This window comes from Zea mays, chromosome 3 (assembly GCF_902167145.1).
Source record: "Zea mays cultivar B73 chromosome 3, Zm-B73-REFERENCE-NAM-5.0, whole genome shotgun sequence".
Classification (NCBI taxonomy): Eukaryota; Viridiplantae; Streptophyta; class Magnoliopsida; order Poales; family Poaceae; genus Zea; species Zea mays.
Window position 1 is genome coordinate 72,835,179 of NC_050098.1, and position 144,179 is coordinate 72,979,357.

The window sequence follows — 144,179 nt, forward strand, 5'->3', positions numbered from 1 at the left end:
TGGAGGACCAAGTCCTCCCGTATCTTCATTCTTGTTTTTCTTCATTAGATACCACCTTGGAGCAAAAGCAACAAAAATTTGTCGCTTTCTCACCTAAAAACAACAAAGGGATAAACCCTGAGTATGGAATTACTCAGCAAGTCTTACCCGACTAAGGAAAAGACTCTCAAGGGTATGCTGGATAAATAGGAGTCAAGGAGAGGCTTTAACAAAAATCAACTTATACTTTTGCAGAAGCAGCTTACTAAAGTGAGTCCTTACTTTCAATCTTTTAATGCCAGATTAAGTATTAATAGACTCTGTTTGCAGCTGGTCTAATTTCACCATCTCATCATTACAACATCATTTTTATTCAGAAAGTTCACATCCAGACTTAGGTTGTAGGTCAGTGACCAAGTCTTCATAACCGCGAAGGTACGGCGATCCGAATCGATTATACTCAGCTGAGGATCTCCAATCACACGACATATGTAGCACTTAACCCTTGCATATGTCAACCCGCCACCGGGGTTCTTAAGACCGGATCAGGTTCACGCAAACCGAGAGCACAGATACACCACCGTCCAGCCTCTTGCCACGGAGGGTACACGCTACTCTCGCCACCGCTCCACTCCCATTTCGTGTTATCTTATTCCGGCCTTAGTCTGCCCGAGGCAAGGCTTACCCATGACGAGGCATGTGACCAGTTAAAGGGTCCTCGATCAGCAGGCCTACATACGCATCTAATCCTTAATCAACCTGGGTAGAACATCACCTGTTCCTACCCCCAAGTCTCAATTTACGTATTTCCATCCTTAGGATTGTGTTTGTTCCTTAGGATGAAAGAGCATCACAGGGAACTTTGCAGTAAGATCCCACCATTGCTCCAAATGAAAATATTCTTGCGGGTAGAAGCCATCCTCTCCCGGGTTAAATTGAGGACAACCTCTATCCACAAGATCTAAGCAAGGCTAAGCATTTTTGTAAATCATAATTTTGATACTTCACAGAAGTATCTATAAAGGTATGGTTATCAAGGAAAGCAATGCATCAAAGGGTTTCAGGCACTTCCTATGAACCTAATGCACATTTCACTAGACTTAAAGTGTGCGAAAAGTATTTTAAAAACACAAGGAAAGGGGTTGCATGCACCGGGGCTTGCCTTCGTTAGTAGGTGGGTCAGGCTCGGACTTGCAGTTGTCGAAGTAGAGCCAAGTCCTTGCCCGAGATTCCAAAGGTGGTGGTGGTGTCTTCTCTTCAGTTACTTCACTCTCTCCTTCGTTCTCTAAATATAACCATATAGGTATATATATATATAAGAATGAATGTCATGGGATGCTCATGAGGATGCAAAGATAATATAAACTTATTATCTAAGTCTTGAGTACAACTTTCCTTCACGGTACTCCGAGAACATAGGGTTTCCGGAGTCAGTAAAGGAGTTCATAGGGCAGGGGGGGTGTTTTGGGATTTAGTGATCAAACAAGGTCCAAATCAACTCAAATTCTACCCAAGGCTTCTAAATATTGGTTTAAGTTCACATAAAAAGTTTGGGAAATTTTGGACTTATTATTTATTTTCTAAAAATCCAGAACCAATGGTTTAGGCTATTTTAAATACCCTAAAATTCTTTGTTCAAACTAAAAATCATAAAACTATTTTTATTAAATACTATGGAAAATAACAAGCCTAGGAAATTTGGTCTCATATTTTTAGGATTTTTCTACCTTTTTCTAGAATTGTTTTAACTCTGGGATAAAAAGAAAAGGGAAAACTTGTAACAATTCTGGGCTGAATTCGGCCCAAGCAGCCCAGTACAGAGGGGACAGCGCGCTCGCGCCTGCGCGCGCTCTGTTAGTTTTGCGGATAGGCCCTCGGCGTTCTGGCTAATCTGAAATGAGCCTAAACACTATTTTCAGGAGTCGCTGACACTTCACAGAAAGGCCCTCCAGTTTCTGTTTCTTCCCCGCGATTACCCCTGACCACGCCGCGTTGTTCGTTCATCACGGACAAGGTTTGTACCGGCCATGATCGGCGACGATTGTTCAAACTAACTGTCGGAGAGGCTTTACGGACCTAAGGTGACCTAAGAACGGTCCTCAATTTCGGATGGCGCTCCAAGAAAATGTTCTGCCCACGCTCAGGGCGGAAACCGGGGCGTCGAGCTCACGTTCCCACACAACCATGGCCGAACTGAGCAAACGGACGTCACCGAGAGCTTCACAAGCATGGAGAGATTCGGAAACAACACATGAATTGAATGGCGACTCACCAGAACAGGCTGGCCACGGGAGGGCTATTCCTCACGGTGCGGCGGACGGAATTGGGGAAAAATCGTGCCGTGGCGTCCACGAGTGAAATTAAGGGATGGGATTTTGGCTACACGGTCGTAAAGGACCCCTGATTCCCCGTGTACAACCAATTTGGAGAGTGGGAGAGGAGACACGGCGAATTTTGGATTGCGATGGGTGTGCTGGTAAAGAGGAAAACACCTCGCCGTGGACCACCGTGCTATTTATAGCCACGGCGACCCAACAGTCGACCTCCGGCCACGGATAACATCGCAAGCGCATGCATAACACGTTGGTAGGAGGCACAGCGAGGAAATCACGGCATGTGTGACAGCGCGGCGAGAGCTCCCTGAGTCACGGTGGTCGCCGGTGAGTAACTCCGGCTGGGCCCGGGAGAGGGTGCCACGTATGAGTCATCCTTTTCCCGGCGTTATCCATCCCTCACCGTGCATGAATCCGGGCGGCGGCGGCACGAATTTTGACGCGGGGAGGTCACCGGCGGTGGAGGTTTGTCACGCTGGCGATCAAATCTGTTCGGGTTACTGTACCATCAGAACACCCATATCAGAGCACCTGACAGCGTGTTTTGCAGGGTTATATACTCCCAATTTTGTGCAGCAACTCGATTGCCTTTCTCAAACAAAATTGTAGAGCAATGTACCATCTACAATTCGACTATAGGACTTGAACACATTTGAGCACTGGATCATGCTCGAATTTGAGCTGAAAGTTGATGTCAGTCATCTGCTATTCTGAATTTCAGATCAAACAGCCTGACAGCCAGTTTTTGATTGGGTTTTTCTCTAAATTTCTCATAACAACTAAGCTCACACTCTTTAGCAAAGTTGTTCTCCTATAATTGGTCTTCAACTTTGATGTGGCGACCTAGGGCAAAAACCCTGTTGTTTAGAAGTTACAAGGTCTCAAAGATGGGCACAATACACTGAATTTCAGACTTAATCAAAAGAGTTCAAATAGGGCTCTTTTGCAAATAAGTCCAAAACTCAGGGTTTGGCTTTCAAGTCCACATATTTGTGAACCCAAGGACTTAAGAAACCTATTTGGCTTGGTTTTTGCACTTTAACCCAAAAGTGGGCTAATTTTGCACATAGGCCCCTAGGGTTTAGTTTTAGGGTTTTCCAGGGTTCCAATTAGGGTTTCTGGTATCCCAGGGGTATAAATGTGACTCAAGTTTATTCTTGGGGTCATTTTATGACTTTTACCCTAAAGCTTTTAGGTTTTCTCAACTCGGATTAAGTTTTACCCCATTAATCCCTATTTAGGGTAGAGTCCTTTAACCAGGGTTCTATTTGCAAAACACTAAAACAATACAACTTGTTTGAAATTTTTGCCTAGTGAATGCACTCTAGGTGTGTCAAACATATGCAATGCCAATGCTTATGATGCCATGCTCAAGTTTTAGTTGTAGTAACACCAGGGGTGTTACATCCTTCCCCCCATAGAAGAATCTCGTCCCGAGATTTAAAGTCCTAGGGTGAGTAATGGAAAAGGAAATGTGTCACATTTTTATTTCCTTATTTTTGGTACAAGGCAAGGGTGGTGTGGGGGTTCATTCCTTTATTACACAGCTATACAAACCTTACAACTTACAAGAGGCTAGAAAGCCTGGGAAATTTTTATCTAAGAAGTCTTGGGTTTCTCATGTAGCCTCATCTTCCGAATGCTGGTTCCACTGTATCTTATAAAACTTGAGAGTTTTTCTCCGGGTGACCCTGTCCTTTTGATCCAGAACTCGAATGGGATGTTCCGAGTATGTTAAATCTGGTTTCAGGACAACATCAGTCACTTCAACGGTTCGATCGGGAACCCGAAGACACTTCTTCAATTGTGACACGTGGACACATTATGCACAGCAGACAATGTTTCGGGGAGCTGAAGTCGGTATGCCACTGGTCCACATTGCTCAAGTACCAGGAATGGATCAATGTACCAGGGTGCAAGCTTCCCTTTAACCCCGAAACGCGATACACCCTTCATTGGTGAAACTTTTAAGTAGACATAATCGTCCAGCATAAAGCATAAGGGTTGTCGTCGTCGGTCTGCATAACTCTTTTGTCGAGTCCGAGCTTTCTTCATATTATGAATAATTCTCTGAACCTTTTCTTCGACCTCTTTCACCCCATTTTTGTGGGAATTCCAGAACACAGGCCTGTAGCATATCTTCCAGTATTTGGTTTACTCTCTCAGTCGGTCCACTGGTTTGAGGATGACAGGCCGAATTGTGGAGCAATTTAGTGCCCAGGGATTTATGAAGTTCTTCCCAAAATTTGGATACGAATTGCGATCCATGATCCGACACTATGGTCCTCAGAACACTGTGCAGACTAAGAATACGAGCAATGTACAATTGGGCATAGACAGTAACTGGGAATCGGTCTTGACTGGTAGAAAATGAGAAATTTTCATAAGCTGATCAACAATAACCCAGATAGAGTCATACCCTTTTGTAGTCCTGGGTAATCCCATGATAAAGTTCATACAATATCTTCCCATTTCCACGTGTGCAACTTGCTTTTTCTGATGACACTGTACTATCTGAGTCTGTTGGGTGGCAATTATGCAACTTTACCCAAATAGAATCAGATGCACCATCTTGGGTAAAACACACAAGAAGAGGTTTACCAACAAGTGGTTACAATAAGTTCATAGCACACGAGACAAGTGTGAATGTCGAATGACATCACTGTCAACTTGTGTTAGCCAGGGAATCCAAATTCACAAAAGGCGATATTGATTCAGGAAAAAATCTCCAGTGGAGGGATCTAAAAATGCGGACTTGGCAACTAGTCCATTTGATCGGGCACTAGACATGGCTCGACCCAATTACTTATGCTGGAAAAGCATACATGAGGCAATCGATCCACGACTAGAGCGATAATTAGGTGGTTATTAGTCGACTTAACTTGATCTGTGTAAGTACTTGTCTTAGAATGGTTTGAACCAAAGTGAGTTTAGACAACTCGATAAAACGATCTCTAGACTCAACATTCGGTCAACAGGCAGTTACAAGTTAGTCAAAACCAACTTGTTGAACTACTTTTGACATTGAGCAAGTTCTCTCAGTATCATTGGTAAGCCAAGGGGTTGAGAGTTCACATTTGCAAGTCAAAGGTCATGCATTTGTATAGAAATCCGGTTGTTCATCTGTTCTTCAAGCGAGATGAATTATCCACTTGGTTAGGGAATACATAGATTAATTAGGAAAGCGAATGAACAAACTCCGGCATTTTAGCAGCAGGGAAAACCAGTCTTCATTTTGGAAGCTAATCAGTTGTTATTCAACACTAAAAAGATTCAAGGCTTTACCTTTACACAAAGAATGCAAAGGGAACTTGTGTAAGTAGTCACTACCAAGATCAAAAGAAATAAGACCGCACATGAAAGTGGTATGGCCTTTTGATCCAATGGAAATGACAGATGTTGCTTGATCTCTTTACAAACAACAAGAAACTGTTTTAAGGAAGGAGTCCACAGAAGATCACACATCAGTGTAGTTTCATAATGGATCATGACCAGAGACTTCGATACCAACATGCGCCAAGCAGCAGAATCTTGTGTGTACATTCACAGGAGGCTCTCAGTTTCGCCGCGGTACCATAAGTTCTCAACCATGACACCATTACAAAACTGGCACCAGTAATGGATCTCACGTGATAAGAACGATTTGTGTAGAGATAACATATTGATATAATCTCATAATGGATTATGACTACTGACTGTGATGCAAGCGTGCATCGAGCAGCTCAACCTTGTGTGTATACCCACAAGAGGCCCTCGGTTTTGACGCAGCATCATTAATTTTAGTCATAACGCCAATACCAGACATAACCAATAAGGAATCTCACACAACACAAATAGACTGATCAAGGATGACAAGGTACAAAAGAGACTCCACTTGTAAGTATGATCACAAGTAGAGACCCAAATAGATCATGGCCCAAGGAAGTGAACAAGGCAGGGCCATAACCTAATCTTGATGAGAGAAGTATGATGGGAGACTGTTAATTCAGCCCAAGCATATTTCTATGCCCATCATAGGGATCACCGGGTCATGGATTAAGTTGGTAGGCATTCGATAGATAACATGTCTTCCCTAGGTTAGGTTAATAAGGCAACATGATGATCCATATGGAATATCCAAGGAAATAGCCATCTTAACTCTTGAATTTTGAGAAACTACTATAGATATTAAAAGTTGCTTCATAGACTGGCAGTCGTTTCTTACACCATAGTCATATAAAAGCTCACATGCTACATGATCCAGGTAAAACAGGAAAACTCTTTCCAACAAAGTTTAACCTATTTCTCTTACCAAGCTGGTCTATCTACACCTACCTTATTACATTGATCTACTACATCTTCTCTAGCTACACCATCTGCTAGATGTTTGTTGCCATTCTTCCAAGGGTCCCTTAGTCCGTCGGTGCAGGAGTAGGATAAAAGGCAACATTGAGCCTATGCACTGCTTGCTGCAGACGGTTGACAAGCTGTTGTGCTACTTGAAACTCCATGGGATGAGCACGATTCAATTCTTTGATCGCCTGATCCTGATGGCTTATGAAGCTCATGGTTTCCTTAAGGTCTTTTCTAACAGCAACAGCATACAGACAAACTTCTTCTTGTTGCTTACTCAAAATTTCTAATTTAGAATGAGCATTAGTTAGCTGATGCTCAAGCTCCTTAATGCGATTCTGATCAGCTTGGTATTGCATCTGAAGTTCTGTCACCTGATGCTCTAGTCCAATAACCTGTTCCGCTTGAACCTTTGTTTCCTCAAGTCGTTCTTGTGCTTGAGTACAAGCAATGTTCTTGGCCTTTTCCATCATCTTAAATGCTGCATAGCTCCCAGTGTACAACTGCTGCCACTTTTGACGACTGTGCCCCCGAGTAAGTTGCAACTCTAGCACGGCCATCAAAACTCGAGCAGATGCCGATTCAACAGAATCCTGCCCAATAGGAATGCTTTCCATTAATCGGGCCTGGTGATGATACACCAACGGGTCACTTAAGGCAACTGCAGGGAACAACCTCATAGATGTGGCTTGTATTTCTTCCCTTTTTTGGTAACAAATGGTTGTTAGTACCTCTAAGGCAGCTACCTGAGCACCCTCCCAAGGAGTCATTCCTTCGGCATGGAACATCCAATACGGCCAAGATGGTTTTCTAGCACGTTCTGGAATACGCACTACTACCTCATACCATGGTTGTCCTCTAAGAACAGTGCGTGACCATTGGTACTTGGGTGCTTCGGTATATCCGACCTCTTGAAGTAGTCGCCACAGGACCACTGGAACACCAAAATCTCGTAGAAACTCTCCAACTCCTGTAGGAGCTTCTTGTTGATTCATCTACAGAGAAGGGCAACGGATACACTCTATTCACTTGAACAAGGTAGATGAATCATGTACTAAACTAACTACGCAGGGGGGTTTAACTTAAAGTTTGTATGACATGATGCATGTGTAATTACAGAATCAACCTTAGTTGATTCATACCTTCTATACATCGCACTCTTCCTATCTGGTCTTTAAGATAAACTCTTCAGAATACTTAGGTAAGAAGAGAAAAGAATCTTTAGGTAAGACTTTTGAAAATCTTTTTGAAGATGCTTTATAATATCTGCAAAGAAGGGCTACGCTCCGATACCAGCTGTGACGGAACCTCCCAAGTAGTCAGGCCCACCTACAGTTGTCCTTGTCTAACAGACATCAGACACCCTGTAGATGTTCCTAAGTTACTTGACAAGCTCGGTATCTTTCCCGACCTTACCAGGAATGTTTCACCCATCTTGCAGACATTACAGAACATCGGAGATATAGAAGTGCGGAAGCAATTACATAAACTTACATTTATTTAGAAAGTAAGATCAAATCTCTTATTACAGACCAGAGCTATAAACGAGTGCTGAGTACACATATCAAGGGAGGCAAAAACTCCTCCCAAAAAAACTATCAAACAAAAAGAGCCTATGTGGAGGACCAAGTCCTCCCGTATCTTCATTCTTGTTTTTCTTCATTAGATACCACCTTGGAGCAAAAGCAACAAAAATTTGTCGCTTTCTCACCTAAAAACAACAAAGGGATAAACCCTGAGTATGGAATTACTCAGCAAGTCTTACCCGACTAAGGAAAAGACTCTCAAGGGTATGCTGGATAAATAGGAGTCAAGGAGAGGCTTTAACAAAAATCAACTTATACTTTTGCAGAAGCAGCTTACTAAAGTGAGTCCTTACTTTCAATCTTTTAATGCCAGATTAAGTATTAATAGACTCTGTTTGCAGCTGGTCTAATTTCACCATCTCATCATTACAACATCATTTTTATTCAGAAAGTTCACATCCAGACTTAGGTTGTAGGTCAGTGACCAAGTCTTCATAACCGCGAAGGTACGGCGATCCGAATCGATTATACTCAGCTGAGGATCTCCAATCACACGACATATGTAGCACTTAACCCTTGCATATGTCAACCCGCCACCGGGGTTCTTAAGACCGGATCAGGTTCACGCAAACCGAGAGCACAGATACACCACCGTCCAGCCTCTTGCCACGGAGGGTACACGCTACTCTCGCCACCGCTCCACTCCCATTTCGTGTTATCTTATTCCGGCCTTAGTCTGCCCGAGGCAAGGCTTACCCATGACGAGGCATGTGACCAGTTAAAGGGTCCTCGATCAGCAGGCCTACATACGCATCTAATCCTTAATCAACCTGGGTAGAACATCACCTGTTCCTACCCCCAAGTCTCAATTTACGTATTTCCATCCTTAGGATTGTGTTTGTTCCTTAGGATGAAAGAGCATCACAGGGAACTTTGCAGTAAGATCCCACCATTGCTCCAAATGAAAATATTCTTGCGGGTAGAAGCCATCCTCTCCCGGGTTAAATTGAGGACAACCTCTATCCACAAGATCTAAGCAAGGCTAAGCATTTTTGTAAATCATAATTTTGATACTTCACAGAAGTATCTATAAAGGTATGGTTATCAAGGAAAGCAATGCATCAAAGGGTTTCAGGCACTTCCTATGAACCTAATGCACATTTCACTAGACTTAAAGTGTGCGAAAAGTATTTTAAAAACACAAGGAAAGGGGTTGCATGCACCGGGGCTTGCCTTCGTTAGTAGGTGGGTCAGGCTCGGACTTGCAGTTGTCGAAGTAGAGCCAAGTCCTTGCCCGAGATTCCAAAGGTGGTGGTGGTGTCTTCTCTTCAGTTACTTCACTCTCTCCTTCGTTCTCTAAATATAACCATATAGGTATATATATATATAAGAATGAATGTCATGGGATGCTCATGAGGATGCAAAGATAATATAAACTTATTATCTAAGTCTTGAGTACAACTTTCCTTCACGGTACTCCGAGAACCTAGGGTTTCCGGAGTCAGTAAAGGAGTTCATAGGGCAGGGGGGGTGTTTTGGGATTTAGTGATCAAACAAGGTCCAAATCAACTCAAATTCTACCCAAGGCTTCTAAATATTGGTTTAAGTTCACATAAAAAGTTTGGGAAATTTTGGACTTATTATTTATTTTCTAAAAATCCAGAACCAATGGTTTAGGCTATTTTAAATACCCTAAAATTCTTTGTTCAAACTAAAAATCATAAAACTATTTTTATTAAATACTATGGAAAATAACAAGCCTAGGAAATTTGGTCTCATATTTTTAGGATTTTTCTACCTTTTTCTAGAATTGTTTTAACTCTGGGATAAAAAGAAAAGGGAAAACTTGTAACAATTCTGGGCTGAATTCGGCCCAAGCAGCCCAGTACAGAGGGGACAGCGCGCTCGCGCCTGCGCGCGCTCTGTTAGTTTTGCGGATAGGCCCTCGGCGTTCTGGCTAATCTGAAATGAGCCTAAACACTATTTTCAGGAGTCGCTGACACTTCGCAGAAAGGCCCTCCAGTTTCTGTTTCTTCCCCGCGATTACCCCTGACCACGCCGCGTTGTTCGTTCATCACGGACAAGGTTTGTACCGGCCATGATCGGCGACGATTGTTCAAACTAACTGTCGGAGAGGCTTTACGGACCTAAGGTGACCTAAGAACGGTCCTCAATTTCGGATGGCGCTCCAAGAAAATGTTCTGCCCACGCTCAGGGCGGAAACCGGGGCGTCGAGCTCACGTTCCCACACAACCATGGCCGAACTGAGCAAACGGACGTCACCGAGAGCTTCACAAGCATGGAGAGATTCGGAAACAACACATGAATTGAATGGCGACTCACCAGAACAGGCTGGCCACGGGAGGGCTATTCCTCACGGTGCGGCGGACGGAATTGGGGAAAAATCGTGCCGTGGCGTCCACGAGTGAAATTAAGGGATGGGATTTTGGCTACACGGTCGTAAAGGACCCCTGATTCCCCGTGTACAACCAATTTGGAGAGTGGGAGAGGAGACACGACGAATTTTGGATTGCGATGGGTGTGCTGGTAAAGAGGAAAACACCTCGCCGTGGACCACCGTGCTATTTATAGCCACGGCGACCCAACAGTCGACCTCCGGCCACGGATAACATCGCAAGCGCATGCATAACACGTTGGTAGGAGGCACAGCGAGGAAATCACGGCATGTGTGACAGCGCGGCGAGAGCTCCCTGAGTCACGGTGGTCGCCGGTGAGTAACTCCGGCTGGGCCCGGGAGAGGGTGCCACGTATGAGTCATCCTTTTCCCGGCGTTATCCATCCCTCACCGTGCATGAATCCGGGCGGCGGCGGCACGAATTTTGACGCGGGGAGGTCACCGGCGGTGGAGGTTTGTCACGCTGGCGATCAAATCTGTTCGGGTTACTGTACCATCAGAACACCCATATCAGAGCACCTGACAGCGTGTTTTGCAGGGTTATATACTCCCAATTTTGTGCAGCAACTCGATTGCCTTTCTCAAACAAAATTGTAGAGCAATGTACCATCTACAATTCGACTATAGGACTTGAACACATTTGAGCACTGGATCATGCTCGAATTTGAGCTGAAAGTTGATGTCAGTCATCTGCTATTCTGAATTTCAGATCAAACAGCCTGACAGCCAGTTTTTGATTGGGTTTTTCTCTAAATTTCTCATAACAACTAAGCTCACACTCTTTAGCAAAGTTGTTCTCCTATAATTGGTCTTCAACTTTGATGTGGCGACCTAGGGCAAAAACCCTGTTGTTTAGAAGTTACAAGGTCTCAAAGATGGGCACAATACACTGAATTTCAGACTTAATCAAAAGAGTTCAAATAGGGCTCTTTTGCAAATAAGTCCAAAACTCAGGGTTTGGCTTTCAAGTCCACATATTTGTGAACCCAAGGACTTAAGAAACCTATTTGGCTTGGTTTTTGCACTTTAACCCAAAAGTGGGCTAATTTTGCACATAGGCCCCTAGGGTTTAGTTTTAGGGTTTTCCAGGGTTCCAATTAGGGTTTCTGGTATCCCAGGGGTATAAATGTGACTCAAGTTTATTCTTGGGGTCATTTTATGACTTTTACCCTAAAGCTTTTAGGTTTTCTCAACTCGGATTAAGTTTTACCCCATTAATCCCTATTTAGGGTAGAGTCCTTTAACCAGGGTTCTATTTGCAAAACACTAAAACAATACAACTTGTTTGAAATTTTTGCCTAGTGAATGCACTCTAGGTGTGTCAAACATATGCAATGCCAATGCTTATGATGCCATGCTCAAGTTTTAGTTGTAGTAACACCAGGGGTGTTACATCCTTCCCCCCATAGAAGAATCTCGTCCCGAGATTTAAAGTCCTAGGGTGAGTAATGGAAAAGGAAATGTGTCACATTTTTATTTCCTTATTTTTGGTACAAGGCAAGGGTGGTGTGGGGGTTCATTCCTTTATTACACAGCTATACAAACCTTACAACTTACAAGAGGCTAGAAAGCCTGGGAAATTTTTATCTAAGAAGTCTTGGGTTTCTCATGTAGCCTCATCTTCCGAATGCTGGTTCCACTGTATCTTATAAAACTTGAGAGTTTTTCTCCGGGTGACCCTGTCCTTTTGATCCAGAACTCGAATGGGATGTTCCGAGTATGTTAAATCTGGTTTCAGGACAACATCAGTCACTTCAACGGTTCGATCGGGAACCCGAAGACACTTCTTCAATTGTGACACGTGGACACATTATGCACAGCAGACAATGTTTCGGGGAGCTGAAGTCGGTATGCCACTGGTCCACATTGCTCAAGTACCAGGAATGGATCAATGTACCAGGGTTTGGCTTTCAAGTCCACATATTTGTGAACCCAAGGACTTAAGAAACCTATTTGGCTTGGTTTTTGCACTTTAACCCAAAAGTGGGCTAATTTTGCACATAGGCCCCTAGGGTTTAGTTTTAGGGTTTTCCAGGGTTCCAATTAGGGTTTCTGGTATCCCAGGGGTATAAATGTGACTCAAGTTTATTCTTGGGGTCATTTTATGACTTTTACCCTAAAGCTTTTAGGTTTTCTCAACTCGGATTAAGTTTTACCCCATTAATCCCTATTTAGGGTAGAGTCCTTTAACTAGGGTTCTATTTGCAAAACACTAAAACAATACAACTTGTTTGAAATTTTTGCCTAGTGAATGCACTCTAGGTGTGTCAAACATATGCAATGCCAATGCTTATGATGCCATGCTCAAGTTTTAGTTGTAGTAACACCAGGGGTGTTACATTCAGCCTGTCTCCAACAGATTTGGTTGATATCCCCAGTGAAGCCCGGAGCATCGGGAACAGATTTATAACACAGATTTGGGCTAAGGGTGGGCGAGAGCTGGCTGGTGACGAAGCCCAAAACTTGCTCAAACCAGTATAGAACTTATTCCTGTTGCCTGCCTTCTCTTGTAATTACTTTTTACCTTATACTGTTCGTTTGTTTGCAAGATGGTGGAGCCGAAGATTGATAATCCGAAGCACATTCCGAAGCTGTTGAAGCTTCTCTTTAGGCCTTCCGGTATAGAGCTTACGAACATTTGTATAATCTTTGTAAAGAAAACTATAATCGAGGATTAAACAATACCGTGTATATCTGTCCGTACCTTGTAATATCTTTTTTACCTTTTCATCCATGTAAAAATTGCTTTGCTGTGGACGAAACTTGTATCTTTTGAGCCGAAGGCAAAAAACACCTTCCCTTCTTTTCGTACACAATGAAGCATGCCGTTGCATAATATGTATACGTTTGAAATGAAGCTTCTTTATATTCATCGAAGCACTGTCGTCGAAGTTGAAGTATTTCTGTCCGTGCTTCATGTTATGATGATGATGATCCTACGGATGTCTAAATAAATGTCTGTATGAATGCAATGAATTATGTAATGTAACGTGGAATTGAATGTCCCAAACACACACGAAGTCACACCCAGACTCTGCATCCCCTTAGGAACGACTTTGGAGTCTTTAAGCTCTGCATCCCCTTAGGAACGACTTTGGAGCTTCTTCACCTTCTATTTCGGTGGCATTTAATCTCTGCATCCCCTTAGGAACGACTTTGTAGCTTCTTCACCTTATATTTCGGTGATATTTGGCTCTGCATTCCCTTAGGAACGACTTTGAGCTTCAGAACTTACACTGCGCTCCTATAGGAATGACTTTTTGCAGCTTTGAAACTTACGCTGCAGTCCCTTAGGAACAACTTTTTGCAGCTTCGTCATGCTCTGCATCCCCTTAAGGACGTCTTTTGAGCTTCTCCCTGTTTTCTTTTTGCACTCGATGGTGCAAGCTCTGATTTTACATATTACATCTTTGGGGGATTGTGGCCCTTGTATTGCGTAGGGCTAAATAAGAATGAAAAATTACAAGCTATGGCCCCATTAAAAACCTTTCTCCCCTCCTAAAAGGAAAAGGGTGCCATAGAAAAAATGAAAAAAAGATTACATCAAATTACACATAGTATCGTCGAAGCTCATCCGCATTCCAAGATCTTTTGTTGTTTGATAATAACTAGGTCTTGACGAAGATACTACCAGAAAAGGACCTTCAATCTGTAAGAACTGGGTCTTGACGAAGATACTACCAGAAAAGGACCTTCCCACTTCAGTTGTAACTTGCCCACTATATCTGGGTTGGCCACTCTCCGAAGCACCAGATGCCCAGGCTTGATGTTTTTCAATCAAAGTTTCCTATCACACCACCTTATTGTTTCGGCCTGATATTTATTGATGTGTTTTATAGCCTGAAGTCTGGTCCCTTCTATAGTATCTTTTGTTGTTTGATAATAAGCTTCGTCTTCCACCGAAGCTGTTGTTCTTATTAATCCTGTCTTTGCTTCTTCTTGTGTTATTGCTTCGTCACCAAACAGGAGCTTGAAGGGTGTAAATCCTGTTGACCTTGACAAAGTTGTGTTCTGGCTCCACACCACTTTAATCAACTCATCTGGCCACTTACCTCTGGGTTGGTTGAAGATTAACTTCATTATTCATGTCATTTGCTCTTTCTACCTGTCCATTTGATTCTAGATGCCTTACTGATGCAAAATGAATCTTTGTACCAATTCGGTCACAGAAATCTTTGATTGTTTTAGTATCAAATTGTGTTCCATTGTCCACAGTTATTGCCTTCGGCACGCCGAAGCGGAAAACAATGTTTTGCCAAAAGAATTTCTGTACTGTGGCCGAAGTTATTGTGGCTAAAGGTTTTTGCTTCGATCCACTTAGAGAAATATTCCACTGCTACAACGACATATTTCAAATTTCCTTGTGCAGGTGGAAGTGGACCTAACAAATCCAGACCCCACCTTTGAAGTGGCCAAGTTGGCTGTATTAACTGGGTTAGAGATAAATGTTGTTTCTGGTCTTGTTGGGGACTTGTTCTCAAATGCTATGAGTTAAGAACAAGGCAACACATAAAATGTTAAACGGTAAAGTCTTTCGTCCTTCGAAGCATTATTTCCCTTAGGATATAATGATTTTCGGACGAAGGTTATGAAGGGCACACCTTCATAATCACAACATACGATGATGAAGAATGAATCATATGAGATATAAAGAATAACATAGACAATTATATATTATTATCAACTTATTTCTGCATTATTATGAAGGAATAGAAATGACATCAAATTGCAAATGTACCTTCGGCTTGGAAAGAGATGAAAATACTAGTGTGACGCAAAAGTAAAATGCCAAGTCAGCGTAAACAGTACGGGGGTACTGTTCACCTATTTATAGGCACAGGACACAACCCATATAAAATTACATTCATGCCCTTTACATTTGGTAGTAATTCTATAGTAACCCACCGAGGTCTGAATAGCCTTTTCATTTTTAAGTCGGTTTCTTTCTCTGCTGTTACGCCGAAGCTATCCTGCTCACAGCTTCGGTGCTGTGTGGACCTTCGTATTCTTTGGGCTTCTCTCACTGTGGTACCGATTCGAGTCCGAAGATACCTGCTCACACATTATACTCTAGAAATACTGTTAAATCTTGTTTTTGAGGACCTTCGGAAGCCGAAGGCCCCCAACAGTAGCCCCTCGCAATATTAATTTGTTAGAATAATAAATTTAAATTGCGACATGGACGAAGGCCTTAAGCCAAAGGTCCGAAAAAACACCTTCCCTTTGCTAGAATAGCAACATTCACTGACAAGCGGGGTCTTTCAATTTTTAACGCACTGGGCGTATAAATAAGATCATACCGCAAGCTCATTTGGCACGCTCTCTTGCCATCTGCTCTCGCTCACTCAATTTTTAGCTCTTGCGCACCAAGATTTGCTTAGCTTTTTAAGTTTTGAAGCTTCGGCATTGAAAACAGTTTTTTAGTGTTTCCGAAGATGTCTGAAGATAAGAAGGCTGCTGCCGAGATGAAGCTGAGTCTCTCTGAAGAGAAGAATCTGGGGTTTCTTATAGCAATGTCGAAGACCAATACAGAAAAAATCACCAAAGAGATTTTAGAAGGTTTGTCTGAAGATACTGATAACAGTGACAATTATGATGTGGATAGTGGTGGTGAAGACTCCGAAGATCGCCCTTGGTGACCAAGCCATGCGGTTTTCGGCAAATCAAGTATCAAAGAAAATCATCTTGTCAACATGAGAGGAAGGTATTTCCGGGACTTGTCCGTTGTGAGGGCCGACGAAGGAGAAAAGACTTGTCCGAACCCTGAAGAAAATGAAGTCGTGGTGTACCGAAGCTTTTTGAAAGCTGGACTATGATTTCCCCTGAGCAACTTTGTCGTAGAGGTACTGAAAATATTCGAAGTCTATCTTCACCAACTTACCCCCGAAGCAATCATAAGGCTGAATATCTTCGTGTGGGCCGTGAGAAGCCAAGGTCTGGAACCTGATGCGAAAAGTTTCTGCAATATACACGAATTATCATATGAGACAAAACCTTGGGGTAAGGAGCAGTATCACAATAATTTTGGCTGCTACAGTTTCGTTTCTCGGTCTGGGTCAAGCTATCCCGTGCCAACCTTTCGGAAGAGATGGCCCGGCGACTGGATGACAGAATGGTTTTATGTGAAGAATGACCTGAAAATACGGGAAGATATCAAAGGTATAATTATGCGCCCTATTTGGCAAAGCTTCGGCCTGCGGAGGCCGAAGGTTGAAATGAATGAAGCTGCCGAAGAATGCCAGAGAGCCTTCGGTGTTATTTGCTCTTTTATTGGAACAAGAGATTTGGTACAAGAGCATATTGCCTTCAGAGTATGGCCGCTCGCGGAAAAATGGGAAATGCCGCAAGAAACCATAAAGGAGGCTGACGAAGGTGGACTTATCAGGCTGAAGTATACTTTCAAGTTCGGAGATAAATTCGTTGAGCCAGATGATGACTGGCTAAAAAGCATTGAAAATTTAAGTGATGAATTGCTTGGGGCTTACTCGAAGGCCGAAGATACTGCACTGTCAGCAGCCTTCGGAGGCCGAAAAAAGAAAAGACTGAACCGGGTGTTTGACGCAATCGGGTTCGTCTACCCTGACTATCGTTATCCCATTCGAGGGCAGAAAAGAAAAAGCACAACCTCTGCGAAAGAAGAAGCTGCAACTGCTCCTAGTGAGTCAGCACCGAAAAGAAAAAGGATAAAGGTCCTCACACATCGGCCACGCTATATTGAACCAGCCTCGGTGCCTGAGTTCACCGGAGAAACCTCTTCGGGCACCGAGGCTGAACAGCCAACCTTGCTGCCAGAAATCGCAGAAATGGCCGAAGCTCCAATAAGAACAGAATTGGAAGAACCAAAGATTTTGTTATCAGAAACCAAAGAGATGGCCGAAGCGCCATCGACAGAAAAAATGGAAGAAGTAAAAGGATCAGCTGAAGGATCAAAAATATCAGAAGTTTTAAGTCCTTCAGCAAATGTTGAGACAACAAAAATCCAAAAGGGGCCAGCGGTAACTCCGAAAAGAAAGAGAATGGTCAATGTGTTAGATGTTCTGGAAACAATTAAGTCCTCAAGCACAACTCCGAAGAAGACTGTTGCAACTTCCGAAGCGAAAACTGAAATTTCTGATATTAAGGCTTCAGAGCAAAAAACTGAAGCTGAAGCTGGGCCCTCAGAGCCCACGAAGGTAAAATCCTTGGAAACCGAGGAAGAAAAAATAACGAAGCCAATTCTTGTTGAAGAAATCAGTGTTGTTGCCCCCGAAGCATCCCCCAAAGTTTTTGATTATATTGTTCGTCATGCTTCGGGGAAAAAATTATCAGAAAAAGAAAAGCAAGAGGCCCAGCTTTACGCTCAAAAACTGAAGTATCCAAACGGGGCGTTAATATTCAACGGCAGTGGAGAAGAAGACTTTTTGTATTGTCTCCCTGACAGCAAGGAGATTTCTGTCTGTCGGGAGATGAGCAAGAGCTTCGGATTCCCAACACTAGAAGACGGGCTCTCGGTGCTGTCGAAAAACGAACTGGCCGACAGCCTGGCATACAATAGCTTAAAGGTGCAAAAAATGAGATCTTTGTATTTTTTCTTGAGACCAAAATTTTTCGTTTGCTTAAATCTATTGACGCACAGACATTTTTCTTTGTAGGGCCTTATACTTAGCAATGCCCTCAGGGCCCAAAAAGATGCCGAAGACGAAGGGTGCGCTATAGCCCTGAGCAACCTTCGTTCCGAAGTAATTGAACTGAGGAACGAAGGTCTCGAAAAAGATAAAATATTAAATTCATTGATAAATAGAATAAAAGAAGACGAAGCTACTTTTAAAGGTCAAGCTGAGGCTCAGAAGCGTGAAATTGAAGATCTTCGAAAACAACTGGCCAGAGCCAAAGAGGAACGCATACTTGAAGAAACGAAGCGAGAACTTAGCGACCAATGGGCAAATCATTTAGAGGGAACTGTTGAAGAGCTTCGTTCGTCCAAGAAAAGATGCTATAACAAATCTATGGAGTGTGTCAAGAAGTTGAAAGCTAGCTTCGCCAGCGTCGGCGCATTCTCGAGCGAAGAAAACTTTACAAGAGGCAACCCCGAAGGTCCCATCGAATGGATTAATCACGAAGCTGAGGCCTTCGAGGAAATTTTAAATAGCCGCGGAGACATATGTGCTTTCTCGGGTGCCAGGGGAATTGCCACCATTTTAGAGAAAAAGGGTTGCGAGCATGTAAAGATTTTAGCGCAATCCGAAGCTACCTTGTCCTTCGAAGATGTAAGAGATCCTTCAGCCGAAGCTAGCATGGTTGGCGGAAAATTTTTCACCGATGTCTGGGATAATGGTGGCCGAGAAATGGCCCGAGAAATTATCCAAAAAAGCGAAAAGGGCATTCACGATGCTAGAGAAGTAGCTGAGGCTGCTGAAAAAAGCGCAGAGCCCGAAGGGCAAATAGGTATTAACTAATGGTTTTTATTGTGTTGTAATTTTTGGTTTTAAACTTCGTTCGCAATTTGTAATAGCAATGTAGCCGTATCCTGTCCTCCTTCAGATCCTACTAAAGCGTCTCCGGGCCCTCACCCGAAAGGAGATGACGAAATTAAAAAGATGGCTGAAGCTATCATGGATGAAGTTGTTAATCGGCTCCTGAACGAAGCTGCGGAAGTTGTTCTGAGAGAAGATTAAGTACTATTGTAAAAAACTTCTGAAATGTAACATGTGTAACATCTTGTAGCCCTGAATATAATATACCTGTTTTTATTGTTCAATTCTTTACGATGCATGAAATTTTACATACGTACCGTTTTTGAGTCTTTGACGAAAAAACACCTTCCCTTCTTTTCATGCTTCGTGAAGAAGAATTTTTACACAACAATATCCGTAGTGTTCTGATGAATAATATCCAAGCTTCGTGAAGATATTTTCCGAAGCTACACTTCCGAAGATCAATAGTGTATCTCCTTACGACTTAGCATGATTTTCTCCTTTTTCAAAACATTCTTCTGAAGATCGATATTGTGTCCCCTTCTTGTGCCATATGCAGCATGATGTATGATGCTTATGCTATGCGAAATGATGTGACGATGTTATGCTATGTAAGATGGTATTTATTTCGAAGACACACGCACATCCCTGCGATAAAACACATAATCTTTTTGAATCAGCGTTGACTTTTTGCTATAAGCCTCCCTTAGGAGCTTCTTCGCCTTTTACTTCAGCGGAATCAGCGTTTATTTTTCGCTGTAAGCCTCCCTTAGGAGCTTCTTCGCCTTTTACTTTCAGCGGTATTCTCGTTGACTTTTCGCGCTTCGCCTTTTACTTTAGGCGGTATCAGCGTTGACTTTTCGCTGTAAGCTCTGCATTCCCTTTGGAACGACTTTGGAGCAGAAAACTTACACTGCGTTCCCTTTGGAACGGCTTTTTGTGACTTCAGCAAACTTACTCTGCGTTCCTTAGAACGACTTTTTGTTGCTTCGAAGAATTTTTGATAATTCGAAGGTCCTCCTTGTTATCGCAAATCTTTATGCTTCAACAACTTAAGCCTGTGGAGAAAATATATTTTCCTTGTGGCAAACAACGAAACTATTACATGAAATCTAAAAAATGTCCTTTATTACACAGAAAATAAAACTGAATGAAAAAGACTGCTATTAAGGTCGGATATTTGTCAGTAGATGTGCTTCGACTCTAGCACAGTGCTGTTGACTGTGCGAGCTTCGGACTGTTCTCTGAAGTCCCTTTGGTGTGGAGCATATTGGCTCCCTTCTGGCTGTTGGCCTTGTTGCAGCGGTGGTGGAGGCGGAGGCTGTTGCCAGGAAGCTTGAGGTTGACTCGCCGAAGCAACAGAAACTGCAGGGTGGTTGCCTACATATTCTGGGATGTAAGGCGAATGATACGAAGCAGTGTGCATGACCTGCTTCGGCTGAGCCTGTTGTGCTGCAGCTTCGGCTATTTCCTTTTGCTTCTGGATGGTAACATGGCACATCCTGGTGGTATGGCTTTTGTTCTCACCACAGAACAAGCAAAAATTTCTTCTTGGTTGATCTCCAAATCTTCCGCCGAAGCCCCTGGCGCCTCTGCCTCTTGGAGCTGGTGGTCGGAAGGAGCCTTGCTGTTGCCCCAAAGCCTGTGAGGAGCACTGTGGCCTTTGCTGCTGGCTCCCCCTATCATCATTTTGAGTAGAGTTGTGAATTGACCTAACGTGCCTCGGATAGAACCTCTCCAAAGCCCCTGGTCATTTCAGAAAACCTGAAAGCCTCCTCCCTTCTTTGACGAAAATCATTATCGGCCCGAATATACTCGTCCATCTTCTGGAGCAGCTTCTCCAAAGTTTGAGGAGGCTTCCTAGCAAAGTACTGAGCTGAAGGTCCTGGCCGAAGCCCCTTGATCATGGCCTCAATGACAATTTCGTTGGGCACTGTTGGTGCCTGTGCCCTCAAACGCAAGAACCTCCGAACATACGCCTGAAGGTATTCTTCGTGATCCTGGGTGCACTGGAATAGAGCTTGAGCAGTGACTGGCTTTGTCTGAAACCCTTGGAAGCTGGTTAACAACAAGTCCTTCAGCTTTTGCCATGAAGTAATCGTTCCTGGTCGAAGGGAGGAATACCAGGTTTGAGCAACACTCCTGACAGCCATAACAAAAGATTTGGCCATGACTGCAGCATTGCCACCATACGAAGATACTGTTGCTTCATAGCTCATCAAAAACTGCTTCGGGTCTGAGTGGCCGTCGAATATGGGAAGCTGAGGCGGCTTGTAGGACGGAGGCCAAGGTGTAGCCTGCAGCTCAGCGGACAGAGGAGAAGCATCATCAAAAACAAAATTCCCATGATGGAAATTGTCATACCAGTCATCTTCGTTGGGGAAACCCTCCTGATGAAGGTCTTGGTGCTGAGGCCTTCGGTGTTGCTCATCCTGAGTAAGATGACGAACCTCTTCAGAGGCTTCGTCTATCTGCCTTTACAGTTCAGCTAGCCTGGCTATCTTTTCCTTCTTCCTCTGCACCTGTTGATGAAGCATCTCCATGTCTCTGATTTCTTGGTCTATCTCATCCTCTGGCGGTGTCGGGCTGACAGCCTTCCTTTTCTGGCTTCGGGCCTCCCGAAGGGAGACAGTCTCCTGATTGTGGTCCAGCGGTTGCAGAGCTGCAGCCCCAGTTGCTGAAGCTTTCTTTGGCGCCATAGCGAAGGTTTATGATCGCCGAAGGTGTTCAAAAACTCAAAGAGTGGAAGTGAGTTCACCGGAGGTGGGCGCCAATGTTGGGGACTTGTTCTCAAATGCTATGAGTTAAGAACAAGGCAACATAGAAAATGTTAAACGGTAAAGTCCTTCATCCTTCGAAGCATTATTTCCCTTAGGATATAATGATTTTCGGACGAAGGTTATGAAGGGCACACCTTCATAATCACAACATATGATGATGAAGAATGAATCATATGAGATATAAAGAATAACATAGACAATTATATATTATTATCAACTTATTTCTGCATTATTATGAAGGAATAGAAATGACATCAAATTGCAAATGTACCTTCGGCTTGGAAAGAGATGAAAATACTAGTGTGACGCAAAAGTAAAATGCCAAGTCAGTGTAAACAGTACGGGGGTACTGTTCACCTATTTATAGGCACAGGACACAGCCCATATAAAATTACATTCATGCCCTTTACATTTGGTAGTAATTCTATAGTAATCCACCGAGGTCTGAATAGCCTTTTCATCTTTAAGTCGGTTTCTTTCTCTGCTGTTACGCCGAAGCTTTCCTGCTCACAGCTTCGGTGCTGTGTGGACCTTCGTATTCTTTGGGCTTCTCTCACTGTGGTACCGATTCGAGTCCGAAGATACCTGCTCACACATTATACTCTAGAAATACTGTTAAATCTTGTTTTTGAGGACCTTCGGAAGCCGAAGGCCCCCAACAGGTCTCTTGCACATCTTTGACAATTTTCACACTTTTGAACTAGATCTGCTGCATTCGAAGCTGCCTTTGGCCAATAAAATCCTTGTCTGAAAACCTTCCCCAACAAAGGCCTAGACCCAATATGAGATCCACCTAAACCTACATGTATTTCCTTCATCAGCTCTTGACCTTCGGTTTTGCATAAACACTTGAGTAGTGGATAGTAGACTCCATGTTTGTATAACTCCCCTTCTATTATCACATATGGTCTTGTCCTTGCTTCCATTCTTTTATTATAAACTTCGTCATCCAAAAGACAGTTACCTTGGAGGAAAGATATAATTTCAGTCCTCCAATCTTCGCTATGTACAGTTGATATTGCAAACACTGCTCTCTCCATAAGTTCAACCGAAGGTGCTTTTATTGTCTCAAAGAATACTTCCGAAGGCAGAGGGAGCCCCAGTGCCGCTGACTTAGCTAGCAGATCTGCATGCTCATTTCCCCTCTTGGAATATTTTTTACAGAAAATCCTTCGAAAGAAGCCTCCAATCTTCGAACTGTATCCAAATATTTTTCAAGCTTTGGATCCCTTGCCTTGCTACTTTTGTCTATATGACCAGAAATGACTTGGGAGTTAGTTTTAAGGATTGCCCTTCTTATTCCCATTACCTTTAGCTTCCGAAGCCCTAACAAAAGAGCTTCGTATTCAACAATATTATTTGTACAACTAAAGTCCAGCCTTGCCGCGTAGCATGTCCTGACTTTAGAGGGCGCTACTAGAATAGCAGCCGCTCCTGCGCAAAGGTTCCCCAAGAACTGTCATAGAATACTGTCCAGGCTTCGACATCTTTTGTTGCTTCTTCTCCCTGAGCCCCTGGCGTCCAATCAGCAATGAAATCTGCTAACGCCTGAGACTGAATGGAGTATCTATGTACATAATCAATAGTGAATTCATTGAGTTCCCAGCCCATTTTCCAATTCCTCCTGTAGCTTCTCTGTTTCTCATTATGTCTTTCAGAGGTTGTGATGAAGGGACTATTATATGATAGGCTTGAAAGTAATGTCGAAGCTTTCTGGAGGCCATTACAACATCATACAACACCTTCTCCAATTCTGTGTAATTTTTATTTGATAAACTAAGTACTTCGGAGACGAAGTATACTGGTGGTTGTCTTTTTACTTGGCCATCTTGCTTCTCCTGTACAAGTGCTGCACTGACTGCAGAATGAGAGACTGCCACATACAGGAGTAACGGAGTCCTTGATGAAGGTGGAGTTAGAGTTGTCAAGTCTATCAAGTATTGCTTTAACTCTTCGAAAGCCTTTTGTTGAGCCAGACCCCATTGAAAAACTTCGGCTGACTTCAGTATTTCAAAGAATGGCAGATTCCTTTCTGCTGATCTTGATATAAATCTATTTAACGATGCCAACCTTCCTGCCAATCGTTGAGCCCCCTTCTTTGAATTTGGTGGCTCCATCCGAAGTATATCCTCGATCTTACTTGGGTTAGCTTCGATTCCCTTTGTTGATACCAGAAAGCCAAGGAACTTAACCTTCTTTACTCCAAAAACACACTTTTCTGGATTTAACTTAAGACCAGCTTGCCTGAAATTGGCAAACGTCTCTTGCAAGTCAGCAATATGATTTTCTTGCTTCATGCTTTTTACTATGATGTCATCAACATAAGTCAGCACATTCCTGCCTATTTGAGAGTGAAGGACCTTGGCTGTCATTCTGCTGAAGCTTCCTCCAGCATTCTTGAGCCCCTCAGGCATCCAAAGGTAACAGTAAGTACCACTGGGAGTTATGAAGCTTGTCTTTGGCTCATCTTCTTTCTTCATTCAAATTTGGTGATAGCCGGAGTAGCAGTCCAATAGACTCATGAGTTCCAAAGAAGCTGCTGCATCAACAAGGGAGTCTATTCTTGGTAAAGGGAACTCGTCCTTCGGACATGCCTTGTTGAGATCTATGAAATCAATATACATTCTCCATTTCCCATTAGCCTTCTTCACCATAACAGTGTTGGCTAGCCACTCTGGATATGTTACTTCTCTGATAACACCAACACTGAGAAGTCTCTGCTTCTGAAGTCTTTATCCTTAATACACATTCTTCATTCCGAGCACCTTTGGCTTTATCCTTAGACATTTTCCGAAGTCTTTGCTTCCTTGGCCTGAAAGATGGATCCACATTGAGTGAATGTTCAATGACATCTCTGCTAACACCACAGAGATCATTAGCTGTCCAAGCGAAGACATCTTTGTTGTTGAACAAAAATCTTAGCAGAGCCTTTTCTTATTCATTAGATAACTGAGATCCAAGCAGTACCCTTTGATCTGCTATATCTTCATAGAGGAGCATTGGCTTCGGCTGATCTATCGAAGCGGCCTTCTCTCTTTTGTGCTTATATTGTTGACAAGCTTCTGCTCCATCTATGTTATGGATCACCTTTGAATCCGTCCAACTCCTTTTAGCTCTCCTGGCAGCTTCTTGACTCCCGTGAACAGCAATAGGCCCTTGTTCCGAAGGTATCTTCATCCATAAGTACGCTGGGTGAAGTATGGCTTCGAAGGCATTAAGCGTCCCTCGACCAATGATTGCATTGTATGGGTATTCCATGTCAACGATGTCAAAGACAACTTGTTCAGACCTTGTGTTGTGGACGTAACCGAAGGTAACTGACATTGTCATTTTGCCAAGTGCCACAATCTGTCTCCCTCCGAAGCTAGAAAGAGGGTGTGTTGCATCATGAATCTTGTCTTCTAGTTCTTGCATCTGTCTGAAAGCCTTTGCAAATATGATGTTCGCTGCACTGCCTGTGTCAACAGAACATTGTGGACCAGGAATCCCTTGATGACACAAGATATAACCATGGCATCATCGTGAGGATATTATTTAAGCTGAAGATCCTCCTAGGAGAAGGTGATTGGGATGTGAGACCACTTGGATCTGATGAAGGGTCCTTGCACCCCAACATGCTATACTCTTCTCTGTGCTTCCTTTTTCTGCTTCTTGTTAGCTGGCTCTTAGCTTGAACCGCCTGTAATTGGGAGCACCAGCTTCGTGACTGAAGGTGCTACAGCTTGGTCATTGTATGAAACCATTGTCACAACAGTGGAAGTGAGTTCACCGGAGGTGGGCGCCAATGTTGGTCACTTGTTCTCAAATGCTATGAGTTAAGAACAAGGCAACACAAATGTTAATAGTTAAAGACCTTCGTCCTTCGAAGCATTATCTCCATTAGGATATAATGATCTTCAAATGAAGGTTATGAAGGACAAACCTTTATAATCTTCAATATGTAGTAATAAAAAGCAGGAACATATGGGACATATAAAGAACAAGAATGATCATATCAAATCATTAGATTATTTATATTTTCATTATGTGATCATGAACAAACATTAATGATATTGAATTACATTTGTACCTTCGGCTTGACAAAAGGTAAGAATCTAGGAGTGACGTGCGAGTTATTACAAGACAGTGTGAACAGTATGGGGGTACTGTTCATCTATTTATAGGCACGAGACACAGCCCGGACAAAATTACATTCATGTCCCTAAAAACTAATCATGACTATGACTCAAACTATCAGGGACTATGTGGCGGAACTGACCGAATTATTCCAACTTAAGTGCCTAAGTCCCGCCGTAAAGGCTAGACCACACTTAAATGGGAATAACCCGTCAATCCCTCGGATCTAGTCCGACAAGGCCACTGACAGGATCAAGTACCACATTCTCACTCGATGGTGAGTCACAGAGCAAATACAATAAAGCATAAAACCATGCATTAAAGAGTATTAAAATTATTACATCATCATCGGAGTTTTGCAAAAGTAGCCATCATTGTTCGAAGTGCAGTGGAATAAAACTAACGGTAAATAAACAGAGAGATGGGGAAGCCTGTCCCATCACTCCTCATGCTCCTCCTCAGCCGAGGTAGGGTCCCACTCGATAGTCCAACCCGGTGGCAAGATGGACGGCCAAGTCACTCCAGCAACCATGTCCTCCAGAGAACCTGTAAAATTATGCCACAAGCAAGGCTGAGTATACTAATACTCAGCTAGACTTAACCGGTGTGAGGAGTCTACTCCTCTACCTCTAGACATGCAACTGTTTGGCTGTGGGGTTTGGTTGCCAAAAGCACTAGCTGAGTTTCTAAGTCAAGTTTTAACTTTGTCAATTTAAGTGTGACTCTCTTAAGGCTAAAAGTGTACTATCTACTCATACATAGTAGCAAGCATTATTAGCAATCAACAGCTTATATCAACTCATCATATTTCCACTTGTTACTCAATGTAGCAGCATGGATCAAGCAGTCTCATTAGCTGCGAGAAGCAGACGATTCAAATCGAGTTTTTATCGTTGCAAGGTAAACCTAAACACACGACGTGTAGGGGCACTCCGTCCCCACACACATCAACCGTCCCCATCGATTCCCCGTCAGCAGATCAGGGCTCACCGCCTTGGCGTACAATGCCTCATTGACCCCGACTGCCGTCGTGCAGTGACCGCACTTGTACCCACCATAACCGGAATGGGAGACCACGTCTCAGGTCGCGTGAGGGGTAAAGTCTACTGCCAGGTTCAATCAGGTACTAGGCTTACCGATTTACCATATTTCTCGGCATGTGCTTAGTACGTTCAAACGCTTGACTCACGGTACCACACCTTAATCCTTATTCAAATTTTTATCCCGTGAACAACCAATCCCTGTAACACCCCAGGTGTTTATATTCCGCTCGACAACGAGTACGGATTTAAACACGTGATATCAGTGAATAAGACGGACACTAAGGTCTAATTATCTTCTCCTAGCGCAATTTTAATATCGTATTTGATCGGATGTCGCGCGTGCGACGTCGTTTTTATTTCTATCTGTTCGGGCTCGTCCTAAATTTTCGTGATGTTCGGAACATCGTGGTTCCGAAAATCGGTGCGTCCGGTGATTATTTAAAACTCATCGCTCACGTGAATACGAATTCGGAAGCCCGACCCACTCGGATGATTGTATTCCGAACAAATTAATTTGAACCCGACGATTAAAATGTTCGAGACGAAATAATCTGTATCGCGCGTCGTCCGAGTGAAATCGTGCGCGCGAATAAGATTCAATTTATCCGTCCGCACGTTGTTTTGACGACGAAATCGCGTAGACATTAGCGGCTTTGGTTTCGGCTAATTTCGGTCGAATCACGCAGAGCAAAATTAACAAAGCCGAAATATGTTTAATTCGGTCCGTTTCTTTTTGCCTTGATTTAAAAAGGTGAATTAACGGTACGCATTCATCCGACTCCCGAGTATTCGTCAAATCAAAACCGTGTCACAATTACTGTTTACATCGTAAACATCGCTAAATATCGGGATCCAAAATATCTTCGATTTCTGTTAATAAAAAGAGAGAAATAAAAAAAAGGAAATATCCCTTCATCTCAATCTCCAGCCGTCTCCTTCCTATCCCCATCCCGCCGCCCTCCCCGGATTTTTTTCTTCACCGCCGCTCAAGCACCTGGATGAGGATCGATGCCGTCGCCAGGATTTTTTTTCCTCGCCGTGCTCTTCTGCTGAAATCGGTGCCCAGCCACTCCTCTACAGCCGTTGCCATCTCCCTCCTGTAGCTCGTCTTCTACGCGCCAAATCTTCGTCCAGCCGCCTTGGCTCTGCTCGATTTTTCCATCGCCGAGCGCATCCCTATCTTCTCCACAGCGCCCAGCCGTACTCCGATTTTTTCTGCCGCCGTTCAAGTCTGATTTTTTTTGTTCTCACCGCCTACGGCCGTTGGCCTCATCTCCTCGCCGTGTGCTTATCTTCTCCCTCCCCTCCGATGTCTCCCTCCCCAACGACGCGACTTCAAGTGCCCAGCGTCGTGCTCCCCCAGCCTCTGCTCCTCTCTCTCCCTACGCCCTGTCGAAGCCCTTCTATGGCGCGCGTGGATTTCTCCTCCTCCATCCCCAGCCAGCCAGCGAGCTCCTCCCTCCTCCCTGCATCCATGGAGCTCGGCGCCCATCTCCATGGCTCGCCCTGCGTCCAGCCGCCGTGCCCGGTTCCGAGGCTTCTTCTCTGCGCGTTTCATCTCCAGCTCGGCGACCACAACCTCTCCCGCCCCATCCCCGACAATCTTGGTCGACCCGGCGCTCGTGCAGGAGGTTTTCGTGGACAACATCCTTAACGTCAACCTCGGCCAAGCTCCGGCAGGGCAGGCAGCCCTTGGCGCCGGCTTGCCCAACTCCGTGCCATGTACCACCGTCAACAAAGTTTTCTCCTCGGGTATGAAGGCTGTCATGTTGCGGCTCAAAGTATTCAGCTGGGAATCAACGATGTCGTGGTCGCTGGTGGCATGGAAAGCATGTCGAATACCCCAAAATATGGGTGCTGAATTGTGTTCAGACCAGCACTCAATCTCACGGGAGGTGCAGAATTCGTATGCTATCCTCAGCAATGAACGTGGCATAGCAGCTCAGGATAGCGGTGCATTTTCTTGGAGAGATTAGTTGGATATTGGAGGTTTGTTTATGGTTCATGGCCATGGATGCTGATGAGCCGTCTCGAGTCCTGCCGAAGACAACGCCTGTCCTCGTCACCAACCCTGCTCGCCCAGATCCATAACTCCCTAGTTCAAGTCGGCTGATTCGTGTGCTGGGGAGCCGTTCTCAGTTGCTCGCCATGGTCGGCTGCTGCTCCCTAATCGCCTCAGCCACAACCTCACTGTCGTTCTTCAGCTCGCTGCGCGCTAAGCTCCCTTGTCGTAGTTTTCTCGTGCGCAGCGTTTCGTGGTCCCTCGTCGTGCCGAGTTATCCTCTACACGCAGTCGTTTCCTATTTTCTGCTCGCCAGTGTGCCCTCTCGGCTCGCTTGGCCTTAATTCTCATCGCGTCATCGATTCCGCTGGTCAGCGTCGTTCGTCATCGTGTCGCGTGTGTAGCTCTATATACGTCACCCTCTTGTGTCGTCGTCGTTCCGTGCGTCATCAAGAAATTCCAAGAATCGAGTGAAGACGAAGCCAGCAGCGTGATATTCACCAAGTGCGCGACCAAAAAGCTCAGACATCCTGCGCGACTCAAGTTCAATTCGTCGAAATTATTCAATCGAAGAAAAGATCTTCAGCAATTAGTTACCGAAGAAAAGAAGGCTCCTGGATGACATCAACCGGAACCCGTAGTCGTGCTTGCGACTATCGCGTCGAATTAGTCAGGGTAAGTTGGTTCGTATTCCCATTAACTAGGTCTATAAATAGATTAAATAGAATTGTTGGTCACAATAAATATTATTAATTTAGTATGCGTATATTGTGATGATTGATTTAGATAGCTCGCTAAATCAAGTAATTAAGTTACACAGTTTAGAGAGTTAATAAAAAGCTAAGAATAAAAATAGATTTTCTAGTGTAATATGTCAATTTGATTAATGGATATAGTCGATGTCCTGCTGTGATATCCATGGTGCTTAATGCTTGGTTTTAAGTGTTTCATGCTTTTTAGCGTAGATTATCTATATTATACTCGTTATATATGTGCTCATACATGTGCATCATGCATCTCATGAGGTACGATAAATAATCGCGTGATGCGGAAGAAGAACCAAGCCGACCCCAAGCGTGGGCTAATCTGCAAGCTGAAGCTGATGAATCAACCTGAAGACGGTTAAATCAAGCAAGTGCTCGGTCGAAGGATACTCGTCAAGCGGACGTCACCTAACAACACTAACCTAGTGTTACTCAGGCAAGCCCCGGTGCATGCAACCCCTTTCCTTGTGTTTTTAAAATAATTTTTGCACACCTTAAGTCTAGTGAAATGTGCATTAGGTTTATAGGAGTTGCTTGAAACCCTTTGATGCATTGCTTCCTTGATATCCATACCTTTATAGATACTTCTGTGAAGTATCAAAATATGATTTACAAAAATGCTTAGCCCTGCTTAGATCTTGTGGATAGAGGTTGTCCTTAGCTTAGCTCGAGAAAGGATGGCTTCTACCTGCAAGAATATTTTCATTTGGAGCAATGGTGGGATCTTACTGCAAAGCTCCCTGTGATGCTCTTTTCATCCTTGGGAACAGAAACAATCCTAAGGATGGAAGTATGTAAATCGAGACTTGGGTTAGGAACAGGTGATGTTCTACCCAGGTTGATTAAGGATTAATGCGTATGTAGGCTTGATGATCGAGGACCCTTTAACTGGTCACATGCCTCATCATGGTTAAGCCTTGCCTCGGGCAGACTAAGGCCAGAATAAGATAACACGAAATGGGCGTGGAGCGGTGGCGAGAGTAGCGTGTACCCTCCGTGGCAAGAGGCTGGACGGTGGTGTATCTGTGCTCTCGGTTTGCGTGAACCTGATCTGGTCTTAAGAACCCCGGTGGCGGGTTGACATATGCAAGGGTTAAGTGCTACATATGTCGTGTGATTGGAGATCCTCAGCTGAGTATAATCGATTCGGATCGCCGTACCTTCGCGGTTATGAAGACTTGGTCACTGCCCTGCAACCTAAAGTCAGGATGTGAACACTATGGATAAAAATGATGTTGTGTTGATGAGATGTTGAAATTAGACTAGATGCAAATAGAGTCTATTAATACTTAATATGGCGTTAAAAGATTGAAAGTAAGGACTCACTTTAGTAAGCTACTTCTGCAAAAGTATAAGTTGATTTTTGCTAAAGCCTCTCCTTGACTCCTATTTATCCAGCATACCCTTGAGAGTCTTTTCCTTAGTCGGGTAAGACTTGCTGAGTAATTCCATACTCAGGGTTTTATTCCCTGTTGTTTTTCAGGTTTTAGTTTTGTGCTGCTGATGATGGTGTTAAGTGCCGGTGGGCTCGGCCTTCTTATATGTCTAAGTAACCCTTCTATACTTCTTATTGAGGATGATCCCTTAAGCTAGCATATATTTCAAACTTATACTTTTGTAATCACTCCGATAAACTAATGTAAAAATTTTGTAACCTGTAAAATTTGGTAGTAAGATTTCCGCTGCAACAATATTGGTGTGTGTGATTTGTGTTACTTAATCCCGCGGTTCTGGTTGTAAGTGGTTTATCCGATGTCCTTGGGGCAATCGGACGGATCCTCTTAAGTTATTTAGTGCACATGCATAGCTGTCTGAGGTCTTTGAGACAAGGACAGGTGCATGTGGGCCCAATAACTTGGGAGGTTCTGCCACAGCTGGTATCGGAGCAGGATTAAGTATATACGGTCACATACGTATTTTCAAAACAAAAGTTTTGGTTTCGAAAAACCTATTTTCAACTAAACACATTGTTTGGCTTTGAAAAATAGTTTAAAAAAAACTATAATGCTAGCGACATCCTCTATTAAGCCCTAAGTTAAGGACTATCAGGTGGCTTATTTGAAAACCACTAACCCACAACCGGGTGGGTATTGCATACATGTGTATTGTTATTTTTAAGGCCATTCAGTTTTGAATGGATCGACGCCCAAGGTAAGGTGAGTTGTGAGAGCATGACCGAACAACCGTCGGTCTAGGGAAGTGCTTAATTGTGGTGCTTGACTATATACATGTTCTACATATGTATATACGAAAGCTGCGATGTGGAGTAATTACTTTTCTGGGAATTCAGTACCCCATGGATGTGTATGGGTATACAGATATGGGAATACTGAGAAGTGTAATGTACTTGTAACAACGCACCTACACTCAGGTAAGAAGGTGAGTTACCATAATGAGTTGCCCTATGGTTAAAGTGTGGCAACGGCGCCTATGCATGGCTCGGCGCTTAACGATGAGCTAGCCTCCATATAGAAATATATGGAGTATAAACTGTGATAAACTGTCATGTGTGAATTGCATCATTGGGAAATTGGGCTGTGATGGATTTTTCTGCAGGTACACTAACCTCGAAAACGTATGTGTAGTTGACGACTAGCAAAATATCGTGAGTGTCGCAAGTATGCCACCGATATAGAACGCTATCGCCACATTATGTTGGCAAAATTAGTAAGGACGAATAAGACGAGCATGCATCCTGATTGTTGCATCATGTTTGTCACCTATACATCCAAAATGCTTCTCTCATCTTTATTCCAGTAACCATTGATTGTAGATAATGTGGTGTAATGCTGTAGTATGGACTTCAATGAAATAGTTGTCCTCCGTTCTTTAGATAATATGTTTAGGTGTATATGTGTTTGCCCTTGTGCTTGATGTGCCGGTAGAATATTGGTGAACTGTTTGTCTAAACCCAAAATTCAAGTTTTCCGTTATCACTCCATGACCAAACACATAAAAATAAATGGCTAGATAATTTCTTTGTTGGACCTAAAGTGTACCCGGACTTGAAGCAAGAATCTCGAGTCATGTCCCCATCCTAAACTATATCCTTACTCAGTTGGTGCAAGCTGATGTACCTTACTCAGTTCGTCTGTTCTTAAGGATCGCCATGTTGCTTTATCAACCTAACCTAGGAAAGGCATGTCCGATTATTTTCTTTAGTTTGATGTCTTTGGTTTCCTCATATCTATCAAAGGCATACCAACTTAATCTTATGATTATTTTCCCTCCGTATCTAATCAGATACTAATCCGTGACCTTGAAATTGCTGCGATGGGCATAGAGATATGCTTGGGGCTGAAGTTACAGTCTCCCATCGTACTCCCTCACCACCTAGTTTAGGTTATGGTCATGCCTTGTTCATTTTATCGGGCCATGATCTATTTGGCTCTCTACTTGTAACCATTCATACAGGTGGAGTATCTCTTTGTATATTATCACCCTTGCCCAGTCTATTTGTGTTGTGCGAGATTTCTTATTGGTTATGTCTGGTAATGGTGTTATGACTAAAACTGGTGGTGCCGTGATGAAACCGAGGGCCTTCTGTGTGTGCGCACACATGGTCGTGCTGCTCGGCACGCGCGAGTATCACTGTTAGTAGTTATAATCCATTATGAGATTATATCAATGTGTTATCTTGGCACAATCTGTTTTTACCACGTGAGATTCATTATTGGTGTTGTTCGGTAATGGTGTCACGATTAATGACTTATGGTGCCGCAGCGAAACTGAGAGCCTCCTGTGAATGCGCACACAGGATTGTGCTACTCGTCGGATGCTGGTATCAAGGTCTCTGGTCATGATCCATTATGGAACTACCCTAATATGTTATCCTCCATAAACTACTCCCTTGAAACAATTTCTATGTTGTTTGTCAAGTGATCAAGCAACATCTATCATCTTTGTTGGATCAAAAGGGCATACCACTTTCGTGTGTGGTCTCTTTCCTTTTGATCTTGGTATTGACTACTCATACAAGTTCCATTTACGTCCTTTGTGTAAAGGTGAAGCCTTGGAGCTTTTTAGTGTCGAGAGACAACTGATTAGCTCTCAAAATGGAGATCTGTTTTCCCTGCTGCTGAGATGCAGGAGTTTGTTCATTCCCTCTCTTATTTAATCCATGTATTCCCTAACCAAGTCAGTTCATCTCGCATGAAGAAACGGGTGAACAACCTGACCAAATGGACTTCTATTCAAATACATGATCTCTTGTTAACCAGAGTGAACTCTCAACCCTTGGCTTACCGATGGTACTGAGAGGACATGCCCAATGTCAAAAGTGGTTCAACAAGTTGGTTTTGACTAACTTGTAACTGCCCAGTGAACAAAGGTTGAGTTTAGAGATCGTTTTGTCGAGTTGTCTAAACTCACTCTGGTTTAACCCACCCTGAAGAAAGCAGATATAAGGATCGAGATTAAGTTGACTAGTAACCCCCTAATTATCGCTCTAGTTATGCCTCGATCGCCTCACGTGTGTTTTCCCAGCATATGTGATCAAGTCGAGCCATGCCTAGTGCTTGATAAAATGGACTGGTCGTAAAGTCCATATCTACTGATCCCTCCGCTGGTGATTTTCTCGAATCTATATCACCTTTCAGGGACTTGGATTTTCTGGTTGGCCACGGGTCAACTGTGATGTTATTTGACATTCACACCCGTCTCGTGTGCTATAAACTTACCGTGACCACTTGTTGGTAAACCTCTTTCTGGGTGTTTTACCCAAGAGGTTGCATCTGGTTCTGTTTGGGTAAAGTCGCATATTCACCGCTCACTCAACAGACTCAGATAGTATAGTGTCATCAGAAAAAGCAAACTGCACACATGTAACCTTATGTGTTTCTCTAGCAGCCATCGTCTCTATTGGTGGACATTTCTAAATTAGCCTAAGGCGATACATGTTATGTCCACTAGAGAAACCACATCCTGAGACACTCGCCTTTAATTGGAAACGTCTCACGATTATCGCTGATATGAACATGGGTTACATACTTCTCTACCCTTAGAAGTCTTTCGCTCCGAATCTCGGGACGAGATTCTTTTAAGGGGGGAGGGCTGTAACACCCCAGGTGTTTATATTCCGCTCGACAACGAGTACGGATTTAAACACGTGATATCAGTGAATAAGACGGACACTAAGGTCTAATTATCTTCTCCTAGCGCAATTTTAATATCGTATTTGATCGGCTGTCGCGCGTGCGACGTCGTTTTTATTTCTATCTGTTCGGGCTCGTCCTAAATTTTCGTGATGTTCGGAACATTGTGGTTCCGAAAATCGGTGCGTCCGGTGATTATTTAAAACTCATCGCTCACGTGAATACGAATTCGGAAGCCCGACACACTCGGATGATTGTATTCCGAACAAATTAATTTGAACCCGACGATTAAAATGTTCGAGACGAAATAATCTGTATCGCGCGTCGTCCGAGTGAAATCGTGCGCGCGAATAAGATTCAATTTATCCGTCCGCACGCTGTTTTGACGACGAAATCGCGTAGACATTAGCGGCTTTGGTTTCGGCTAATTTCGGTCGAATCACGCAGAGCAAAATTAACAAAGCCGAAATATGTTTAATTCGGTCCGTTTCTTTTTGCCTTGATTTAAAAAGGTGAATTAACGGTACGCATTCATCCGACTCCCGAGTATTCGTCAAATCAAAACCGTGTCACAATTACTGTTTACATCGTAAACATCGCTAAATATCGGGATCCAAAATATCTTCGATTTCTGTTAATAAAAAGAGAGAAATAAAAAAAGGAAATATCCCTTCATCTCAATCTCCAGTCGTCTCCTTCCTATCCCCATCCCGCCGCCCTCCCCGGATTTTTTTCTTCACCGCCGCTCAAGCACCTGGATGAGGATCGATGCTGTCGCCAGGATTTTTTTTCCTCGCCGTGCTCTTCTGCTGAAATCGGTGCCCAGCCACTCCTCTACAGCCGTTGCCATCTCCCTCCTGTAGCTCGTCTTCTACGCGCCAGATCTTCGTCCAGCCGCCTTGGCTCTGCTCGATTTTTCCATCGCCGAGTGCATCCCTATCTTCTCCACAGCGCCCAGCCGTACTCCGATTTTTTCTGCCGCCGTTCAAGTCTGATTTTTTTGTTCTCACCGCCTACGGCCGTTGGCCTCATCTCCTCGCCGTGTGCTTATCTTCTCCCTCCCCTCCGATGTCTCCCTCCCCAACGACGCGACTTCAAGTGCCCAGCGTCGTGCTCCCCCAGCCTCTGCTCCTCTCTCTCCCTACGCCCTGTCGAAGCCCTTCTATGGCGCGCGTGGATTTCTCCTCCTCCATCCCCAGCCAGCCAGCGAGCTCCTCCCTCCTCCCTGCATCCATGGAGCTCGGCGCCCATCTCCATGGCTCGCCCTGCGTCCAGCCGCCGTGCCCGGTTCCGAGGCTTCTTCTCTGCGCGTTTCATCTCCAGCTCGGCGACCACAACCTCTCCCGCCCCATCCCCGACAATCTTGGTCGACCCGGCGCTCGTGCAGGAGGTTTTCGTGGACAACATCCTTAACGTCAACCTCGGCCAAGCTCCGGCAGGGCAGGCAGCCCTTGGCGCCGGCTTGCCCAACTCCGTGCCATGTACCACCGTCAACAAAGTTTTCTCCTCGGGTATGAAGGCTGTCATGTTGCGGCTCAAAGTATTCAGCTGGGAATCAACGATGTCGTGGTCGCTGGTGGCATGGAAAGCATGTCGAATACCCCAAAATATGGGTGCTGAATTGTGTTCAGACCAGCACTCAATCTCACGGGAGGTGCAGAATTCGTATGCTATCCTCAGCAATGAACGTGGCATAGCAGCTCAGGATAGCGGTGCATTTTCTTGGAGAGATTAGTTGGATATTGGAGGTTTGTTTATGGTTCATGGCCATGGATGCTGATGAGCCGTCTCGAGTCCTGCCGAAGACAACGCCTGTCCTCGTCACCAACCCTGCTCGCCCAGATCCATAACTCCCTAGTTCAAGTCGGCTGATTCGTGTGCTGGGGAGCCGTTCTCAGTTGCTCGCCATGGTCGGCTGCTGCTCCCTAATCGCCTCAGCCACAACCTCACTGTCGTTCTTCAGCTCGCTGCGCGCTAAGCTCCCTTGTCGTAGTTTTCTCGTGCGCAGCGTTTCGTGGTCCCTCGTCGTGCCGAGTTATCCTCTACACGCAGTCGTTTCCTATTTTCTGCTCGCCAGTGTGCCCTCTCGGCTCGCTTGGCCTTAATTCTCATCGCGTCATCGATTCCGCTGGTCAGCGTCGTTCGTCATCGTGTCGCGTGTGTAGCTCTATATACGTCACCCTCTTGTGTCGTCGTCGTTCCGTGCGTCATCAAGAAATTCCAAGAATCGAGTGAAGACGAAGCCAGCAGCGTGATATTCACCAAGTGCGCGACCAAAAAGCTCAGACATCCTGCGCGACTCAAGTTCAATTCGTCGAAATTATTCAATCGAAGAAAATATCTTCAGCAATTAGTTACCGAAGAAAAGAAGGCTCCTGGATGACATCAACCGGAACCCGTAGTCGTGCTTGCGACTATCGCGTCGAATTAGTCAGGGTAAGTTGGTTCGTATTCCCATTAACTAGGTCTATAAATAGATTAAATAGAATTGTTGGTCACAATAAATATTATTAATTTAGTATGCGTATATTGTGATGATTGATTTAGATAGCTCGCTAAATCAAGTAATTAAGTTACACAGTTTAGAGAGTTAATAAAAAGCTAAGAATAAAAATAGATTTTCTAGTGTAATATGTCAATTTGATTAATGGATATAGTCGATGTCCTGCTGTGATATCCATGGTGCTTAATGCTTGGTTTTAAGTGTTTCATGCTTTTTAGCGTAGATTATCTATATTATACTCGTTATATATGTGCTCATACATGTGCATCATGCATCTCATGAGGTACGATAAATAATCGCGTGATGCGGAAGAAGAACCAAGCCGACCCCAAGCGTGGGCTAATCTGCAAGCTGAAGCTGATGAATCAACCTGAAGACGGTTAAATCAAGCAAGTGCTCGGTCGAAGGATACTCGTCAAGCGGACGTCACCTAACAACACTAACCTAGTGTTACTCAGGCAAGCCCCGGTGCATGCAACCCCTTTCCTTGTGTTTTTAAAATAATTTTTGCACACCTTAAGTCTAGTGAAATGTGCATTAGGTTTATAGGAGTTGCTTGAAACCCTTTGATGCATTGCTTCCTTGATATCCATACCTTTATAGATACTTCTGTGAAGTATCAAAATATGATTTACAAAAATGCTTAGCCCTGCTTAGATCTTGTGGATAGAGGTTGTCCTTAGCTTAGCTCGAGAAAGGATGGCTTCTACCTGCAAGAATATTTTCATTTGGAGCAATGGTGGGATCTTACTGCAAAGCTCCCTGTGATGCTCTTTTCATCCTTGGGAACAGAAACAATCCTAAGGATGGAAGTATGTAAATCGAGACTTGGGTTAGGAACAGGTGATGTTCTACCCAGGTTGATTAAGGATTAATGCGTATGTAGGCTTGATGATCGAGGACCCTTTAACTGGTCACATGCCTCATCATGGGTAAGCCTTGCCTCGGGCAGACTAAGGCCAGAATAAGATAACACGAAATGGGCGTGGAGCGGTGGCGAGAGTAGCGTGTACCCTCCGTGGCAAGAGGCTGGACGGTGGTGTATCTGTGCTCTCGGTTTGCGTGAACCTGATCTGGTCTTAAGAACCCCGGTGGCGGGTTGACATATGCAAGGGTTAAGTGCTACATATGTCGTGTGATTGGAGATCCTCAGCTGAGTATAATCGATTCGGATCGCCGTACCTTCGCGGTTATGAAGACTTGGTCACTGCCCTGCAACCTAAAGTCAGGATGTGAACACTATGGATAAAAATGATGTTGTGTTGATGAGATGTTGAAATTAGACTAGATGCAAATAGAGTCTATTAATACTTAATATGGCGTTAAAAGATTGAAAGTAAGGACTCACTTTAGTAAGCTACTTCTGCAAAAGTATAAGTTGATTTTTGCTAAAGCCTCTCCTTGACTCCTATTTATCCAGCATACCCTTGAGAGTCTTTTCCTTAGTCGGGTAAGACTTGCTGAGTAATTCCATACTCAGGGTTTTATTCCCTGTTGTTTTTCAGGTTTTAGTTTTGTGCTGCTGATGATGGTGTTAAGTGCCGGTGGGCTCGGCCTTCTTATATGTCTAAGTAACCCTTCTATACTTCTTATTGAGGATGATCCCTTAAGCTAGCATATATTTCAAACTTATACTTTTGTAATCACTCCGATAAACTAATGTAAAAATTTTGTAACCTGTAAAATTTGGTAGTAAGATTTCCGCTGCAACAATATTGGTGTGTGTGATTTGTGTTACTTAATCCCGCGGTTCTGGTTGTAAGTGGTTTATCCGATGTCCTTGGGCCAATCGGACGGATCCTCTTAAGTTATTTAGTGCACATGCATAGCTGTCTGAGGTCTTTGAGACAAGGACAGGTGCATGTGGGCCCAATAACTTGGGAGGTTCTGCCACAATCCCCATTGATTGTTGCCCACAACCCAACATCAGTACGATATGAAAGTGGTTACAATCAATGTCCTGACCTCGCGCGAGTGCTAGAAAAATCACTCGACTTCTACCGAGATCCTAATTAATAAAGCAGCTACTCGACTTAGCATACTAGTATTCACCACAATGGGATTCCTGAGATCATGCAACTAGGGTTTCAAACAACTCCTACACTTAAGTGCACATTCAATCCTACAATCAATAAGTGTAGTAAAATAGCATAAATAACAGGTTATGCGTAAACCGGGGCTTGCCTTCCAAAGCAGTGGCAGGCAGGTCCTCTGGTGCAGGCTCTGGTGCTGGGTCCGGGGCTACCTCCTGAGCAGCTCCTTGCTCCGGCACGAGGACGTACTCTCCGTCAGCAAGGTTACAGTCTATCGAATGCAATGAACATGTATGTCATGAGTATGCAGGATTTAATAACATTAAGCTAAAAAGAAAACTAAGTTAAATAATAACTTAGGGTTTCTTGGTCATGCGGGGCTTCCAGTGGGTTATGCTTATTACTTTTTAGGCTTAGGTTTTTATTGTTGAGGATAATCATAGGGAATTAGTATTGCCTTTTTATATACTTAAGTGGACAAGTTATAAAGAGTTTTAGGATGGCACTGATTTTCTGTTATTCACCTTCCCTTTTCCTTATTTTCTATTTATGGTTTCTAGGGTAGGTTTGAACTACGACAGTGGTTTAATATTTTCTAAAAATTCTGTAAAAATTACAGTGGGTTGCCATCTGCTATTCTAGCCTGTTTTAAGAATTTGAGGCTTCAAATATAAAGGCTATGCTTTAGACAAAAATAACAAAAGTTGGGTAAATGGGCCACTTTGTACTACAACTCTTAATTAGAGGTGGTTTCTGTCCTAAAGGTTATTTTTGCTGGCATCTAATAGCAATAATAGGCTTCTGTGCCAAAAAGCACAGAAAGCTAAGGGATGGTCATTTAGTTATGATTTTCTAAAGTTAAATACCAAAAAGGCACTTTCTACTACATTGTTATTTGAAAAATGTCAAACAGCAGATTTCATATTTTTCCTAAGTTCTTATTAACAAAACATTAGTTATCCCAAGGGTCGGGGTGTTTTCACCTTGGGGTTATTTTTGTAGGGTTTTCCTAAGTTTTCCTTGTTTTATTAAAATAAAAGGTATCCTACTTATTTTCTACTAAATCAGGGTATGATAGATTTTTCCAGTGAACTACATTGAATAAGTACCCTAACAAAAATAGGGGTGCCCCCTGGTTCATTAATTAAATCACCTTTTCTATTTTTCTTAACCTTAAGCATATTATAGAATAAGGGATAAAAACTAACTTAATGGAGTGGACAGAGAGGTTTAACATTTTTGAACAGATCAGTAGGTAGATATAAACTTCTCCAAATTTTTCTAACCCTAGTCAAATAATACAACTATTTTTCTTCCTATTATTGAGCTTTTGGCCAAAACTATAATTAAATCAAAGCTTTAAAGTTTTCTATAGTACATAGGGGGTTTTATATTTTTCTTAAGTGGGTTACATTATTTAGAGTCTGACAAAATTGGTTGGACCAAATTTGGATGAACTAAACAGAAGTTATGAATTTTTAAAGTCTCTGTTCAATTTAAAAACAGATTTGATAAGAGTTTCCTGGAAAAACAGTTTACACCGAGGTCCCTGGGTTTAAACTAAATCAACCCACTCAAATCTACCCCTGCGCCACTATTTCCCTGAGTCGCTGACAGTTCAAAAAGCCCCCTGACCTTCTCTCCCTCTCACCAGCAGTCCTTCCCCCAATGTAAACAGTACCCGTGGGAAAGAAAAGGGTGGCACGGCTTACCGGCGGCGAGATAGGTCCGGCGAAGGGCAGGGTTGGCTCGGGGAGGCTCTGGCGGTCACAGCGGTGTACGGCTCGACGGCGGGGATGGCCGGAATCGCTCGGTCCGCGCGCGCAGGCGGGTGTTCTCGTCGGCGGCGAGTGTACCGGCCAAACCACGGCGACCTAGTTCAATACAACGGCACGGTGAGCTTCCTGGGGTGATGTAGAGGCTATCCGTGCAGTGAATCGAGAAATGGCTCAGTGATTTACCCGGTCCACGCACTCCGGCGGGGTTATGAACTCCGGCGACCGTGGACTGGCCTCTCCGGCGAAGCAGGCTTCGATTCCTCGCTCGGGGAGCTTCACTGAGTTGTGCACACTCGTCTCCGAGGTTTGGATGGGGCTGGGGGAAGCTGGACTGGCCGGTCTACGGCGGAAGTGGCTCGAGTGGCCGCAGACACGCCGCGCACGGGCAAACGGCGGTGAACTGAGCTCCGGTGAGGTTTGAGCGTGCGTGGAAGAGTGTAGCCGATGCCTGGGCGGGCTTTATAGGCGCGGGCGTGGGATAGGGCGCCGGCTGGCCATTGGCGCGACGCGGGGCGCGCGTGGGCGTGCTCTGGCGCACACAGAGCGCGTCGAACACGTGGAGCTTTCATTCTACCCGTGTTCCACAGCTCACCCAAGTCGCAAACATGCGAATCTTGGCAAAAATCCGGTGCGAGTCTTTTCCTGGCACCTAGGGTTGTCTCTCATCTGTGAGCTGCCATGGCAGATATGGCCTAGGTAGGGAGATCTCTGGTCGCCAAATCGGGTGTGTCACACTGCCCACTTCGCGACAAAAACCATGCCAAGGCATGTCAAACGTCCAAGTCTCGGGCTCAGCTTTTTCCAGTGGGTGCCTTGGGTGGTATGCCACATTTTTGGTATAGGACATAGGTGGATTTGGTGCCAGCTTCGAGGTGAACACGACTGATCTTTAGTGTAGGTGTAGTTTTTAACTTAGAGAGAAATAGAGAGCTCTAGCTCTCTCTCCACTTGGAGATTTGATTTGGGGTTTATCCAGGGGTCTTTTTGCAATATTTCCTTCCCCTATTTGCTGGTTATAAGGTTGCTTAAGGTTTGGGTAAAGATTACTCATGTTTTGCACATTTGCTCACTCTCTTTCCCCTCTTATCCATGGTTTTGGGAGATAGGGTTTAAGAGAGGTCTAGGGTTCCTTCCCCCCTCTTAGCCAAGGTGATAGTTGCACACAATTAGGGTAATGCCTTTGGTCATTCACATCTCTTGGCTAAAACCTAGTTTCCAAAGCCCTTATACTTTTGCTCCTTAAGTTCTTCCACATGTGATCATAGTCTTTAGTGCCAAGGTGTGCTCCAGCCATGGTAACACCTGGGGTGTTATAGCCCTCCCCCCTTAAAGGAATCTCGTCCCGAGATTTTAGGTAGAGTTCCTTGGAGGGTGCTTGAAGGTGTGTGTTGGTGCTACTCTTTCTTTATACTCAAGTTTCTCTTGTTAACTGCTCTTCGACTGTCATTCTCTTTGCAACTTCAGAAGGAAGCCCTTCTTAAGTTAAATCCACAACTTAGACTATCCTTGTTATCTAAGTTTTTCTTATAATTGAATTCAAAGGGCAGGTGGGGGTGGGGTTCTGGGGTTACGTACCGACTCCTTTGGGCAGAAAGTCGGGGAAGCGAGAGCGTAGAAAATCCGCAGTCTCCCATGTAGCTTCCTCTGCTGAATGGTGACTCCACTGAACTTTATACATTTTGATTGATCTTGCCCGAGTTGATCTTTCCTTTTGATCTAATACCTTGACGGGGTACTCTTGGTAGGACAAGTCTGGTTCTATCTCAATGTCTGGTTCTGGCAGCACTTCAGTGGGTAGGCGAACACATTTCCGTAGCTGAGATACATGGAACACATTGTGAACTGCTGACATGTGAGGTGGCAATTCCAATTGATAGGCTACGGGTCCACAAGCTTCCTTGATCTCGTAGGGTCCAATGTAGCGAGGAGCTAACTTGCCCTTGATCCCAAATCTCTGGATACCCTTGGTGGGTGATACCTTAAGATAAACATGATCTCCCACCTCAAACTGTAGAGGCTTCCGCCTCTTGTCATGATAGCTCTTTTGCCTGGCCTGAGCAGCTTCTAGGTTCTTCTTGATGATCCTGACTTTTGCCTCTGCTTCAAGTACCAAATCTGGCCCAAAAATTTCCCTCTCTCCTGCTTGAGACCAATTTAGTGGGGTCCTACACCTTCTCCCATATAATGCCTCAAAAGGTGCCATCTTCAGACTGGACTGATAGCTGTTATTGTAAGAAAACTCTGCCAAGGAAAGACACTTGTCCCAATCCTTTCCGTAGTGTAGTGCACATGCTCGCAACATGTCTTCCAAAATCTGATTCAACCTTTCTGTCTGGCCATCGGTTTGGGGGTGGTATGCTGAGCTTCGGATGACATGGGTCCCAAGTGATTCTTGCAATTGTTCCCAAAATCGTGCCACAAATGGTGCTCCTCTATCCGAGACTATAGTCCTTGGTATCCCATGCAGACGAATTATCTGATCAATGTAAATTTCTGCATACTTCTCTGTCCTGTGTGTGGTGTGCACTGGCAAGAAGTGAGCAGTCTTGGTCAACCTGTCCACAATAACCCAAATGGAATCATGGTGCCTGGAGGTATTGGGCAATCCTACGATAAAATCCATGCAAATGTCCTCCCATTTCCAAGATGGTATGGGAAGGGGTTGCAAAGGGCCTGCTGCCTTCAAGTGACTAGCTTTTATTCTCTGGCAAGTGTCACACTCGGATATGTACTTGGCAATTTCCCTCTTCATTCTGGTCCACCAATATAAAGATCTGAGATCATGGTACATCTTGTTGCTACCAGGGTGCATGGAGAATTTGGAAAGGTGAGCTTCATCCAGTATCTTCTTTCTAAGCTCAGGGTCCTTGGGAACAACCAATCGATCTCCAAACCATAAAATTCCCCTACTGTCATATCGGAAACACTTGTATTTTTCTGCCTTTTGCTTGATCATGTCTTTGATAACCTGAACACCCTTATCCTCAATCTGTGCCCTCACTATTTGCTCTTGCAATGTGGGTTCCACCGAGATATAACTTAAGTCACCTTAAGAAACAACTTCCCGGTTCAACTTGCACAATTCATCGCACAGGGTGGTAACTCTTGCATCCATGCTCATACAATGGCACTGGGCCTTTCTGCTCAAAGCATCTGCCACAACATTGGCTTTACCAGGATGGTAATGCACCTCTAAATCATAATCCTTGATTAACTCCAACCATCTCCTCTTCCTCATGTTTAGATCTGCCTGAGTGAAGATGTATTTGAGACTCTTGTGATCAGTGTAGATGTTGCAGTGAGCTCCCATCAAGTAGTGTCTCCATATCTTAAGAGCATGAACCACAGCTGCCAGTTCCAGATCATGTGTAGGGTAGTTCTGCTCATGGGGCCTGAGTGCTCGGGAAGCATAAGCAATGACTCTGTTCTCTTGCATCAAGACACATCCCAATCCTGTACCAGAAGCATCACAATAAACTTCAAAGGGCTTGGTGTTGTCAGGTTGAGCCAGCACTGGGGCTGTTGTCAAATGCTGCCTCAAAGTATGAAAGGCATCTTCACACTTTTGGCTCCAATCATACTTGACTCCCTTTTTCAACAGTTCAGTCATTGGTTTGGCAATTCTGGAGAAATCCGGAATAAACCGTCGATAATACCCTGCCAATCCCAGAAAACTCCGAATCTGCCTCACTGTAGTCGGGGGTTTCCAATCCATCACCTCCTGCACCTTCTCAGGATCAACTGATATCCCATCCTGAGAAATTTTGTGTGACCCAAGAATTTAATTTCCTTCAGGCAGAACTCACATTTAGACAACTTAGCATAAAGATGATGATCGCGCAGTCGCTGAAGCACGATGTGCAGGTGCTCAGCATGTTCGTCTTCATTCTTGGAATAGACCAGAATATCATCAATGAAAACGACCATGAACTTATCCAACTCTGGCATAAACACTGAGTTCATCAGGTACATAAAATAAGCCGGGGCGTTGGTCAGCCCGAAAGACATCACCAAAAACTCATACAGCCCATATTTGGTAGAGAAAGCCGTCTTGGGAATATCACTTGCACGGATCTTAATTTGGTGGTAGCCTGAGCGAAGATCTATCTTGGAGAACACTTTGGCTCCTACTAACTGATCAAACAGAACATCAATACGGGGCAGCGGGTATTTGTTCTTGATGGTCACCGCATTGAGAGGGCGGTAGTCAACACACATTCTCAAACTCTCATTTTTTTTCTTCACAAATAATGCTGGACATCCCCATGGTGAAGTACTTGGGCGAATAAACCCCTTGTCTAACAACTCTTGCAATTGCTTTTTCAGTTCTGCCAATTCCGCGGGAGGCATCCTATAGGGTCTCTTGGAGATAGGAGCAGTCCCGGGTTGCAGCTCGATTGCGAACTCAATGTCTCGGTCAGGTGGCATCCCTGGCAACTCATCTGGGAAAACATCTGGGTAGTCACGGACCACTGGGATCTTTTCCACTGGGGACTCTATCATAACGAAAGCACAAGAACGGGTGCATCCTGGTCAGATAGATATAGTGTAGTTTCACCACAAGTTGGTGAGTGCACCTCAATGGCCCTGGCTGCAATATCAATAACTGCTTGGTACCTGGTTAACCAGTCAGTTCCCAATATAATATCCACGCTATCCAACCCTAAAATGAGGAGGGTGGTTTTAATTACAAGGCTACCCAACTTTATGGGCACATGCCTATTGTTGGGGACTTGTTCTCAAATGCTATGGATTAAGAACAAGGCAACATAAAATGTTAAATGATACTGTCCTTCGTCCGTGAAGCATTATTCCTTTGAGGATAATGGGTCTAGGACGAAGGTTGATAAAAGTCTTATTACGAAGTTGAACTTTCGTAATAAACTTTCAATAAACATTGTAAGATAATACAAAATAAAAGGTATAAAATGGATAAATGTTTCACAGATACATTATATCATATTCACTTAATACATTGAATCATTAAATACAATAATACCTATGCCTTGACAAAGGTTGTATTCCGAGAGATGCGATTGCAAAAATCAGAATGCGTGAACAGTAACGGAATACTGTTCACTATTTATAGGCACAGGACGCAGCCTGTGAGGAATTACAAGTATGCCCCTTATAAAAACTTACAACATTGACTCAGACATTTATGGACTAAAAGGTCATTCTATCTTTAAGTCGGTTGGCAATGCCGAAGCTTTACGAAGAGGAACCTTCGGCTATCTTATACAAACAGCTTCATCCGAGGATCGCTTCTCTCTATAAGACCTTCGGCGACGAAGCATGGACCCAACAGTAGCCCCTTTCGCGGTGCTAGATCGTTTTTCGTAACGAGCTTGATCCGTGAAAAAAGTTTCTTAAGCTTCGGAGCGCCGAAGGTCTCAAAAACACCTTCCCTGAGCTCGTTGTCGAGAAACGATTCAATTTCCCTGCGCGTGGCGGCCCCACCGTGCAGAATTACTGTTCAGTCTTTGCGGCCCACCGTACAGCGAGTGCGAGCGGGTGTCCGCCTGGTGTAAAACTTCTGGCGCTTCGCCTTCTTACCTGCGGCACTATATAAACAGACGAGTAGGTGTGAAATTACCACAGCATTTACTGCTATTTGCACTGTTTTGCTGCCAAAATTTTTAACCGTCGCCGAAGCTTGTTTGTCATAATCGAACGAAGCTCCATCTTGAAGCCTGCTTCGGAGGAAAAAAGTATTAAAGTTTCACAAGTTCATAGCTAAATGGCCAGAGTCCGCTCTACCGCCAGGGTTGAACGTGAGGGGGACGAAACGGAAGCTTCGGAGACTGTCCCTATCTCCGAAGCCATGCAACGATCCGGGTTAGTGACTTCGGAAAGGGCTCCTATTGATGATGCAGAACAAACAATTGCTGAAGCAGAAGGAGAAGATGCTGAAGAAACTGACCCCGAAGATGATTATCACCTTGCTACGCCAAGCAAACCCAGCCATTTGGACTTCGGGAAATCTACTGTTTCGAAGGCTGATTTGTCCAAGATGGTAAAGTCAGGCTATTTTACTGAAAATCAAAAGAAGCTACTACGCTTCGGGGGAGAAGAGACTACCCCAAAGCCGGAGAAAGATGAAATTGTTATTTTTAAAAGCTTCTTAAAGGCTGGGTTGAGATTCCCCCTTCATGGGATTATTGCAGAGATATTGAAGAATTTTGGAATCTATTTTCACCAGCTAACCCCTAACGCTATCTTTAGGCTTAGTGTTTATATTTGGGCACTCCGAAGCCAGGCGGTGGAACCGTTTGCTGACAGCTTTTGCCGAGTTCACGAACTGCACTATCAGACAAAGGCTAGAAAGGATGGATTACATGAGAATTTTGGTTGCTATAATTTTGCTTACCGGAAAACTACGAAGTATCCTGTGATCAGCTATCGAAGCAAATGGGCAGCAGGGTGGAAATCAGAATGGTTCTATGTTAAGGTTGATGATGATAAAGAAAAGCTTGTGCAAAGTCCACTGGAACTGACCTTCGGGGAAACTCGCCCCCAGTGCCACATGTTACCAGAGGGTCCGACTCAAAAAGCAATGTATGAATTCAAAATAATTGCAGAGAACATCAGTACAAGGGACTTGGTCCAGGAATTCTTGGCTTTCAAAGTTTTTCCTAGTGTAAAAGAGTGGGAAATGCCGAAGCTGAAGGGGGAGAAGAAAAAAGGTGAACTTGTACGTTTGCCTTACTACTTCAAATTTAAGAAATACTTTAAAACTCCTTGCCAAGAGTGGCTGGATACGATTGAAGTGATGTGCAATGAGATACTTGGCAATTATTCCAAGAAAGAAGATCAATTGATGACTGCAGCCTTCGGCACCCGTCCAAAACGAAGGCTGAATCGAGTGTTGGACGCCTTGGGCTTCGAATACCCAGACTACGAAGATCTGAACAAAGGTGCCGGGGGCCAAAAAAGGAAAAGGGCAACTGAAGCCTTAGATGAAGGTGAAAAAGAGCCAATAAAGAAGAAAATTCAAAAGAAAAGGAAAGCTTCTTCTCCGAAGCAACAAATATCCGAAGCAGAAGAAACCCCTGCATCGCCTTCTGCTGCTGTTGTTGAGGAAATTCTGAAGGTAATGACTGAATCCTTACCTGCGAAGCTAAGTCCACTGGGTCCTCAACTGACAAAGTTTTTTCAGAAGGACAAGGAGCCCGAGAAATCAAGGAAAACAATCAAGGCAAAGAAACAAAGAATCATTACCGTGACAGAGGTAATTGACAAAACGCCGCCAAGAGCTTCGGCCCAAAAAACACGAGCGGCTGCAGAGGGAGCAGATATTGAAATTGCACCTTCAGAGGCCGCAGCCGCCGAAGTTACCTCAGCTGAAGATTTGAATTTAGAGAGCACAATTGAACATATTGACCAAATGCTGCTAGACATGGCTGCAGAAGAAGCTGCTACTGCTGCCGGAGAGACTGTGACCGTAGCGTCAAAGAAAGGAAAAGAAATTGCTGACGAAGCTTCAGAAAACGAAGCCTTCGCGTTCCAAAACTTAGTTGGAGAACATCTAACAAAAGCTGAAATAGAAGAGCTTAAAGAGTATGTCCAATCCTGTGGATACAAACCTGGGGCACTCCTCTTCGGAGGCGTTGATGATGAGAAATTAGAGTGTATTCGGGACCAAACAGGGGCCAAAGTTATTAGTACTCTGTCCAAGAGTATTGGATTCCCGAAGCTAGAAGCAGATATCAGCCGCTACCGACGACAACATGTCGTTGGTAGTTTGTTTTACTCCAACTTCAAGGTAAATGACTTGTCCCTTAACTTTTATTGCTTCTAATAAAAACATGTCTGACGAAGGTTGTGTTTGTGTAGAGTATGCTATTGAGCAAAGCCTTGCAAATGCAGCAAGATCTTGAAGATAAAAAGCATGAAGTTATAATTGGAAATTTGGAAAACAAAATAAAGGAGCAATCAGATGCTTTTGAGAAAAAGAACTTTGAACTCCAGGCAGCCGAAGGTTTACTGGCGGAAGCTGAAGCAAAAATATCAGAACTGAACACGAAGCTTCTCCGCCAGTCTGAGCAGTTCGAACAAGAAAAACAAGATCTCAATGTAAAACTTGAAGCCGAAGCTCAGCAAAATTCGGATTTGAGAAAACTACTGACAAATCTTCAAGAAAAATGCCTAGAATTTAGCAACAAGTGCATTCAACGACTAAGAAAGATTTTTCATTCAGTTGGAGCTAGCAGCGAAAAATTTACCCCCTCAGCTGAAGATCTACCAAAAACCTTCGAACATATTGAGGGGGAGATTGACGAGCTCGACGAAGTCATAGCTGGGCATGGTGACTTCTGTGCCTGGGTAGCTTCTCGAGGGACTGCTGCAGCCTTCCTGAAAGCTGGCTGTGATCATGGGAAAATTGTCAACAGGCCAAATTTCACTTTGTCACCATCAATCCTGGATGACATCCCTGATCTCGCCCGAAGCATCTCGAATCGATTTGTAAAAATGATATGGACAAAAGGTGGTCGAGAGAAGGCTGGAGACGAAGCTCGTAGCCACCTTGATCCAGTAAGAAATCATACTTTGTGCTTACCTTTTCCTGTAAACTTGATTTTGACTTCCAACGACCTTATTCGCGTAGGATGACGAAGCCGAAGCTGATGACCAAAAATGATGCCGAAGCCGAAGCTCCTTGGAGATTTAGATAGTAGACTGCAGACAGTACTTGAAAAACTTTTGAGATAACTTTTGTGAATGTAAACAAAACTTGTTTTTAATGTATGCTGTTCATACCTTGTAATATATCCTTAACTTTTCTCTGATGTATGAGAAATGCTTTGATGTGGACGAAACTTCCTTTTTTGAGCCGAAGGCGAAAAAACACCTTCCCTTCTTTTCGTACGCAACGAAGCATAGAAAACAACATTTTCCCTTCTTCTTTGTGCACGAAGCTCTTTTTTCCCTTTCTTTTTTTCTCTTCTTGCCGAAGCAACCTTTGTATGCTATGAAGATGATTATCCTACATATGCCTAGATGAATGTTTATGAATGCAAATGCTATGATGTAATGTGATGTGCAAATGAATGGCCAAACACGTATCCGAAGCCATATTCATAGCCATTATTTTCTTAAAAACAATCACACCTCAGCTCTGCATTCCCTTAGGAACGACTTTGGAGCTTCTTCGCCTTTACTTTTGGCGGAATCAGCGTTGACTTTTCGCTGTAAGCTCTGCATTCCCTTAGGAACGTCTTTGGAGCTTCTTCGCCTTTACTTCTGGCGGAATCAGCGTTGACTTTTCGCTGTAAGCTCTGCATTCCCTTAGGAACGTCTTTGGAGCTTCTTCGTCTTTACTTTTTGGGCACTCGATGGTGCACTCTCAGCTTTTACATTTACATCCTTTGGGGGATTTTGCTCTTATAAGACTAAAAAAGGAAATTGCATATGCTGGCCCCATTAAAAACCTTTCTCCCCCTTTGGAAAGGAAAAGGGTGCCATAAAAGGAAAAATAAAAAATATGAAAAATTACATCGAATTATACATAATATCGCCGAAGCTCATCCGCATTCCAAGATCTAGGAATGTCATTGCCGTCCATATCTTTCAATCTGTATGAACCGGGCCTTGACGAAGATGCTACTAAGAAAGGCCCGTCCCATTTCAACTGCAATTTGCCCACTGTTTCCGGGTTGGCCACCCTCCGAAGCACCAAGTGCCCTGGCTCAATATTTTTTAGCCGAACCTTTCTATCCCGCCATTTGACTGTTTCAGCTTGATATTTATTAATATTCTCCACGGCTTGCAGTCTGATCCCTTCTAAAGCATCTTTTTCTATAGAATAAGCAGCTTCGGAATCTGATTCTGCCGAAGCTACTATCCTTATTGATCCGGCTTTAGCTTCCTCTGGAGTTATTGCTTCGTCACCGAATAATAACTTAAATGGAGTGAAGCCTGTAGACCTTGATGTTGTCGTGTTGTGGCTCCACACCACTTTGGTTAGCTGATCTGGCCATTTTCCTCTAGGTTGATTGAAGATTAGCTTCATTATTCCTGTCATTATAATGCCGTTGGCTCTTTCAACGAGTCCATTTGACTCCGGGTGCCTGACTGATGCAAAATGGATCTTCGTACCAATTTGGTCACAGAAATCCCTGAAAGCTTCGGAGTCAAACTGTGTTCCATTGTCCACAGTGATAGCCTTTGGCACCCCGAAACGACAAACAATATTCTGCCAGAAAAACTTTTGGACGGTAGCCGAAGTTATTGTGGCTAAAGGCTTCGCCTCAATCCATTTAGAAAAATATTCCACAGCTACCACAACATATCTCAGGTTCCCTTGGGCCGGTGGTAACGGACCTAACAAGTCAAGGCCCCACCTTTGCAATGGCCAAGTGGGTTGTATGAGCTGTGTCAAGGACGAAGGTTGTTTTTGATCTCTTGCACATTTCTGACAACCTTCGCACTTTTGAACCAATTCTGCTGCATCCGAAGCTGCCTTCGGCCAATAAAATCCTTGACGGAAAATTTTTCCAAGTAACGGCCTAGATCCGATGTGAGATCCACACAGGCCTGCATGTATTTCCTTCATTAACTCTATACCTTCGGTTCTGGATAAGCATTTGAGCAACGGAGCACAAACTCCATGTTTGTACAACTCCCCTTCTATCATGACATATGGACGAGCTCTTGCCTCTATTCTCTTGTTATAAGCTTCGTCATCTGAAAGAAATTTACCCTGAAGGTAAGAGATAATCTCAGTTCTCCAATCTTCACTAAAAACAGGAGATATATTAAGAACTGCTCTTTCAAGGAGTTCCACCGAAGGTGCTTTTATTGTTTCAAAGAACACATCCGAAGGTAAAGGCAGCCCCTGTGCTGCTGACTTAGCTAGCAGATCAGCATGCTCATTTTGTCCTCGAGGGATATTCTTGACAGAAAACCCTTCGAAGGAAGCTTCGACTCTTCGAACCATATCCAGATATTTTTCAAGCTTCGGATCCTTAGCCTTACAACTTTTGTCAATATGACCCGAAACAACCTGGGAATCAGTTTTAAGTATGGCCCTTCTGATTCCCATTGCTTTTAACTTCCGAAGACCTAAAATCAATGCTTCGTACTCAGCAATGTTATTTGTGCAATTAAAATCAAGTTTTGCCGCATAACAGGTTTTGACTTTGGAAGGTGAAACCAACACAGCAGCCGCTCCTGCTCCGAAGGTTCCCCAAGATCCATCACAAAACACTATCCAGGCTTCGTTGTCTTTATTTGTTTCCTCCTCCTGAGCCCCTGGTGTCCAATCAGCAATAAAGTCTGCCAGTGCTTGCGACTGAATCGAAGATCTATGAACATATTCAATGCAAAATTCATTGAGCTCTGCAGCCCATTTTCCAATCCTTCCAGTAGCTTCTCTGTTCCTCATAATATCCTTCAGAGGTTGTGATGAAGGAACAATTATGTTGTAAGCTTGGAAATAGTGCCGAAGCTTCCTGGAGGCCATCAAGACAGCATACAGTATCTTCTCCAACTCTGTATAATTTTTCTTTGATAAACTAAGGACCTCGGAAACAAAATATATTGGGGCCTGCCTTTTGACTTGACCATCAAGCTTCTCCTGAACAAGCGCTGCACTTACCGCTGAGTGCGAAGCTGCCACATATAACAATAAAGGAGCCCCTGGCATTGGTGGAGTCAATGTTGTTAGATCTATCAAATACTGTTTCAGTTCTTCGAAAGCCTTCTGCTGGATTGGTCCCCATTGAAAGACTTCGGCCGACTTCAGCACTTCGAAGAATGGTAAATTTCTCTCTGCCGATCTGGATATGAATCTATTGAGAGATGCCAACCTTCCTGTCAATCTTTGAGCCCCCTTCTTTGTAGTTGGTGGCTCCATCCGAAGTATAGCTTCAATTTTACTTGGATTGGCTTCAATTCCCTTTGTTGAAACCAAGCATCCAAGAAATTTCCCCTTCTTCACTCCGAAGACACATTTTTCTGGATTTAACTTTAAGCCAGCTTGCCTGAAACTGGCGAAGGTCTCCTGCAGATCAGCAATATGATTCTCCTGCTTCGTGCTTTTGACAATGATGTCATCAACATAAGTTAACACATTTCTGCCTATTTGAGATTGAAGAACCTTCGCAGTCATTCGGCTGAAACTTCCTCCAGCGTTTTTGAGCCCCTCAGGCATCCGAAGATAGCAATATGTGCCACTTGGAGTGATGAAGCTAGTCTTCGGCTCATCTTCCTTCTTCATCCAAATTTGGTGATAGCCTGAATAGCAGTCTAACAGACTCATGAGCTCTGACGAAGCTGCTGCATCAACTAAAGAGTCTATCCTTGGTAGTGGGAATTCATCCTTCGGACAAGCCTTGTTAAGATCTGTAAAATCGATGCACATTCGCCACTTGCCATTGGCCTTTTTTACCATAACAGTGTTAGCCAGCCACTCTGGGTACTTCACTTCTCTAATAACTCCTGCACTGAGGAGTCTTTTGACTTCGTTGCGAGCACCTTCGGCCTTATCATCTGACATTTTCCGAAGCCTTTGCTTTCTGGGTCTGAAGGATGGATCGACATTGAGCGAGTGCTCAATAACATCCCTATTAACTCCGCATAGATCATTGGCTGACCATGCAAAAACATCTTTGTTATTGAACAAAAACCTTATCAAGGTTTTTTCCTGCTCTTCGGATAGTTGAGAGCCTAACAGCACCTTCTGCTCTGCTATGTCCTCACATAAGAGCATAGGCTTCGGCTGATCTGCTGAAGCTGCTTTCTCCCTTCTGAATTTGTACTGTTCACAAGCTTCGGCTCCATCTATATTATGGATTGCTTTTGAGTCAGTCCAGTTACCTTCGGCCCTTCTTGCGGCTTCCTGACTTCCATGGATAGCAATGGGTCCCTGATCCGAAGGTATCTTCATGCAAAGATAAGCAGGATGAAGGATTGCTTCGAAGGCATTAAGAGTACCACGACCAATAATTGCATTGTAAGGATATTCCATGTCAACAATGTCAAACACAACTTGCTCAGTTCTAGTGTTGTTGATGAATCCGAAGGTCACTGACATGGTGATCTTGCCCAGTGCTACAATCTGTCTTCCTCCGAAGCCACAGAGAGGATGTGTAGCATCATGAATCTTATCTTCTAGCTCTTGCATTTGTCTGAAGGCTTTAGCAAATATGATGTCAGCTGCACTGCCTGTGTCAACCAAGACATTGTGGACCAGAAATCCTTTGATAACACAAGAGATAACCATGGCATCGTTGTGTGGGTAATCTTTGAGCTGAAGGTCCTCTTGGGAGAAGGTAATAGGAATGTGAGACCATCTTGTCTTGATGAAGGGTCCTTGCACCCCAACATGTTGTACCCTTCTCTGTGCTTCCTTCTTCTGTTTCTTGTTAGCTGGCTCTGAGGACGAGCCACCTGTGATCGGTAGCACCAGCTTCGGGTCCGAAGCAGCTCCAGCTTGGTCGTTGAACGAAGCCATCAGCTCAAAAAGTGGAAGTGAGTTCACCGGAGGTGGGCGCCAATGTTGGGGACTTGTTCTCAAATGCTATGGATTAAGAACAAGGCAACATAAAATGTTAAATGATACTGTCCTTCGTCCGTGAAGCATTATTCCTTTGAGGATAATGGGTCTAGGACGAAGGTTGATAAAAGTCTTATTACGAAGTTGAACTTTCGTAATAAACTTTCAATAAACATTGTAAGATAATACAAAATAAAAGGTATAAAATGGATAAATGTTTCACAGATACATTATATCATATTCACTTAATACATTGAATCATTAAATACAATAATACCTATGCCTTGACAAAGGTTGTATTCCGAGAGATGCGATTGCAAAAATCAGAATGCGTGAACAGTAACGGAATACTGTTCACTATTTATAGGCATAGGACGCAGCCTGTGAGGAATTACAAGTATGCCCCTTATAAAAACTTACAACATTGACTCAGACATTTATGGACTAAAAGGTCATTCTATCTTTAAGTCGGTTGGCAATGCCGAAGCTTTACGAAGAGGAACCTTCGGCTATCTTATACAAACAGCTTCATCCGAGGATCGCTTCTCTCTATAAGACCTTCGGCGACGAAGCATGGACCCAACACCTATTGACTTGATAGGTGGCAACCCTGCCTCCTGGTGTTGAAATTGTGATACCCCCATTGGTGTGGTGAAAAGGCAACTCGCACTTGACACTAAATTTGGCACTGATAAAACTATGCGATGCACCAGAATCAAAAAGAATAATAGCAGGATAATTCAAAACTGTAAAGATACCAGTCATGACGGGTGCTCCCTCTGGAATATCGGCCATGGTGGTGAAGTTTAGCCTGCCCTGCCTCACTTGCACCTTCTGTCTCTTTCCTTGGTTCTGATTGACATTCTGCCCCTGCCTCTGCTGGTTCCGGGGGCAATTCTTGGCATAGTGTCCGGTGTTGCCACATGTGAAACACCTGTTGTCATTTGCCTAGCGGTACTGCTGCTGCTGCTGATTGTTCCTCTGAGCTGGAAACTAGGCGCGGTTGGGTGCCTGCTGCTGCTGTGGTCGGATCACCCATCTCCCTTGCTGTTGTTGGGGTCCCCTGTTCTGCGTGTCAGACACAATCCTGAAGCGCTGTGGCTGAGCCGAGGGTCCTGCCACAGGGGTCTTCCTCTTCTTTTCTGCCTGTCGAGCTGTAATGCGGTCCTCCTGGGAGATAGCCATGTTGACCAACTCATTGTAACTGTTGGCCCTGACGGTGTTGAGACGATCACGGAGCTTAGTGCTGAGCCCCCTCCTGACGTGATATCCAGCATATTGGCACAAGTCATTAAAAGCCTGGGCATACTGCAACACTGTCCTGTTGCCCTGAGTGAGTGCCAGAAACTCGTTGAGCTTTCGGTCCATAATCCCGGCTGGTATGTGGTGTCCCCTTAAAGCTGCCTTGAACTCCCTCCATTCCACCTCTCTATCCTCTGGCTGCATGGCAAGAAAATGGTCCCACCAAGTCCTTGCGGGTCCGCGAAGCTGCTGGGTGGCGAACCTGACTTTAGTGACCTCTGAGCAAGCTCCATGGAGTAGCGGGAATTTGGACTCCACTACTCGCAACCACACATCTGCATCGAGTGGATCCTCTGCCCTTGTGAACAATGGGGGCTGGGTACTGAGGAACTCCTGGTAGGTAGCTGCCGCGGGGTGACGCTGATGGTCTCCACCACCATAGTGCTGAGGTGGTGGCTGACGCTGAGCTAGCTGCCTCAAGATCTCATTCTACTGAGCAATCAGCTCCTGCAGAGTGGGGGGCGGTGGCGGTGGTGGAGGAACGCGCTCATTCTGGCCACGACGCTGCCTCCCGGCCATCTGAAAAACCACATACATACTTAACACCATATCTCCAAGTTCAAGATTTAATCGCGGCGAAAAGAGTCAAAAGCAAAATGATAGACTCCAATTTCAACAAAAGGATTTAAAAAGGCATAAATTTTTCCTTCCAATTTGGACTGATAACATCATCCATCAAACATGCTTCCAAGAGAGTTTAGCACGATTATATCAATTGTCCCAAAAAGACTCAACTCTATCTTGCCTAGTACCCCAAGGGTGCAAAAGCTAAGCTAGCTGCGAGGAGTCCTACCATTACCAATATCCAACTCTATCCCGGACATCTAGTGAGCGAACGAGGCAACACTCGACTCGGGGGAAGGTGGTCTCCCTGAGCCAGTAGTGTCCACACTAGAGGCAGGCTCCTCTCCTCCCTCGATGTCGACGTCCTCATTGGCCTCCATGTCTTGGATCTCCTGGTGATGCATATCCAGGTGCTCATTAGCCTCAGCTAGCTGCTGCTGAGTGTTAATGAGCTGATCCTCAAGAACCTCGATGGTGTTCTCCCTGGTGCCCACTAGTTCCTCCAACTCTTGGATATCAGTGGATAGCTGCTCCACCTGCAAGTCCTTCTCCACCATTTCAGTAGACAAATCAACCACAAGCTCCTCCCTGTTGTCCAACGTAATCTTTGTCGCCTCCAATAGTGCCATCAGATGGGACATCACCTCGCCGCGCATCACTTGCAGACGGTACAGAGCATTCATGCACCGTACAGTCAAGTGCGCAGTCTGCCCTGGTAGATGGCCCAGATATCCTTGGCATGCTCCACCCTATCCTTCCACATTGGGTCGTCCTCCCTTTCGGCGGGGAACAAGCCAATGTGGTGGGTAGTGTCGGTGTTTTGGGTCCGACCGCACACCCGGGGTTGCCCCTCAAGGTGTTTTTAGGAGTAGGACGGTGTCGACGATTGTAGCAAAATGGTTCGTGCCAAATACACGAGGGACAGTGGACAACATTTACAGGTTCGGGCCGCTTAGAGACACGTAACACCCTACGTCCTGGTGAGTATGCTTGGTGAATGAGGTTACAAGAGAGCTCTCTGAATTGAGAATGCAGAGAGTTGGAGTGGGTGGCTAAGTAATAGGGTCGATCATTCTGAAGGGGTGCCCCCTAGGCCTTATATACTCGACCGTGGGGCAATACACGTGGATTTGATAACAACGTGTAACTAAAAGATAGCGAACTGTTTGAGTTTATCTCCCTATAATTCTGCCGACTTACCCTCGCATGGCTCCGTTGCATGGGGGCTCCATCACGGGAAAGTCGGATCTCTGTTGTGGTCGCTCGCTCGACGTTGTGGGCCATCCGGGTTTGCACCAATCCGGCCCCATGCCGATCTGCTTTGCTGGTTGTCCCTCCCCAGGCCCACGAAAGAATGACCTTACGATTTATTGGGCCCTTGGGCCTTTCGTGAGGTCTTTTACTCTTTTAGTGGACCCGGGGGATATCTATCCCCCACAAGCCCCCGATCTTTGGGTTAATTTAGAGGTAATCAACCCAAAGATCCCAGGTCCAGCTTGCAGGCGATCTGAAGAAAACGACTTCTTACTGTCTCCTCCTGCTTTGATCACTCGTAAACCGAAGCTTTGTTTTGTGTTTGTGCCTTAGAGGTCGGCATTTTGTTTTGTAGGACCCTGAACTTCATTGGGTGCACCGGAGGTGCACCCAATGGGTGTAGCCCCCGAGCTTCGAGTAGATTTTTAGAAAATAATCTACTCGAAGGTCATCACCAGAAATTATTTCCATTTTTACTCCTGCGTTTTGGTTGAGGGCCGGCCTTATCTTTAATCTTTCCCCATGCCTTAGAAGTCGGCACTATCTTGTCTTGGAATGATAATCCATGGGGTGCACCGAAGGTGCACCCAATGGGTGTAGCCCCCGACCTTCGAGTGGATTTTTGAGGATAATCCATTCGAAGGTCTTCCTTTTGCGTCTTTTTGCTGAAGACTATCCTTTCTGCTTGTAAAAATCGGCATGATGCCATCTGCATTATGCTTTGGAGGTCAGCATTATGTCATCAACATTATGCTTCAGAGGTCAGCATGTATTTTGTCTTTTGCAGCCGAGTTCGCAATCCGTCCATATCTTGCTAGGTAGTGTAATTTATTTGCTCTGCGACTGATTGGACATTTGATGGACGTTCTCTGTCTAGTCTTCACGTCGCTTCTGTCGGCCATATTTTGTACCTCACTGGCTATATTTGGCTTTCCTCTGATCCTTACTGATATCTCATTTTTGTCTTGAGGTATTCACTGCGTGCCCTGCACAGATGTGACCGTTTTGAAAAATATACTGATAATTCCTGGGCGTCCCCCCCCAATGGGTGTGAGCAAGGGACGGCTTGGTACGCTGAGTGTTTTAGCCGGCTGCTTCTGAGTAGTAATGTGATGTGACGGCGGGTGTAATCATATCCTCCGCGCTGTTGACTGGAGTCCCAATGGGTGTTGTGTTGCGTGAAACGGCGTCAGCCGCCTGACGTGTCTTCAGACGGGTTGAAGTGCTTATTGAATGCTTTGCGACTGTTTAGTGACCGCGGTTGGAGGTGAGCGGTTGCCTTCTCCTTCTATAAATAACGCCGTTGTCTCTCCAGTTTTTTCACATCTCTTGCTGTTCTCTGTTGCTTGACTTTCTTCTCTCCCTTTCGCTTCCACCATGGGCAAAAACAACAAGCGTAAGCGTGAGCCAACTCCTCCATCGGAGGATTTTGGTGACTCGGAGTACTCAGAGGAGGAGTTCTCCTCTGAGTCTGAGGGGTCTCCGGCTCCCATCCCCCTGCGTGAGTCGTCTGACGACTCAGACGACTCCCAGGGGCTCGCGGCGGAGGTCTGGACGTACATCTGAGCCGTCGAGCGCTCCGGGCTCGAGGGCTCGGATGAGTCGGAGTACTCCTCGGATGAGGAGGACTCGGACGGCGGCGGCGAGGACGAGGACGGCGACGACGACGACAACGACGATGAAGGCGGTGGCGACGGTGACGGTGACGGCAGCGGCAGGGGCGGCGGCGGCGGCAGCAAGGACGGTGACGGCGGCGGCAGCAGGGGCGGCATCGGCGGTGGCGGCAGCAGCAGAGGCAGCACCAGGGGCGGCAGCGGCGGCGGCAGCAATAGGGCCAGTGGCTAGATGCCACTGGTCTTTTAGATATTAGTATAGTATAGTTAGAATAATGTAGTAGTAATTACTAGTGTAGTGTAGTAGTAGTAGCAGTAATGTAATGTAATGTAGTAGTAGTAATAGGGAAGTATCAACTCATAAAGAGTTGATTTGTAAGCATGATATCTTCCTCTTAATGAAGTAATGATGTTGGTTTCTCTATGGTGATTATCCTGCTCATTTGTGAAGCTGATTTCCTTGGAGTATGCACGTAAATAACTCTGGCATCGTTTCGACGCTTTTAGAGGTAGCTGCCGAGCGACTTGTAGATGATGTCGGAGTTATAGAGGTGACTGCCGAGCGACTGAACACGATGTCGGAGTTTTAGAGTCAACTGCCGAGCGACTTGAGGGCGACGTCAGCATTTTAGAGGTAATACCGAGCGACTTGACATGATGTCAGAGTTTTAGAGTCAACTGCCGAGCGACTTGAGGGCGACGTCAGCACTTTAGAGGTAATGCCGAGCGACTTGACACGATGTCAGAGTTTTAGAGTCAACTGCCGAGCGACTTGAGGGCGACGTCAGCATTTTAGAGGTAATGTCGAGCGACTAAACACGATATCAGCGTTTTAGAGGCAACGCCGAGTGATAGTAGGCCGCGCGGGCCACTTTGAGGATGATAGCCGAGTGATGAGGTGGCGCACTGGTGTTCTGGAAATAACTGCTGGGTGACCACGTGGCACGCCGGTGTTTTGGAAATAACCGCCGGGTGCTGACTGGGCACTTTTTGAAACGGTATCTGGCTTGGGAATATCCCATAAGTGCTGCGCTTTTAGCCGCCTCTGCTTTCCGTGCCCTAGTTCTTGCTTTCTCGCTTCCGAATCCTCTTTGCAATTCGCCTCCCACTCTGCTCGCCGGTAGAATCGAGATGGCGCCCAAGAGGAAAACCTCGAGTTCGTCTGCCGTGGTGATTCGTCCAATCGACCCCAACAGCCAGTTGCCTTTCGCAGGTAACCACATGTCCGTCATCTCTGAGCTCGAACTTCTCCACCTCGTGTCCATCGGGGTTCTTCTTCTGTGGGAACTCTGTTCTTGGTGGATTTTCCATGGGGTTACTGTCCCAACTGAGGATACACATGAGTCCATTGTTTATGCTCCTTTCCTTCTCCGTGGCCTTGGCCTTCCCATTTCTCCCTTTTTCCGCGGCCTCCTTGATTTCTATCATCTTAACTTGACCCATCTGAACCCCAATTCTATCCTACAAATCTCCATTTTCGTTCATTTATGCGAAGCTTTTCTCGGTGTGCTGCCACATTTCGGGTTGTGGAAGTACTTGTATCATTGTCGCCCTGGGATGGCCGGGGGACAACATCAGTTGGTTGGGGGTGCCAGCTTGGAGATGCGCCGTGGGAGGAAGACTGAGTATCTCGAGATCCCTCTCAAAGACAGTATCAAGGGATGGCGCTTGGAGTGGTTCATAGTTGAAAATTATGGAAACTCTCTCTCCCCTCGGTCGGCAAGACAGCCGGATGTTCGCACCCCTAGCTGGACCGAGTCCCCCACAGATCAGGAGGTAGCTGAGGCAGGTGCTTTGCTGGCTGAAGTCGGATTGTTGAAGGAGAGGGGTCTGACTGCTGAAGCTGTTGTTGCTGATTTTGTCTTCAAGAATATTCAGCCGCTGAAAGACAGGGCGCATCCGGCTTATCTGTATCGAGGCCTAGCCGACACAACCCGGATTACCAACAGAAGAATTCCCTCTGCAGACTTGGTGAGCCGACTTGAGATGATCCTTAGAGGCAAGGTGTCAAATGTTGGTGCCCCAGTGGCATACTCGGCCTGGAACCTGCCTCCTCCCAAAGCCTTCACCCTTTTTGTGTCGAATCCACCTATCACTGATGGCAGCTTGGGTCTTAGAGTGCGACCCTCTGCTGAAGAAGTTAGTGCCTTGGTTGCCTCGCTTGGGGAGATTCCTGATGATGAACGGTAGGTCCATTTCGAGGTGCCCCTGAACCCTAGTGATGCAGAGATAAGCGCTATGCTTGATTTGCTGGCTGAGAATTCTTCTGATGCTGCTCCTGCTGGGGCACTGGTAGTGGCGCCCCTCCCAGAGGCTGATACAACTTTGGATACTCAGAAACCTGCCAGTACTCGCCCGAGGCGCCCTTGCCGAGCCAATCATCCTGATCCTTCTGCTGATGAGCAGAAAAAGAAAAGAAGACGCCTCCGGCGAGTATCCAGTTTGGATCGGGACGCTGGTACTTCGGTTCCTGCTGCTGAAGAAATGCCTGTGACTGAATTTACTGATGCTGACCCCAATGGGTGTACCCAATCCGCTGCTGATCCCAATGTGGGTGCTCCATCTGTTGCTGATCCCAATGGGGGTGCTGCTTGTGTTGCCAATGTGGACGAGGAGAAGGAGGAAGATGAAGTTCCTTTGACTCGGAAAAACAGTCGGCAGTTCATCGCAAGTGGTGAAAGTAGTGGAGTTCCCTCTCCTACTTTGTCTGCTCTCATTGGTCTGCAAGAACTGTCCCTGGCCAACTTTGATCAGACTCTTGAGGATATGGTTCCAGAGGACTTGTTATCGGAGCCAGTGGATGATGGTGTGATGGAGGTTTGCGCTGATGTGCTTGATGCTAGGTTGAGGTCATCCTGTGCCTCGTTGACCTTAGAGCGCGATCTCGAGGGCCGGGAGACTGACTTGGATCGTCCTAGTCCTATGGAAGTAGCTGAGGGCCCGTCAGCCTTAGAGGTGGCTACTGCAGAGAACTTGGACCCCAAGGATGGTGTTGACACATGCCCAGCCCCCGAGGATGTCGCCGGGGATGACTTGGCTCGGGTGGGAAGTGTAAGCCACTGCCCAGCCCCCGAGGGTGCTACCGGGGATGATCCGGCTCAAGTGGGCAGTGCAAACTATGACCCAGCCCCCGAGGGTGTCCGAGCGGGGTCTCCCTCCTGTACTTCCATGGACGTTCATGCGGGATCGCCTCCACACTCTGGCTGTATGGTGGTAGCCCAAGCCTTAGACCAGGGAGTCGCTTTAGAGGGCAGCGTCCCCGCTGACCGAGTGTTGGGCTCTGTTGAAGGCACCGAGCTGATTCCTGCTGGTTTGTTGCAAGCTGCTTCAGGTGGTGGCCTTACGCCTGGTTATCAATTGATCTCTCCTGATTTGGGGATCCCTTCGTTCTTTTCCAACCTCCAGGTACTGTGATGTATTTTAGCTTGATTTTTACATTGCATGAACTGCTGTCATTACACTCATCTGTTCTCCTCATCAGGCTTTGGTGGATGGGATGGCTAGCCAGCTGAGGTTACAGGGTGCTTCTGTCCCAGAAGTAGCTTCGTCTCTTGCATGTTGGAATCCAGTGTCACTTCAACATCGCGTCTCTGAATTGGAGGCAGCCAACGCTGGTTAATGCTTTTTTGCTTCTCTTTGCCTTCACTGTGGACTGCTTTACATTCTGACCCCTTTTTGTTTGATTGTCTCCTGCTAGGAATGACTCGACAGATTTCCACTCTTGAGGAAAAACATTCCCGAGATCAGGCTGAATTGGTCCAGCAGTGTACTGACTTTGAGGAAAAATACTCTCAGAGCCAGACTGAACTGGGTCAGGTCTCCGCTGCCTTAGATGACGCCAATGCACTGAGTTCTTCTCTTCACGCTCAGCTCAATTCTGAAAAGGTGATTTGTGAAACTGTGCTTTGCCTTGTTGTGTTCCTATTACTTGCTTGGTTTTTGAGGGAGTTGACTTTTGTTTGCAGGAAGAAAAACGTATCCTTGCTGCTTCTCGCGATAGTCTTGACAGATTGTATCGTGATTCTAGCAACTCGCTGACTATCCTAGAGAGGAGTCATCGCTTCACCATGGAAGAGTTGGACAATCAACGTTGTAAGCTGCAGGAATCTTCGGATGAGGTGACTCGGCTCAAGCAGCTGATATCATCGAAGGACGCTACCATCAAAGAACTCCGAGCTTCCAAGAAATCCATTGTCCAGGAGTTAGAAACTGCTCGACTAGCTGCTAAGGTTGCCGAAGAAACTTCTGTTACTCTCAGAGCCCAGCGCGACAGAGCCATGGACAAGGCTATTCGGGCGGGACGAATCTTGATGAGGAGACCCGGCGTGGTTGTTCCCGAAGATATAAGGGCTGATGTGAATGCTGCCCCTGATTCCTCGAGTCGTCCTTCCTCATCGATCGCTCCTGAGAAAAATATCACCAAGTAGAGAAACATTTTGCGTGCTCTGAGCGCGCGGTTAGCATGGTCAGACATTTGTTAGAGGACGTCATTTCAGTACTTAAACGACATTGTTATTCTCGTATTGTTTCAGAATTCATCAGTCTGTAAATTTGCAGTAGTAAAATGATGCGCGATGGTTATGAAATTTGTTTGCGGGATACAGAAGTCATCCTTATATGAGTAATTGCAATCACGTCAGATCGCCTTAAGTCGCTGGTGACTTAAGTCGATTGCTTTTGTTAATAGGGCGTAGTGGTCACCCTGAATTGCGTAGGCGTGAGCATGTTGCACCGGCTTAAGTCGCCACCGACTTTAGCCGATTGCTCCGTTAGCAGGGCATAGTGGTCACCCCGAGTTAAGTAAGCGTGAGCATGTTGCACCGCCTTAAGTCGTTGCCGACTTAAGCCGATTGCTCCGTTAGCAGGGCATAGTGGTCACCCCGAGTTAAGTAAGCGTGAGCATGTTGCACCGCCTTAAGTCGTTGCCGACTTAAGCCGATTGCTCCGTTAGCAGGGCATAGTGGTCACCCCGAGTTAAGTAAGCGTGAGCATGTTGCACCGCCTTAAGTCGTTGCCGACTTAAGCCGATTGCTCCGTTAGCAGGGCATAGTGGTCACCCCGAGTTAAGTAAGCGTGAGCATGTTGCACCGCCTTAAGTCGTTGCCGACTTAAGCCGATTGCTCCGTTAGCAGGGCATAGTGGTCACCCCGAGTTAAGTAAGCGTGAGCATGTTGCACCGCCTTAAGTCGTTGCCGACTTAAGCCGATTGCTCCGTTAGCAGGGCATAGTGGTCACCCCGAGTTAAGTAAGAATGCAAGTCAATCGTGAACAAACTGAGTATCTTTGAAACCCCTTTTTTATTGATGATATATTTCCACTTTACAGAGTACATCGTTGTCCCGATAGCTTTTTGAAATACAGCTAGGGATAAAACTTCCTGAGGTGTTCTATGTTCCAGGAGTTCCCGACTTCTGTGCCATCCATCTGAGTGAGACGATATGATCCTGGCCGAGTGACTTCTGCTACTATGAAGGGGCCTTCCCATAAGGGCGATAACTTGTGCTGTCCCTCCCCCGTTAGAATTCGGCGGAGGACGAGATCTCCTACTGAGAAGGATCGCTGCCGCACAGCCTTGTCGTGATAGCGCCTTAGAGTTTGCTGGTACCGTGCTGATTGGATTACCGCATTCAACCGTTCTTCTTCAAGTGTATCAATGTCCTCCAGCCTGGTGGCCTCGACTTCTGCTATGTTTTCGAAGATCAACCTTGGCGCCCCGAACTTGAGATCAGCGGGTAGCACTGCTTCCGACCCATAGACCATGAAGAAAGGAGTGTTTCCATGCAGAGCTCGGCTAGGTTGGGTTCATAGGCTCCAAACAACATAGGGCAATTCCCTTATCCACTTTCCTGCGAATTTTTCATTCTTATCGAAGACCTTTTTCCTGAGTGCCTCCAGTATCATCCCGTTGGCTCGCTCAACCTGCCCGTTGGCTCTTGGATGTGCTACAGATGCGTACTTGATCTGAATGCTTTTTTGCTCGCAGAAGTCGAAGAACTCTGAACTTGTGAAGTTGGATCCTAGGTCAGTTATGATGCTGTTTGGTATCCCAAATCTGAAGATTATGTCTTGTATGAATTCCACGGCTTTAGCAGAGGTTAAAGAAGCAATGGGTTTGAACTCTATCCATTTAGTGAATTTGTCGATTGCTACCAATACATGGGTGTATCCTCCTTGAGCTTTCTTGAAAGGTCCAATCATATCCAGTCCCCAGCATGCGAAAGGCCAAGTTACTGGTATGGTCTGCAGTTGTTGTGCTGGCAGATGTTGTTGTTTTGACAGGTATTGGCAAGCTTCGCACCTCTGAACTAACTCGGCTGCATCATTCTTCGATGTTGGCCAATAGAATCCTGACCTGAAGACCTTCCCGACTAGTGTTCTGGATGCTGCATGTATTCCACATTGCCCAGCATGGACCTCCTCCAGAAGTTGCTTCCCAGTAGATGAGAGAATGCACTTCATGAGGACACCGGATGCACCTCTTCTGTACAATGTCTCCCCAATGAGTGTGTAGTGAGCCGACTGTCTGGCAATGCGCTCGGCTGAATTCTTGTCGTCTGGTTCCTCTTCATTCTGTATATACTTGATGATTGGCCTTCTCCAGTCATCAGAATCTGACTCGGGTTGATCTATAATATTACACTCTTCTGTTTGATCCATTGAGATGCTTGGCTGTAGTATTTCTTGCACAAAAACTCCAGGTGGGACCTGAATTCGACTGGATCCTAGCTTGGATAATACATCGGCGGCCGTGTTCCGATCTCTTTCTACATGATGGAATTCCAGACCCTCAAACTTATCTTCCAGTTTTCGGACGGCTGTACAGTATTTTCCCATTGAATCGCTTGAACAATCCCACTCTTTGTTTATCTGGCTAATGACTACCAGAGAGTCTCCGTACACCATCAATCTCTTGATGCCCAATGATATGGCGATGTTCAATCCATGGATTAGAGCTTCATACTCGGCTGCATTGTTGGAGGCCGGAAACAGCAACTGGAGGGCATATTTGAGGTGCTCGCCCCCAGGTGCGGTGAAGAGAATTCCTGCTCCTGCTCCCTGCAATTTCAGCGAGCCATCGAAATACATTCGCCACACTTCTGCAGTTTCTGGGTTATCTGGTACTTGCTGTTCAGTCCACTCTGATACGAAATCAACCAGTGCTTGAGTTTTGATGGCAGTACGAGGTCGGAATTCGATGTCATGAGATCCCAGCTCACAAGCCCACTTGGCTATTCGGCCAATGGCTTCCTTGTTGTGAAGAATATCCCCTATTGGAAAACCAGTGACTACTATGACTTTGTGGTCATCAAAGTAGTGGCCTAGCTTGCGGGCAGTTAGAAGTACTGCATATAATAGCTTCTGAACTTGAGGATACTTTTTCTTTGAGGGGCCTAGAACTTCACTGATGAAGTAAACAGGATGTTGCACTGAGTAGGCATGTCCTTCTTCTGCTCGCTCGACTACCAACACGGTGCTTACCACGTGAGTCGTGCAAGAGACATACAGTAGCAGATCTTCAGCTGGTTGAGTTGACGTAGCTCGTCAGGGTGGCTTCAATACTGGTGGTGTTGTCAAGAATTTTTTCAGTGCATCTAGAGCCTCCTGTGCCTCTGAAGTCCACCGAAACTTATCCACCTTCTTGAGTAGCTTGTAAAATGGTAAACCTTTTTCCCACAGCCTGGATATAAATCTGCTCAGAGCTGCCATACATCCAGTAAGTCGATGAACCTTCTTTTGTGATCGAGGCGCTTCCATCTTCATGATAGCTTCAATCTTATCCGGATTAGCCTCAATTCCCCGGTGGCTGACAATAAACCCGAGTAACTTTCCTGCTGGTACCCCGAAAACACATTTTTCAGGATTAAGCTTCCATCTATACCATCTCAGACTGTTGAAAACCAGCTGTAAGTCTTTGATGAAGTTTTCCGAATTCTCTGTTTTGATTACCACATCATCTACGTAGGCCTCCACACGCTTGCCCCAGTGATCGGCTAAGCACGTTTGAATGGCTCTCTGATAAGTCGCTCCAGCGTTTTTGAGGCCGAACGACATGGAGGTATAACAGAAAGCACCAAACGGAGTGATGAACGCTGTTTTTTCCTCGTCTTCTTTCGCCAAACTAATCTGATGGTATCCGGAATAGCAATCCAAGAAAGACAGCACAGAACATCCAGCGGTGGAGTCCACCACCTGATCTATCCTTGGGAGCCCGAAGGGATCCTTCGGACAGTGTTTGTTGAGATCAGTATAGTCGATGCACATGCGCCAATCCACTTTATTCTTTTTGAGTACAAGAACAGGGTTGGCTAACCACTCGGGGTGTAACACCTCTCTAATAAATCCAGCCGCGACCAAGCGAGCTAACTCGACGCGAATGGCCTCTCTCTTGTCGGGCGTGAAACGACGTAGCTTTTGCCGAATCGGCCTTGCCTGGGGATAGACCTTCAGTTTGTGCTCGGCCAGTTCTCTTGGGACTCCCGGCATATCCGCAGGTTGCCATGCGAATACATCTCGGTTATCTTGCAGAAACTGGACGAGCGCGCTTTCCTATTTGTCGTCCAGGCTGGAGCTGATGATGGCAGTCTTGCGTTCATCAGTGAACCCCAGGTTGATCCTCTTGGTTTCTTCAGTCGGCCGCATAGAGGTCGCGGCCTGAGCTTCGTTTGCCGGTACTGTAAGATCCTCCTCAGGCTTAGAGTTCGCCTGTGTTGAAGGATCCATCGACGGTTATGTGGTGAGGGCTGCTTGGATGGCCACTCGGAAACACTCTGCGGCGCCTTGGAAGTCGGCGCTCACAGTTATGATTCCTTGCGGTCCTGGCATCTTCAGTATCATGTATGTGTAATGTGGAATGGCCATGAATTTGGCCAATCTCGGCCTCTCGATGATGGCGTTGTACCCGCAGTCGAAGTTCGCCACCTCGAACCTCAGGAACTCGGTTCTGTAGTTCTTCGGAGTTCCGAAGGTGACAAGCATGTAGATGTGGCCCAGCGGGTATTCCCCTTCCGTCGGCACGATGCCGAAGAAAGGAGTGTTCGACTCATGGAGCTCTTTGAGGTGAACTCCCAAGCCTTGGAGTGTCCGGGGGAAGGTGACGTTGATGTTGCTCCCCCCGTCCACTAGCACCTTCTTCACCCGGCTCTCTCGGATCACCGGATCGACGAGGAGCGGGTATTTGCCTGGATGGTCGAAGTTGAGCCATTGATCTTCCCGAGTGAAAGTGATCGGGTGCTCCGACCACCGGTATGGGGCGGGAGGACCGGTGGTCGCCACCAGTATCTGGCGGTCGTTGAGCTTTTGTTGCCTTTTGTTCTCCTGCGACCCGTGTCCACCGAAAATGACGTTGACCTCCCTGTCAACGCGCGGGAAAGCTCCTCCTGCTCCCTCCTCCTGCTGATGGGGTTGTCGTGGTTCATCTGGTCCTTCCCTCGGCGGAGGAGGAGGTAGAGGTTGGAAGGGTCGGCCGTGCCCGACGGAGTGCTTGAAGTCCTGGCAGTTACGAAGAGTGTGGCGCATGTCCTTGTGGTACGGGCACTGGGCATCGAGGATGTTGTCCAGCGTGCGCTCGCCTCCGCGAGGTCCTCCTCGGGCGCGAGAGGTAGGTGGTCCGGCGGCGTGCACTTCTTCGCGAGGCCTCTTTTCCCAGCGTTTGTCGGGTTGCTGGTTCATGTCACGTCGTGGTGCTGCTGGTGTGGGCTTTGCTCCTCCGATGAGGTCCTGGGCTCGCTCGTCGGTGGTGATGTAGAGGTCGGCTTCCCGGAACAGCTCCTCGGAGGTAGTCGGCGCCTTCTGTAGTATGGCTCGGACGAAAGCCGAGTCGTTGGATCCTCTGTAGAAGTCCTCGATCATGGCTGCCTCCGTGACCTCGGGGATATGATTTCTCATGGTCTGGAACCTTTTGAGGTACGACCAGAGAGTTTCGTTCCCCCGGCGCTTGATGGATTTGAGGTCCCATGGTTGCGCCGGTTTGTCGGAGAGGGACTGAAAATTGGCGGTGAAGCGTCGACTGAAGTCGCCCCAGTCGTCGATGCAGTGTCGGGGTAGATGTCGCAGCCATTGCAGCGCGTCTTGCCCAAAGACAATGGGTAAGTACGCGGTCATCACGTCCTCGGACGCCCCGGCAGCTCGAGCAGCGGTGGTGTAGACGGCTAGCCAACCCCTTGGATCCTTCTTAGGTTCATATTTGTCGACATTGGATACCTTGAAGTTGGGAGGCCATTGGATGGCCCTAAGGTGCGGAGTAAGAGCAGACACTCCGCATGTGTCCTCCTGTCGTCGGGGATGATGTCTGTCCCGGGGAGGGGAGTAGTTGTTGTGGTTCCTCGACCGTCCCCGGGTGGTACCGCCAGTTGAGGCTGTTGCCGACTCAGTTCTGGTGGCCTGGCTCCGAGCTGGGATGCCATGATCCCTGCCGTACTCCTCCCGGTGGCGGACCTCGTTCTCATGCCGCCGTTCACGCGAAGCATTGATGGAGCTTCGCGCGTCTCGGCGACTGTTGATGGCGTGTCGTAGATCGTTCGGCGGGTGAGCAAGCGGTAGAAGATGGTTGGCTGCCTGGGTGAACAGTCGTCGGTAGCCCTCGGCGTCGGGAGTCCGAGGAAGCCCATCAGCTATCCGAGCTAGTACTCCTCCGACTTCGCTCGGCGTGTTCATGGCTCGGGCGAAGTCGGGGTTCAGGTTGCGCCCGAAGAGTGGATTCTCCCGGCGTTGCCTTGCGTCTTGCTCGGCTTGTTCCTGAGCCCGACGGCGATCACGTCGTCGGGAGTTCCTTCGTTCTCTGAAGACGCGTTCTTTCGGAGTTTCTCCTATCTCCGAGACCTCGTCTCGCGAGACAGTTTGCTCCGGATCCTGTTCTCCGGCCGCGTGATGTCGTCGAATGTTCCTGCGTCGGTTCCTCCGTCGGCGGGATTCTCGTTGAGGCGGTTCTTCTCCGGGTGCGGCCGGCTCGTCGTCGGAGATGGTAGCCGACTCCACTCTCCTGATGAAGAGGACGTCGGGGTAGAACGGTGCTGCTGTTGTGGCGACCTTCTTTCTGTTCTCCTTTGAGGGTGGAGGAACGGAAAGAACAACTTGCTTCCCCTTGGTCTCCTTCTTCCTCGCGACCTGTGTCCATTCTTTTGTCGGGGAAGTAGACATTGGAGTTCTCCGGGTCAGCGGGCCCTCGTTCCCTGATTTTCCGGAGACGATCTTTTTCAGGAGAGCTGGAGGTTGCGATTCTCCGACATTTTTGGAGTTGGTTGGAGGAGACTTCTTTTCCGGCGGATCCGCAATGCGGTGCAGAGTTCCCTCTTCATCTGCTACGGATGAGATTGTTCCGAAGCAGAATACGGATCTGGGACGGAGGGTGATCTTGCTGTGGAAGGTGACGGCCATTGAGCTAGCTTGGATCGTCGACACACCCCCTACCTGGCGCGCCAGCTGTCGGTGTTTTGGGTTCGACCGCACACCCGGGGTTGCCCCTCAAGGTGTTTTTAGGAGTAGGACGGTGTCGACGATTGTAGCAAAATGGTTCGTGCCAGATGCACGAGGGACAGTGGACAACGTTTACAGGTTCGGGCCGCTTAGAGACGCGTAACACCCTATGTCCTGGTGAGTATGCTTGGTGAATGAGGTTACAAGAGAGCTCTCTGAATTGAGAATGCAGAGAGTTGGAGTGGGTGGCTAAGTAATAGGGTCGATCGTTCTGAAGGGGTGCCCCCTAGGCCTTATATACTCGACCGTGGGGCAATACACGTGGATTTGATAACAACGTGTAACTAAAAGATAGCGAACTGTTTGAGTTTATCTCCCTATAGTTCTGCCGACTTATCCTCGCATGGCTCCGTTGCATGGGGGCTCCAGCACGGGAAAGTCGGATCTCTGTTGTGGTCGCTCGCTCGACGTTGTGGGCCATCCGGGTTTGCACCAATCCGGCCCCATGCCGATCTGCTTTGCTGGTTGTCCCTCCCCAGGCCCACGAAAGAATGACCTTACGATTTATTGGGCCCTTGGGCCTTTCGTGAGGTCTTTTACTCTTTTAGTGGACACGGGGGATATCTATCCCCCACAGGTAGCCAGCTCCAAAGGATGGAATCCGTAGAAAGTGGTCAACCCATGCAGAGCGATTGCCTCGATCGTGTCCTCAGCTCGGTATCCAAAAGACTCGGAGTCCAAAGAGCGCCAGCCTGGCTGCAGGGGATGAGGCTCCAAGGTCATCCTCACCCTACAGTGTGGCACTCGGTGCTTCTCAAACTGCTGCACCGCATACTGAGGGGGTGTCGTGTATCCGGCCCCCTGAAGTACCTCCCACAAAATGCGGGGAAAACCCTCTCGTGCAAGCCCGTCAGTGTGGGACAGTGCATTTCTGTCCTCTGAGGATCCGTGGGAAGTCATCTGTGTACGATTAAGCGTAAGTAAAAAAAAGCATTATAAAAAAGAACAAGGAAAATAAAACTCATCCTTTCTCTAGTTAAATAAAAAAAATACTGGGGACCTAGTTGGTTATCATTTTGTAATTAGGTCCTCACTTAACTTTTCATTTGTTAAATTTTAAGAATGCATGCATGCTCGTCCTGAACGACCTCACATCAAGATGAAGGGAATAGGGAAAAACTCCCATCCTGTAAATGTGGCCTGTAGGGCCTAATCACTTAGCCACCTAGCTACCCTTCTATCATCCTAAGGCTTCACGTCCTAGGTCTATCCTGCTCGTCCTACTATCTATCCAACATTGTTTCTATCAAGTTTTATTTTGGAAAAATGATGGTATTCACATTTTATTGATTCCTCTGTGGTGGTACAAGCTCCGATACCAGCTGTGGCGGAACTGCCCGAATTATTCCAACTTAAGTGCCTAAGTCCCGCCGTAAAGGCTAGACCACACTTAAATGGGAATAACCCGTCAATCCCTCGGATCTAGTCCGACAAGGCCACTGACAGGATCAAGTACCACAATCTCACTCGATGGTGAGTCACAGACCAAATACAATAAAGCATAAAACCATGCATTAAAGAGTATTAAAATTATTACATCATCATCGGAGTTTTGCAAAAGTAGCCATCATTGTTCGAAGTGCAGCGGAATAAAACTAACGGTAAATAAACAGAGAGATGGGAAAGCCTGTCCCATCACTCCTCATGCTCCTCCTCAGCCGAGGTAGGGTCCCACTCGACAGTCCAACCCGGTGGCAAGATGGACTGCCAAGTCACTCCAGCAACCATGTCCTCCAGAGAACTTGTAAAATTATGCCACAAGCAAGGCTGAGTATACTAATACTCAGCTAGACTTACCCGGTGTGAGGAGTCTACTCCTCTACCTCTAGACATGCAGCTGTTTGGTTGTGGGGTTTGGTTGCCAAAAGCACTAGCTGAGTTTCTAAGTCAAGTATTAACTTTGTCAATTTAAGTGTGACTCTCTTAAGGCTAAAAGTGTACTATCTACTCATACATAGTAGCAAGCATTATTAGCAATCAACAACTTATATCAACTCATCATATTTCCACTTGTTACTCAATGTAGCAGCATGGATCAAGCAGTCTCATTAGCTGCGAGAAGCAGACGATTCGAATCGAGTTTTTATCCTTGCAAGGTAAACCTAAACACACGACGTGTAGGGGCACTCCGTCCCCACACACATCAACCGTCCCCATCGATTCCCCGTCAGCAGATCAGGGCTCACCGCCTTGGCGTACAATGTCTCACTGACCCCGACTGCCGTCGTGCAGTGACCGCACTTGTACCCACCATAACCGGAATGGGAGACCACGTCTCAGGTCGCGTGAGGGGTAAAGTCTACTGCCAGGTTCAATCAGGTACTAGGCTTACCGATTTACCATATTTCTCGGCATGTGCTTAGTACGTTCAAACGCTTGACTCACGGTACCACACCTTAATCCTTATTCAAATTTTTATCCCGTGAACAACCAATCCCCATGGATTGTTGCCCACAACCCAACATCAGTACGATATGAAAGTGGTTACAATCAATGTCCTGACCTCGCGCGAGTGCTAGAAAAATCACTCGACTTCTACCGAGATCCTAATTAATAAAGCAGCTACTCGACTTAGCATACTAGTATTCACCACAATGGGATTCCTGAGATCATGCAACTAGGGTTTCAAACAACTCCTACACTTAAGTGCACATTCAATCCTACAATCAATAAGTGTAGTAAAATAGCATAAATAACAGGTTATGCATAAACCGGGGCTTGCCTTCCAAAGCAGTGGCAGGCAGGTCCTCTGGTGCTGGGTCCGGGGCTACCTCCTGAGCAGCTCCTTGCTCCGGCACGAGGACGTACTCTCTGTCAGCAAGGTTACAGTCTATCGAATGCAATGAACATGTATGTCATGAGTATGCAAGATTTAATAACATTAAGCTAAAAAGAAAACTAAGTTAAATAATAACTTAGGGTTTCTTGGTCATGCGGGGCTTCCAGTGGGTTATGCTTATTACTTTTTAGGCTTAGGTTTTTATTGTTGAGGATAATCATAGGGAATTAGTATTGCCTTTTTATATACTTCAGTGGACAAGTTATAAAGAGTTTTAGGATGGCACTGATTTTCTGTTATTCACCTTCCCTTTTCCTTATTTTCTATTTATGGTTTCTAGGGTAGGTTTGAACTACGACAGTGGTTTAATATTTTCTAAAAATTCTGTAAAAATTACAGTGGGTTGCCATCTGCTATTCTAGCCTGTTTTAAGAATTTGAGGCTTCAAATATAAAGGCTATGCTTTAGACAAAAATAACAAAAGTTGGGTAAATGGGCCACTTTGTACTACAACTCTTAATTAGAGGTGGTTTCTGTCCTAAAGGTTATTTTTGCTGGCATCTAATAGCAAAAATAGGCTTCTGTGCCAAAAAGCACAGAAAGCTAAGGGATGGTCATTTAGTTATGATTTTCTAAAGTTAAATACCAAAAAGGCACTTTCTACTACATTGTTATTTGAAAAATGTCAAACAGCAGATTTCATATTTTTCCTAAGTTTTTATTAACAAAACATTAGTTATCCCAAGGGTCGGGGTGTTTTCACCTTGGGGTTATTTTTGTAGGGTTTTTCTAAGTTTTCCTTGTTTTATTAAAATAAAAGGTATCCTACTTATTTTCTACTAAACCAGGGTATGATAGATTTTTCCAGTGAACTACATTGAATAAGTCCCCTAACAAAAATAGGGGTGCCCCCTGGTTCATTATTTAAATCACCTTTTCTATTTTTCTTAACCTTAAGCATATTATAAAATAAGGGATAAAAACTAACTTAATGGAGTGGACAGAGAGGTTTAACATTTTTGAACAGGTCAGTAGGTAGATATAAACTTCTCCAAATTTTTCTAACCCTAGTCAAATAATACAACTATTTTTCTTCCTATTATTGAGCTTTTGGCCAAAACTATAATTAAATCAGAGCTTTAAAGTTTTCTATAGTACATAGGGGGTTTTATATTTTTCTTAAGTGGGTTACATTATTTAGAGTCTGACAAAATTGGTTGGACCAAATTTGGATGAACTAAACAGAAGTTATGAATTTTTAAAGTCTCTGTTCAATTTAAAAACAGATTTGATAAGAGTTCCTGGAAAAACAGTTTACACTGTGGTCCCTGGGTTTAAACTAAATCAACCCACTCAAATCTACCCCTGCGCCACTATTTCCCTGAGTCGCTGACAGTTCAAAAAGCCCCCTGACCTTCTCTCCCTCTCACCCGCAGTCCTTCCCCCAATGTAAACAGTACCCGCGGGAAAGAAAAGGGTGGCGCGGCTTACCGGCGGCGAGATAGGTCCGGTGAAGGGCAGGGTTGGCTCGGGGAGGCTCTGGCGGTCACAGCGGTGTACGGCTCGACGGCGGGGATGGCCGGAATCGCTCAGTCCGCGCGCGCAGGCGGGTGTTCTCGTCGGCTGCGAGTGTACCGACCAAACCACGGCGACCTAGTTCAATCCAACAACACGGTGAGCTTCCTGGGGTGATGTAGAGGCTATCCGAGTGCAGTGAATCGAGAAATGGCTCAATGATTTACCCGGTCCACGCACTCCGGCGGGGTTATGAACTCTGGCGACCGTGGACTGGCCTCTCCGGTGAAGCAGGCTTCGATTCCTCGCTCAGGGAGCTTCACTGAGTTGTGCACACTCGTCTCCGAGGTTTGGATGGGGCTGGGGGAAGCTGGACTGGCCGGTCTACGGCGGCAGTGGCTCGGGTGGCCGCGGACACGCCGCGCACGGGCAAACGGCGGTGAACTGAGCTCCGGTGAGGTTTGAGCGTGCGCGGAAGAGTGTAGCCGATGCCTGGGTGGGCTTTATAGGCGCGGGCGCGGAACAGGGCGCCGGCTGGCCGTTGGCACGACGCGGGGCGCGTGCGGGCGTGCTCTGGCGCACACAGAGCGCGTCGAACACGTGGAGCTTTCATTCTGCCCGTGTTCCACAGCTCACCCAAGTCGCAAACGTGCGAATCTTGGCAAAAATCCGGCGCGAGTCTTTTCCTGGCACCTAGGGCTGTCTCTCATTCGTGAGCTGCCATGGCAGATATGGCCTAGGTAGGGAGATCTCTGGTCGCCAAATCGGGTGAGTCACACTGCCCACTTCGCGACAAAAACCATGCCAAGGCATGTCAAACGTCCAAGTCTCGGGCTCAGCTTTTTCCAGTGGGTGCCTTGGGTGGTATGCCACATTTTTGGTATAGGACATAGGTGGATTTGGTGCCAGCTTCGAGGTGAACACGACTGATCTTTAGTGTAGGTGTAGTTTTTAACTTAGAGAGAAATAGAGAGCTCTAGCTCTCTCTCCACTTGGAGATTTGATTTGGGGTTTCTCCAGGGGTTTTTTGCAATATTTCCTTCCCCTAATTGCTGGTTATAAGGTTGCTTAAGGTTTGGGTAAAGATTACTCATGTTTTGCACATTTGCTCACTCTCTTTCCCCTCTTATCCATGGTTTTGGGAGATAGGGTTTAAGAGAGGTCTAGGGTTCCTTCCCCCCTCTTAGCCAAGGTGATAGTTGCACACAATTAGGGTAATGCCTTTGGTCATTCACATCTCTTGGCTAAAACCTAGTTTCCAAAGCCCTTATACTTTTGCTCCATAAGTTCTTCCACATGTGATCATAGTCTTTAGTGCCAAGGTGTGCTCCAGCCATGGTAACACCTGCGGTGTTACAGACTATGTAGTCTTTTCCTCTTTAAGTCGGTGCCACCCTTCGTCTCAAGCGTGTCATCATGCTGAAGCTCTTTTAGTTGCAGCTTCGGCATACATCTTTATGTTGCGCCTGCTTGCATGTTATCTTTCCGAAGGTGTTTTTGCATAGAGGACCTTCGGTAGAGAAGAAGGCCCCCAACATTGAGCAATAGCAAAAATTGCGAGGCATAGGATTTATCTCAGGGTAATTCAAGGAATAGGGTTGGTAATCCTAGGAAATCCTTATTTAGGCAAATCCCATGAAATTATGCAATATATATCCAAAAGTAAACATTATTGTATGCATTATGTTGGGAACTTGTTCTCAAATGCTTCGAATTAAGAACAAGGCAACATAAAATGTTAAATATTAATGCCCTTTGTCCACTGAAGCATTATCTCTCCAAGGATTTAATGAACTTCGGACGAAGGCCATGAGCAAGATATCACGAAGGTCATACCTTCATGATTAGAGTTATAAAACAACGTAGGATGACATATATAAAAAAATATGAAACATAAGGGAATGATATATCAAAAACACATAAGATTATTCACATATTTTATTATACAAACCTAAATATTAAAACATAATATTTAGGTACATTTATACCTTCGCCTTGGCAGAAAGCAATAATTCCAGCGTAATGTGCCAGTGATTACAAGATTGCGTGAACAGTACATGGGTGTTGTTCACCTATTTATAGGCACAGGGCGCAGCCTGTGTATAATTACATTTATGCCATTTACAATCAACTACAATAATGACACAGAATATCATGGGACTTTAGGTCATTTCATCTTTAAGTCAGTTCACCCCTTCGTCTTGAGACATGTCACTGTGCCGTAGCTTTATAGGCAATAGCTTCGGCACTGCTTTTGAGAGGATCTGCCGAAGGTGTTTCTTTCTTTAGGATCTTCGGCTACGAAGCATACCCCCAACACATTATTTCGGTGCAAATAGAAATGCAGAGGGAGAATCCACTTGCCTTGCACGAAAGTTTCCTGTGGGTCGTCCTCGAACGAGTTTGGTTTTTCTACCTCACAGTCAACTTCTAGCATCGATTTGTGTATCGTACATACAAAAGAATACGGCGCCAAATAAATAAACATACACCATTACATGGGTAATCATTCACCATTACATATACATTCATATATCACACCACTATACACATATGTATGTCTAGAGCATAAATATTTTATTAATCCATTATATCTTCCATTTTGAGTTATTGAAAGTCGCCTAGAGGGGGTGAATAGGCGGAAACTGAAATTTATAAACTTAAAGCACAACTACAAGCCGGGGTTAGCGTTAGAAATAAAATCGAGTCCAAAAGAGAGGCGAAAACAAATCAACCAAAGAAATAGAGCGGATGACACGGTGATTTGTTTTACCGAGGTTCGGTTCCAAAGAACCTAGTCCCTGTTGAGGTGGTCACAAAGACCGGGTCTCTTTCAACCCTTTCCCTCTCTCAAACGGTCAGCTAGACCGAGTGAGCTTTCTCCTTAATCAAACGGGTCACTTCGACCCCTCACAAGGACCACCACAACTTGGTGTCTCTTGCTTTAATTACAAATGTCTTGAGAATAAGAATGAGGAAGAAGAAAGCGATCCAAGAACAAGAGCTCAAAGAACACGAGCAAAAACACTCTCACTAGTCACTATTTGTTTGGAGTGGATTTGGGACTTGGAGAGTCTTTGATTCTATTGAATTGTGTCTTGTATTGATTGCACTAGCTCTTGTATTGAATGAGATGTCTGAAAAACTTGGATCCTTGGAGTGGTGGTGGTTGGGGGGGGGTATTTATAGCCCCAACCACCAATTCAACCGTTGGGGAGGTTGTCTGTCGTTGGGCGCACCGGACAGTCCGGTGCGCCATAGGACACTGTCCGGTGCGTCAGCCACATCACCCGACCGTTAGAGTTATGATAGTTTCGACCGTTGGAGCTCTGACATCTTGGGGCACCGTACAGACACTATTCACTGTCCGGTGCGCCTTCTGGCGCTGCTCTGACTCTGCACGAACTGTCTGCGCACTGTTCACGTTACAGGCGATCGTTGGAGTTGACCGTTGCGCTCGATAGCCGTTGCTCCGCTGGCACACCGGACAGTCCGGTGAATTATAGCGGAGCGGCTTTCCAAAAACCCGAAGGTGGCAAGTTTGAAGGAGTATGGCCCTGGTCACCGGACACTGTCCGGTGTGCCAGACCAAGGTTCTCTTCGGTTTCTTTTGCTCCTTTCTTTTGAACCCTAACTTGGATCTTTTTATTTGTTTATGTTGACCCTTTAGCACCTGTAGAATATATAATCTAGAGCAAACTAGTTAGTCCAATTATTTGTGTTGGGCATTTCAACCACCAAAATCATTCAGTAAAAGGTTATTCTCTATTTCCTTTTCAATCTTCCCCTTTTTGGTGATTGATGCCAACACAAACCAAAGCAAATATATAAGTGCAGAATTGAACTAGTTTGCATAAGGTAAGTGCAAATGTTGCTTGGAATTAAACCAATATTTATAGTTTTACTAGATATGCATGGTTGCTTTCTTTTATTTAACATTTTGGACCACATTTGCACCACTTGTTTTGTTTTTGCAAATTCTTTTGGAAAATCTTTTCAAAGTCTTTTTGTAAATAGTCAAAGGTACATGAATAAGATTTCGAGAAGCATTTTCAAGATTTGAAATTTTCTCCCCCTATTTCAAATGCTTTTCCTTTGACTAAAACAAAACTCCCCCTGGATGAAATTCTCCTCTTAGTGTTCAAGAGGGTTTTACCAATTGAAAGATCAAATAATTTTAGATATCAAATTGAAAGAATCCTAAAAAAATTGACATTGGTGGTGGTACGGTCCTTTTGCTTTGGGCTTAATATTTCTCCCCCTTTGGCATTAATCGCTAAAAACAGAGTCTTTTGAGAGCCCTCCTTTCCTCCCACAATGGTACAACTAAATATGAGTGAAGATTATACCAAAGGAGAATGATGTGGAGTGATGGCGAAGGGTAAATGATACCGATAGAGTGGAGTCGAAGCCTTGTCTTCACCGAAGACTCCATTTCCCTTTCAATTTACGACTTAGCATAGAAATACACTTGAAAACACATTAGTCGTAGACATAAAAGAGATATGATCAAAGGTATATGAATGAGCTATGTGTGCAAAGTGTCAATCAAAGTTCCGAGAATCAAGATTGTTTAGCTCATTCCTAAGTTTGGTAAAGGTTTTCTCATCTAATGGTTTGGTAAAGATATCGACTAATTATTCTTTGGTGCTAACATAAGAAATCTCGATATCCCCCCGTTGTTGGTGATCCCTCAAAAAGTGATACCGAATGGCTATGTGCTTAGTGCGGCTGTGTTCAATGGGATTATCCGCCATGCGGATTGCACTCTCATTATCACATAGAAGAGGGACTTTGCTCAATTTGTAGCCATAGTCCCTGAGGGTTTGCCTCATCCAAAGTAATTGCGCACAACAATGGCCTGCGGCAATATACTCGGCTTCGGCGGTAGAAAGAGCTACTGAGTTTTGTTTCTTTGAAGCCCAAGTCACCAGGGATCTCCTTAGAAACTGACAAGTCCCTGATGTGCTCTTCCTATCAATTTTACACCCTACCCAATCAGCATCTGAATAACCTATTAAATCAAAAGTGGATCCCTTGGGGTACCAAAGACCAAACTTAGGTGTATAAACTAAATATCTCATGATTCTTTTCACGACCCTAAGGTGAACTTCCTTAGGATCGGCTTGGAACCTTGCACACATGCATACAGAAAGCATAATATCTGATCGAGATGCACATAAATAGAGTAAAGATCCTATCACCAACCGGTATACCTTTTGATCTACGGATTTACCTCCCGTGTCGAGGTCGAGATGGCCATTGGATCCCATGGGTGTCTTGATGGGCTTGGCGTCCTTCATTCCAAACTTGGTAAGTATATCTTGAATGTACTTTGTTTGGTTGATGAAAGTGCCTTCTTGGAGTTGCTTGACTTGAAATCCTAGAAAATACTTCAACTCCCCCATCGTAGACATCTCGAATTTTTGAATCATAATCCTACTAAACTCTTCACATGTAGATTTTTTAGTAGACCCAAATATGATATCATCAACATAAATTTAACATACAAACAAATCATTTGCAATGGTTTTAGTAAAGAGTGTAGGATCTGCTTTTCCGACTTTGAAGCCATTAGTGATAAGGAAATCTCTTAGGCATTCATACCATGCTCTTGGGGCTTGCTTGAGCCCATAAAGCACCTTAGAGAGTTTATACACATGGTTAGGGTACTCACTATCTTCAAAGCCAGGAGGTTGCTCAACATAGACCTCTTCCTTGATTTGTCCATTGAGGAAGGCACTTTTTACGTCCATTTGGTAAAGCTTAAAGCCATGGTGAGTAGCATAGGCAAGTAATATACGAATTGACTCAAGCCTAGCTACGGGTGCATAGGTTTCACAGAAATCCAAACCTTCGACTTGTGAATTGCCCTTGGCCACAAGTCAGGTTTTGTTCCTTGTCACCACACCATGCTCATCCTGCTTGTTGCGGAATACCCACTTGGTTCCTACAACATTTTGGTTAGGACGTGGAACTAAATGCCATACCTCATTCCTCGTGAAGTTGTTGAGTTCCTCTTGCATTGCCAATACCCAATCTGAATCTCTTATTGCATCTTCCACCCTATATGGCTCAATAGAAGACACAAAAGAGTAATGTTCACAAAAATGAGCGACTTGAGATCGAGTTGTTACCCCCTTATGAATATCGCCGAGGATGGAGTTCATGGGGTGATCTCTTTGAATCGCTTGATGGACTCTTGGGTGTGGCGGTCTTTGACCATGTACTTCTTGTTCATCTTCCATGTCTTGATCATTATCGTCTCCCCCTTGATCATTGTCCTCCTCTTGAGGTGGCTCATCCTCTTGATCTTCATTTTCATCATCTTGAGCTTGATTCTCATCTTGGGTTGGTGGAGATGCTTGCATGGAAGATGACGGTTGAACTTGTGCTTGTGGAGGCTGTTCGGATTCCTTAGGACACATATCCCCAATGGACATGTTCCTTAGCGCGACACATGGAGCCTCTTCATCATCTAGCTCATCAATATCAACTTGCTCCACTTGGGAGCCATTAGTCTCATCAAACACAATGTCACAAGAAACTTCAACTAGTCAAGTGGACTTGTTAAAGACTCTATATGCCTTTGTGTTTGAGTCATAACCAAGTAAAAAACCTTCTACAGCCTTAGGAGCAAATTTAGATTTTCTACCTCTTTTAACAAGAATAAAACATTTGCTACCAAAGACTCTAAAATATGAAACATTAGGCTTTTTACCGGTCAGGAGTTCAAATGATGTCTTCTTGAGAATTCGGTGAAGGTAGAGCCGGTTGATGGAGTAGCAAGCGGTGTTAATCGCCTCAGCCCAAAACCGGTCCGGAGTCTTGTACTCATAAAGCATGGTCCTCGCCATGTCCAATAGAGTTCTATTCTTTCTCTCCACTACACCATTTTGTTGAGGTGTGTAGGGAGAAGAGAACTCATGCTTGATGCCCTCCTCCTCAAGAAAGCCTTCTATTTGTGAGTTCTTGAACTCCGTCCCATTGTCGCATCTTATCTTTTTGATTCTCAATCCGAACTCATTTTGAGCCTGTCTCAAGAATCCCTTTAAGGTCTCTTGGGTTTGTGATTTTTCCTGCAAAAAGAATACCCAAGTGAAGCGAGAATAATCATCCACAATTACTAGACAATACTTACTCCCGCCGATGCTTATGTAAGCTATCAGGGCGAATAGATCCATGTGGAGTAGTTCCAGTGGCCTGTCTATTGTCATGATCTTCTTGTGTGGATGGTTGGCACCACCTTGCTTTCCTGCTTGGCTTGCGCTACAAACTCTGTCTTTCTCAAAATGAACATTGGTTAGTCCCAAAATGTGCTCTCCCTTTAGAAGCTTGTGAAGATTCTTCATCCCAACATGGGCTAGTCGGCGATGCCAGAGCCAATCCATATTAGTCTTGGCAATTAAGCAAGTATCGAGTTCAGCTCTATTAAAATCAACTAAGTATAGCTGACCCTCTAATACTCTCTTAAATGCTACTGAATCATCACTTCTTCTAAAGACAGTAACACTTATATCCGTAAAAAGACATTTGTAACCCATTTTGCATAATTGAGATACATAAAGCAAATTATAATCTAAAGAATCTATAAGAAAAACATTGGAAATGGAATGGTCAGGTGATATAGCAATTTTACCAAGTCCTTTGACCAGACCTTGATTTCCATCCCCGAATGTGATAGCTCTTTGGGGATCTTCGTTTTTCTCGTAGGAGGAGAACATCCTTTTCTCCCTTGTCATTTGGTTTGTGCATCCGCTATCAATGATCCAACTTGAGCCCCCGGATGCATAAACCTACAAAACAAATTTAGGCCTTGTTCTTAAGTACCCGAATGGTCTTGGGTCCTTTCACATTGGAAACAAGCACCTTGGGTACCCAAACACAAGTCTTTGAGACCTTGTGTTTGCCCCAACATATTTGGCAACTACTTTGCCTGATTTGTTAGTTAGCACATAAGATGCATCAAAAGTCTTAAATGAAATATTGGGTTCATTTGATGCAATAGGAGATTTCTTTTTAGGCATTTTAATGTGAGTGGAATGCATAGAGCTAGATGCCTCATTCTTGTACATAAAAGCATGATGGGAAACAGAATGAGACTTTCTAGCATGAATTCTCCTAATCTTATGCTCAGGATAACCAGCAAGATATAAAATATAGCCCTCGTTATCCTGAGCCATGGGAGCCTTACCCTTAACAAAATTAGACAATTTCTTGGGGTCATTAAGCTTGACATTGTCTCCTTGTTGGAAGCCAATGCCATCCTTAATGCCAGGGCGTCTCCCATTATAGAGCATGCTTCTAGCAAATTTAAATTTTTCATTCCCTATCTCATGCTCATTAATTTTAGCAGTTAGTTGAGCTATGTGATCATTTTGTTCTTTAATTAATAGCATCAACATTAACATCTCTACATCTCATGCAAATAGAAACATGATCAACAGTGGATGTAGAGGGTTTGCAAGATTTTAATTCATCTATCTTATATTTTAGCATGGCATTTTCATCTCTAAGACAGGAAATAGATTCATTGCAAACATTTAAATCCTTAGCCTTAGAAATTAGTTTATCATTCTCAATCTTAAGGCTAGAAATTGATTCATTCAATTTGTCAATCTTAGCAATTAAATTAGCATTCTCATTTTTAAGATTGGCAATTGAATCATCACATTCATTTGACTTTTCAACCTTAGCAATCAATTTGGCATTTTCAATTCTAAGGTTGGAGATAGTGTCATGACAAATGCTAAGCTTACTAGTCAAATTTTCACATTTCTCTATTTCCTGAGCATAAGCATTTTTCACCTTAACATGCTTTTTATTTTCCTTAATGAGGAATTCTTCTTGGCTATCCAATAGTTCATCCTTTTCATGAATAGCACCTATCAATTCATTTAGTTTTTCCTTTTGTTGCATGTTTAGGTTGGCAAAAAGAGCAAGCAGATCATCCTCATCTTCACTAGAACTACCTTCATCACTAGATGTTGTATATTTAGTGGAGGCTCTAGATTTTGCCTTCTTCTTTTTGACGTCCTTTGCCATGAGGCACTTGTGGCCGATGTTGGGGAAGAGGAGGCCCTTGTTGACGGCGATGTCCCATTCCCGGCATACATGGGCATCGCCGCCCTTCTTCTTGTAGTATCTTTTCTTTTCCTTCCTCTTTCCCTTCTTGTCGTCGCCCCTATCACTATCACTAGATAATGGACATTTATCAATAAAATGACCGGGCTTACCACACTTGTAGCACACTTTCTTGGAGCGGGGTTTATAATCCTTCCCCCACCTTTGCTAGAGGATTTGGCGGAAGCTCTTGATGATGAGCGTCATTTCCTCGTTGTCGAGTTTGGAGGCGTCGATGGGGAGCCTACTTAATGTAGACTCTTCTTTCTTTTCTTCCATCGCTTTGAATGCGACGGATTGCACCTCGGGCGTGGAGGTGCCGCCTTGCTCGACGATTTGTTTGGAGCCTTTGATCATTAACTCAAAGCTCACAAACTTTCCTATCACTTCCTTGGGAGACATTAGCTTATATCTAGGATCACCACGTATTAATTGAACTTAAGTAGGATTACGAAATACGAGTGATCTAAGAATAACCTTGACCATTTCATGGTCATCCCATTTGGTGCTCTCGAGGTTGCGCACTTGATTGACCAAGGTCTTGAGCTGGTTGTACATAGCTTGTGGCTCCTCTCCTTGGTTGAGGATGAATTGACCGAGCTCTGCCTCGATCGTCTCCTGCTTGGTGATCTTGGTCACATCATTTCCTTCGTGCGCGGTCTTGAGCACGTCCCAAATCTCCTTGGCACTTTTCAATCCTTGCACCTTATTATACTCCTCTCGACACAGAGAGGCGAGGAGTATAGTAGTGGCTTGGGAGTTGAAGTGCCGGATTTGGGCGACCTCGCCCGAGTCATTGCCTTCATGCCCCACGGATGGTACCTGCGCTCCAAACTCAACAATGTCCCAAATGCTAGCGTGGAGTGAGGTTAGATGATGCCTCATTTTATCACTCCACATACAATAATCTTCATCGTAAAAAACCGGTGGTTTGCCTAATGGGACGGAAAGTAAAGGAGTGCATTTGGAAATGTGGGGATAGTGTAAGGGGATCTTACTAAACTTCTTGCGCTCATGGCGCTTAGAAGTGATGGACGGTGCGTCGGAGCCGGAGGTGGAGGGCGACGAAGAATCGGTCTTGTAGTAGACCAATTTCTTCATTTTCTTCTTCTTGTCGCCACTCTAGTGCGACTTGAACCGGGGAGGTGAGTCCTCCCTTCCTTTGACGCAAGACTCCCTTGATGGAGCCTTCCCGCGGCTTGTGTCCGTTTCCATCTCCCTTTTGGTGGATCCTCCCGACATCACTTCGAGTGGTTAGACTCTAATGAAGTACCGGGCTCTGATACCAATTGAAAGTCGCCTAGAGGGTGGTGAATAGGCAAAAACTGAAATTTATAAACTTAAAGCACAACTATAAGCTTGGGTTAGCGTTAGAAATAAAATCAAGTCCAAAAGAGATGCGAAAACAAATCAACAAAGAAATAGAGCAGATGACACGATGATTTGTTTAACCAAGGTTCGGTTCCAAAGAACCTAGTCCCCGTTGAGGTGGTCACAAGGACTAGTCTCCTTCAAACCTTTCCCTCTCTCAAATGGTCACCTAGACCGACTGAGCTTTCTCCTTAATCAAACGGGTCACTTAGACCCCTCACAAGGACCACCACAACTTGGTGTCTCTTTCTTTGATTACAAGTGTCTTGAGAATAAGAATGAGGAAGAAGAAAGCGATCCAAGAACAAGAGCTCAAAGAACATGAGCAAAAACACTCTCACTAGTCACTATTTGTTTGGAGTGGATTTGGGACTTGGAGAGGCTTTGATTCTATTGAATTGTGTCTTGTATTCATTGCACAAGCTCTTGTATTGAATGAGATGTCTAAAAAACTTGGATCCTTGGAGTGGTGGTGGTTGGGGGGTATTTATAGCCCCAACCACCAATTCAACCGTTGGGGAGGCTGTCTGTCGATGGGCGCACCGGACTGGTGCGCCAGCCACGTCACCCAACCGTTAGGGTTCTAACGGTTTCGACCGTTGGAGCTCTGACATCTTGGGGCACCGGACAGTCCGGTGCCGCACCGGACAGGCACTGTTCACTGTCCGGTGCCGCACCGGACATGCACTGTTCACTGTCCGGTGCGCCTTCTAGCGCTGCTCTGACTCTGCGCGAACTATCTACGCACTGTTCACGTTGCAGGCGACCGTTGGAGTTGACCGTTGCGCTCGATAGCCGTTGTGGCAGAACCACCCGAATTATTCCAGCTTAAGTGCCTAAGTCACGCCTCAGGGGCCGTAACACACTTAAATCGGAATAACCCGTCAGTCCTTCAGATCTAGTCTGATAGAGCCACTTAACCAGGATCAAATTCCACAATCCCACTCGAAGGTGAGTCACAGAAGAGATACAATAAAACAGGAAACCTCAAATTAAGTACTGAGTTATTACATAAATCGGAGTTTTGAGTAGCAAATAAAGTTCACAAAATAAAGTGCAGCGGATAATCGATGTCGTCGGTAATGAGGAAATGGGCAAGGCCTAGCCCACTACTCCTCGTGCTCCTCTCCTGCCGGAGCAACATCCCACTCGACCGTCCAACCCAGTGGCAGGGTGGTAGGCCAAGTCACACCATCAACCATTTCCTGAATGGTACCTGCAAAAATGGTGCCACAAGCAAGGCTGAGTATACTAATACTCAGCTAGACTTAACCGGTGTGAGGAGTCTACTCCTCTACCTCTAGACTATGTAGCTGTTTGGCTGAGGGGTTTGGTTTGCCAAAAGCACTAGCTGTTTCTAAAAGCAAATTTTAGCTTTTCAAATTCTATCATCATTAACTTAGCTAGATTTGCTCCTTCTAAGCATACATGGTAACAATCAATTAGTTCAATCAACAAGTTATCTCATGTAACCACATTTCACTTCTTACTCGATGCAGTACAAGGAATCAAGCAGTCTCATTAGCTGCGAGAAGCAGATGATTCGAATCGAGTTTTAAACCTTGCAAGGTAAACCTAAACACACGGCATGTCAGGGTACTCCGACCCTACACATGACAACCGTCCCCATCGATTCCCCGTTCGCGTCCAGGCCTCACCGCCTTGGCATACAATGCTCCACTGACCCCGGCTGCCGCCGTGCAGTGACCGCACTTGTACCCACCATAGCTAGCATGGGAGACCCAGTCTCAGGTCGCATGAGGGATAAAGTCCGCGCCCGGCTTCACTCAGGTACTAGGTTTACCGGTTACCATTTTTCCCGGCATGTGCTTAGTACGTTCAAAAGCTTGACTCAGGTATCCACACATTAATCCTTAATTCATTTTCCCGTCTCATGGACAAGGCATCCTCCCTAGATCCAAGTCCATAGACCAACATAAATCCCGTTATCCAGATGAATACAATCAATTCCTGACCTCGCGCGAGTGCTAGAAAATCACTCGACTTCTACCGAGATCCTGATTAGCAAGCAGCTACTCGACCTAGCATACTAGTATTCATCTCAAAAAGGAATCCTATGTTCATGCAACTAGAGGTTTCAAGCAACTCCTACACTTAAGTGCACATTGCAATCCTACAAGCATTAAGTGTAGTAAAGTAGCATATAATAACATGGTTATGCATAAAACCGGGGCTTGCCTTCAATTGCTGGGGCTGCGGGGAGATCCTCGATAGCAGCCTCTGAAGCCTGCTCCTGGTCCTCCTCTTGGACAGGTCCTTGCTCGGGGATGAGCACGTACTCTCCGTCGGCAAGATTACAATCTAATGAATGCAATGCGTAAGATATATGCATGATATGATATGTGCTTTTAGAAATTGCAACTTTAAAGGTGTATGATCTTTTGAGTTTAACAAGTTAACTTTACTTATGTAAAACCCTTTAGGGGTATACTTGGTAAATTGGTTTAAACTTAGCTAAGGTAAGTGGTAGGTTTATTTTTTTTGGGGTTCCACTGAATTTCTGTTAAGTCTTAGGGATAAGTGATAAGTACTCAAGTTAGACTTATTGAGGTGGGGTTTATTTCTTCTTTCCCTTTTTTTTATTCTCTTTAATGTTTTGGAGTAGGTTTGAACTACAAGTTGCTTCTATAAAATTCTAAAAATTCTGCAAAAATTACAGTGGCTGGGTACTGGTGTATGTTTCTCTGGCTCAAAATTTGGGGGTCAGAAGGTGAATAGTTTTCTCTGGACAAAATTATTAAACTCTAGGGCAGAAGGGGTGCTTTGAACTACAACTACTATTTAACAGTGGGTAATTCTCTAAAACTTATTTTTGCTGGCTTTTAGGTGTTATAACATGACTTGATACAAATTTCTAGCCATTACTACCTTTTAATTATTTTTCTATGGTTTTCTCAAGTTTCTAGCCAAATGGGTGCTTTCTACTACCACTATATTTGAAAAATATCAAACAACAGAGTTCTTATTTTTCATAGTTAGTATTTTGTGCAAGAGCAATCATTCTGAAGTTTGGCTTCTTTTTGCTTAAGGGAAGGGGTAGTTTGCATTATTTGAATTAAGTGGCCTTTCTTTTAAATCATTAGTAATAGGTATGGGTTTGCTTCTTTTTCATGGGTTTGCATTTTTCTCTGATAGTTTACCTCATCATGGACTTAGCTAAATTTTGGTTGCCCATTATCACATTATTTGGGGTTGTTCATGATTTATTTGGGAAATGCCTTATTATCACTTTGCATTTATTTTCCTTACTTAAAAAGTTGGGCTGAGGTGCTCTATATTTTTGTAGTGGGGCTCTGGTGGTTATAAGTCCACTGGATTTTTATTAAGCATTTTGGTTATAGTTTTGCCTCTTTAATAATTAATTTTCAGTCTATATAAGGCTAAACAAATCATTTTAATTTAAAACTGGTCCAAATTAATGGTCTCTGTATTTTTCCTAGGTTCTCTGTTACATAAGTAAAGTAGGAAAAATAATCTTAATCACTGTTCATTAATTTCTAAGGCTTTTATGATTTTCTCTAAGTTTTGGGCAAAATAGCTTTAAATGAGAAACTACATCATAATTTCCAATGCTAGGGTTCCTATTATTTTTAAACAGTGTCTAAATGAGGTTTAAACATCTACAAATTTTCTTAAGCTCAGCACAGAAGAAAAACTAATTTTCCTTAATTAAACAAGGTTTAGTGGGTTTCTGTTTTTAATTTTAAACTTTAAAATTTAGAAAAGAAAGCATAGGGTTTACTATTTTTAAATGATAGATCATAATATTCAGGAGCTAGCAAAATTGGTTTGACAACTTTTTATTAAGATTTTATCAAGTTATGGATTTTCTAAGTTCTCTGGTCATTTTAAAAAGAATAACAGAATTGATTAAATGGAAATCCACTTTGCACTGGGGTCCCTGGCGGGTTTTCTAAGTTTTCTTCGCGAATCAGTCCTTAGGTTACTATTCACATGAGTCACTGACATTACAGAAAACCCCTCGGGTTCTACAAATCCTAACCCGAGGTCCTTCTTCTACCTTAAACAGTAACCGCGGCGGAGAAAAGGGCGGAGGGGCTTACCGGCGGCGAGATTGCTCCGGTGAAGTGGTCGAGGACGAAGGGGAGGTCTCGGGGATCACAACGGTGTGCGGAACGCCGTCGGAGATGGCCGGAGTCGGTCGGTCCACGCGCGCAGGCGGGGATGCTCGTCGGCGGCGAGGAGACCGGCCTGGTCACGGCGAGATAGTTCAATCAAATGGGTCAGGGAGGTCCACGGGATGCCAGAGAAGATATGAGCGCAAGGAATTGGGCGGGGACTCACTGGATAACTCGGTCCACGCGCGGCGGCGGAAGACCGAAGTCCGGTGAGGTCGATCTCGGGCCTCCGGTGAAGTCCGGCCGGGTCCAAGGGCTTGGCAAGCTTCACGGGCTACTGGCGGAGCTAGCCGAAGCACTGGCTTGCCCAGAGGATGGCTGGAGTGGGCTGGCCACGGTGGCCGAAGCTCTGGCGGCAATGGCGGGCGGAATTGAGCTCGCCTGAGCTAAGGGAAAGTGGATGGCCGGTGAGGGTGAGTGCGGGGCGAAGTGGGGCGCGCCTGGGAAGGCTTTATAGGCACGGCGCGGTGCACGGGCAGTCATGGACCGGCGAGTGCGCGCGAGCGTGCACTGGGAGGCGCGGTGCGCGAATGGGCGTGAACCAGGGGTGTCAGCCACGGTCGAACACGTGTTCCCGTTGCCTCTGCCCTTGTTCAAGCGCCGATTGGGAGCAAATCTTCGCGAATTTGGGCAAGATCGCTGCAAGGGATTTGTTCACCAGACCAAGCTTTGTCTTTTGTGTATGGACGTCGCGCGGTTTTAGGCTAGGGACAGGGAGTTGTAGCGTCACCAAGGTGCCAGTGTCAGAATGCCTGGTCCCAAGGTTGAGCTGCGCCAAAACCGTGCCAAATGAATTTGGTTTGAATTCAAACTTTTCCAGGATGTGTTCAAGGGAATTTGGCACAACTTTGATATTTGAATCTCCTCGCTTCGAGTTTCGAAAAACAGAGAACGCAGATGATCTTTGGGAAGAGGTCTGAAATTCAGAAATTCAGAAATTCCAAGGGTTCATAGTTTAAGGGCTGATTTGGGGATTTATTTGAGTTATTTTGGCTAAGCCTTCTTAATATTTCTTGTTGCTTAATAAACATACTTTAACTTATATAATTGGCTCAAGTCAAAATTTTAAACTTTTCATTCCCTTTTTCTCATTTTCTTGAGTTTTGCTCATGGGGCTCACTTAGAGTTTTTAATTAGGGTTGCACATTTTTATCTTTTAAATGTCTCAATTGTTTTGATCATGATACTTAGGTATATGCTTGGTGAATTCTTTGCCACTTAAGTTATTTTGACGCCCATGCTTACTTTGGCCCACATTAAATAATGATTCTTGGTTTGGCATTTGAGAGAAACCCTAGGTGACACTGGGGTGTCACAGCCTTCCCCCCTTAAAGGAATCTCGTCCCGAGATTCGGGCCAGAGTCCTCCCAGGGTGAAGCGAAGGGTGAGACTTATAGGGAAAAGGGTGATTATTGTTATTATTAGGGTAAAACTGCTCTTCGAATGTCATTCTCTTCGCAACTTCAGAAGGAAGTCCTTTCAAGTTTTACTTTATAGTTGCTTCATTCTGAATTAAGATCATATTTTTGAAAGTTAGATTCGAAGGGCAGGAGGAGGGGTTGGGGGTGATTACGTACCAGCTTCCTTAGGTAGGCAATCGGGGAAGTTGGATCTTAGGAATTCCTCGGTTTCCCAAGTAGCTTCCTCCTCTGAGTGATTACTCCACTGGACCTTGAACATCTTGATCGATTTAGACCAAGTTGATCTTTCTTTGCAATCCAGAATCTTGGAGGGGTACTCTTGGTACGATAGATCCGGCTCTATCTCCAATTCTGGCTCTGCTATGATCTCAGTCGGCAATCGAACACACTTTTTCAGCTGAGATACATGGAATATACTGTGAATGGCAGACATCTTTGAAGGTAACTTCAGCTTGTATGCCACGGGTCCACATGCTTCTATGATCTCATAAGGTCCAATATAACGAGGGGCTAGCTTGCCTTTGATCCCAAACCTCTGCACTCCTTTGGTGGGTGATACCTTGAGGTATACAAAACTTCCCACCTCGAACTGGAGAGGTTTCCTTCTTTTATCATGATAGCTCTTCTGCCTGGCCTGAGCAGCTTCTAGATTCTTCCTGATTAGCTTGACCTTCCTTTCGGCTTCAATCACTAAGTCAGGTCCAAAAACTTCTCTTTCACCAGGTTGAGACCAATTGAGTGGTGTCCTGCACCTTCTTCCATAGAGAGCTTCAAAAGGTGCCATCTTTAGGCTGGATTGATAACTATTGTTATAAGCAAACTCTGCCAAGGAGAGGTGCTTATCCCAGTTCTTGCCACAATAGATCGCACAAGCTATCAGCATATCCTCCAGAATCTGGTTTACCCTTTCCGTCTGACCATCAGTCTGTGGGTGGTAAGCTGAACTCCTGATTAGCTTGGTTCCCAAAGACTCTTGCAATTGTTCCCAAAATCTGGCAACAAATTGGGCTCCTCGGTCAGAAACAATGGTCCGAGGTAATCCGTGCAGACACATGATCCGGTCAATATACAATTCTGCATATTTCTGAGCCTTATCAGTGGTGTGCACAGGAAGAAAATGTGCCACTTTCGTCAATCGGTCCACAATAACCCAAATTGAATCGTGATGACGAGAGGTGTTGGGCAGACCCACAATGAAATCCATGCTGATGTCATCCCACTTCCACGAAGGTACGGACAGTGGTTGCAAAGCTCCAGCTGACTTCAAGTGGCTTGCCTTTATCCTCTGACAATGTCACACTCTGATACATACTAGGCTATCTCCCTCTTCATTCTGGTCCACCAGTACAAAAGCTTCAAATCATGGTACATCTTGGTGCTTCCCGGATGCATAGAGAATTTGGAGAGATGAGCCTCATCCAAAATTTTCCTCTTGAGGACCTGGTCCTTAGGAATCACCAATCTGCTTTTGAACCATAGCACACCGTTTTCGTCCTGGCGGAAACAATTATACCTCTCAACCTTCTGATGGAGATTCTTTTTGATAATCTGCACTCCCTTATCACTGAGCTGGGCCATGATAATCTGGTCTTGCAAAGCTGGCTCAACAGAAATGTGAGACAAAGAACCAGAAGGAATCACTTCAATTTGCATCTTGCTCAACTCATCACACAAGGTGTTAATGCGAGAATCCATCAGAATACAGTTGCACTGCAACTTCCGACTCAAGGCATCTGCTACCACATTAGCCTTTCCTGGGTGATAATGTACCTCCAGGTCATAATCCTTGATCAGCTCTAGCCATCTTCTCTGCCTCATGTTGAGATCAGCCTGAGTAAAAATGTACTTAAGGCTCTTATGATTAGTGAAGATGTTGCAGTGGGTTCCCATTAGATAGTGCCTCCACATCTTCAATGCATGAACCACTGCTGCTAACTCAAGGTCATGAGTGGGATAGTTTTGCTCATGAGGCCTGAGTGCTCTTGAGGCATAAGCAATGACTCGGTTGTTTTGCATCAAGACACAACCTAGCCCGGTGCCAGAGGCATCGCAATACACATCAAAAGACTTGCTGCTGTCGGGTTGCGCCAATACTGGGGCCGTGGTCAGATGCTGCCTTAATGCATGGAAGGCATCTTCGCACTTCTGACTCCACACAAATTTGACCTCTTTCTTCAGCAACTCAGTAATAGGCTTCGCAATTAGAGAGAAGTCCAGAATAAATCTTCGGTAATAACCAGCTAATCCCAGAAAACTCCGAATCTGGCGAACAGTTGTTGGTGGCCTCCAATTCACCACCTCTTGCACTTTATCAGGATCAACAACTATTCCAGCCTGAGAGATAGTGTGACCCAAGAATTTGATTTCCTTTAGCCAAAAATCACACTTGGATAACTTGGCATAAAGGTGGTGCTCTCGCAGACGTTGAAGTACTACATGCAAATGCCCGACATGTTCTTCGTTCCTTGAGTACACTAGAATATCATCGATGAAAACCACCACGAACTTGTCCAATTCCGGCATGAAAACAGAATTCATCACATACATGAAATATGCTGGTGCATTTGTCAGCCCGAATGACATCACCAAGAATTCATATAGCCCATATCTGGTTGAGAATGTCGTCTTCGGAATATCACTTGCTCGTATTTTGATCTGATGGTAGCCAGAGCGAAGGTCTATCTTGGAAAACACCTTGGCCTCGACCAACTGGTCAAAGAGAACATCAATACGAGGCAAAGGATACTTGTTCTTGATAGTTACCGCATTAAGAGGGCGGTAATCTATGCACAGCCTCAAGCTTTTGTCCTTCTTCTTCACAAACAGTGCTGGACATCCCCAAGGCGAAGTGCTTGGGCGAATAAAACCCTTATCCAGCAACTCTTGCAATTGCTTCTTCAACTCTGCCAACTCAGCGGGTGGCATTTGGTAGGGCCTCTTGGAAATTGGGGCCGTTCCCGGTTGCAACTCGATGGCGAATTCAATATCCCGGTCCGGTGGCATTCCCGGCAATTCATCAGGGAAGACATGTGCATACTCACAGACCACTGGGATCTTCTTCAGGGGTAACTCCGTCATAGAGAAAGCATATGACTGAGAAGAACCCTGACTAGGCAGAATCAAAGTGAAATTCCCGCAGAAAGGAGAATTAATTTCCACGGTACGACTGGCTACATCAAGCACAACTTGGTGCAAGGTCATCCAATTTGCCCCTAGAATAATGTCCACATTTTCCAATCCCAACACACGAAGAGTGGTTTTGATAATGTGGCTTCCCAGTTGAATAGGCACACTTTGGTTTAATTGATTTGTTGCAATTTTACCCCCAGGTGTGACTATCATGAATGACCCTTTCGAGTGAGAGAATGGCAGTTTGCATTTAGCGCTGAACTTTTGGCTAATGAAACTATGAGATGCACCAGAATCAAACAGAATTAAAGCAGGTTGATTATAAACTGAAAAGGTACCGGTCATGATAGGAGCTCCTTCTGGCACTTCCTCTAGAGCAGTGAAGTTGAGCTTCCCTTGCCTGACTTGCACCTTCTGCTTTCTTCCCTTGTCTTGATTTGGTGCTGGCATCTGCCTCTGCTGGTTCCTGGGACAATTCTTGGCATAGTGGCCCACATTGCCACAAGTGAAACACTTGTTCCCATTGCCCTGGCGGAACTGCTGCTGCTGCGGAGGCTGATTGTTCCTTGGGGCGGGAGCTGGGTAGCGGTTGGGTGCCGGCTGCTGCTGCTGCTGAGGTGGCCTGATCACCCATCTGCCTGCCTGCTGCAGAAAACCCCTGCTCTGATTGTGAGAAACAATCCGGAACCTCTGAGCCTGAGCGGATGATGCTGCCATTGGTGCCTTCCTCTTCTTCTCTGCCCGGTGAGCAACAATGCAATCCTCCTGGGAGATGGCCATGTTGACCAACTCATTGAAGCTATCAGCCCGGAAAGTGTTGAGTCGTTCCCGCAACTTGGTATTGAGACCCCTGCGGAAGCGATCCCTCTTCTTCTCATCAGAATCAGCATGATACCCTGCATACTGGCATAAGTCGTTGAAGGCTTGTGCATACTGCAGTACCGTGCGGGTTCCTTGATTAAGGGCCAGAAATTCATTCAACTTCCGATCAAGAATGCCAGCTGGGATGTGGTGTCCTCTGAAGGCAGTCTTGAATTCCTCCCAAGATACCTCACGATCAGCGGGGAGCATAGCACGGAAGTGGTCCCACCAAGTCCGAGCAGGGCCGCGAAGCTGCTGTGCGGCGAAGCGAGCCTTGGCCTCATCAGGGCAGTCTCCTGTGAGGAGGGGAAACTTGGACTCGACGACGCGAAGCCACACGTCGGCGTCCAACGGATCCTCTGCCTTGGTGAACAAGGGCGGCTGCGTGCTCAGAAACTCCTGGTATGTTGCCATAGCCGGAGGTCGCTGATGCTGGCCTCCACCATGATGCTGTTGGTGGGGCTGGCGCTGCAAGAGCTGTCGCAGAATCTCATTCTGCTGGGCCATCAGCTCCTGCACTGTGGGAGCTGGGGGAGGTGGCGGGGGAGCTTGCTCATTCTGCCCGCGATGCTGCCTAGCTGCCATCTGAAAACAGAGATTGTCGCCATTGTTATCCAACTCACAGCTTCGAACGACAAGATATCATCTCATATGGAAGGAAAATGCCACAATCATAATATTGGGTTCGAAAAGAAGGTAACATGGTGACAAATATCCCACAGATTTCAAAAGTTTACAGGGTTACATCAATCAGGGGAAAGTACCCATAAGCCTAGTCCAAAATGTGATACTACTAAGCTCGCATAGGTTTCTATCCGCCTAAAAGTGTCGAAGTGACTGCTTAACCCTGAGCGGTGGAAGCGACACTGGATACGGGTGAAGGAGGCATCGCGGAGGTAGTCCCATTGGCACCAGGGGCTGGTCCTAGCTCCTCGGGAGCCTCTTCTCCCTCGCTTCCTGCTTCATTGGCCTCCATCTCCAGGTGGTGCATGTCCAAGTGGTCATTTGCTTCTTCGAGTTCCCTCTGCACATCGTGAAGCTGGTTCTCCAAGACATCAATAGTGTTGTCTCGGATCTCCACTTGCTGCTCCAGGGTGGCAATGCGCTGGTTCAGCCTCTCCACCTGCAGATCCTTCTCCACCAACTCTGTGGATAGGTCGACCACAAAATCTTCCCGACTGTCGAGAGTGAGCTTGGCAGTCTGAGCGGTGTTAGCAAGAAGTGTCATAGCATCGCTCTGAAGGGCCTGAAGGCGATACAGCGCACTCATGCACTGAACAGTGACCCTCCCAACCAAGTCAGGATACATTGCCCACACATCCTTCACATGGCTCACGCGGTTACACCACATGGGATCATCCTTCTTCTCAGCAGGGAAGAGTCCCAAGGGGTGCATCACCATTTCCAGGGGATGGTAGCCACAAAAAGTCGTCAGAGTCTTCATGGCTGCTGCCTCAACGGTGTCGTCCGTCCTGAGTCCAATCGTCTCAGAGTCAAGAGAACGCCAACCCGGCTGAAGGGGATGAGCCTCCAAAGTTAGCCAGACCCGACAATGAGGTACCCGATGCTCCTCATACAACTGCACCGTGTACAAAGGGGGCGTAGGGTAACCGGCGGAGTTAAGCACTTCCCACAAGATGGAGGGAAAGCCATCGCGAGAAAGGAAGTCAGAACTGAAACGAGAGTCTCCTCCACTGGCGGGGGTGGGTGAATTCATCTGCGGAAGGGAATCAAAGATAAAGATTATGGTGGAAGGAAAAAGAAAAAGAGAGCCCGGATGGTTTTAAAGAAAGGGGGTTAGCTCAAATTTTTTTTCTTGGTGTTTTATAATGCATGCATGCTGGAAGAAACGTTGCCTCTCAAAAGAAAGATAGGGTGCCTTCTTAGGGCATCCTAAAAATATAAGTACTGGCCCACGGGGCCTAGTTAATTAGCCACCTATTTCTCCCTCTATGCCTAAGGCCTTTCGTCCTAGGTCTAGCGGTCTAGTCCTGACGATCCGTAACAGTTTCTAGGCAAGTTTTAGGTTTTGAAAATTGGTATTCATGGTTTATTGTCCTTCTCTGTGGTGGAATTTGCTCCGATACCAGCTGTGGCAGAACCACCCGAATTATTCCAGCTTAAGTGCCTAAGTCACGCCTCAGGGGCCGTAACACACTTAAATCGGAATAACCCGTCAGTCCTTCAGATCTAGTCTGATAGAGCCACTTAACCAGGATCAAATTCCACAATCTCACTCGAAGGTGAGTCACAGAAGAGATACAATAAAACAGGAAATCTCAAATTAAGTACTGAGTTATTACATAAATCGGAGTTTTGAGTAGCAAATAAAGTTCACAAAATAAAGTGCAGCGGATAATCGATGTCGTCGGTAATGAGGAAATGGGCAAGGCCTAGCCCACTACTACTCGTGCTCCTCTCCTGCCGGAGCAACATCCCACTCGACCGTCCAACCCGGTGGCAGGGTGGTAGGCCAAGTCACACCATCAACCATTTCCTGAATGGTACCTGCAAAAATGGTGCCACAAGCAAGGCTGAGTATACTAATACTCAGCTAGACTTAACCGGTGTGAGGAGTCTACTCCTCTACCTCTAGACTATGCAGATGTTTGGCTGAGGGGTTTGGTTTGCCAAAAGCACAAGCTGTTTCTAAAAGCAAATTTTAGCTTTTCAAATTCTATCATCATTAACTTAGCTAGATTTGCTCCTTCTAAGCATACATGGTAACAATCAATTAGTTCAATCAACAAGTTATCTCATGTAACCACATTTCACTTCTTACTCGATGCAGTACAAGGAATCAAGCAGTCTCATTAGCTGCGAGAAGCAGACGATTCGAATCGAGTTTTAAACCTTGCAAGGTAAACCTAAACACACGGCATGTCAGGGTACTCCGACCCTACACATGACAACCGTCCCCATCGATTCCCCGTTCGCGTCCAGGCCTCACCGCCTTGGCATACAATGCTCCACTGACCCCGGCTGCCGCCGTGCAGTGACCGCACTTGTACCCACCATAGCTAGCATGGGAGACCCAGTCTCAGGTCGCATGAGGGATAAAGTCCGCGCCCGGCTTCACTCAGGTACTAGGTTTACCGGTTACCATTTTTCCCGGCATGTGCTTAGTACGTTCAAAAGCTTGACTCAGGTATCCACACATTAATCCTTAATTCATTTTTCCCGTCTCATGGACAAGGCATCCTCCCTAGATCCAAGTCCATAGACCAACATAAATCTCGTTATCCAGATGAATACAATCAATTCCTGACCTCGCGCGAGTGCTAGAAAATCACTCGACTTCTACCGAGATCCTGATTAGCAAGCAGCTACTCGACCTAGCATACTAGTATTCATCTCAAAAAGGAATCCTAAGTTCATGCAACTAGAGGTTTCAAGCAACTCCTACACTTAAGTGCACATTGCAATCCTACAAGCATTAAGTGTAGTAAAGTAGCATATAATAACATGGTTATGCATAAAACCGGGGCTTGCCTTCAATTGCTGGGGCTGCGGGGAGATCCTCGATAACAGCCTCTGAAGCCTGCTCCTGGTCCTCCTCTTGGACAGGTCCTTGCTCGGGGATGAGCACGTACTCTCCGTCGGCAAGATTACAATCTAATGAATGCAATGCGTAAGATATATGCATGATATGATATGTGCTTTTAGAAATTGCAACTTTAAAGGTGTATGATCTTTTGAGTTTAACAAGTTAACTTTACTTATGTAAAACCCTTTAGGGGTATACTTGGTAAATTGGGTTAAACTTAGCTAAGGTAAGTGGTAGGTTTATTTTTTTTTGGGGTTCCACTGAATTCCTGTTAAGTCTTAGGTATTAGTGATAAGTACTCAAGTTAGACTTATTGAGGTGGGGTTTATTTCTTCTTTCCCTTTTTTTATTCTCTTTAATGTTTTGGAGTAGGTTTGAACTACAAGTTGCTTCTATAAAATTCTAAAAATTCTGCAAACATTACAGTGGCTGGGTACTGGTGTATGTTTCTCTGTCTCAAAATTTGGGGGTCAGAAGGTGAATAGTTTTCTCTGGACAAAATTATTAAACTCTAGGGCAGAAGGGGTGCTTTGAACTACAACTACTATTTAACAGTGGGTAATTCTCTAAAACTTATTTTTGCTGGCTTTTAGGTGTTATAACATGACTTGATACAAATTTCTAGCCATTACTACCTTTTAAATATTTTTCTATGGTTTTCTCAAGTTTCTAGCCAAATGGGTGCTTTCTACTACCACTATATTTGAAAAATATCAAACAACAGAGTTCTTATTTTTCATAGTTAGTATTTTGTGCAAGAGCAATCATTCTGAAGTTTGGCTTCTTTTTGCTTAAGGGAAGGGGTGGTTTGCATTATTTGAACTAAGTGGCCTTTCTCTTAAATCATTAGTAATAGGTATGGGTTTGCTTCTTTTTCATGGGTTTGCATTTTTCTCTGGTAGTTTACCTCATCATGGACTTAGCTAAATTTTGGTTGCCCATTATCACATTATTTGGGGTTGTTCATGATTTATTTGGGAAATGCCTTATTATCACTTTGCATTTATTTTCCTTACTTAAAAAGTTGGGCTGAGGTGCTCTATATTTTTGTAGTGGGGCTCTGGTGGTTATAAGTCCACTGGATTTTTATTAAGCATTTTGGTTATAGTTTTGCCTCTTTAATAATTGATTTTTAGTCTATATAAGGCTAAACAAATCATTTTAATTTAAAACTGGTCCAAATTAATGGTCTCTGTATTTTTCCTAGGTTCTCTGTTACATAAGTAAACTAGGAAAAATAATCTTAATCACTGTTCATTAATTTCTAAGGCTTTTCTGATTTTCTCTAAGTTTTCGGCAAAATAGCTTTAAATGAGAAACTACATCATAATTTCCAATGCTGGGGTTCCTATTATTTTTAACAGTGTCTAAATGAGGTTTAAACATCTACAAATTTTCTTAAGCTCAGCACAGAAGAAAAACTAATTTTCCTTAATTAAACAAGGTTTAGTGGGTTTCTGTTTTTAATTTTAAACTTTAAAATTTAGAACAGAAAGCATAGGGTTTACTATTTTTAATTGATAGATCATAATATTCAGGAGCTAGCAAAATTGGTTTGACAACTTTTTATTAAGATTTTATCAAGTTATGGATTTTCTAAGTTCTCTGGTCATTTTAAAAAGAATAACAGAATTGATTAAATGGAAATCCACTTTGCACTGGGGTCCCTGGCGGGTTTTCTAAGTTTTCTTCGCGAATCAGTCCTTAGGTTACTATTCACATGAGTCACTGACATTACAGAAAACCCCTCGGGTTCTACAAATCCTAACCCGAGGTCCTTCTTCTACCTTAAACAGTAACCGCGGCGGAGAAAAGGGCGGAGGGGCTTACCGGCGGCGAGATTGCTCTGGTGAAGTGGTCGAGGACGAAGGGGAGGTCTCGGGGATCACAACGGTGTGCGGAACGCCGTCGGAGATGGCCGGAGTCGGTCGGTCCACGCGCGCAGGCGGGGATGCTCGTCGGCGGCGAGGAGACCGGCCTGGTCACGGCGAGATAGTTCAATCAAATGGGTCAGGGAGGTCCACGGGATGCCAGAGAAGATATGAGCGCAAGGAATTGGGCGGGGACTCACTGGATAACTCGGTCCACGCGCGGCGGCGGAAGACCGAAGTCCGGTGAGGTCGATCTCGGGCCTCCGGTGAAGTCCGGCCGGGTCCGAGGGCTTGGCAAGTTTCACGGGCTACTGGCGGAGCTAGCCGAAGCACTGGCTTGCCCAGAGGATGGCTGGAGTGGGCTGGCCACGGTGGCCGAAGCTCTGGCGGCAATGGCGGGCGGAATTGAGCTCGCCGGAGCTAAGGGAAAGTGGCTGGCCGGTGAGGGTGAGTGCGGGGCGAAGTGGGGCGCGCCTGGGAAGGCTTTATAGGCACGGCGCGGTGCACGGGCGGTCGTGGACCGGCGAGTGCGCGCGGGCGTGCACTGGGAGGCGCGGTGCGCGAACGGGCGTGAACCAGGGGTGTCAGCCACGGTCGAACACGTGTTCCCGTTGCCTCTGCCCTTGTTCAAGCGCCGATTGGGAGCAAATCTTCGCGAATTTGGGCAAGATCGCTGCAAGGGATTTATTCACCAGACCAAGCTTTGTCTTTTGTGTATGGACGTCGCGCGGTTTTAGGCTAGGGACAGGGAGTTGTAGCGTCACCAAGGTGCCAGTGTCAGAATGCCTGGTCCCGAGGTTGAGCTGCGCCAAAACCGTGCCAAATGAATTTGGTTTGAATTCAAACTTTTCCAGGATGTGTTCAAGGGAATTTGGCACAACTTTGATATTTGGATCTCCTGGCTTTGAGTTTCGAAAAACAGAGAACGCAGATGATCTTTGGGAAGAGGTCTGAAATTCAGAAATTCAGAAATCTGAATTTCTCCAAGGGTTCATAGTTTAAGGGCTGATTTGGGGATTTATTTGAGTTATTTTGGCTAAGCCTTCTCAATCTTTCTTGTTGCTTAATAAACATACTTTAACTTATATAATTGGCTCAAGTCAAAATTTTAAACTTTTCATTCCCTTTTTCTCATTTTCTTGAGTTTTGCTCATGGGGCTCACTTAGAGTTTTTAATTAGGGTTGCACATTTTTATCTTTTAAAAGTCTCAATTGTTTTGATCATGATACTTTTAGGTATATGCTTGGTGAATTCTTTGCCACTTAAGTTATTTTGATGCTCATGCTTACTTTGGCCCACATAAAATAATGATTCTTGGTTTGGCATTTGAGAGAAACCCTAGGTGACACTGGGGTGTCACAGCCGTTGCTCCGGTGGCACACCGGACAGTCCGGTGAATTACAGCGGAGCGGCTTTCCAAAAACCCGAAGGTGGCAAGTTTGAAGGAGTACGGCCCTGGTCACTGGACAATGTTTGGTGGTGCACCCGACACTGACCGGTGGCATACCGGACAGTCCGGTGCGCCAGACCAGGGTTCTCTTTGGTTTCTTTTGCTCCTTTCTTTTGAACCCTAACTTGGATCTTTTTATTGGTTTGTGTTGACCCTTTGGCACCTATAGAATATATAATCTAGAGCAAACTAGTTAGTCCAATTATTTGTGTTGGGCATTTCAACCACCAAAATCATTTAGGAAAAGGTTATTCTCTATTTCCCTTTCAGTTATCATTGGTGAAAATCTGAGTAGCTGACTATAACACTGATTTATCTAGTATAATGTAGATAAAATGTCTTAATAAACTTTACAGAAAATAATTATTAATTATTCTCTTTATTCCTAATAATAGTCCTTTGGGTTTTATCCTTTCCTTTCTAAATAGATATTATACGAATAGTGAAAAATGTTTATTTCTAAATCACCTAACATTAATATTCTAAGAATTAATGTAGATTACTAATTTTGGACTTTAGTAATATAATCAGGGTGATTTTGACATAAATAAATATTTTACTAATTCTAAGTAATTAAGTGCTATACATATGTGAGAGCACCTATAGGGGGGGTGAATAGGTGATCCTGTAAAAACATGAAACTTAATCCACAAAACTTGATTAGCAGTTAGCACAATTAAGCCAAGTGGCTAGAGATGGGAGCTTGCACAACACGATAACCACAAAGAGATCAACACAGAGATGGCACAGTGGTTTATCCCGTGGTTCGGCCAAGTCCAACACTTGCCTACTCCACGTTGTGGCGTCCCAACGGACGAGGGTTGCAATCAACCCCTTTCAAGCGGTCCAAAGACCCACTTGAATACCACGGTGTTTTGCTTTCACTTTACTATATCCCACTTGCGAGGAATCTCCACAACTTGGAGCCTCTCGCCCTTACACTTGATGTTCACAAAGAAGCACAGAGTAAGGAAGGGATGAGCAACGCACACAAGACACGAAATCAGAGCAACAACACGCACACAAGTCGCAACAAGAGCTCACAACACAACTCGACGAGTTCACAACTCAAATAGAGCTCTAATTGCTATCACAAAGAATCAAATGCGCGGAGTCGAAGTCTTGGTGCTTAGGAATGCTTAGAGAATGCTTGGTGTTCTCCTCCATACACCTAGGGGTCCCTTTTATAGCCCCAAGGCAGCTAGGAGCCGTTGAGAGCATTCCAGGAAGGCAATTCTTGCCTTCTGTCGCCTGGCGCACCGGACAGTCCGGTGCGGATTTCTTTCCTTCTTTAGCGAAGCCGACCATTGGCGGTTCAAAGCCGTTGGCGCACCAGACACTATCCGGTGCACACCGGACAGTCCGGTGCCCCCTTCTAGCCATTGGCTCGGCCATGCGTCGCGCACGGATTACTCGGCCGACCGTTGGCCCGGCCGACCGTTGGCTCTGTTTAGGCACACCGGACAGTCCGGTGAATTATAGTCGTACGCCGTTAATCACTTCCTGAGAGCGGCAAGTTCGCCTGAGCCAGCCTGGCGCACTGGACACTGTCCGGTGCACCACCGGACAGTCCGGTGCACCTAAACAGAGCTGACTTTGGCTGAACAAAGCCATCTTTAATTTCAACTTGATTTTTCCTGTTTCCAGCACTTAGACACAATACATTAGTCTCTAAAACAATGTACTAAGTCTGAGAAACATACCTTTATACTTGATTTGTACTTTGTCCACCATTTAACACTTAGGCACTTGTGTTGGACACGAAATCACCAAAATACTTAGAAATGGCCCAAGGGCACATTTCCCTTTCAATCTCCCCCTTTTTGGTGATTTATGCCAACACAACATAAAGCAAGTAGAACAAGTGCAAAATCTATTCAAATAAGAACTCAAAATTGTTTTGATTCAAATTTGGCATATATGGATCATTTTTTGCCACCACTTGGTTTGTTTTTGCAAATCAAACTCAATTTCCTATCTCTAAGTCAAACACACTTGTTGAAACATAAAGAGAGATATTTCATGAGAAATTGATCAAGGATTCAAAAACTCCCCCTTTTTCCCATACTTAAGCCTTCTCCCCACAAGAGACCAACTTTTCACAATAGGAGGCAAACAAGAGTATTTTGACAAACAAAAACTCTAACTCTACTTTTTCAAAATGCTCAAGTGATAGCTGATCCATTTTTTGCTTTGGCCTTATTTCCTCCCCCTTTGGCATCAAGCACCAAAACAGGATCAAATTTGGCCCTTTAACCCCATTGCCTCACCAAAATCTTCAACTAAGAGTAAAAAGGCAATAAGAGTACAAAGATGAACTTGGAATTAGTTACTCTTTCATCGGAGTGCAGTGGAAGTCTTGCATGGTCCAAGTCCACCTTTTCCCTTTCAAACCTCCTTTGACACTAAATTAAGCAAACTCAAGCACACAGTTAGTCTCAAAGGGTCAAGTTGTAGCACATCTCCCCCTAAATATGTGCATCACTTGCAAGTGGACTTGTGAGGTCCGGGGAGTGCTTGTACAACTTGAGCACCATAAATAAACAACAAAATGCATTAAGGAACATGATCAAGGCATAAAACACATGTATGCTATAAATCAATCCAGGTTCCGCAAATCTAAGACATTTAGCTCACTACGCAGCTTGCAAAAGGTCTTCTCATCTAGAGGCTTGGTAAAGATATCGGCTAGCTGGTTCTCGGTGCTAACATGAAACACTTCGATATCCCCCTTTTGCTGGTGGTCTCTCAAAAAGTGATGTCGGATGTCTATGTGCTTTGTGCGGCTGTGTTCAACAGGATTATTTGCTATGCGGATAGCACTCTCATTATCGCATAGGAGTGGGACTTTGCTCAGATTGTAGCCAAAGTCCCTGAGGGTTTGCCTCATCCAAAGTAGTTGCGCGCAACACTGTCCTGCGGCAACATACTCGGCCTCAGCGGTGGATAGGGCAACGGAGGTTTGTTTCTTAAAACTCCACGACACCAGGGACCTTCCTAAGAATTGGCACGTCCCTGATGTACTCTTCCTATCGACCTTACATCCAGCATAATCGGAGTCTGAGTATCCAATTAAGTCAAAGGTAGACCCCTTTGGATACCAGATCCCGAAGCAAGGCGTGGCGACTAAATATCTAAGAATTCGCTTTACGGCCACTAAGTGACACTCCCTTGGATCGGATTGAAATCTAGCACACATGCATACTCTAAGCATAATATCCGGTCTACTAGCACATAAATAAAGTAAAGACCCTATCATAGACCGGTATGCCTTTTTATCAACCGACTTACCTCCTTTGTTGAGGTCGGTGTGTCCGTCGGTTCCCATTCGAGTCATTGCGGGCTTGGCATCCATCATCCCAAACCGCTTGATCAAGTCTTGCGTGTACTTCGTTTGGGAGATGAAGGTCCCATCCTTGATTTGCCTCACTTGGAACCCAAGGAAATAGCTTAACTCGCCCATCATCGACATCTCAAACTTTTGAGTCATCACTCTGCTAAACTCTTCATAAGACTTTTGGTTAGTAGAACCAAATATTATGTCATCGACATAAATTTGGCACACAAAAAGATCACCATCACATGTCTTAGTAAAAAGAGTTGGATCGGCTTTCCCAACCTTGAAAGCATTAGCAATTAAAAAGACTCTAAGGCATTCATACCATGCTCTTGGGGCTTGCTTAAGTCCATAGAGCGCCTTAGAGAGCTTACACACGTGGTCGGGGTACCGTTCATCCTCAAAGTCAGGGGGTTGCTCCACGTACACCTCCTCCTTGATTGGCCCGTTGAGGAAAGCGCTCTTCACATCCATTTGGAACAACCTGAAAGAATGGTGAGCGGCATATGCTCGCAAAATACGAATAGATTCTAGCCTAGCCACAGGAGCAAAAGTCTCCTCAAAGTCCAAACCTGTGACTTGGGCATAACCTTTTGCCACAAGTCGAGCCTTGTTCCTTGTCACTACCCCGTGTTCGTCTTGTTTGTTGCGGAACACCCACTTGGTTCCCACAACGTTTTGTTTGGGACGAGGCACCAGTGTCCAAACTTCGTTTCTCTTGAAGTTATTGAGCTCCTCTTGCATGGCCAACACCCAGTCCGGATCTAGCAAGGCCTCCTCTACCCTGAAAGGCTCTATAGAAGAGACAAAGGAGTAATGCTCACAAAAATTAACTAATCGAGACCGAGTAGTTACTCCCTTGCTAATGTCACCCAAAATCTGGTCGACGGGATGATCCCTTTGAATCATTGCTCAGACTTGGGTTGGAGGTGCCTGTTGTGCTTCTTCCTCTCTCTCATGAACATCTTGTGCTCCCCCTTGATCATACGCCTCCTCTTGATGAACCTGTTCATCGTCTTGAGTTGGAGGATGCACCATTGTTGAGGAAGAAGGTTGATCTTGCTCATTTTGTTCCTGTGGCCGTACATCTCCAATCGCCATGGTGCGTATTGCGGCCGTTGGAATGTCTTCTTCATCTACATCATCAAGATCAACAACTTGCTCTTTTGGAGAGCCATTAGTCTCATCAAATACAACGTCACTAGAGACTTCAACCAAACCCGATGATTTGTTGAAGACCCTATACGCCTTTGTATTTGAGTCATAACCTAACAAAAACCCTTCTATGACTTTGGGAGCAAATTTGGAATTCCTACCTTTCTTCACTAGAATGTAGCATTTACTCCCAAAAACTCGGAAATACGAAACATTGGGTTTGTTACCGGTTAGTAGCTCATAGGAAGTCTTCTTGAGGAGGCGATGAAGGTAGACCCGGTTGATGGCGTGACAAGCTGTGTTCACGGCTTCCGACCAAAAGCGCTCGGGGGTCTTGAACTCTCCAAGCATCGTCCTCGCCATGTCTATAAGCGTCCTATTCTTCCTCTCTACCACACCATTTTGTTGTGGTGTGTAGGGGGCGGAGAACTCGTGCTTGATTCCTTCCTCCTCAAGATACTCCTCCACTTGAAGGTTCTTGAATTCGGACCCATTGTCGCTCCTTATCTTCTTCACCTTGAGCTCAAACTCGTTTTGAGCTCTCCTTAGGAAGCGCTTGAGGGTCCCTTGGGTTTCAGATTTATCCTGCAAAAAGAATACCCAAGTGAAGCGGGAAAAATCATCAACTATAACAAGACCATACTTACTTCCTCCTATGCTCAGATAGGCGACGGGTCCGAAGAGGTCCATATGAAGTAAGTCCAGGGGTCTTGATGTTGTCATTACATTTTTGGCATGATGAGAGCTTCCCACCTGTTTCCCTGCTTGACAAGCTGCACAAGGTCTATCTTTTTCAAAAGTAACATTAATTAGACCTATCACGTGTTCTCCCTTTAGAAGCTTGTGAAGGTTCTTCATCCCCACATGTGCCAAACGGCGATGCCACAACCAGCTCATGCTAGTCTTAGCAATTAAGCATGCATCTAGGTCGGCCTCCTCTTTTGCAAAATCAACTAAATAGAGTTTGTCGTCTAATACACCCTTAAAAGCTAATGAACCATCACTTCTTCTAAAGACAGACACATCTATATTTGTGAATAAACAGTTATATCCCATATGACAAAGTTGACTCACAGACAACAAGTTATATCCAAGTGACTCAACTAAGAACACATTAGAAATAGAGTGCTCGGATGAAATAGCAATTTTTCCTAACCCTTTCACCTTGCCTTGGTTCCCATCACCGAATATGATTGAATCTTGAGGATCCTTGTTCTTGACGTAGGAAGACAACATCCTCTTCTCCCCCGTCATGTGGTTTGTGCATCCGCTGTCGATAATCCAGCTTGAGCCCCCGGATGCATAAACCTGCAAGGCAATTTAGGCTTGGGTCTTAGGTACCCAACTCTTGTTGGGTCCTAGAAGGTTAGTACAAATAGCCTTAGGGACCCAAATGCAAGTTTTAACTCCCTTGCATTTTGCCCCTAATTTTCTAGCAACCACCTTCTTATCCTTTCTACAAATAGCAAAGGAAGCATTTAAAGCATGATAAATTGTAGAAGGTTCAATCATTACTTTCCTAGAAACATGAACAATATTTCTTCTAGGCATATGATGAACAACATTTTTCCCAGCCACATTTCTATCATGCATAATTGAAGAACTAGAAGCAATCATGGCATGAGAATCAAAAACATCATAACTTCTATAAACATTCCTAGAATGTCTCCTATCATGATACATGAAAGCATGGTTCTTTTGAGCACAACTAGCCATAGGGGCCTTCCCTTTCTCCTTGGCGGAGATGGAAGCCTTATGGCTTGTTAAGTTCTTGACTTCCCTCTTGAAGCCAAGACCATCCTTAATTGAGGGGTGTCTACCAATCGTGTAGGCATCCCTTGCAAATTTTAGCTTGTCAAATTCACTCTTGCTAGTCTTAAGTTGGGCATTAAGACTAGCCACTTCGTCATTTAATTTAGAAATGCAAACTAGGTGTTCACTATTAGCATCAATATTAAAATATTTGCACCTATTGCAAATCATAACATGTTCTACACAAGAGTTAGATTTATTTGCTACTTCTAGTTTAGCATTTAAATCATCATTAACACCTTTTAACGTAGAAATGGTTTCATGACAAGTAGATAGTTCACAAGAAAGCATTTCATTCCTTTTAACTTCTAGAGCAAGAGAAATTTGTGCACTAACAAATTTATCATGCTCTTCATATAAAAGGTCCTCTTGTTTTTCTAGTAATCTATTCTTATCATTCAAAGCATCAATCAATTCATTAATCTTATCAATCTTAGTTCTATCTAAGCCCTTGAATAAGCATGAATAGTCTATTTCATCATCATCACTAGACTCATCCTCGCTTGAAGAAGCATAAGTAGCATTGTTTCGAGTATATACCTTCTTCTCCTTTGCCATGAGGCATGTGTGATGCTCGTTGGGGAAGAGGGATGACTTGTTGAAGGCGGTGGCGGCGAGTCCTTCGTTGTCGGAGTCAGACGAGGAGCAATCCGAATCCCACTCCTTTCCAAGATGTGCCTCACCCTTCGCCTTCTTGTAGTTTTTCTTCTTTTCCCACTTTCCACTCTTCTTTTCCTGATCACTATCATTATCGGGACAATTAGCGATAAAATGACCAATCTTACCACATTTGAAGCAGGAGCGCTTCCCCTTCGTCTTGTTCTTGTTGGGGTGCTCCTTGCGACCCTTTAGCGCCGTCTTGAACCGCTTGATGATAAGGGCCATTTCTTCCTCATTATGCCCGGCCGCCTCAACTTGCGCCACCTTGCTAGGTAGTGCCTCCTTGCTCCTTGTCGCTTTGAGAGCAACAGTTTGAGGCTCGTGGATTGGGCCATTCAATGCATCATCCACGTATCTCGCCTCCTTGATCATCATCCGCCCGCTTACAAATTTCCCAAGAATTTCTTCGGGCGACATCTTGGTGTACCTAGTATTTTCACGAATATTGTTTACCAGATGTGGATCAAGTATAGTAAAGGACCTTAGCATTAGGCGGGCGACGTCGTGGTCCGTCCATCGCGTGCTTCCATAGCTCCTTATCTTGTTAATGAGGGTCTTGAGCCTGTTATACGTCTAGGTTGGCTCCTCCCCTCTTATCATCGCGAATCTCCCGAGTTCGCCTACCACCAACTCCATCTTGGTGAGCATGGTGACGTCGTTCCCCTCATGTGAGATCTTGAGGGTGTCCCAGATCTGCTTGGCATTGTCCAAGCCGCTCACCTTATGGTACTCGTCCCTGCACAATGAGGCTAACAACACAGTAGTAGCTTGTGCATTTTTATGAATTTGTTCATTGATAAACAATGGACTATCCGAGCTATCAAATTTCATTCCACTCTCTACTATCTCCCATATACTAGGATGGAGAGAGAACAAGTGACTACGCATTTTGTGACTCCAAAATCCGTAGTCCTCTCCATCAAAATGAGGAGGTTTACCAAGTGGAATGGAGAGTAAATGAGCATTGGTACTTTGAGGAATACGAGAATAATCAAAAGAGAAGTTTGAATTAACCGTCTTCTTTTTCTCGTAGTCGTTGTCATCGTCCTTTTGGGAAGAAGAGGACTCGTCGCTGTCGTCATAGTAGACGATCTTCTTGATGCGCCTTGTCTTCTTCTTCTTCCCATCTTTTTGTTTGTGGCCCGAGCCCGAGTCGGTAGGCTTGTCATCTTTAGGCTCGTTGACGAAAGACTCCTTCTCCTTATCATTGATCACAATCCCCTTGCCCTTAGGATCCATCTCTTCGGGCGATTAGTCCCTTTCTTGAAGAGAACGGCTCCGATACCAATTGAGAGCACCTAGAGGGGGGGGGGGGGTGAATAGGTGATCCTGTAAAAACTTGAAACTTAATCCACAAAACTTGATTAGGAGTTAGCACAATTAAGCCAAGTGGCTAGAGATGGGAGCTTGCACAACACGATAACCACAAAGAGATCAACACAGAGATGGCACAGTGGTTTATCCCGTGATTCGGCCAAGTCCAACACTTGCCTACTCCACGATGTGGCGTCCCAACGGATGAGGGTTGCAATCAACCCCTTTCAAGCGGTCCAAAGACTCACTTGAATACCACAATGTTTTGCTTTCACTTTACTATATCCCACTTGCGAGGAATCTCCACAGCTTGGAGCCTCTCGCCCTTACACTTGATGTTCACAAAGAAGCACGAAGTAAGGAAGGGATGAGCAACGCACACAAGACACGAAATCAGAGCAACAACACGCACACAAGTCGCAACAAGAGCTCACAACACAACTCGACGAGTTCACAACTCAAATAGAGCTCTAATTGCTATCACAAAGAATCAAATGCGCGGAGTCGAAGTCTTGGTGCTTAGGAATGCTTAGAGAATGCTTGGTGTTCTCCTCCATATGCCTAGGGGTCCCTTTTATAGCCCCAAGGCAGCTAGGAGCCGTTGAGAGCATTCCAGGAAGGCAATTCTTGCCTTCTGTCGCCTGGCGCACCGGACACTGTCCGGTGCGGATTTCTTTCCTTCTTTGGCGAAGCCGACCGTTGGCGGTTCAGAGCCGTTGGCGCACCGAACACTGTCCGGTGCACACCGGACAGACCGCTGGCCCCTTCTAGCCGTTGGCTCGGCCACGCGTCGTGCACGGATTACGCGGCCGACCGTTGGCCCGGCCGACCGTTGGCTCACTGGACAGTCCGGTGCACACCGGACAGTCCGGTGAATTATAGTCGTACGCCGTTAATCACTTCCCGAGAGCGGCAAGTTTGTCTGAGCCAGCCTGGCGCACCAGACACTGTCCGGTGCACCACCGGACAGTCCGGTGCACCTAAACAGAGCTGACTTTGGCTGAACAAAGCCATCTTTAATTTCAACTTGATTTTTCCTGTTTCCAGCACTTAGACACAATACATTAGTCTCTAAAACAATGTACTAAGTCTGAGAAACATACCTTTATACTTGATTTGTACTTTGTCAACCATTTAACACTTAGGCACTTGTGTTGGACACTAAATCACCAAAATACTTAGAAATAGCCCAAGGGCACATTTCCCTTTCAATATGAATACATTTATCATGACTAGGGAAACATATATTTTTAATCTGACCAAAAATATGTGGCCTATTATTTCTTCCAATTTCTTATATTAATAAAATTATACTTAAATCACTACTAACAAATATCGTTCCATGTGCTAAAGCGAAGTTAATTGTGAACGTTTCTAATTTTTAAATCACCAAGTTAGTGAATAGTGACATTATTTATTTTTAAAAATATAAAATAATACTCATGTCCAAAATATTGTTGCAGGGCTAGTTCACGATTTAGTGTATACATCGAGGTCTCTTTTCAATAGTTTCTGTACTACAAAAATACCTAAACTAAATTTACACAAAAACAGGGGTTAAAACATAAAATAGTCATTTTCTACCTTGGGCTTGAGCTTGTGTATAGGGAGGTCGGAGAGCAGGGAGGTTCGGGCGAGCAGGGCATGGCTGGGGAATGCGGACGGTCCGGCCGAGGGGTGGGGGGTGGACGACGAGCTCGAGCTCCAGCGACGTCGAGCGGGCGAAGCTCCGGCGAGCGGCTGCGTGGTCCGAAGAGCAGAGCGCGGAGAGAGGAGAGGCTTGGGCGAGCTCGGTAGGGAGGAGCAGGGGCTCGGCATTGACTTTGTAGGAAGGGAGAGGTAGAGGGAGAGCCGGGGAGAGGGAGGTGGCCGGCCATGGCCATTAATGGCGGCGGCCAATTACTTTACCGTTGATGGCATCCGTTAATGGGAGAGAATGGGGAGGGAGAGAGAGAGAGAGAGGGGAAACGACCCGACGGTCTCCGGTTCGGAGGAGGCGAACGGGCGCGGGGTCGGGCTCGGCCAGGGGGCGCGGCGCGAGCGCGTGCGGCAGCGTCCAGGCAGGAAGAAGGGAGAGGCCCGCGGGTGGGCCCCACCGGTCATAGAGAGAGGGGAGGGGGAATTAGGGAGGCGGTGGCTGTTGGGCCTGATGGGCCGAATTGGCCAGTTAGGGTTAGGGTTTTTCCTTTTTTTTCTTTTTCTTTTCTTTTATTTTCTATTTAAAATTATAAATAAATATATTTTTAAATAATTCTAAAAATCATAATAATTATACCAAAATTATTTATAAATAAAATATTTATTTTTGGACCAATATTTATATATTAATTAGTTGGATTTCAATATAAAAGAAATTCTATTAAACATCCATAAATCAATTATGAGCAAACAAAATTACTCTAAATGCAAATAAAGATCAAACACTTGATAGAAAGATTCATTACCATATTTACCACTAATAATCTAAATGCATCATTTTTAGTTGATGGTTTTGTAGTGTTAGAAACCTACCCCCCTTAAAACAATCACGTCCTCGAGATTAAGGAACTTATGAGAATATTTGGGGGAATTCTGGTCTGATTTCATCTTCTCTTTCCCAAGTGGCCTCATCTTCCGAATGATGACTTCACTGAACTTTACACATGTTGATAACTTTACTCCGTGTAATTCTGCGAGATGTTTCCAAAATTCTGATAGGGTACTCTGAATAAGTCAAATCCTCCTTAGGATTGAGTTCTTCCATAGGTAATTGTTCCACCGGTACTCTTAAGCATTTCTTAAGTTGTGACACATGAAATACGTCATGCACGTCCGACAAATTATCGGGTAGCTATAACTGATACACTACTTCACCTTTTCTTTCCAAAATTTTGAACGGGCCAATGTAGCGAGGAGATAGTTTACCCTTAACCTTAAATCTTTTCATTCCTCTCATCGGTGAAACTTTAAGGTATACGAAGTCTCCTACTTCAAAGATCAACTCTCTTCTTCTATTGTCAACATAGCTTTTCTGTCTCGACTGTGCTATTTTCAAATTCTCTTTGATAATCTGTACTTGCTTTTCTGCTTCTTGGAGAATTTCTGGACCAAATACTTGACTTTCTCCGGTCTAATTCCAATAAAGCGGTGTTCTACACTTTCGTCCATAAAGTGCTTCAATCGGTGCCATTTTTAGACTTGCTTGATAACTATTGTTGTACGAGAATTCTGCATAAGGCAAACTTTTATCCCAGCTTTTATCATGCTTTAGAGCGCAAGCTCTTAGCATATCTTCCAACACTTGGTTTGTTCTTTCCGTTTGCCCATCCGTTTGCGGATGATAAGCTGAACTAAAGTTTAGCTTGATATCCATGGACTCATGTAGTCTTTTCTAGAAGCGCGAGGTAAATTGGGTTTCTCGATCTGATACGATCTTCTTTGGTACTCCATGCAGACAAACAATCCTTGACATGTATAACTCTGCTAACTGGGCTCCTGAGTAAGTTGTCTTCACAGGTATAAAGTGTGCCACTTTAGTCTACCTAACCACTATAGCCCATATCGAATCATAGCCATCCCAGGTACGGGGTAGTCCAACTATGAAATCCATACTAATTTATTCTCATTTCCATTTCGGTACGTTGAGAGGTTGTAGTAATCCTACTAGTCTTTGGTGTTCGACTTTAACTCGTTGACACATGTTGGTCACTTGTTCTCAAATGCTATGAATCAAGAACAAGGCAACACAAAATGTTAAATGTTAATATCCTTCGTCCTTCGAAGCATTATTACCCTAAAGATATAATGATCTTCGGACGAAGGTTATGAAGGACATACCTTCATGAGTACGAAACATAATGATGAAGAAGGAATTGTATAAAGCATAGAAAATAACACAAACAATTGTGTATTATTCTCAATTCATTCCCATTTTATTATGATGGAAAAATAGAAATGATATCAAATTACAAATGTACCTTCAGCTTGTGAAAAGGCAAAAGTACGAGTATGACGTAAAAACCAATGTCAAATCAGCGTGAACAGTACAGGGATACTGTTCACCTATTTATAGGCACGGGTCGCAGCCCATGGAAAATTACAATAATGCCCTTTACATTTATCAATATCCTTATAGTAATTCTTCAAGGTCTAGTTTGGCTTTTCATCTTTAAGTCGGTTTCCCCTTCCCGCCGTAATGCCAAAGCTTTTCTACACAGAGCTTCGGCTCTGCGTCAACCTTCGTGTTCTTTGTGCTTCTTCATACCGTGGCTCTGATCTGGGTCCGAAGATACCTGTTAATATACTTTACTCCAGAAACATTGTTAAATCATGTTTTTGAGGACCTTCGGAAGCCGAAGGCCCCCAACAGTAGCCCCTCGCAATATTAATTTGCTGGAATAATAAATTTATATTGCGACATGGACGGAGGCTTCGAGCCGAAGGTCCGAAAAAACACCTTCCCTTTGCTAGAATAGCAACAGTCCTTGACAAGCGGGACCCTCCATTTTTCGACATAGTGGGTGTATAAATACAAGCTCGCCACAATTTATTTGGCATGCTCCCTTGCCATCTGTTTTACCTGCTCAAATAGTTTACTGCCCACAAATATTATTTTGCCCCCTAGTTTTAAGCTTCGGAAGCGAGAGGCAAGAATTCCGAAGAGATGTCTGAGGAGAAGAAGGTTGTTGCCGAAGTGAAGCTGAGTCTTTCTGAAGAGATGCATCTAGGTTTTCTTCGATCTATGTCGAAGACTAATACAGAGAAGATCACTAAAGAAATTTTGGAAGGTTTATCTGAAGATACTGGTGATAGCGACAGCTATGATGCAGATAGTGGTGGCGAAGACTCCGAAGATCGACCTTGGCGACCAAGCCATGCGGTTTTCGGCAAATCAAGTATTAAAGAAAGTCATCTTGCCAACATGAGGGGAAGATATTTCCGGGATTTGTCTATTGTAAGGGCCGACGAGGGAGAGAAGACTTGCCCAACTCCTGAGGAAAATGAAGTTATAGTATTTAGAAGCTTCTTGAAAGCTGGACTACGATTTCCTCTGAGCCGTTTTGTTGTGGAGGTGCTGAAGATATTTGAAATCCACCTTCACCAACTTATCCCCGAAGCGATCATAAGGATGAATATTTTCGTGTGGCTGTGAGGAGCCAAGGCTTGGAACCTGATGCAAAGAGCTTCTGCAATATACACGAATTGTTATACGAGACAAAACCCTGGGGTAAGGAACAATATCACAACAACTTTGGCTGCTATAGCTTCGGCTCTCGTTCTGGGTCAAGCTGCCCAGTGCCGACCTTTCGCAAGAGGTGGCCTGGTGACTGGATGACGGAATGGTTTTACGTGAAAAATGATTTGAACTCTCGAGAAGATATAAAGAAGATCATTATGCATCCCATCTGGCAACGCTTCGGCCTGCGAAGGCCGAAGGTGGAAATGAATGAAGCAGCCGAAGAATGCCAGAGAGCCTTCGGAGTTGTTTGCTCTTTTATTGGGACGAGGGATTTAACACAAGAACATATAGCCTTCAGAGTGTGGCCTCTTGCGGATAATTGGGAAATGCCGCAAGAAACTATTAAAGAAACTGACGAAGGTGGGCTAGTCCGGCTGAAGTACACATTCAAGTATGGAGACAAATTCGTTGAACCAGATGATGATTGGTTAAAGAGCATTGAGACTGTAAGTGATGAATTGCTTGGGGCATATTCGAAGGCCGAAGATACTGCTTTGTCGGCGGCCTTCGGAGGCCGGAAAAAGAAAAGACTCAACCGAGTGTTTGATGCAGTCGGGTTCGTCTACCCCGACTACCATTATCCAGTACGGGGGCAGAAAAGGAAAGGTACGGCTTCTGCGAAAGAAACTGCTTCGGCTGCTCCTAGTGAGCCAGCGCCGAAGAGAAAAAGGGTGAAAGTTCTTACACACCGGCCACGTTACATTGAACTAGCCACAGTGCCTGAATTTGGCAGTGAAACATCTTCGGCCCGCGAAGCTAAGGAATCAACCCCGCTGCCAGGAGCCAAAGAGCTGGCCGAAGTGCCAACAACGAAAGACTCGGAGGAACCGGAGACTCTACTACCAGAAACCAAAGAGCTGGCCGAAGCGCCATCGGTAGAAAAGATGGAAGAAGCAAAAGCATTAACTGAGGGGGCGAAGATATCAGAAATTTTAAGTCCTTCAGGAGAAATTGAAGCATCAAAAATTAAGAAGGGGCCAACAGTGACCCCAAAAAGAAAAAGAATGGTCAATGTGTTGGATGTTTTGGAAACAATTAAACTTCCAAGAACAACTCCAAAAAAGGCTGCTGAAACTTCTGAGGCGCCTGCTGAAGTATCTGTTGCTAAGGCTTCGAAGCAACAGACTGTAGTTGAAACTGGGCCTTCAGGACCAACCAAGGTTATACCTTTGGAAGCAGAAGAAGCAAGAATTGAAAAAGCAACTGAAGAAATAAAAATGTCAGAGCCTATTTTGGTCAAAGAAATTGATACTGCTGCCCCCGAAGCATCTTCCAAAACATACAATTATATTATGCGTCATGCCTCGGGAAAAAAGTTATCGGAAGAAGAAGTTTTTGAAGCTAATCACTATGCCAAAGAATTGAAATATCCGAAGGGGGCATTAGTATTCAATGGGACAGACGAAGAGGATTTCCTATACTGCCTCCCAGACAATAAAGAATTATCCGTCTGCCGGGAGATGTCTAGAAGTATGGGATTTCCGAAGCTCGAAGCTGGCTTAAGCGCTATGACGAAAGAAGATCTCGCGGATAGTCTTGCGTACAATAGCCTGAAGGTATGGAAATTAGTCGTTTGGAAACTTTATAATTCGTAATTCATTCTTTTATTCTTATACAAACTCTTTTTCATATAGGGTTTAATTCTAAGCAACGCATTGAGAGCACAAAAGAGTGCCGAGGACGAAAGCTATGAAATTGCGTTCAGCAATCTACGATCAGAAGTTATTAAACTGAGAAATGAAGCTCTGGAAAAAGATAAAATTCTGCTTACATTGGTAGACAAGGTAAGAAAGGACGAAGCTGCTTCGAAGGCCCAGGCCGAAGCTCAAAAACGTGAATTTAAAGATCTTCAAAAACAGCTAGCTAGAGCTAAAGAAGAACGTATACTTGAAGAGACAAAACGAGAGCTTAGTGACCAATTGGCCAATCATTTGGAGATAAGTGTTAAGGAGCTTCGTGCATCCCAGAGGAAATGTTATGTTAAATCCATAGAGTGCGTCAAAAAGATAAAATCCAGCTTCGCCAGCGTTGGCGCGTTCTCTAGTGAAGAGAATTTTTCAAGAGGCAATCCTGAAGGCCCCATGGAATGGATCAGCCACAAAGCAGAGGCCTTCGAGGAAATTCTGAACAGCCGCGGCGACATCTGCGCTTTTTCGGGTGCTAGAGGGATTGCTACTGTTTTGGAGAAGAAAGGCTGCGAGCATGTAAAATCCTTAGCGCAGTCCGAAGCTTCTTTGTCTACTGAAGACATCAAAGACCCCTCACCCGAAGCAAGCATGGTCGGCGGAAAATTCTTCACCGATATCTAGGATAACGGCGGCCGAGAACTGGCGCAAGAAATTATTCAAAGGAGTGAAAAAGGCATCCACGATGCTAGAAAAGTAGTGGAAGCTGCCGAAAAAAGTACAGAGCCCGAAGGGCACATAGGTATTAATTAGTGGTTTTTATCATGCTGTAATTTTTATTTCCAAACTCCGTTCTCGGTTTGTAATAGTAATATAGCCGTATCTTTTCTTCCCTCAGAAGCTGCTGAGGCATCTCCGGGCCCCCACCCGAAGGGGGACGATGAAATTAGACAAATGGCCGAAGCCATTATGGACAAGGTTGTCAACCAACTATTGAATGAAGCTGCAGAAATAGTGCTTAAAGAGGATTGAATGCCATTGTAGAAACATTTGAAATGTAAAAATGTGTAATATATTGTAACTTTAAATGTAATATACAATCTATTTATAGTTTAATTCTTTACGATGCATGAAACTTTGCATACATACCATTTTTTGAGCCTTCGGCGAAAAAACACCTTCCCTTCTTTTCATGCTTCGTGAAGAAAATCTTTTCTATATCATAAGAATTTGCTTACTTCTATGATAAAAAATGTCCAAGCTTCGTGAAATATTCTTCGAAGTTTTGTGTTGCTTTTCCGATGAGGCTACACTTCATCTCGATTTGCCTTGTGCCCTAGCACGATTTTCTCTTTCCCAAAATATGTTTCGAAGGTCAATACTGTTTCCCCTTCTTGTTCCAGATGCATTATGCTGTATGATGCTTATGTTATGCAAAGATGATGTGATGATGTTATGTTATGCAAAATGATATTTGTGCCGCAGGTACATATCCCTGTAGTAAAGCACACACACTTTTTATATCAGCGCTGACTTCTCGCTGTAAGCCACCCTTAGGAGCTTCTTCGCCTTTTACTTTCAGCGGAATCAGCGTTTATTTTTTGCTGTAAGCCTCCCTTAGGAGCTTCTTCGCCTTTTACTTTCAGCGGAATCAGCGTTTATTTTTCGCTGTAAGCCTCCCTTAGGAGCTTCTTCGCCTTTTACTTTCAGCGGAATCAGCGCTTATTTTTCGCTGTATGTTTAGAAAACTTACACTGCGCTCCCTTAGGAACGACTTTTTACTGCTTCGAACATTTTGTACTGTGTCCATTAGATCAAATTTTTGATAATACAAAGGTCCTTCAAGTCAGTATAAGTTCGTATGCTTCGGCAACTCGAGCCTATGGAAAAAACATATTTTTATTATGGTAAAAGGCGAAATTATTACAAGAAATTGAAATTCAATTAAAGACATTTAAACTCTTCAATAATTGTTCCTTATTAACAAAAAGGGTAGTAGCGAATGTAGAAAATGCAAAAGAACTGCTGTTGAGGTAGGATATTCGTCAGTAAATGTGCTTCGACTCTGGCACAGTGCTATTGACTGTGCGAGCTTCGGACTCCTCTCTGAAGTCCCGCTGAAGGTTAGTGCGCTGACTCCCTTCTGGCTGCTGACCTCTTTGGATCGGCGATGGCGGTGGAGGTTGCTACCAGGATGCTTGGGGTTGGCTCGCCGAAGCAACAGAAGCTGCAGGGTGGTTGCCTACGTATTCTGGAATATAAGGTGAGTGATACGAAGCAGTATGCATGACCTGCTTCGGCTGACTCTGTTGCGCTGCTGCTTCCGCTATTTCCTTCTGCTTCTGGATGGTAACATGGCACATCCTGGTAGTGTGGCCCTTGTCTTCACCACAGAATAGGCAATATATTTTTCTTGGCTGGTCTCCAAACCTTCCCCCGAAGCCCCTGGCGCCTCTGCCCCTTGGCGCTGGCGGCCGAAAAGAACTCTGCTGTTGGGCCGAAGCTTGTGAAGAGTGTTGTGGCCTTTGCTGCTGGCTTCCTCGGTCATCAGTTTGAGCAGAGTTATGTATTGACCTAACATGCCTCGGGTGAAATCTACCTCCGAAGCCCCTGGTCATTTCAGAAAACCTGAATGCTTCCTCCCTTCTTTGGCGGAAGTCATTGTCAGCTCGAATGTATTCGTCCATCTTCTGGAGCAGCTTCTCCAACGTTTGTGGTGGCTTCCTGGCAAAGTACTGCGCTGATGGCCCCGGCCGAAGCCCCTTGATCATGGCCTCAATTACAATTTCATTGGGCACTGTTGGCGCTTGTGCCCTCAGGCGCAGAAACCTCCGGACATACGCCTGAAGGTACTCTTCATGGTCCTGGGTACACTGGAAGAGAGCCTGAGCGGTGACTGGCTTCGTCTGAAACCCTTGGAAACTAGTTATCAGCATATCCTTCAATTTCTGCCAAGAAGTGATTGTCCCTGGCCGAAGAGAAGAGTACCAAGTCTGAGCAACGCTCCTGACGGCCATGACAAAAGATTTTGCCATGACTGCCGTATTGCCACCATACGAAGATATTGTTGCTTCATAGCTCATTAGGAATTGCTTCGGGTCTGTGTGACCGTCATACATGGGGAGCTGGGGTGGCTTGTAAGACTGTGGCCATGGTGTAGCCTGCAATTCTGTTGAAAGAGGAGAAGCATCATCAAAAGCAAAGTTTCCATGATGGAAATCTTCATACCAGTCATCCTCATTGTGGAAGCCTTCCTGATGAAGCTCTCTACGTGGAGGCCTTCGGCTTTGATCATCTTGAACAAGATGATGAACCTCTTCAGAAGCTTCGTCTATCTGTTTCTGAAGATCAGCTAGACGAGCCATCTTCTCCTTCTTGCGTTGCACCTGCTGCTGAAGGATCTCCAGGTTTTGGATATCCTGATCCAAGTCATCCTCCGGAGGTGTTGGACTGACAGCCTTCCTCTTCTGGCTTCGGGCCTCTCTAAGAGAAAGGACATCCTGATTGGGATCCAGCGGCTGTAAAGTACCAGCCCCTGTCGCTGAAGCTTTTTTCGGCGGCATGACGAAGGTGATGCTTGCCGAAGGTGTTCAAGACTCAAAAAATGGAAGTGAGTTCACCGGAGGTGGGCGCCAATGTTGGTCACTTGTTCTCAAATGCTATGAATCAAGAACAAGGCAACACAAAATGTTAAATGTTAATATCCTTCGTCCTTCGAAGCATTATTACCCTAAAGATATAATGATCTTTGGACGAAGGTTATGAAGGACATACCTTCATGAGTACGAAACATAATGATGAAGAAGGAACTGTATAAAGCATAGAAAATAACATAAACAATTGTGTATTATTCTCAATTCATTCCCATTTTATTATGATGGAAAAATAGAAATGATATCAAATTACAAATGTACCTTCAGCTTGTGAAAAGGCAAAAGTACGAGTATGACGTAAAAACCAATGTCAAATCAGCGTGAACAGTACAGGGATACTGTTCACCTATTTATAGGCACGGGTCGCAGCCCATGGAAAATTACAATAATGCCCTTTACATTTATCAATATCCTTATAGTAATTCTTCAAGGTCTAGTTTGGCTTTTCATCTTTAAGTCGGTTTCCCCTTCCCGCCGTAATGCCGAAGCTTTTCTACACAGAGCTTCGGCTCTGTGTCAACCTTCGTGTTCTTTGTGCTTCTTCATACCGTGGCTCTGATCTGGGTCTGAAGATACCTGTTAATATACTTTACTCCAGAAACTTTGTTAAATCATGTTTTTGAGGACCTTCGGAAGCCGAAGGCCCCCAACAACACACGTCACATAGTGCAACATGAGTAGCCACATCTCTTTTCAAACCGTACCACCAATACTTTTCCTTTAGGTCCTGGTACATCTTTGTACTTCCAAGGTGAATAGAATAAGCCAAATCGTGGGCTTCCCTTAAAATAAGTTGGCGTAGGTGCTCGATTTTTGGTACATAGATTCTCTTTTTAAACCATACTGTGCCTTGCTCATCTTCTATGAAATCTCAGGCTTCACCCAAACTAATTTGTGTCTTAATTTCCTTGATTTTCTCATCAGATTCCAGTCCTTTTACGAATTTCTTGTTCCAAAGTAGATTCAAGTTCCAAAACTGTTGCTTCCATATTATTGAGCATACCAAGGTTGAGTTGTTCCATTTCCCAGCACAATTCCCGTGACATCAAATGAGTAGTGATGTTGTTCACCTGACCTTTACGGCTCAAAGCATCTACCACTACATTTGCTTTTCCTGGGTGATATTGTATTTCCAAATCATAGTCTTTGATTAACTCAAGCCATCTTCTCTGTATTAGGTTGAGTTCTTTCTCTGTGAAGATTTTACACTTGTTTCCAATCATGTAGTGCCTCCAAATCTTCAAAGCGTGCACTACGGTAGCTAATTCCAAATCATGCGTATGATAATTCTTTTCATGCTTCCGTAACTACCTTGAAGCATAGGCAATCACTTTTCCTTGTTGCATTAACACACATCCAAGTCCTAGATGTGATGCATCACAATACACATCAAATCCTTTATGAATATGAGGCATAATTAACACTAGTGCACTGGTTAGCCTTTCCTTTAATTCCTCAAAACATTTATGACATGCTTCATCCCACTTAAACTCTTTACTTTCTACAATAGTGAAGTAAGGGGTTTCCCTATTTTGGAGAAGCCTTCGATAAATCTATTGTAGTATCCTGCAAATCCAAGAAACCTTCTGATCTTGGACACATCTGTGGGTTGTTTCCAATTTAGTATTTCACTTATTTTACTGGGGTCTACTTTGATTCCTCCATTGGTGATAATATGACCTAGGAAAGCAACTTCCTTCAGCCAAAAATCACACTTTGAAAATTCAGCATACAACTGATTGTCTTGGAGTTTTTGTAGAACTAATCTTAGATGATCTTCATGTGCTTCTTCATCCTGAGAGTATACTAGTATGTCGTCGATGAATACCACCACAAACTGGTCAAGGTATTCCATGAATACTTTATTCATCAGGTTCATAAAGTAAGCTGGTGCATTAGTCAAGCCAAAAGACATGACTAAAAACTCATATAGTTCATATCTTGTAGTGAAGGCTATTTTAGGTATATCTTCAGTCCGAATCTTCAACTGATGATAGCCTGATCTTAGATCTATCTTTGAGAATACTTTAGATCCTCTCATCTGATCAAACATATCTTCAATCCGGGGTAACGGGTACTTGTTCTTAATCGTTACTTCGTTCAAGCTTCTATAGTCGACACACATTCTCCTTGAACCATCTTTCTTGTTTACGGATAGAACTGGGGCTCCCCATGGTGATGAACTGGGGCGAATAAAACCTTTTTCTAGTAATTCTTCTATTTGTTTCTTCAGTTCAATTAAATCTTTTACATCCATTCGTTAAGCTCTTTTTGAAATTAGTGCAGTTCTAGGTAATAGTTCAATAGAAAACTCTATATAACGATCAGGTGGCATACCTGATAATTCTTCTGGAAATACGTCTGGGTATTCACACACTATTCTGATGTGCTCTAAAGATTTCTCTTCCAACTGATTTACCATTGCCTCTGCTGTTGCTGGCATACTGACATTGACTTCAATTCTTTCTTCTTGCGGACTGGTTAATGTAACCATCCTTTTAGCACAGGATATTACTCCATCATACTTTGTCAAGTAGTCAATTCCAAGTATCACATCGATTCCACTTGATTCCAAAATTATCAGCTCTACAAGAAAGATTAGGCCTCTAATTTCAATCTTAGTCTAAGGGCATGAGTGAGTGGCTCTAAGTTCACCTCCTAGTGATCGAATTAATAGTTTCTTCTTCAATGGATAGTTTGGTATATTATGTTTGTCCACAAATGATTTAGTTACGAAGGAGTGAGATGCTCCAGAATCAAATAAAACTCATGCATGTATGGAGTTAATAAGAAACATACCATACACCACGTCAGCATCCTCAGGAACTGATTCCGCTGTCACTTGATTGACTCTTCCTCTACTCTGGTTCTGTGGAGTCTTGTTCTGTGCAGATCCACGAGCAGGTGTGTTCTGGTCAGTCCTCTGGTTGCTGTTCTTCTAGGGTGTCTGTTGATTATGCCTTGGGCAGTTGTTGGCATAGTGGCCAAGTTCGCCACACTTGAAACAACCATTAGGTTGAACTGGGGTAGTTGTGTTGTTGTTCTTGGCGTGTGTGTTCACGGCGCTTCTTTGACGGTTCTGTTGTTGACCACTAGACCTATGACCGGTCTAAGTGTTGTTCCTCTGTTGGTTCTGGTATTGGTTGCTCCTCTGACCTTGTTGTCCAAAGTGTTGTACTTGGTAATTGTTGTTCCCACTCTGGTTTCCGGAGCAGAACTGAGAACCTTGAGAGTTGTTCTGACGGATATTCTTGCTGGTCTGCCCTTGGTACTTTCTCTTGTGATCTGACAATTGTTTCCTTTTGCTTTCAAGGCCAATTGCCTTGTTCATCAAAGTCTGGAAATTGGGAAGCTGTGGCTCTGTAATTGGTAGTTCAACGGTCCAATAAAGTCTTCCAAGAAATGTTATTGGCGCTTCTTGTCAGTATCCACTTCTTCTGGGGCGTAGCGTGAAAGCTGGGTGAAGTGATCACGGTACTCACTAACGAACATGTTCCCTTGTGTGAGGGAACTTCTTCTTGAGCTTCATGATTCCCGAGGGAATATGGTGAGCATGGAAGTACACTTGGAATTCCTGCCAGGTTATGGCATCAGCATTAGCATGTGCCATGGTAAAGGCATCCCACCAATCAGACACGGCTCCTTCGAGTCTTCTCGAAGCGTACAAGACCTTCTCTCGGTCATTGCACTGGGTGATGTCCAACTTCTTCCCAATGACCTTAAGCCATTCATCGGCATCCAAAGGGCCTACTGCATGAGAGAAAGCAGGCAGGTGATGGCTCATGAAGTCCCGGTGCTTATCTCTAGCTCGGGGTGCATGTTGCTGTTGATGTTGGTGCTGCTGGTTCTATTGATTCTGCTGAATCTGCTGCACCGAAGCAGTGAGTCCTTGTAGAAGTTGCATCTACACCGCGATGAATTGATTCATAGTGGGATTGGGTGGTGGTGGTGGCAACTGCTGACCACGCTGGTTCTGGTGGTTATTGGGACCTGAGCGAGTATTCACCATCTGGTTGGTTAGGAAGTGCAATTCCGAGGTAAGTGAGGAGTAAAAAAGATTCTAGGTGGGAGTAGTTTATTATTATTTTTTTTATGCTCTTATGGCCATCATTCCATAAGACCATTGCACTCAAGCAAAACTCCAAATCAAACATTGCAAACAACACCATCACATGGTTGTTATTATTATAAGTGTAGTAATATAAAGGTGTTCTTCGTCTAACCCGAAAACTAACTTATTACAATATAATGAAAATTCTATAGCAGCCTGGTGATGGATCCTGGTTCTCCATAGCGGATCCTCTTGCGGGGAGGGGATAACGCCATGGCAGGGACTTGAACTTCAGGGGGATTCCTTCCATCAAGATGAGCTTCCAGGGCTACGATCCTTGCGTGTGCATCCTCCAGCTCCATGTGTACCCTAGAGAGGTCTAGTGTATCACTATCTAGGTCGGTGTTAAGACCTGCCACCACACTAGCTAGGGTGTTGAGGCAATCTTCTCCAGCTCCACCTAGAACAATGCTGATCTGGCTTTCTCCACGAATACGAAGAGGAAGATGCATGTACTTCATGTTGTGCAGCTGTTGCCAGTAGGTGTGGTTGAGGGACCACAGAGTTCGCCTAGCAGCATCGCTGACCGAAGCAGCATAGGTGGATAGCGGCATCAGAGACTCATGAGATGACAGAGTCCTGAACCCTTTATCACCTGCATCCATCACCCTGACATGAATGCGAGTGATGTAGCAAGCCCGAGGAGGCTCGTACACTCGCCTTGTCTCATACAGGGGTCGTACGTAGGTTCCCAACGTATGCAGAACATCCTGCAGCAGGTTAGGGAAGTGCCCTGTCTCGAACATTGATGTATAATGTTCAGTGACAGGCCATAACCCCACGTAGTGGTCCTGCTGTTCGTCGTTGGCTTTTTTGTTGACGTTCTCTTCATCTTATTCTTCTTCTTCGTCGTCTTCATCATTGTCACTAGAGTCGTCCAGGTTGTCGCCTCCAGGAGTAGGGGCTTGGACTGCTAGTGTAGGCAGTGCTGAAGCTGATGATCCAGCTGCAAAGGCTAGTGATTCTGTCAACGGGGTGGGCGTAGGCAGAAACTCCTCCAAGCAGTCTTCCAGAATGACTCTGTTCTCCACACGAATGCGAGGGAGATCCACAGGAATTTCCTCGACTACCACTGGGTAGACAGGAACTTGTCGTGGCGGAGGGATGCAGTTGGTGTTGATCCGAGTGGTTTGGATAGTACGAACCATCTACAATAGAAATTGTCAACTCGGTTGAATTCTAAAGAGGTAAGGTTAATAAAATAATTTTGTAAGAACAAAATTAGCATGATTTGAACAGACTAGGCAGTCCATTTCTAACTAGTCTAACGACCTAGAGTCAGCATAGCTTTGATACCACTTCTGTCACACCTGGTTCTAGGGGTGTTGGGGGCCTTCGTCCTCCGAAGGTCCTCAAAAACACAACTAACATGTTCTCCAAGTATACTACATGTATAGGAACCTTCAGACATAGAATGAAGTTGTACATGATGTGAAAAGCACGGCTCGAGAGAAGAATAAACCAGTTCTGAAGCTACTTGTACAAGAGCTTCGGCTAAGTGGTGGAGAATGGAACCGACTTAAAGGGGAAAAGGTTGTTTAGTCCTCAGTATATTCTCCCTAAGTGTCACACCCGGTTTTAGAAGGCAAACCGAATGAGAACCATGTACGTGCCAGGACCAGCAATTCACGTACACATCAGTTACATAACTGGATATCATCACACAATGCTAAAATAATAACATAAAAAGGTAATAATAGTTGATTACATCATATGTCTGAGACATCCACACAGTCTTTAACAATAATCAAAGTGCGAAAATGAAACATAGATACACGCGGCCTTCACAGGCAGCCGACTGGGGGTTGCCGCTAACCACGCCTAAAACTCGTCGTAATCTTGGAACTCCTGGAAGTCTTCCTCCACGGCTTCATCTTCTCCCGAGCAGTGGTTGCAACACGGAAAACCTGGGGAAGGGGGGATTTAGTGTGTAGAGCAAGGGTGAGTACACATCAACATACTCAGCAAATGTCCTGTTGGCTGTAGTGGACTAGCTTTATGTAGGGGTAAGTCAAGCAATTGCTTTTAGTTGGTCAGATTATTATTACTAGTAGAGAGAGCCAGGTTTTAGTATTAACCCAAGTTGTTAACCCAAAAGTACCCTTTCCAAACGGAAAGAATACCACTTACCATTACCATAGTCAATACCAAAACCATCATTCTCATCACCACCTGTAATCCAAACATCTCTGATCAAGTATCTCTAATCAAGTATCTCTAATCAATGGAGCTCCCTTGGCCGCTCATAACCGCGAGCACGGCTGATATATCAGTTTTCATAACACTCTATAGAGGTTGCGCACTCCTCCCCAAGGGGCGAACCAACCTTGGCAGAGCGAGCCACATACACCGAGCCCCATTAACGGCATGACACCTAAGCGAACTACGCCCCGGTTCCTCTAATTATTCAGCTAAGGGTGTCCCATTCCACCCTCATGGTTGCACTGTTTTCCCGGGCGGTCATCCAACGAACAGGTCCTTACGGAGAGGTACTCGAGAAACCGCTCGAGTCCCCTTAAATGCCACAAGTATATCATCATAAATAAGAAGGAAAACAACGTATCATAGATAAATCTAATCATGTTCATTGATTAATGTTAAGCACTAGCATAAAGCTAAACCATAATAATCCAACCCAAATAGGTAAGCAAGGACATGGATAACAAAAGCTAGTCAATCCTTAAGTATAAACTGTGTAAATGCGGAAAGTGAATTAAGGAATGTATAGGACATAAGTGGGTTAAGGGACACTTGCCTCCACCAACCAGCTGTTGCTCAGGGTCTTCTCCTGCGAGTTCTTCGGACTCCTCAACCAAACCATTCTCTATGCGAGCGCAAACATACATCCATCTCTTTGAATTAGGAAATAAACAGTACACCATACAAGGGAGCAGATAAACTGAATATGCATAAGATATGACATACGATTTGCATTCGCAATTGCTAGAAAGAGAAAGAGAAAGAAAAAAGGTCTCGCAATGGTTAAAGCTTTAGTCGAAGCGTATTACGCGTAGGTGTGTAATTAATCATTACTTCATCTAGTTCTACCTAGCCATACTAACAGGTATTAATCACATGCACTAATAGAGTTACAACTATTCCAATTGGTCGACATTAAACGAAGTCGATGATTAACTACGTGAGATAACTAACGTGATCAATTTCAAGTAGAGTTCAATTTCATTAATATAAATAACATGATCAATGCGCATAAAATACACCAGGGGGGGGGTAGACGAGCATGCCACGCGCCGAGCGGAGTCGCGGGCAGGGGGCCACCCCACGCAGAGGCACCACGGCCGCGCGAGCCGAGGCCGCGCTACGCAGTGGCCACGCCGCGCCCGGACATGGAGCAGCGCGCAGGAAGCCACACCGCGCCGCGGGGCTGCTGCGCGGGGAGGGCCCGAGCGCAAGGGGGCCGCGCGGCAGGCAAGGTCACGCCGCGCGCCGCGAGCAGGCCGTGTCGGGGGCTGCCGCGAGTAGTCACGCCGGGGCGAGCTGCGCGCACCTAGGGAGGGAGGGCGCGTCGGGCAGCGCCGTGCCGCGGGATGGGGGTGAGCGCGCTAGGGCGGGCTGCGTGGGGAGGGGGCCGAGACCCCGCACGCTGGGGCCGTGCTGGGGAGGGGCGAGGCCGCACAGGGAGGCCGTGCAGGGAGGCCGCGCGGGGCCGAGCGAGCGCGCTAGGCAGGGGCCGGGCCGCGCCATGGCGAGGCCACTCCGGGCGGGGAACGAGGCCAGGGTGGGGGTGCGTGCCGGGGTGGGGGAGCCGCGCCGGGCGGGGGTGCACGCCAGGGCGGGGGGAGCCACACCGAGGAGGGGTCGCGGCCAAGGCCACGCGGCGAGGCAGGCGAGCGCGCCGGGGCCGCGCGTTGGACAGCACGGGGCGAGCGCGCCGCCCCGAGGGGCGCCGAGGCTGGGCCACGCCACGGTCGGGGCAAGCCGCGTGGGGAGGGGGGCCGGACTGCGCCCTTCGTCGGGGCCGCGCCATGGCCGAGGAGGGGAGGTCGGGCATGCCGCGGGGAGGGGGCCGCCGAGCCGGGGGAAGAAAGGGGCGAGGGAGGGAGGAAGAAGAGGAGTCGGGGCTCACCGCGGGAGGAGCGAGGGCGGACGGTGTCGAGGGGCGGCGAGGGCGTCTAGGAGAGGTGGGAGAGAGAGACGTGTGCGTGGGGGTAGAGGGGATAGAGAGGGAGGCAGTTTTGGGGAGGGGGATGACAGGTGGGCCCCACTAGGGCGGCGGCAGCGGCGGTGCATAACCGCCTGCACGCACGGTGCGCGTGGGGAACGTGGGGCGAGCTGGGCTGCCGAGCCAGCTGGCCCAAGGGAGGGGGGGGCGCTCCGAGCTGGATCGCTGAGACGCCGGCCCACTACGCGAAGGGGAAGGGGGGAAGCAGGCCGCGGGGGGGGGGGGGGGGGGGGGGGGAAGGGCGGCTGGGCCGCGGGGAGCTGGCTGGGCCGCGCCAGGGAGCCAGCCTAGGAGAGAAGGGGGGTTCTTTCTATTTTCTATTTAGCTATAACCTTCTACTAAGTGCATACTTTATGGAAACAAAGCAATTACACACAAGGGAAATTGATGCGTGGCTCGGCATGATGCAACAACCAAGTAAAATATTTCTAGTGTTCACCTACACAAGATGTCGAGCTAATTCTCGCTAGAACTTTGAAAAAAAAACAAGGCATAATGGGGAGAAAAGAAAAGTAGGAAAGGTAACGCCCGGATTTGGTGAGTGATGGAGAAAGAAAAATTCAACTCTCAAATTCGGGGCATTACAAACCTATCCCCTTTAAAAGAATCTCGCCCTCAATATTCAAGGTTGGCTAGCAAAGAGTTTAGGATATTTAGCCATCAGATCATCTTCACGCTCCCAAGTTGCCTCTTCTTCAGAGTGATGACCCCATATGACTTTGCACATTTTGATAGTCTTCCTTCCGGTGACTCTGTCAGCAGTCTCAATAATTTGCATTGGCTTCTCAATGTAGGTCAAGTCTTCTTGGACTTCGAGACCCTCCACTGGCAACTGCTCTTCTGGCACACGTAGACACTTCTTCAACTAGGACACATGAAAGACATCATGCACGACAGACAAATTTTCTGGCAGACTGAGCTGATAGGCCACTTCTCTGCGCCTTGCGAGAATCTGATACGGACCGATATAGCGGGGTGCTAGCTTGCCTTTGACTCCGAATCTTCCGACTCCTCTGATAGACGATACCTTCAAGCAGACAAAATCTCCAACTTCGAAACTAAGCTCTCTTCTTCTTGTGTCTGCGTAACTTCGCTGCCTTGATTGCGCTATCTTCAAATTCTCCTGAACCATCTTGATGTTCTCTTCAGCTTCCAGCAAAATGTCTGGCCAAAACACTTGCTTTTCTCCAGGCTGATCCCATTGCAACGGAGTTCTACAACTCCTTCCATAAAGCGCTTGAAAGGGTGACATCTTCAAGCTGGCCTGGTAACTGTTGTTATAGGAGAACTCTGCATAAGATAGCCTCTTGTCCCATTCGGACTGATCTTGCAATGCACAGGCTCTCAACATATCTTCGAGGATTTGGTTGGTTCTTTCGGTCTGACCATCTGTCTATGGATGATAAGCTGAACTGAAATTCAGATGTGTACCCAAGGCTTCATGCAACTGCTGCCAGAAATGAGAGGTGAACTGTGTTCCTCTGTCTGACACTATCTTCTTTGGCACACCATGAAGACAAACGATCCGGGACATGTACAACACCGCCAACACTGCACTGCTGTAGTTAGTCTTGACAGGTATGAAGTGGGCTGACTTGGTTAAGCGGTCCACTACTATCCAAATGGAATCATAGCCGGCTCGAGTGCAAGGCAATCCGACTATGAAGTCCATCCCGATTTCGTCCCATTTCGACTGAGGAATTCGCAATGGTTGCAACAACCCAGCTGGTCTCTGATGCTCTTCCTTGATCCGTCGACAGCTATCACACATAGCCACATGCTCTGCGATTTCCCTGTTCATTCCGTACCACAGAATTTCTTCTTCAGATCCTGATACATCTTCTCACTTCCATGGTGTATAGAATAAGCTGTCTCATGAGCTTCCTTGAGGATCAACTCTTGAATAGACTTGACATTGGGAACACACAAGCGGTCTTTGAACCATAACACACCTTCTGCATCTTCCCGAAAGACTTTACCTCTGCCTTCTAGAATCAGCTGCCGGATTTCACTGATCTTCTCATCATTCTTCTGTGCTTCTTTGATTTCCCGCTCTAGGGTTGGCTCCAACTCAACTGTCACTCCTCGCATATTGTTCAGAAATCCGAGACTCAGCCTGTCAAACTCTTTGGCCAATTCATAAGGCATCGGACAAGCGACCATCATATTGACTTCACTCTTCCTGCTCAAAGCATCTGCCACTACGTTCGCTTTGCCTGGATGGTAATGAATCTCCAATTCATAGTCTTTGATCAACTCTAACCATCTTCGTTGCCTCATATTCAGCTCTGACTGCGTGAATATGTACTTTAGACTCTTGTGGTCGGTGTAAACATCACATTTCTTCCCATACAGACAGTGCCTCCATGTCTTCAGTGCATGAACCACTACCGCCAACTCTAGGTCATGGATTGGATAATTCTTGTCATGAACCTTCAGCTATCGGGACAAGTAAGCCACAATTCTTCCCTCTTGCATCAACACGCATCCCAAACCAGTGTAACAAGCGTCGCAATACACTGAGAAGGGCTTGTGCACATCAGGTAAGACTAAGACACGCGCTGTAGTGAACTTGTCTTTCAGCGCTTCGAAGGCTTCTTGGCATTTCTGGGTCCACTTGAACTCAACTTTGTTGCCTAGCAAAGCTGTCATTAGTTTCACAATCTTCGAAAACCCTTCAATGAATCACCGATAATATCCGGACATTCCAATGAAGCTCTTGATTCCTCGGGCATCGGTTGGCGCTTTCCAGTTCAAAATATCTACCACTTTCTTTGGATCCACAGTCAATCCTTCTTTGTTGATTATGTGACCCAAGAACAGGACTTCATCAATCCAGAACTTCCACTTGCTCAACTTTGCATACATCTGTTGCTCTCGCAATCTCTGCAATACCATCTTCAAATGATCCACATGTTCTTCCTCACTTTGAGAATATATAAGAATATCATCAATAAATACTAACACAAACTTGTCAAGACAATCCATCAATACACTGTTCATCAGATTCATAAACAAGGCTGGTGCATTCGTTAGGCCAAAAGACATCACAGTGAACTCATACAACCCATACTTGGTAATGAATGTCGTCTTCGGAATGTATGAAGGTCGAATTCTGAGCTGATGATAACTTGACCTCAGATCTATCTTTTAAAACACGCTGGCTCCTCTCAACTGGTCGAATAGATCATCTATTCTGGGCAAGGGGTACTTGTTCTTGATTGTGACCTCATTCAAAGCTCGATAATCGATGCACATCCTTCTAGTGCCATCTTTCTTCTCCACGAATAGGACAGGGGCAGCCCAAGGCGAGGTGCTTGGCATGATGTAACCTTTCTCTGACTGCTCATCGATCTGCTTCTTAAGCTCAACCAACTCTGGCTTAGATACTTTGTAAGCTCTCTTAAAGATGGGGGCGGTTCTAGGAAGAAGCTCTATGGCAAACTCAACTTTTCGCTCAGGTGGCATGCCTGGTAGGTCCTTTGGGAACACATCTGGGAACTCGGACACAACCTTGATAATCTCAAGTGGGTCTGCTTCACTGCTATCAATAGCCATCTGATAACAACTTCCTTTCCTTGGCTTAGGCGGGACTAACTCGGTCACCACTTCCTCTCCTAGTGGGGACATCAACTTGATTGTCCTCTTATCACAACTGATAACTACCTAATACTTATCTAGCCAATTCATCCCTAGGATGACATCTATTCCCTCAGTACCCATTACTATGAGATTAGCGGGAAACACTATCCCCCTTATTTCCACACTTACATTCAAGCAAATGCTATCGGCTCGAATTCTACCACCGACTGAGTCAATTTGAATGGGTGTTGACATGGTAATTATTGGAAGATTATGTGCTTCTACCCATGATGCAGTAATAAATGAATGTGTTGCTCCAGTATCAAATAACACTTCTGCAATATGGGAGTCGACTGGAAACATACTTACTATCATGCCGGGGGTTTCCTGAACTGCTTCAGCCTCCAAGTGGTTCAGTCTCCCATGGTTGTAGCGTGGCTGGGAGCGGTTGCCTGCTCCAGGCTGAGACACATTCTGCTTTGCTAGGGCACTAGGGCCTGACTGTTGTTGGGCTGCCTTCTTCAGACATTGCATCACCCAATGACCTTGCTCTCCACAGTGGAAACATGCTCTGCTTCCGCCTTGAACTGGTGCTGCTTGACTTTTTTGTTGGGTTGCTGGGGCAGGAAGATGAGGTGCCTGCTGATTCCGCCTCTGGAACTGACCTCCTCCTGACTGATTGTTCTAGCGATTCTACTGCTGAAGCTGAGGGTACTGCCTTTGAAACTGCTGCTGCTGAGGTGGGCGCTGGTTCTGTCTGAACTGCTGAGGCAGGTTGCTTGAGAAACGAGGGCGATTGCTGCTTCCAGACTGGGGTCCACTGAACTTACGCTTGCGATCCTCCATCTCTTTGTGCTTCCTCTCTGTCATGATTGCTCTATCAAGCAGGTGCTGAAATGTGGGGAAGGTATGATTCATCAGTTGATACTGCAAGGGATCGACTAGGCCTCTCAAGAAACGATGCTGCCTCTTGGAGTCGGTGTTGACATCTTCACAAGCATAGTGGGACAGCTATAGAAACCTCTGTCTCGGTACTCACTAACAGACATTAACCCTTGTTTGAGTGCCAGGAACTCCTCCTTCTTCACTGTCATCAGACCTGTAGGAACATGGTACTAACGGAAGCTATCTCTGAATTCTTCCCAGGTGATGGCATCGGGGTTGTCATGGGTGGCGAGGTAGGACTCCCACCAAGGCTGAGCTGCTCCTCTCAACAAACGGGGACCATACAGAACTTTCTCCCTGTCATCACACTGGGCGGTGTGCAACTCCCACTCCACAGTGTGCAGCCAATCTTCAGCATCCATGGGGTCAGAGGAATGAGCGAACACTGGGGGATGACCTCTCATGAATTCAGCATGCTTGTCTCTAGGCATCTGAGGCATCTGAGGCTGAGGTGGGGGCTGTTGCTGCTGTTGCTACTGAATGGCGGCCAGAGTCTGACCGATGGCTTGAACTGCCTGAGTCTGCATTAGGAACATCTGCTCGATGGTCATCGGGGGCGGGGGTGGCAGCTGCTGACGGGGTGCCTCATCCTGCGGTGCTGCTTGCTCCTGCTGAGCACGCCTTCCTCCTCTGCGCCTGTTTTCTGACATCTGTAGAATGCAATCACATATCAGAACTGATCTTACAAGCTTGCAGCATAAGAAAAGAGTATAGAATCCTTCCACCATACTGAACAAATGAACATCTTCGTGATCTCCAACACAGCTTCTCAGATAAAAAGGAAAGTGGAATAAAAAGGCTTCCCAACCAGATAACTAACTTCATTAACATTTAACAGGTAAACCAAGGTGCATGGGATGCCCACACTCTGGTGACAGTCATTACAAAGATCCAAATCCAACATAGTTCATCATGACAAACATAAAAGCACAGGATAAGCAAACTACCCTGTCTAACTAAGACTAACTAAAAGTAAGACTGAGACTAAGACTAAAACTTCTATATTATGCATTTATTACATGACCCAACACTGATGATCTATGGTTCTAAATTTATCTTGGTCCTGCAGTCGGGGTTGCCATAAGTCTGGTGTCCACGCCGAGGTGATCGGTACGGGTGCTGAGTCCCGATGGGAGCGGGGGAGCCAGCCTCCAGGTGACGACACTCCGCGCGCTCAGCCCGTAGCTGGGCGATCTCAGCACGAGCCCTGCTCAGCTCATCTAATGCATGGTCCACTTCCATGTTTAGCACAACGGCTAGGTTGAGTGTGCTGCTTAACCTAGGATTGTCCTCACCAACAGGTGAGACAATCACACCTCCTGTACTGCCAGATGGACGGCGGGGGTAATACTTCAGGTTCAGACCATCGGCTACCCCGCCGAACATTGAGCAGTAGTGCGAAAGCACATGCCGGGCGGCATCTTGCATGGCCGCCTCAGCTGTGTCCCGCTCAGAGATGGAATAGTGCCCTGAGCAGATCTCTGCGCCCCGGAGACTGTTCTCTGGACGGCGCACCAAGCAGGTCGCCTCCCAGCGGTCCAGGTAAACCCCACGACTATGCTGGAAGTCCACACAGTGATACTCGATGGACCAAGTACGCCGGTCGAGTGCTTAGCGTAGCAGGGTGTCGAGCGCGTCGTGGAAGTGACACCCGCAAGCGGCGTCGTGAGTGATGGGTCGAGCAACCCATCCTTCCGGCTCCTTGTCAGCTGAAAGGTCGATGCTAAAGCTCGAGCTGCTGTCGCCGCCTCCGTCGTCAGGGTTGTGACACCCCAGTGTCACCTAGGGTTTCTTCTCAGTACTAGCTCAAGTACCATCATTTCATGTAAACCAAATTGAGCAAGAGGCACCAATCAACTTAAAGATAAAAGATTCACTAAGTTATATCTAAAGAATCATGTCTAAAACAAGTGAGGTTTTTAAAAAAAAGGAAAAATGTTGAAACCCTAGACCAACCCTAATTAAGCCACTTAAGTAGAAAGGAAGAAAAGGGATAAAAGAACCATGAAAAACATGGAATCATGGCTTAGGCCAATTATAAAAATTGGAATACACTAACTAAGCTACAATAAAGATTATAAAAGTTTGGCCAAAATAGTTTGTTAAAAACTCCAAGCAAGCCATTCAAGTGGAGGTTTAATGGGGAAATCTGAAATTCAGATTTTTGAATTTTCAGCCTCTAAACCAAAACCGAGCGCGTTCACCTTGATCTCTATCTCAAAACTCTAAGCTCCCATTGACAAAACTGTGCCTAGCTAACCCCTCTACCTGATACCTAAAGATGGCATTGGGACGCGTGCCCTGGACACGTCAAACCCGGGATCTTCTCTCAGTGTTCAGCAGTGAGACAAACCCAACTTCACCCCTCCATATCTCTTGATCCAGTCAGCGAAACCCACAAGCCTCCACACACAAACGGCAAAGGAATGTCAGGGGAAGAGATCTCTCAACGGGATCATGGCCATAATCTCAAAGATTTGGAGCCAATCCACGCTTGAACACGACCTCTCTCTGTGCTGCCTCGTGCTCGACGTCGTGCCCAGACGCCAGAGCGCGCACTGGTGCTCGCCCGCGCACGCCCCGAGCGTTTGTCAGAGCCCCCCTCAGCCGTGCTTGCCCGCGCCTTTAAAACCACTCCCGGGAGCGCCTCATCTCACTCCGCGCTCACCCTCGCTGGCTAGACACCCCTCCCTTAGCTCCGACGAGCTCTCCTCCGCCCGCCATCACTGCCCGAGCCTCGACCACCGCGGCCAGCTCAGTCCAGCCACGTCCAAGCTCCGCCTGTCACTCAGTTAGCTTTGCTAGTGGCCCGTGAAGCTTTCCAAGCTCTCGGACCCGGCAGAACCTCACCGGAGACCCAGGATCGCCTTCGCCGGACTTCGATCGCCCACGGCCGTGCGTAGACCGAGCAATCCGGTGAGCCATTCTCAAATTCCTCACACACACATCTTCCTTGATCTCTGGTGAAGCTCCCCGACCCATTCAATTGAACTGTACCGCCCTAGTTAGGCCGGATTCCTCGCCGCCGACGAGCTCCCCCGCCTGCGCACGTGGACCGACCTACTCCGACCGCCATCGCTGACGATCCGTACCTCAACGTGATCGCCAGAGACCCCCGGACCTCGCCCGACCCCTCAACGGAGCAACCTCGCCGCCGGTAAGCCCCTCCGCCCTTTTCCTTCACCGCGGTCACTGTTCCATTAGGGGAAGGATCGCGGGTTCGATTTCGCAAAACCCTAGGGGGTTTTCTGCAGAGTCATAGACTCAGATGAATAGTGAACCGAGGACCTCTCTATAATACTTTTAAAAACCTTTCGCTAGGGACCCCAGTGCAACACCCTTTTTCCTTTATCCATTTCTATTTATTCTTTTTAAATTCAGCAGAGAACTTAGGAAATTTATATCTTGAGAAATATTTAGCCAAATCTAGTGTTGGGACTATGCTTCGTCGCCGAAGGTCTTGTAGGAAGAAGCAGTTTTCGGCTGAAGCTGTTCGTGTGAGATGACCGAAGGTTCCTCTTCATGAAGCTTCGGAATTTACAAACCGACATAAAAGAAGAATGACCTTTTAGTCCATAAATGTTTGAGTCACCGTTGTAATCCCTTATGAGGGACATAATTGTAATTCCTCACAGGCTACGCCCTGTGCCTATAAATAGGTGAACAGTACCTCTGTACTGTTCACGCAATCTTGTAATCACTGGCACATTACGCTGGAATTATTGCTTTCTGCTAAGACGAAGGTATAAATGTACCTAAATATTATGTTTCAATACTTAGGTTCATATAATAAAATATAGGTGAATATTGTTATTCATTTTCGGCATGTCTTTTTATAATGACTTGTGTTTTACATTTTACTTCTTATTGTTTTTCAAGTCTGATCACGAAGGTATGACCTTCGTGATATTTTGTTTATGGCCTTCGTCCGAAGTTCATTAAATCCTTGGGGAGATAATGCTTCTGCGGACGAAGGGCATTAATATTTAACATTTTATGTTGCCTTGTTCTTAATTCATAGCATTTGAAAACAAGTCCCCAACATTGGCGCCCACCTCCGGTGAACTCACTTCCACTTTTTTGAGCTGATGGCTTCGTTCAACGATCGAGCTGGAGCTGCTTCGGCTCCGAAGCTGGTGCTCCCGATAACAGGTGGTTCGTGCTCAGAACCAGCCAACAAAAAGCAAAAGAAAGAGGCGCAGAGAAGGGTACAACATGTTGGAGTGCAGGGACCCTTCATCAAGTCAAGGTGGTCCCACATTCCAATCACCTTCTCCCAGGAGGACCTTCAGCTCAAGGATTTTCCTCATAACGATGCTATGGTTATTTCTTGTGTTATCAAAGGGTTTCTAGTCCACAATGTCTTGGTTGATACAGGCAGTGCAGCTGATATCATATTTGCTAAGGCCTTCAGGCAAATGCAAGAGCCAGAAGATAAGATTCATGATGCTACACACCCTCTCTGTGGCTTCGGAGGAAGACAGATTGTAGCACTGGGCAAGATCACCATGCCAGTGACCTTCGGATTTATCAACAACACCAGAACTGAGCAAGTTGTGTTTGACATTGTTGACATGGAATACCCTTACAATGCAATTATTGGTTGTGGCACCCTCAATGCTTTCGAAGCAATTCTTCATCCTGCTTACCTTTGCATGAAGATACCTTCGGATCAAGGACCCATTGCTATTCATGGGAGTCAGGAAGCTGCCAGAAGGGCTGAGGGAAACTGGGCTGACTCAAAAGCAATCCATAACATAGATGGAGCTGAAGCTTGTGAACAGTACAAATTCAGAAGGGAGAAAGCAGCTTCAGCAGATCAGCCGAAGCCCATGCTCTTATGTGAGGACATAGCAGAGCATAGGGTGCTGTTGGGCTCTCAATTATCCGAAGAACAGGAGAAAACCTTGATAAGGTTTTTGTTCAACAACAAAGATGTTTTTGCATGGTCAGCCAATGATCTTTGCGGAGTTAACAGGGATGTTATTGAACACTCGCTCAATGTTGACCCATCCTTCAGACCCAGAAAGCAGAGGCTTCGGAAAATGTCTGATGACAAGGCCGAAGGTGCTCGTAATGAAGTCAAAAGACTCCTCAGTGCAGGAGTTATCAGAGAAGTAAAGTACCCAGAATGGCTAGCTAACACTGTTATGGTAAAAAAGGCCAATGGCAAATGGCGAATGTGTATCGATTTTACAGATCTCAACAAGGCCTGTCCGAAGGACGAATTCCCTTTACCAAGGATAGACTCCTTAGTTGATGCAGCAGCTTCGTCAGAGCTTATGAGTCTTCTCGATTGTTATTCAGGCTATCATCAAATTTGGATGAAGAAGGAGGATGAGCCAAAGACCAGTTTCATAACCCCTAGTGGAACATATTGTTACCTTCGGATGCCTGAGGGGCTCAAGAATGCTGGAGGAAGTTTCAGCAGAATGACTGCGAAGGTTCTTCAGTCTCAGATAGGCAGAAATGTGCTAACTTATGTTGATGACATCATTGTAAAAAGCACGAAACAGGAAAATCACATTGCTGATTTGCAGGAGACCTTCGCCAGTTTTAGACAAGCTGGCCTAAAGTTGAATCCAGAAAAATGTGTCTTCGGAGTAAAGAAGGGGAAATTCCTTGGATGCTTGGTTTCAACAAAGGGAATTGAAGCTAATCCAAGTAAAATTGAAGCTATACTTCGAATGGAGCCACCAACTACAAAAAAGGGGGCCCAAAGATTGACAGGGAGGCTGGCATCTCTTAATAGATTTATATCCAGATCAGCAGAAAGAAATTTACCATTCTTCGAAGTGCTGAAATCAGCCGAAGTCTTTCAATGGAGACCAAGCCAACAAAAAGCCTTCGAGGAACTGAAGCAATATTTGATAGATTTAACAACATTAACTCCACCAACGCCAGGGGCTCCTTTGTTATTATATGTGGCAGCTTCGCACTCAGCGGTAAGTGCAGCACTTGTTCAGGAGAAGCTTGATGGCCAAGTCAAGAAGCAGGTCCCAGTGTATTTTGTATCTGAAGTTCTTAGTATATCAAAGAAAAACTATACAAAATTGGAGAAGGTGTTATATGCTGTTTTGATGGCATCCAGGAAGCTTCAGCATTACTTTCAAGCATACAATATTATTGTTCCTTCTTCGCAGCCGTTGAAGGATATTATGAGAAATAGAGAAGCTACTGGGCAGATTGGAAAATGGGCTGCAGAGCTCAATGAATTTTGCATTGATTATGTGCATAGATCTTCGATCCAGTCTCAAGCGTTGGCAGATTTTATCACCGATTGGACGCCAGGGGCTCAGGATGAAGAAACAAATAAAGATGCCGAAGTATGGACAATGTTTTGCGATGGGTCTTGGGGAACCTTCGGAGCAGGAGCAGCCGCTGTGTTGGTCTCACCATCCAAAGTTAAAACTTGTTATGCGGCAAGACTCCATTTTAGTTGTACAAACAATATTACTGAGTACGAAGCCCTGCTTTTGGGTCTTCGGAAGTTAAAAGCAATGGGAATCAGAAGGGCCATTCTTAAAACTGATTCCCAGGTTGTTTCGGGTCATATCGATAAGAGTTGCAAGGCTAAAGATCCGAAGCTTGAAAAATATCTAGACACAGTCCGAAAAGTTGAAGCTTCCTTCGAAGGATTTTCTGTCAAAAATATCCCTCGAGGACAAAATGAGCATGCTGATTTGCTAGCTAAGTCAGCGGCACAAGGGCTGCCCTTACCTTCGGATGTGTTCTTCGAAACAATAAAAGCACCTTCAGTGGAACTTCTTGAAAGAGCAGTCCTCAATATATCTCCTGTTTATAGCGAAGATTGGAGAACTGAGATCATCTCTTACCTTCAGGGTAAATTCCTTTCAGATGACGAAACTTATAACAGGAGGATAGAGACAAGAGCTCGTCCATATGTCATGATAGAAGGGGAGTTGTACAAGCATGGAGTTTGTGCTCCACTACTCAAGTGTTTATCTAGAACCGAAGGCATAGAATTGATGAAAGAAATACATGCAGGCCTGTGTGGATCTCACATTGGATCTAGGCCGTTACTTGGAAAAGTTTTCCGTCAAGGGTTTTATTGGCCGAAGGCAGCTTCGGATGCAGCGGAATTAGTTCAAAAGTGCGAAGGTTGTCAGAAATGTGCAAGAGATCAAAAACAACCTTCGTCCTTAACCCAGCTCATACAACCCATCTGGCCATTGCAAAGGTGGGGCCTTGACTTGTTAGGTCCGTTACCATCGGCCCAAGGGAACTTAAGATATGTTGTAGTGGCTGTGGAATATTTTTCTAAATGGATTGAGGCAAAGCCTTTAGCCACAATAACTTCGGCCACCATTCAAAAGTTTTTCTGGCAGAATATTGTTTGTCGTTTCGGGGTACCAAAGGCCATCACTGTAGATAATGGAACACAGTTCGACTCCGAAGCTTTCAGAGATTTCTGTGATCAAATTGGTACGAAGATCCATTTTGCATCAGTCAGGCATCCGGAGTCAAACGGACTCGTTGAAAGAGCCAATGGTATTATAATGACAGGAATAATGAAGTTAATCTTCAATCAACCCAGGGGAAAGTGGCCAGATCAATTAATCAAAGTGGTATGGAGCCACAACACAACAATATCAAGGTCAACAGGCTTTACTCCATTCAAACTATTGTTTGGTGACGAAGCAATAACTCCGGAGGAAGCCAAAACTGGATCAATAAGAGTAGTAGCTTCGGCAGAATCAGATTCTGAAGCTGTCTATTCTGTGGAAAAAGATGCTATAGAAGGGATTAGGCTTCAAGCTGTGGAGAACATCAATAAGTATCAAGCCGAAACAATCAAATGGCATGATAGAAAGGTTCGGCTAAAGAATATTGAGCCAGGACATTTGGTGCTTCGGCGAGTGGCTAACCCAGATACAGTGGGCAAGTTGCAGTTGAAATGGGAGGGACCTTTTTTGGTAGTATCTTCGTCAAGACCCGGTTCATACAGATTGAAGGATATGGACGGCAACGACATTCCTAGATCTTGGAATGCGGATGAGCTTCGACGATATTATGTGTAACTTGATGTAATTTTTTATATTTTTTCTTTCATGGCACCCTTTTCCTTTCTGAAGGGGGAGAAAGGTTTTTAATGGGGCCATCATATGTAATTTCCTTTTTTAGTTCTATAAGAGCAAAATCCCCCAAGGATGTAAATGTAAAAGCTGAGAACGCACCATCGAGTGCCGAAAAATAAAAGACGAAGAAGCTCCAAAGTCGTTCCTAAGGGAATGTAGAGCTTACAGCGAAAAGTCAACGCTGATTCCGCCGAAAGTAAAAGGCGAAGAAGCTCCAAAGTCGTTCCTAAGGGAATGCAGAGCTTACAGCGAAAAGTTAACGCTGATTCCGCCGAAAGTAAAAGGCGAAGAAGCTCCAAAGTCGTTCCTAAGGGAATGCAGAGCTTACAGCGAAAAGTCAGCGCTGATATGTGAATGTTTCTAAGGAAATAACGGTTGTGATTATGGCTTCGGATATGTGTTTGGACATTCATTTGCACATCACATTACATCATAGCATTTGCATTCATAAACATTCATCCAGGCATATGTAGGATAACCATCATCATAGCATAAGTGGTTGCTTCGGCAAAAAGAAAAAACTGTCTTTTGTACTTCTTCGTGTACGAAAAGAAGAGCTTCGGAAGAAAGGGAAATGTTGTTTTTTATGCTTCGCTGTGTACGAAAAGAAGGGAAGGTGTTTTTTCGCTTTCGGTTCAAAAAGATAATTTCGTCCACATCAAAGCACCTCTCATACATTAATGGAAGGGTAAGAACATATTACAAGGTATGAACAGAATCCATTAAAGACAAGTTTAGTCACATTTACAAAAGTTATCTCAAAAGTTTCTTGAGTCTGTCTACAGTCTACTCCTATTTAATCTTCAAGGGACCTCAGCTTCGGCGTCATTCTCTTTAACCATCGACCTCGGCTTCGTCATCCTACATGAATTAAGTTGTTGAAAGTCAAAATCGAGCTTGAAGGAAGAGGTAAGCACAAGGTATGATTTCTTACTGGTTCAAGATGACTCCGAGCTTCGTCTCCAGCCTTTTCTCGCCCGCCTTTTGTCCATATCATCTTTACAAATCTATTAGAAATGCTTCGGGCGAGATCAGGAATGTCATCTAGAATTGATGGTGATAAAGTGAAATTGGGCCTATTGACAATTTTTCCTTGATCGCAGCCAGCTTTTAGGAAAGCTGCAGCAGTGCCCCGAGAAGCTACCCAGGCGCAGAAGTCACCGTGCCCGGCTATAACTTCGTCAAGCTCATCAATTTCACCCTCAATATGTTCGAAGGTCTTTGGTAAATCTTCAGCTGACGGGGTGAATTTCTCACTGCTAGCTCCAACTGAGTGGAAAATTTTTCTCAGTCGTTGAATACATTTGTTGCTAAATTCCAAACATTTGTCTTGAAGGCCTGCCAATAGTTTTTTCAAATCTGAATTTTGTTGGACTTCGGCTTCAAGTTTTGCATTAAGTTCTTGCTTTTCTTGTTCAAACTGTTCAGATTGGCAGAGAAGCTTCGTGTTCAGTTCTGTTATTTTAGCTTCGGCTTCCGCCAATAAGCCTTCAGTTGCTTGAAGCTCGAAGTTCTTCTTTTCAATAGTAGCTGATTGCTCTTTTATTTTGCCTTCTAAATTTTCAATTATAACCTCGTGTTTCTTGTCTTCCAGATCTTGCTGCATTTTCAAAGCTTTGCTCAACAGCATACTCTGCACGAAAACAACCTTCGTTAGACATGTCTTCATTATTAAAAACAATAAAAGTCAAGGGAAAAGTAGTTCACCTTGAAATTGGAATAAAATAAACTACCAACGATATGTTGTCGTCGGTAGCGGCTAATGTCCGTTCTAGCTTCGGAAAACCGATACTCTTTGACAGAGTACCGATAACCTTAGCTCCAGTTTGATCCCGGATACAGTCTAATTTTTCATCATCAATACCTCCGAAGAGGAGTGCTCCTGGTTTATATCCGCAAGATTTGGCATACTCTAAGCTCTTCTATTTCGGTTTTTGACAATTTTTCTCCAACTAAATTTTGAAACATGAAGGCCTCGTCCTATGAAGCTTCGTCAGCAATTTCCTTTTCTTTCCCCGACACTGCGGCCATGGCCTCTTCGGCGGTAGTAGTAGCTTCTTCTGTGGCCATGTCTAGCAGCATTTTGTCGATGTGTTCGATTGTGCTTTCCAAGTTCAAATCTTCAATTGAGGTAGCTTCGGCAGCCGCGACCTCCGAAGGTGTGATTTCAATATTTGTTATTCCCTCAGCCGCTGGTATCTTCTGAGCTGAAGCTCTCGGTGGTGTCTTGTCAATGACCTCTGTCACAGCGATGATTCTTTGTCTATTTGCTTTAGTCGTTTTCTTCGTTTTTTCGGGCTCCTTTTCCTTCTGAAAAAACTTTGTCAGTTGAGGCCCCAATGGACTTAGCTTCGCAGGCAGGGATTCAGTCATTACCTTCAAAATTTCCTCCACGTCAGTGGC